Raw genomic sequence first — 144,179 nt, forward strand, 5'->3', positions numbered from 1 at the left:
TTTCAAATTAGTGTTTCAAGTTTCTTTGGGTATATTCCCAGAAATGGAATTGCTGTGTCATAAGGCAGTTCCATTTTTAATTTTTTGAGGACCTCCATACTGTTTTCTACAGTGGCTGCAGCAATCTGCATTCTCACAAACAGTGTACTCAGTTCCCTTTCCTCTGAAGATACTTCCGCTGTCACAACGGGGGTGGGTGGGGCATGGAGGGGCGCATTGACATCTAGTGGATCCTGTGGGTGTGACTGCATGGGATATGCTCCTTTGGTAAGAAATTTTTTTTGTTGTTGATGTTCTCTTACCTATAGGTCACGCTACCTTGATTAAAGCCCCAAAGCTGCTATTGCAATTATCATCTACTTACGTGTGTGCACAAAAGTGGAGAGTAATGCTTATTCTATGTTTCCATACCCTTGCTTTTTCCTAACTCTCCACCAAGGTTGGAGTATTGTAAGAACAGCTGACGCCACAACCTAAGGTCTGCACAGCCAGACAGGGGCATGGAGTTGCCCATTCTCCTTACGCCATGAATAACCTCGTAAGTCAGCTTGCCTCCCTAAGCTCCAGTAGCTCAGGCAGAAAGCTTCACTTTCCCCTGATATAGCCCTTGTTTTTTTACAGGGTCCTCAATGCTCTCTTAGAAGGACAGAGAGATGATGTATTCTAGCAGGCACTTTTTCTGCTACTCTTTGCTTTAAAGTTAAAAAATGTGTGTGTGTGTGTCTGCATGTTTGAGTGGTGAAGGCTGTAGCCTGGCCCTGGTCTCCCCACTAATGAGCTGCATGGGGCTGAGAAGGTCACCAGCACTGGTTTAATTTCCACACTGACATATAGAGCATTGGACCTGTTGATACTGATCCCACATTTTATGGTTCTATTTTCTACAACAAGCAAATCCTGAAGGTAACCTGGTCTTGAATCTTACCCTTCAGTTTAAGTTTCTGCATGAGGTCCTCTTTTAAAACTCCCTCTTCTGTTTGATATTAAGCACAATGAAGCCTTCTTACAGCAAATTCATCCTAAAGGGATTGAGGTGATTTATTCACAGGAAGTGAAGACTTCAGCAGATTTGCTCTGTTCCAATAAATGAAGAGTATGTGCCTTTTGAAACAGATACAACATCCCCTGAATTGCTTTGATAAGAGTCACTGTAATGTGAAACCACACATCCAGGAACTAAGCCCTGGTATTCTTTAGTTCACTCCTGATTTTTCACTGATAATAGTACACAAATTTCTTCCCCAAATGATTTGAATGCTTCCATTTTATTTTTTTATTTTTTATTTTTTGGTTTTTCAATTACAGTTGTACCCTTTTCCCCCAGTTTCTCTCCCCCACCCAACCCAACCCATTTTTAATGTTTGTTAAAGTTTTGTTTTCCTTCAAGATAATCTTCCCCTGACCCATTTCACATACTGAAATGGGGAGAAAAGTCAAATGTAATAATTCTCAATCAGCAGAGAGAACAGGGTATTTCAGAAAATCTCAGAAATTAAGTTTTAAAAATCATACCTATATTTTTTAAAATTATTAAAATTTTTTTTATCCTCACCCAAAAACGTGCTTATTGATTTCATATAAAAGGAAGGGAGGGATGAAGGTGGGGGTGGGAGGGAGAGAGACAGAAAGACAGAAAGAGATATTGATGTAAGAGACATCAATCAGGTGTCTCTTGTATGTGCCCTAACCAGAGACCGAACCCACAACCTAGATATGTGCCTTGACTGGGAATCAAACCCATAAGCATTTGGTGTACTGGATGGCACTGTAGCCAACTGAGGCACACTGGGCCAAGGCTAGACTTTTACTCTAAAAAAATTTCTACTATTTTCATAACAGTAATTTGGAATTTCAGCAATCAGCTTGATAAATTAATGGCCAGCACTTGTAGTTGCTTACCTGTTTCCTCTTCCCTCCCTGCTAATAGAGGCATGGTTTTGCTCCCATGGCCAAATCCCTAGGAAATGAATCATAAGTGGCCCAAATCTATCATGACATCCTCTTTCCAGCCTCCCTTGTAGTGAGAAGTGGTCATGTGAACCAGTTTTGGGCCCAGAGGCATACAGGGGAGTCTGCTGGAGTCACTGTTGGGTGATTTTGAAAGTCTTGTGGCTTTCTGTGCCTCCAGCAGCCCTCTTCCTACCTTGATAGCTGACACTATGCAGGGAACTTCGACTGCTTCCTGTGACCTCCTGGTAATAGGGCCACATGCCAAGGATGAAACACTCTGGCTTTTTCATGACATTTTTGAATTGTGGCTAAAATAGAGGTGCCAGATAAAATAAAGAACATGCAACTAAATTTGAATTTCAGAAAAACATCAGTTTTAAATATGTAATAGTTGGGACTGACTTATAAAGAATGTTATTTGTAGTTTATCTGAAATTCAAATTTAACTGTGTCCTCTAATTTTTTCCCCTAAGTCTGATATTTCTATGCACGAACCCTAAACTGCCTGCCTTGAACTTTGTTATGTAAACAAAACAAATCAAAAAACCCAATGAGTTTAAGCTACTAGTCATATATTGATTGCGTGTAACTCGTTCCAGATTTAACAGTAATTTATATAAAGTATCCAACACTTTTTGTGTGTTCATCACATGCCAGTCACTGTGTTAGTTAGCAGGCATGTGTTTATAACTAAATCACAGAGGTAGGTCCTGCCCTCACGGAAGTTGTAGTCTAGCTGGAGATACAGCCACTAAACAAGAGACTCTCTAAGTGGCAGTATACTTACAATTGTAATTAGAGCTTTGAAGAAAAAAATAGTGCTTTGAGAGCACCAAGTAGCGGCGATCAGGAAGGCCCCCCTGAAGTGGGGTTTTAGGAGTGACCTGAAGGAAGAGGAGGAGTCAGCAAGCTGGTGGGAGGGAAGCATTGCAGAAGTCCGCTCTAAGCACTGGGAGCAGCAGGTGTGCCAGCAGTGAGGCAGGAAGTGTCCTGGTAAGTTTCAGGAGACATCCCAGTGGCTGAACAGTAGTGGGCTGAGTGATGGGAAATGAGGCTAGAAAGCTACAGGGAGGCTAGATCCGACACTGCCTCGGAGGTTAAGGATTTCAAACTTTATCCTTACTTTACACTGCCCCCCAAAATATTGATATTCCCACCTTAAAAATAGGAAATCAAGACTTTCAATAGCCTGATCAAATCGTATAGCCATTAAGTAGGAAAACTATAATTCAAGCTCAGGTTGTTGGTTTTTTCCCCTCTGTTTGTTTTATGTAGAGTGTGAGACAAAAACAAAACAAAACAAAAACAAAAACAAAAAAACCCTTATCATCAATGTGTGCAAGCTAGTTAAAAATATAGATATAAAGAGAGTTGATCAAATGAGTCTAGAGAACACGTAAACTTAATATAACAATATATTATATGTTTGTAAAGACTGAAAGGACTGTGAGCAATCTGTTTGTAATTTATAAACAAAGTTATCAGTACAGCAGATAATTTAAATTCCAGCATTGAGAAAGGCCTAAAAACATCACACAATTCAAATCGCCAGCCTGTGCTTTTCAATGAAAGGTACTCTGTATTACATGTCATTGAAATAACTATAACTTATTTCTGTTATTTTAGACCATTGATTAGACAAAAACAAAATAAAACACAGGAAAAATGCTATTTGTAACAATGTCTCAATATAAATGACACAATGATTCAGTGGTTTTAGATATATGCAAAAAACAATACCAGAAGCAACAATGACAAAACACACACAAAAGTTACTGTAGGAAACTGTTGATTTACTTAATGTGACTGCTACTCCTGGCAATGCCATTATTTGCAGGAGGTGCACATTGGTACGGGATAGTAACCAATATTTTTTTTTAAATAAAAATAGAAAAATACTAGAATATATTGCATGTAAGGTGAATGTTTTATGATACTTGATTATGTGTGTGCATACATACACCTATATGTACATGCAAAGACATACACATAGACACAAACATACACACAAATATAGACACATACACACATACACAAATAATAGATTACATTTATACTGGATTGTGTTATAAATCTTATTTTTTACTTCCGGTCTCATTCAGAAAAGTTTGACAATCATTGGTGTAGAGGAACCGATTCACTGTTAGCTATTCTATATCTTGGAGTGAGAACAACTAATTTAAGATATATTCCTGACCATTGTCATGGATAACTATCCGTTCCACATGTTGGGGTAATCATGTGTACTAGAACAAACAAAGCGACAGCTGTCATTATACCAAAGTACGTGCTGTATCTTGGTAAGGTTCTTGAATAAGATTCTTGGTTAAGGTTCTTAATTCGCCCAGGAAGAATTCAGAGCTTTCTATCTTTATGCTGTTACTTGCAGACCTTGGGAATAAATATGATAGAAATTAATGGAGAATTCCAATTCTCATTTTATCAAATCTTTACACTAACAATAGTATTCTAAGGCTGTTAAAATTACAGGGATTCTAGCCCTGGGCAAGTAGCTCAATAGGTTAGAGCATTGTCCTCATACACCAAGAATTTGGGTTTGGTCTCCAGTCAGGGCACATATAAGAATAAAAAAATGAATGCATAAATAAGTGGAACAACAAATTGATGTTCCCCGCCCCTCCCAAATCAATAAATTAAAAAAAATGTTTTTAATTACAGGGATTTTGGAGCCAGAAATGTTGGTTTTCTGTAAAGAACTAAATAGAGTCCAAATCTCATTCTTTTGATCCTTGCGTTAAATTTAAGCCTATCTTAAGATATCAGATATCCAATACCATTTGCAATTGGCACAGTAATCCTTGACTTCAGGAATGAAATAGTTTGAGAACTAGAAGAATATCTGCTGGCTGCAGAATCCTTGTTTTGGAGTTTTGTGCTTGATTTGGGGAAATAAAAGTATTGTTGCCTTTAATCATTTTTCTTTTTTCTTTTTAAAAAAAGATTTTGTTTATTTTTAGAGAGAGGGGAAAGGTGGGAGAACGAGAGGGAGAGAAACATCGATGTGAGAGAGGAACATCAATCAGTTGCCTTTCGTACACGCCTCAACCAAGGACTGAACCTGCAACCCAGGCATGTGCCCTGACCAAAAATTGAACCTGTTACCCTTTGCTTTGTGGGATGATGCCCAACCAACTGAGCCACACCAGTCAGGGCTTTAATCATTTTTCTTAAACTAGGAAAGCCTAGTCGAATACTTAGTGACTTTGACTTAGAAACCCAGTGATAAACTTACTGCATTCTTATTACACAGCTCATGTTGGAGAAACACATTTTTTAGTATAATATTTAATCTTTGAAATATTTAAAATGTAAAAATGATTATAACCTGACCAAGCAACTGCTACTTTGAAAACTTTTAATGTAATTCAAGCAGAAAACCAGCAATCTGTGCAGTTATTTGCCAATGTGAAAAACTTGTACAATACTAAATATCCAACAAATGGAAAATGGCTCAATAATCTTAGGTCACTTTGAACTATTATGCTACTATTACTTTATAATTAGAAATTATATTTTAAATTCAACATAGAAAAATGCCTAAAAGAAAAATATAAACATTTGATTAAATTTTTATTTTCAAATTTATTTTTACAAATTTCTTACAGTAATTACATTTTTAAAAATTTGATTTTGTGGGGGGCAGGGAGAGGAAACATAGATTTGTTATTCCATTCATTCATGCATTCACTGGTTGTTTCTTTTATGTGCCCTGACTGGGAATCAAACCCACATATTGGGACAACGCTCCAACCAAATGGGCCACATTCAAATGTTTCTATTTGAATGTAGATATGTGACATCTTCTACACTAAGATGTCTATATCAAGTCTTGTAATTCACGTTCAATGAGTACAATAGAACTCAGTCTTCGATCCTTTAACTGGGAGAGCTACTTAGTTTTATTCAGTCTCATTACTGAATGGACTCAATAAAGCTTCCTAAATATTAAATACTAATTTGAAAAAGAAATAAGCGTTGCAACTATCCATGTAACCATATAAAAGACATGAATGTGAACAGCAAAAACACTGGATGTGTACTCATTAAAATTTAACATTGCTGAGTGGTGGAAATATAGGTGATTATTTTTTCTCTTTTGCTTTTATGTTAGAATGTTATTTTGTAATTAATATACTTTTATAATGAGCTGAAAATAAACATTCTTAAAGGAAGTTTATTGCTGGTGGCTAGACTGCCTTGTTATAGTGAGAATAGGTAACGATTCAATTTTGCCTGAGTGTAGATTTAAATAAGGATTGAATTAAATATTTAACTTCATATCCTTACTCTCCTGGGTCACTTATTGTTGCATTATTAATTAAATTCAATATTTGTTGTTTTCCTTTTGTTATTATTATTTTATCACAATTATTATTTTACGTGCTTAGAATGGAAAATTAATTAAGCAAGTTTATGAGATGCTAGGAGAAGCTTAAAGAGTAGTTAACTGAAGCATCTTAAGTCCTCTGCACTAGCTCACGCCCTCATTCCTGAACTGAGGGTTAACACAGGCTATGCTGAGGGTCCTTCCAGCCTGGCTTTGCCAGGATACTGTGGTTGGAAGAAATGGAAAAAATGGTGGGTTACTGTATCACAGTAACTTATATTTATGCAACTGGGAAAAAAATAACACAGGTCTTCAAGGTAGGAAAAGCTGATCTGCTCTGCATTTTATTTCTCTCTTAACATAGCTGTTGCTTACAAGCGTTGGCAAAAGTAGGTTTACAGTTGTTTGAAAAATATAATTAATAAATAATAATACAATTAGCTGTTTCCCATACTAATAACTGTAAACCTACTTATGCCCACCCATATTTTCTTTTTAAACTTTATCTGATATCTAGAATACAAACTAAATAGCCTTAGAAGGTATACTTAAATATTTCCTTACAGGCCTCTAACAAACAGGCAAAGAAAGAGGAGGGTTTAACACTCATTCACATGTACTTTCTTGTGGCCTTTCAGCACCTGTCAAAACATGCCAGCTGTTCTTGGGCCTTAGACCAATGGTAAAAGCAGGCATTTGGTATGGAACTAGGTGCAACTTGCCTGAAATACATGATCACGGCTCCTTTCATTTTTATCAGCAAGTAGATCGTAAGGCCAAAGTCCAGTATGTGACTCAGTTGCTAAGGGAGAATTGGACCTGTACACTGGCCATCATTGAGAGGATGGAAAAGTGTAGGTGAACAGCTGAAACACTCCTGGAAGTATCTCATTAGGGGCAGAAAGGAAGCCAATAACCCCTATAAAAGTGGCTTTGGCTCAGGTGCTATCATCACGTACAAAGGCAGAGCCCCTCCCCTCCCCCTACACTCTTTGTATACATTCATGCTGGTGCCCTGAGCGTCACTGTGGGAGGCCCGCCTTTCATCAGAGTAACAGATGGCTGGGGTGGGCAGGCGTATCTGGCAAGAATTATAAGTTCCACTAATAAGTAATTTAAATATGGTCCTGAAATTTCTTCAAATGGGTTTATGCCTACATGAAGGGCTGATCCTGAAATCAGGAGTGTGTAGGATCAATAAGCTGCCTGGCTGGGCTCAGTCCCCTCGTCAGGTAGGGATTTACTGAGGACATGGGAAATCCAATTCTTATTTCGAGATGATGACATTTGGACTAGGGAAGTTGTGTCTCACCAAAAAAGCATGTACTGTTCTTTACTGTTGGAGTGACTCACACTGTCTCCTCTTGAGTCAGCTGATGACTGCATTTTGCATGAATTAGCCATGAAAATATAACAGCAGCTAGATCTATAGTTTTGTCTCCCAATGTGCTATGTTATCCTTCTTCTGGTTTCTAACTCCTCTGCTGCTTTCCTTTTGGGGACTTTTCTCTCTTTAATTCTGGAGGCTTTAGGAGGTGTATTCAATTACAAGATCAGCCCTGCCCAGCCAGAGTATGCCATCTCTCTGGCTATAGTGCTTGGTTTAGCAAAAGTCATAGGACCCAAATGGGACCAATCAAAGTCTTCCCTGTGAATTTCCAGATGGACTAAAATGGAAAACTGCTTAAAAAAAAAAAAACTGAGGGAAGCTGGGTGAAACAGGCAAAGGGATTAAGAAGTACAATTTGGTAGTCACAAAATAGTCATGGACTGTAAAGTACAGCAAAGGGAATATAGTCAGTAATGTTACAGGGTGGAAGGAGGCCATCCCCAAACTCCCAACAGCCCGTGGTTTGGGTAATGGGGGAAGGGGACAGTGCAGCTTCTAAGGCACTTTGCATATCTGTGGCTGGTAGCTAGTATCCTAGTTATGTAAATGGCTATGGCCTTTCCCAGGCAACAAGGAGATGGGAGGGGTTTTGACCATAGAACGGTGACAACAAAGCTTACAGGGCCTGCGTGAGATTCCTGCGGGTGGTCACGATTGGTCTCCCTACTGACTGCATCACAGGCCGCAACCAGGGTTTAAAAGAAGGCAGCAGCTGTTAACAGGAGAGAGAAGGCTGAGCCCCTGAGGTTTGAGTGGAGGTAGGGGGAGTCATGTGGTGTGAAAGAAGGAAAGGAGTCAGGCAGAAGGAGAGGAGAGGGCCGTGTGGCCGGGGCTAGTAAGAAAGCAAGCAGCCTGCTGCTTCCTCGTGCTGGCTCCAGCTCACTCCAAAGCCGCCGATGACTCTGTTTTGCAGACCTGGACTCTGCACTCTTATATGCGGAGAGGACTCTCTTAGGACTTGTGTCTTTCCTGGACTTCACCATGATCCAGTGTAATATGGCACATGCTTTCCTGGATTATTATATGGAGGCTGATGATATCGTGCCCCAGATCCTGAAGGAGAGAGCTGACAGATCAGGAATGGGGAGCTATTGGGCTTGGTTTTGGCTTATACCCTTTTGGGGAGCAAGGGAAGTGCTGGGTCCCGTGGGAAAACGGATATAAGAGGAGTGCTCACTGCCCTCCCCAGGTTGGAATATTGTAAATAAAGACCTGTTTTCCTCAACACTAATTGTTGGGTTTTACACCAAGGCGCCATGTGAATGAACCCCGCTTTGCCTGGTAATAATAATACTGTAAAACTAAGTACGGTGCCAGGTTGGTACTTGAAATATTGGAGGAGAGCACTGTAAATTATGTGATTGTCTAACCACCATGCTTACACCTGAAACTAATATAAAATATTGTGACTGTCAAGTGTACTTGTAAAATAAAATTAAAAAAAATTTTTTTTAAATAAAAATTTTAAACATTTGCAGAAACAGTGAGAATAACAGGTAAACCTTTGTATGCAACACCCAGCCCCAACATTTATCAGCTCATGGACAATCTTGGAAAAGGATAAACCGTCTTCCTGCACTAGGAGGACAGTGCTTCTCCCAACAGACATGATGTCTGCCAGTGACTGGTGTGTGTCAGTGACTGCTGCCTCTGTACTTTTTTTGCTTAAGCAAAACTTAGGAGGATTTCTGTTACTTAGAACATGCGTTGTCTAATAAAAAATCTTAAAGAGCCTTTGCCAGAGTGGCTCAGTTGGTTGGAGTGTTGTCCCACAGACAGAAGGGTCATGGGTTCCATGCCCTCCCTGTCAGGGCACATGATCAGGTTGTGGGTTTGATCCCCGGTTGGGGTGTGTACAAGAAGGTAGCCAATCGATGTTTCTCTCTCACATTGATGATTTTCTCTCTCTCCCCCTAAAAGCAATGAAAAAAATATCCTCAGGTGAGGATAAAATTTTTATTTTTAAATCTTGATCACTCAATAAATACTTTTTTAAATCTTGTGTTTACTTTTGAGGTATGTGGGAAACAGAAATTCATGGAAAATCTTTTTTTAAAAACCCTCATTGAGAATATGTTTTTATTGGTTTGAGAGAGAAAAAAAGAGAGAGACAGAGAGGGAGAACATCGATGTGAAAGAGAAACATCAATCGGTTGCCTCCCATGTGTGCCCCGATTGAGAACCAAACCCACAACATTTTGGTGCAAAGGATGATGCTCCAATCAACTGAGCCACATGGCCAGGGCATGGAAAATCTTTAAGAGGAATAAAGGAGAAGGGGAGCTCTGAATTTTAAAACAAGATCACCAACATTTTAACTTTATTCGGTCAAAGGATAGTTTCAGTGTCATTGAAATAGCAGCCATCTACTAAAATATTTAAATTACATAACATATTATTAAGAGATATAACAGAGGGTGAATATCTTCACCCTTAAAAAAATAATCAAGTCCCCAAACCCATTCAGAGTCTCTGATTCTGAATTATCATCAAAGCAATGATTGAATGGATACAATCAGTCCTACGTTAGCATTCTTGTTAGGTGATGAACTACGGAATATTCCTAGCTGTCCCTTCACCATCCGCTTTGATAGGACAATACTTACATTTTGCTTTGTGAGTTCTTGTCTTAGGTCTTCATACACTTGTGAAAAGAGGTCCTCTTCAGATTTTGTTCCATCTAGGTAAACTGAAGAGAAAAAGAGCAATTCAAATGTTAACAAGCTTATTAATAGAGGATGCTTACTTTGGCACCTGAAGTCTCTTGAAAATATCAGTAGGTTTAACCAAAGAACCCAGGACCATATAGTAAAAATAAATAAATAGCCATTAAAGAGAGAAATAGATTATAGCCAGGAAAACAGGTAAAAAGTTTTGCTTCATTACAGAGAAGTGCATACTAGCTGATGTGAACATTATTTTTAAAAAAAGAGAAAGAAAAAGAATTAAGTGGCATTGTGAATATGGCACTTTAGAAGGACTAAAGAGGTATCTCCCTGAAAGAATCATTTAAGGGAGTAGTTCTCCCATCAAGATTACCGGTGAAGCTTCTTAAACCATGTAGGAGTCTGGGCACTGCCAAATGTGTACTGAATCAATTCTCCAGGACCAGAAGATATGTATTTTTAATAAAACTGGCATAGTCAGTTTTGGAGAAAAAGTATAAGTTGTATATGTTGAGGGAAAAGGTCTTCTAGTCAGAAAGCTGCCAAAGTAGGAAGGTGGGAGAGAATTTTGCCTGTTAAGAAAAAGATGCAGTTTGGGAAGGATGTGGGAGGCAGGAACAGTGGAAGGATGAGGTTTTAGAGCAAGACTGTGTCTTTGTCTTTAGAAGCTTTGATGTTCGCCTGTGTGGGTGTTAACTGAGAGCTGAAGACTCTTTGAAGGTATTAAGTAAGGCAGGGAGGGACATAGATGTGTATTTTAGATGGAGAGGGAGAGAGGAACAGGAAGAAGAGGATGACTCTGCAACCATAGTCCAAAATGGAAGTGTTGTGGCTTGAACCTCAGCAGTGGCTCTGGGGATAGGGAGAAGGGATTGAACTTGACTAAAGAAGAGATTATAATGGCCACCAGACCATGGAGAGGCCTCCTGCTTTCTGCATGGTTCAGATATAGTCACCTGGAGGCCATGAAGCTTCTCACAATATGGGCAACTCCCTTTATTCTGAAAAGTATTGAATATATATCAGTTTTGATTCCTCTGTCCCCAACAAATAAACCTTCTCTCCTGGCCTACTGTAGTTTCTCCATGCTGAGGTCTGTATCCCAGTGGTCTGCTCTGAGCCAGGGCTCATAGATCCGATGAGGGAACTTAAAAGCTGGAAAATTTTAGTTTTAAGTAATAGTTAATAAGCTTAGCAGTTAATGCATGTAAAAAGCTATTATTTCAGGAACTGAAGGTATGGAGTACAAACAATTTGACCTCTGTGCTCCAGAGAGGACTGCAAGCAATCAAGATGGTATCTGAGCTATTGTGCTCCAGGGAGAGACATTCCTCTGCCCAGAACACAGATAAAGAATCATGCGTCTTACTAGCCCAGGCCGAAAGGATGGTACAGAAATTGCAGGACTGCAGCCTTTATCTGATTAACCTTTTCCCTGAATTCCAAATCTCTTACCTACACTTTTTTCCTCCTTACAAAAAGGTTGGCTTGAAAGGAAATGTAGGATGGTCTGTGAGGGTACATGACTCACCGCCTTCTCAGATTCCTGGCCATCTGAATAAGGCGCACATAAAGAGTCAATGCCTGTCTCTTCTTTTAGGTTCTGGTGGTGACAGGCAGCATGAATGTCAACTTTTCCGGTCAGATCCAGATGTTTACTCCCAAACCACTGCTTTTTGTCTCTCAGGCATATCAATGACACTGTGTGCAAAACAGACTTTCCTTCTTATCTTACAAGCCTGAAACTCCTTCACTTTTTTCTGTTTTCCAAAATAGTACCTGACAGGTTCCAAGGCGTTACCCTTGACACATTAATTTCCCACACCCTCCATATGTACATTGTTATCCAATTCTACTGAGCACATATGTCCAATATCGCACCCTCTACACCTACCTTCTACGCAGCCAGAGGGATCTCACTAAAACAAGAACATGATATCTATCATATCCTTGTTCAAACTTCTCTGTAGAGGGCTTCCTACTTTTCTTGGGATATGGCCTACTTTTCTTCCTTAACTGGCCTATGACCTTATAGGGTTTGGATCTTTCCTGTATTACCAGCAGCACCTCTTGTCCTTGGTTTTTCTCAATGACAAATATACCATCCTTCTTTCAGGTACTCATCATTCCTTCCTGTCCCTGGCCTTTTCATGTACCAAACTCATGGTCTGGGGTGATCTTCCATCCCCACCCTCTTCCCTTGGTCCAGCTGAACCTATCAGCATGGTTTAAATGTGGCTGGATCATTGGGACTTAGGAAGCCCCTCAAAAGCTCACTGTCATAGTACTCAGCACAGCTAGAAAGGACATGGTCATGTAGCTAGTGTGCTTAACATTTGCTTCCCTAATAGGATGTTGGCTCATATGAGTTGGGACTGGATCTGCCTTATTTCCCTTCATTTATATCACCAGGGCAGTACCTGTATACGGAAAGCACTCAATCAATATTTATTGAATAAATGACCATCTAGATATCGACAAGCTATGGACAAGAGCCACAGAGAGAGAAGGAGAAGCCAGGAGAGCCAGTTGTAGATGGGGAGCCCAGAGTGTTATGGCTTAAAGTGTTCCTTTATAATATAATACATGAGAAATATGCCTCCTAAAGTCCTTTCTTTTTGTGTACTTTGAGGCAATGACAAGTAAAAGGCCTTCTGTGGAGGGAGAACAGGCACTCACCAATTTCCCACGTGATGTCCTCCATTTCCTGTCTATGCTTTAGATACATGGGCCACACGTGGCCATCAAAGTATCCTGGGGGATCTGGAGGCTGGTAGATCCTTGTACTATCAAAACATGTAGGAAACTTTATGTTGATAGAAACACACATTGGTAAATTAAAATAATAACGGTCAGGATAATGGGAAAATCACAAGAGACTAAATCTAAACAGGATTACGATAACACATTTTAGACTTTTAAATTTAATGCCAGTTACAAAGACAATGAAATAGATTCAGTTCACTCATCCAAAAATGAGTCTTCTAAAAAAATTAATCTTCTAATTCACTGATTATCACTCATATTATTTCCCCTTTCTAGTTTTTTATAAAATAATTAAGAGACAAATATCGTGTAAATAATGATAGAGATACTGATATGTTGGATTAAGCTTTAAACTAACTGGTATTCTTTGAGGTGTAGCAGAATATAGGCCAACTAATTTAAAATCATAATCAACGTGGAATTGTTTCATTTGAAGATTTAGGAGAAATGAGCTGCCAAATAGCTCCTATAAAGGCCTTTTCTTAGAAAACTAATTTGTGTTATTCCTTGTGGATGATTATTTATGAAAAAAGGTTTTGCTCATTGTGTAAGAGTTGAGGCTACCCTTGTTTGAAAAATGGCATACGCATTGCTCAATAATGCTGCTTTCCTTATTTTTCATAAATTTTGTCTTTAGAATTACAATCTACAAAGGCAATTTCAAAACTTACCTCCTCCTCCTCTTACATTCTTCATATGGAATGGTCAAAAAGTAGCTTCTATTCCATATAGTGTCAAGGGGTCTAAAACAACAGCATACTTAGTTCACAAGTTTTTTTCTCCACTCACTCAGAGTCAATATTTGAGGAGGATGCTTACCTATAATTAAAGAGAAGGAAGCCTTCGATGATTAATATGGGGACTCCCTCAGTTCTTTCCCAGTCTGTTGATCCCAGAGACTGACTCAAACTTTCTATCCCGCAGGAAATGGTGGACATCATTTTCTCCATGTTAAGTGCTTCAAGCACTTCAAACAACACACAAAAATATGAAATCAGTACAACAAAAGTTTTATGATGCAGTTTTTTATGATGAATATATTCTGGGCTCTATAGATGTATAAAATAACACTTTTTACCCTCCAAAAAACCTATTAACAAATCTTTTAGGTACTTTTAAACTCTAATATTAAGATGTTAGTATGTTTGAAACATTTTTGTTATGGAAAATTTGAAACATATACAAAAGTAGAGAATAAAGTATGATGAACTCCATGTCCCCATTAGTAGCTTTGACAACATAAACTCATGGCTTACCTTGCTTTATTTATAACTTCTGTTATCCTCTGACTACATAAAAGCTTAATGTTTTTAGATGACAAAATATCTACAAATTAGTTTGAAAGGTATATGACACATTGAGGAAAATATCTGCAATGTATCTGGCAAAGAACTCATATTTTTAATACCTAAAGAGCTTACAGGTAAATAAGAAAAAAATCACTTAAAAGTTTTACAAAGAACACAAATATGTAACTTTCAAACTCTTAAAATGTGCATTTTTTTGAGCTGACAATTATAACCCTATAAAAGTAACTATAGCCCTGGCTGCTGTGGCTCAGTGGATTGAGCATCGGCCTGCGAGCCAAGTGTCGCTGATTCGATTCCCAGTCAGGGTACATGACTGGGTTGCACATCACGTCCCCAGCTGGGGGCGCAAGTGAGAGGCAACCGCACAGTGATATTTCTCTCCCTCTCTTTCTCCTTTCCCCTCTCTCTAAAAATAAAACAAACAAACGAATTATTTTAAAAAAAATGTAACTATAAAAGTGATTCTCATAGTGTGGTACCTACACCAGCTCCATCAACATCACCTGGGGACTTAACCAGGATTGCAAACTCTGAGTCCCACTCCAGAAGCACTGAATTGAGTCATCTGTGCTTAGAGGTTTTAGTTAAAGAAATTATGGATTAATTTATTTAATAGATGTAGGGCTACTAGGATTTTCTCTTTGTTCTGGTGTTAGTCTTGGTAAGTTATATTTTTCTGGGAAACTGTCAATTTTATTTAGGTTTTCTGATTTATTTGCATACATTGTTTATAATACCCCCTTATCTTTTAATGTCTGCAGGATCTGTAATGCTATTATCTTTTTTTTTCCTTTCTTGATAGCGGTGTGTGTACCCTGTTTGGGGATCACTCAGATTCTTGCATATGTATATTTATGTCCTATGCTAAATTTGAGATGTTTTACACACTACTTCTTTAAATACTTTTTCAGCACCACACTCTTTTTCTTCTCCTTCTGAGACTCCAATGATATGTTAGGTATTTTGTTATTGTTCTGCATGTCTGTTAATTTCTTTTTCAGTCTATTTCTGTTTTTAGATTGAGTAATTTCTATTATTTTGTCTTGTAGTTCACTGCTTCTTTCCTCTACTTATTCCATTGAGCACATCCAGTCAGTTTTAAATTTTCAGTTATTGTTTGTTTTCAGTTCTAAAAATTTATACTTGGATTTTTTTTTTACATCTTGTATTTCTTTACTGAAGCTAATTTTTCACTTGACTCAAGAATTTTCACAACTGCTCACTGAAGGCTTTTAACAAAACTGCTTGAAAATACTTTGTCAGATAATTTCAACATCTGTGTCATCACAAAGTTAGTGTCTGTTGATTGTCTTTTTCTCACTCAAGTTGAGACTTGCCTGGTTCTTGATATGACAAATACTGGTGTCGCTTCGCTGCTGCTCAGCAAAGGGTAAAGTTCAGCTCTCCACGGAGTTTTGCTGATAGGAGCTGGTGCTATCTATGTAGGTGAGGAATGTGTGGAGTACCAATCAGCACCGCCTCACACTGCCTCATCCTGCCTCTTTGCTGCTAGGTAGGGGTGGAAGTCCAGTCCCTGTTTGGCTCCACTGATATGATCCCTATGGATGACGTGGAGGACCGGCTCAACTCATCTTACTAGTACCGGTGGGTTCAGAAGTCTTGCTCCCCATTTGGCCCTGCTACCATGAGGGGGAGGATTTTTTGTTTGTTTGTTTGGCTTGAGTAGGGTGGATATCCAAATGATTTTCTATTCTGCGAGGCCACCTTTTTTCTGGTCCTTTGATTAGGGAACAGGTTTCCTGGTTTCCTGGTGTTAGGTTTTTTTTTTTTTTGGTCTGTACCTATTGATGGCTCCATGTTGCACAATTCTCCACACCACTTCCTGAATATGTGAGGCAAAAAGAAAACTCTGATAACTCACAGCCATATTATTCCTCAAGTCCTCAAGACCCTAGTCAGTCTGCTCTCTTTTTTTTTCCATCTTTGAGTCTTCCCTTTGTTTGTTGTATTCCATCCAGGATTTTTAGTTGTAAGAGGGAGGAATAGCAAGAAATGGGGGGAATCCATTTGGGCTGGAACCAGAAGTACCATTAGTTTTAACATATTTTCACCATCACCCAGTTAAAAATATGTTCTTATTTTGATTGTGATCTATTCTTTAACCCATGAGATATAGAAGTGTTTTGCTTCAGATAAAATGTATGTCTGGGATTTGCTTCAAAATAATATAGGAGAAAGTGAGTGAAGGTATAGATAAAATATAATTGGTCAAGAAGTCATCATTTTTAAAGCTGAATGTTGAACTTGTGAGAACTCATTATATTTTCCTGCCTACTTTTGAATATGTTTAAAATTTTCCATAAGAAAAAGTTTTTAAAATCAGGGAAAAAAGTACTGATTATTTTTCAAACTCTTGGGACTTTTCTATTTCCTCTTTAGTTATTGCTTTCTAATTCAGTTCTCTGTGATGGGAGGTAATCTCTCTATTACTTGAATCCACTGAAATGCATTAGGACTTGCTCCATGCCCTTCCATATGCCTCCATTTTGGTTAATGTTCCATGTGTTCTTAAGAAAAAAATATGTATTCTGTTGTTGCTGGGTGCATGTTTTGTATGTGTTAGTTTGATCAAGTTTGTTAATTGTATTGCTCAAATCTGTTATACCCTTATACTTTTTGCCTGTTTATGCCATTAGATTTTGAGGAAATTGTATTAAGATCTCCCACAATAATTATATATTTGTCTATTTCTCCTCTTGGTTTTGTCAGGTTTTGCTTTATGTATTTTGAAGTTATGTTATTAAGTGTGTACAAATTTTAGATCATTTATCTTAGTGTTGAACTAATCTATCTCTCTTTATCTCTAGTAATACTGTTTGCCTTAAATTTTACTTTGTCTGCTATTAAAATAGTTTTACCAGTTTCCTCTCAGTAGGTGTTTGCATGATATACTATCTTTTTATAGCCATTTACTGACTACTTTTCTGTGTCCTAATATTTAAATATAATATATATTTTATAAGAGGCTGGTAGTCGGCTTTTAAAAAAATCCAGTCTGATAACATTTGGAATATTTTTGTACATTTAACTTAATGTAGCTACTGATGTATTATTCAGTTTAAATCTATCAGCTTATTGTCATTTTCTATTTTTATACCATCCTTTGATTTTTTAAAAATCTGTGTTTTACTTTTAACTTATTACTTTGTATTTATCAACTATATTGTAATGATTTCTTTATTTATAAACTTGATAGCTATACATTTAAAAATTACTCTCCTGATGGTTATCATAAAGATTTGAACATTACCTTGACTTACATTACCTTGACTTACCTTAAATTTATATATTTACCTAAACAAGTTCAGACTTTTCCTTAAGAGATATTCCTGGAAGTGGACGTTTGAACACATGGCATGAATATTTTAAAGTCTTTGAGACATAGGCTCGATCTCTTTCCAGGAGGGTTGTACCAATTTATTATATACCCACGTGTGACAGTTTTTGTTTTATTAAGCCAGTGCTAACATTAGCTGATTATCATTGCTTTAAAAATCTGTTTGTTAGGTAAGTGGGGAAAAAAGTAAACTACAATTCATTGACTACTTTTGAAGTTGATTTTTTATTGCACATTATCAAATAACCTTTTGCTTCTGTGAATAGCTTATTCACATCCTTGGACATGTTTTCTGTTGGTATAGTACTGTTTTTCTTATCAGTTTGCAAGAACTCATTTAAATTAAGAATAATTCTTTGTCAACTATTGATAACAGTTTTTCCTTATTAACCTTTAGAGGAAGGGAAGAGAAGAAAAAAATATCCAGGCTGCATCTCAAGACACAAGAACAGATAGTAAGTCAAGGACTTTGTCTCTCTTAAAACTAGCATGTGTCTGTAACAACTGACTACACAACATTTTCCTCCAAGGTTATCAAAGTTAAAAATAAAGAATATATTTTATGGCTCCTCCAGAGAACTCCATTGGTTACTAGTTTGCATAAACTCAATAATCATCATGTTAATTATAAATGTTGATAATACCATTAAATATAGTTGATTAGCATAATATTTTTTATAGGAAAATAAACTTTTTCTGATGTACTTCAATCCTTTGGCTCAGAGCCATGTTAGATTCGGTAGAAGAATAAGGTGAATCAATCTAAAATATATTCCCTACTCTTTTTGGTCAACGAAAAGAAAAAACCCTGCTGCCCAGTATCACCTTGGTCACTGGAAAGGAAAGCTCAGAAGATGAGAGCTTCAAGTTTGCTCCAGGTAAGACTCAGGGCTGGGCAGGGAAGTAAAGTTAGTTTACGCATCCCCAGGCAGGGATGACTAGTACCCATGAACCCACCTTCCCCAGCTTCAGAAGAAAAGTCTGTATCATTCCAATGGTTTCAGTTTTAAATATAAAACTAGGAAAAAGATTTCACTTGGAAAAAAATAGCTGAACATAGACACCTTTACAAAGGCAGGTTTAAAGTACAGTAATACATTTAAACACACTTCTGAGAATGGCTTCATAGATAGCAAAGTATCTGGATTTGAAAAAGAAAATGAACATTAGGGCATAATGTTCTCACAAGGTCATCTACTTACCATCATATTGCAGAAACCCATTCTTATCTGTCTCTATCTCAGACTCTGGCTGAAAAAATTAATGAAGTATCCATTACAATTGTGTAATGCAGAAATAATACAATTATAGAATGAAGAGGCAGTAAACTAATAAGTGGATGATGTGGATAAATAAAATCAAAGAACAGCACCAATGGTGGTGCCACCTAGTGGATAAGTGACTCTACTGCATTGACTTTACCTTTGTTACAGAAGCTGTGTCACTCAGCAAAGGCTTTTTGGATGTATTTCAGTTGACTTTGCTATTAGAAGTTTGTGTGTGTGTTAAATAAATTATCTAAGAAGTTTTACAGATACCTTAAAAAAATCATCCTGAGATATGACACTGCAGTTTGGAAGATGTTTCTGCAGATTTTTAGCCAGTGTTGTCTTCCCACCATTTGTCACACTGAACCAAAAGGAAAAAAAAAAAGTTTTTAAATTGAAAATACCAAGAATAAAGATGCATTAAAAAACATTTAAAATTATCTTAGAAAGAATATTTAAAACAATATCTACTATCTAAGAAAAAATTATTTCTTTCATAGATAATGTTTTTCTGTTGGCAAAATCACAAGCATAAGTCGTCGTCGTCGGCAGCCGTCCGTCTCGAGAGACGATGGTGTAGCTTCCTAAGAGTCTATCTGCACCGCCGAGAATGGCTGTGCAGTCCGACTCGGGAGTGACACGGTATCTGTCTCCTCCCGTGTTGAAGCTACAGAGCCTGGGCAGGGTGATATGGAGGGTCTGCTGTTGCCCATGCAGCAGACCCCCCCTCTCTTCGCAGCTGAAGGGTCCAAGGGAAAGACGGAGTCAATACAGCTTGGCTTCAGGTGCGCCGCAGGAGTTGCCGGTGTTGACTACAACGTCAAACCGCCTTAGGGACTCCGACTCCGGATTTTCTGTCGGGGTTTACTCCCTTAGCCTTTCCCCTGAAGAGGTATGCCGCAAGGCAGCGGAGGTTTTTTGGAGTCAGAGTTTTCCTTCTCTGATGTGCCCTGACTGGAAGATCGAACCAGCGACACTTAGCTCGCAGGCCGACGCTCAATCCACTGAGCTAAACCAGCCAGGGCCACAAGCATAAGTAGACCTGACATAATAAATGATAAGAAACAGGCTGGGAAGAATTGAAGAAAAAGGTAACTAACTGGGTCATACCAATACTTAAACATACAGCTACTGTGTTGTAAACAAAAGTTTTTTGTCTATGGTGAAACATTCACAGGGTTTATATGCAACACAGAATATGAGTAGCACATTTTAATGCAAGTATGTACATAAAACTGCATATGGTCATTGTGTTTTGTTTCAATGCACAATGGAGAAATACAGAAGAGTGGCTTATTACAAGCTCATCTATCATGAATTCACATCTCCTCTATGATGTCTCCTTTCCCTCCCATCGCTCTCCACTTTGGGGCTAGGTGGGAGGTCCATTTTAGCTTATCACACCAGTCAGTTGAGCTGGTTCCAAAGCCTGGCAAAACAGAAAAGAAATTGTAGATTTTCTCCGATGTCACACCGGGGGAGCAACTACGTGGAGGGAGAATGAAACCATCCTGAACCAAAGCAGCATCCGATCAGGCCTTGCTTCTATCAGCTCCAGAAAATAAAATGATAAAGTAGGCAAACTTTGCTTGTTGAGTCCCCAGTTTTTCAGTTTATAAGGAAGCTCTCCCATCTCCTGTTAGCACTTATGTAGCCAGGGTGCCACTCTTCTACATTCGATAGTGGCCTGCTTTCTCCAGGACTCAGGAATCCTCGCCGCTTCTCCTACCCCGACCATGTCCACAGGAAAATACCTTTTGGATATCCTGAGTGTGCTGACCAGCTGTTCGCAGCAAAATTACTCACCCACTGATTCCAATGACAAATGTTTTCATAATTAGCTTTGGAAATGTCTTCCTAAAATTTCCTAAAATATAAAAACAAATCAAGTACTTATCATTTAGAAGTCTGAAGAGGTAAAAGAGAGTCTAAATTAGGAGGGCCAGCTGAAGAGGAAAGATGGCTGTGATCTCTGGGCTACCCTACCCCTCGATTATCCACATTCTGTGCAGGAGCTCCACATTGTACAGGCACACCTCAGAGATAATGTGGGCTCAGTTCCAGACCACCCTGTAATAAAGGGAGTTATAATTTTTTTGCTGGTGGAGAGTCTTGCCTTCAATTTGTAAAAAAAATGCAACATCTGCAGAGTGCAATAAAACGAGGTTTGCCTGTACTGGTTTCTCTCTGCCACACTCTCCTGCTAAGTGCCAACAGATGGTGCATGCTCAGGGCCTGTATGCCCAAGTCAAGTGAACTGAAAGGGCCCTCGTGGCAAAACATATAACCCTGAAGGTCTGTTTTCAAGGTTGTGGAAGAGTTGCTAGGCTGCAGAGCTCACTAGAGTTTCATATTCCCCTTAGCCAGGTTGCCTTTTACCTGCATGATCCCATCACCTGGAGATGATCCCTTCCCCCTATGAAGTGAACTGCACAGCTTCTCTCTCTCTCCCCTTCTAAAATGGGGAGATGATACCCTTTAAGAGTACTACTTCCTCGCCCAAGAGCCTAGGTCAAGGGCTAGGGTAGACAAATTTTTTCAGCAGTGAGACAGGTAGTAAATATTAAGAGGATTTGTGGGCCAAGAGGCAAAAATCCAGGTTATTATGTAAGTATTTACACAACAAGAAAGAAAACAAATTTCTATTTTTGTTTTTAATGAAAGTCAAAACATAATAATAATTGAATACAATTGTTTTGGGTAAATACATGTCTACTAATGAGAAGAATAACATTCTTTTTTATTTGGTAACACTTCCCTTACTGGATTTGAAACTGAGTGCTCCCTATCAGGAAACTAATGGCAAATGTTCGAGCAGAGAGGCGGGTTTTAGCCACAGGTCATTGTCTGTTGAGCCCTGGTCTGGGGGCTGGAGGTCAGTTTCATACATGGTCATCTAGGGTTCACCCTAGCAGTCCCTTCCAATGGGTCATTTTCACATTTTTAAGTGAGAAGGTAAAGCTCACTGAAGCAAACCTTAGAACTAAGTTGCTCTTTATTCCTGACTGCTTTGGTTGGGTGATCAGGACCCAAGATGTGCTGTCCAGGGTGAGTGGCCCCTGAGCTGGAGGCTCCCAGAAGCCCTCCCAATACCCTTTTCTGACCTGTGTGCAGGCTTCCCCTGGGAAGAGGTGGCAAGGAGAAGAGCCTGGTGGAGAGGGGGCTGTTGTTCCTTGGCGTCTTCTCAGTTTATCCAGAATGTTCCAAATTGAGAGCAATTGCTTAAGGTTCAGTTCCACTTTCACTAACAAGCCTATGTGAGACAAGAATTCAATATGACTATGCTTTAAAAAAACAGAACAAATTGGACATCTGAGTTTCACCAGGGGTTGCACTGTTGAGTATATATTCCACCCAAACTGACAAAACATATCAAGGGAATGATTACATAAAATGAGTATTGTCAATTTTTATGCTGTAATTGTTGACATAAGAAATGTCCAAACCCGTAGAGACTTTTTATGAGTTTATTTGAGCAAAACTGATGACAATTGCTGGGAAGCAAAATCTCAATGACTGAGAAAATGCTCTGGAGAATGGCAGCTTTGCAGCTTATTTTAATTGTTAGAATAAAAGGAGGACACAGAGGGGGTTTACATGAAATTCACTGGTGGTAAATTAGGGAGGCATGAGAAAGCAAAGTGGGGAAATCTCTGAGATTGGATAAAGAGTAAAATGCAGAGAGACATACTTCTTTTCCATTGGTGGGTACAGGCTAGTTAATAATTACTGTTTACAGCACATAGAGAATGTATTTGGGGAACAAGATAACAACAGGGGGTTCTGTGGTCTCCAGGCTCTGGTGTGAGGTTATACTGAGCGATCCAGAAAAGGGGGATTACTCTGACATTCCTAAGGTTTGTTATCTTAGATGCAAAAAGACAGGCTCATTTAAGGGAAAGATTGACTTTTGCCAAGGAAGCTACAGGCCCAGGACATGACTACCTGCCATGACTTGCTTTTAGTTAGGAATTTTTATGTTCAGACCATCCTGTGTGGTTACTTTCAGTCTCTTGAGTTTGTAAGGCTGCCATGCAGGCTTCCCTTGAACTTGTCAGGTTTTAGTATGTGGCCTTTTTTGTCCTCATAATTTTTCTGCTTTTGAATTTAATTTTACCCCATTCTTATTTTTTAGTATGTCAGTGCAAGACTGGCAACTATTCTTTTTTGGGGAAGACAAAGAGTGCCCTTTATCCTGAGATGGTACCTTTCTCTTATGAAATTACGTTGGCAGTAAATGGTAGTAGACTGATATCCTCACTTGGCGAAAAAAAAAACACCCATAAAACTTTGTCATTCTTTGCCCCTACCACTTGTTTTTGGATAGTTCGTCAGAGCATTAAACTCTCAAACCCAGAGAAGTATAGCCTCAGAGTTCACCTAGTCTACTTGTTCATTCTGAAGTAGTTGAAACTGGCCCAGAAAATGGAGTGACTTGCCAAGGTCACACAGCTAGTAAGTTTCGGAAAAGTGAGAAGCAAAACTAGACCAAGAAGTTAACTTCCTTCCTCTTTCTAAGTTGCTAAAAAGCACTTTATTACCAAGGGCAAAGACAGGATGGTGTTCAGTAGCTGAGTGGATAACAATGTTATAGTACAAAGACTTCCGGTCAGGATGGGACAGAGGTAAACACTGCTTGCCTCCTCACACAACCACATCAAAATTACAACTAAATTATAGAACCACCATCACTCAGAACTGTCAGAAATTGAGCTGAATGGAAGTCTTACAACCATGGAATTAAACAAACCACATCCATCCAGACTAGTAGGAGGGGCGCAGGAATGGAACAGGCTGATCCCACACCCACGTGTGGTGGATAAAAATTCAGGAGGGATATCTTGGGAGTGAGGCGTCCCAGCCCCACACCAGGCCCCCCAGACAGGGTACCAGTGCCAGAAAGATAAGTCCCCATAACTTCTGGCTGCAAAAACCAACAGGGATTGAGTCGGTGGAAGAAACTTCTGGAGTCCCAAGCAGTTCCTCGTAAAAGAACCTACACACAGATTTACTCAGACTCACTTCCTCTGAGCTCCAGCACAGGGGTAGCAGTGTGAAATGCACCAGTGGCATACAGGGAGGAATTGAAGTGGTTAGCATCACGGCACGAGCTGGGGGACAGCTTTCTCTCAGATAGAAAGGCGGATAGAGCCACAGAGCCAGCAGGCGGGTGCCATATCTGAGACTCCATTAATCTGGCTAACACTGTTTGCCCCACCCTGGAGATCCCCAGAGACTCCTCCCCACCCAATTTACAGCTCTTAACAGTAGATTTTCCATATGAATGGTTGGTATTGGCTCAAGCTGCACAACTTCATATGTCCTCTCAGTCAAGCAACAACTGACCTCAGTGAGCTGCCAGCCCCTGTACCTCTTGCTAAGTGGCCCCAGACACAGCACTAACAGCAACCAGCCTAGATTCACAGCTTGGCTTCACCTGGGAATCTCTAAACCCTGCAGAAATAGCAGCCATCTCAGATTGCTCTATAGCTCAGGCAGGGTGGCACTGGGAAAAACACAGGTGGGGGCTGGCCTTGGCCTGCACCACCTGGGAAACCCCAGAGCCCGGGCACCCAATGGACAGCTACAGACCACATCGGAGCACCACCACTCTGCCCCTGTACAGCTGATCCTCCACTGGCCCTGGAGGTTGGTGGCCAGTGGTCATAGCCAATTCTTTCAACTGATTGGCCTGGGTAAATCCCTTCCATTAACCTGCCGACAGCAACCAAGGCTCAACTACAAGAGGAGGGTATACTCAGCCCACACAAAGGATGCACCTCGAGTACCCAGCTTGGGTGATAAGAGAGACTATGCCACTAGACACTACAGGACACCTACTATATTAGGCCATAATACCAAAACAGGGAGTCATAGCAGCTCTACCTAATACACAGAAACAAACACAGGGAGGCTGCCAAAATGAGACAAAGAAGCATGGCCCAAATGAAAGAACAGAGCGAAACTCCAGAAAAAGAACTAAACAAAATGGAGATAAGCAATCTATCAGATGCAGAGTTCATGACACTGGTTATAAGGACGCTCAAGGAACTTAGTGAGGACCTGAATAGGATAAGAGTTCCAGTCAGAATGAAGGATTCACTAATTGAAATAAAGAAGAACAATTTACAGAGAAAAAACAGTAGAGTGAATAAAGCCAAGAACCAAATCAATGGTTTGGAACATAAAGAAGCAAAAAGCAACCAATCAGAACAAGAAAAAAGAATCCAAAAAATCGAGGATAGTATAAGCATGTAAATAACAAGTGAGCATGACTGTGGCCCTGGAAAATAGGCTTAAAGGGATTATTCCACTGGAAACTAGCAATTCAGAAACTGGGAGTGAGGGAGAATAAAGAACCTACTATTATAAAATCTCCTAGCCTCAGGAGGGAACTCCCCCAGTCAAATGCAAATTCTTACCAAAACATGAACCCTCAGTTCTATATTAGTTAGCAGTCTTAGCCTGTACAAGACAGTGTTTGGGTACATGTTGGGTACAGTCCATTAGCAATGAACAGATGACAGTGCAGTGGAAAGGATGGGGAAATGGAAGCATCCGAGCAAGACCTGTGTCTGTGACGAGTAGCTTGGGAGCGAGTAGGGGTAGCAACCCCAGAAGCAATTTATTTCCAAAACAGTATTGGATACAGGGGGCAGCTTCAGGTGAATTCTAAGTTCAGGCCTGACATCTGTCCACCCCAACACCACTCTCTGTTATTTCACTGCCTATTGCCCTCTTTAAAAAGTATTTTAAAATCACTTTTAAAAGGCTTTCAATCAAGAGTTGCCAGTCTCTAAATATGTAAATGCAGCAGCAGGCTCCATGAAACAAACACAAATTTGATCAACTACATACTGTTAATCATTGAATGTCTCCAGAGAGACAACCGTTTTGACTTTCCAGCCTCATCAGCCCCGTATAATATCTGATTACTAGGAATACAAACCACCCTCAATAGTGTGGGATATTTATGCACTTTATTCTCCCACTAAGTGTAAAGCTTTCCTCAACAGCACAGATCATTTGCATAGGGGCAGGAGAACTAAGATATCCAAGAACAAACCCTTATTGATTTTAATTATTTTTAATACCCTAAGTAAATTATGTTGTTGAGTCCTTTTTTTCATAGCGGGTGTTTATTATATTTCATTTATTTCACTACTAAACTTGGTACATTTTGGATTCCAAACTGTATGTGCAGAGATGGCATGTGCAGAATCAGCAGATTGTTAAGGACACAGCAACTCCCTACAAAGGCTGATGATGAACACGCTGACGAAGGGTTCTGCTTTCCTACGGATTGAAAGAGCAGTTTGATATTTTAAAGAGTGAAATGTTTTCAGGACTTCTCACTTATTTATTTTATTCAACAGCTATTTTGACTAATTTCTTCCACGCAGGTGGGAAGTCGTTTCCTACTATTGTTTAAACTTTGCTCCCTTTTGGTAAACAGAACTCTCCCAAGGCTAAAGTTTCTTACTACGCAAACCATTCCCCTTTCCCCTAATCGCTTGATCTTACACTAACCGCTAGTAGAAACTTAAAAGCTTTCTTTTACATATTCTCATATAGAAAGATTTTGTTTTCTATTTTTCTTCCCGCAAATATAACATTTATAATATTGACCGTGCTATTTCAAACTTAGGAACGTTGCACTTCTTGTGTGCTCCAGCCCTTGCCTCCCATCGGCGAGTCAATCTGCTAGGTTATGGGTGGACAAACCCCTAAAAAGTGTCAGGCAGAAAAGGTTTCCGACTTTGCGGGCAGCTGCTGTGAAGCGAAAGCGGCCACAGACAATACATAAGCAAATGAACATGGCTGTGTTCCAATAAAACTTTATAAACACTGAAATATGAATTCTATATCATTTTCACGTGCCACAAAATATCCTTTTGGTTTCTTTTCAGCCATACAAAAATGTAAAAACCATTCTCGGTTAGAGGCGGGCAGTATGGTTAGTCAACCCCTATGCTAGAGGAATAAAAGAACTCCTCCCGCGGGCATCAAGACCTGGTCCACTTCCCGGTGATTTCCCCACAATCTGTAAGGTCACTAGGAGGCAGACTCCCATTTTAAGGATAATTGCGGAGCGTTAAGGCACTAAACCATCACGAGTACACTTGGGAGGCCATGTGTCAGCCTGTTCAGGGTGGTAAGAGTCCCAATGCGGCTTGCAAGACGTAACCGGGTTTCGGGCTCCAGTGCAGGAACAGTGTGAAAACACTTCTAGGCCCGACTAAGAGAGGCTGTGCGGCGCTGCTTAGGCAGGTACTCACCGAGAGCCAGTTCTAGTTCTCCCAAGCAAAGACGCAGAGGCAATGGCCCAGCGCGCGCTTGTCACTAACCCGCTGCAACCCCACAACTCGCTAACCGAGAGGCCCACAGCCCCTGCGCCCCTTCCGGGTCAGAGGCTGCCCAGGCAGTGATCTTCAACCCGGGGATCAGTCTCACCCCTGACCCTACTCGGCTCTAGGTTACATCCCCCGTCGGGAGGGGCGGGGCTCCAGCGAGCTGAGCTCTGCGCGTGCCCCTGCACTGGCCGGCCCTTTTTCGTTGGGGGCGCGCGCCGCCGAGCCGGCCTTGGCGAGAGCCTCAGCGCCCCAGCTTGACTCCGGCTGGTTCCGCCGCCGCGCGCGCCACTGTGCGCGCCGCCCGCGCTCCCGCCGCTAGCGCCGCAGCGGCCAGCCAGTGAGCCAATTAGCGCTCGGCGAGGCTGCGGCCACTTCCTCGTCCACCCGGCCTCGCTCTCGGGAAGGCTCGGGCGGCCACGGGGCGGGCCGGGGCGGGGACTGTGCGGAGCCGCTCTGCCTGCGTCCGCAGGTCCGAGCCAAGGGTGGGCGCAGGTCCTTCAAGGCGCACCACTGCACACCGGACAAAAAGAAACTTTGGGGCGCCGAGAGTACCGGGTAGTGGGGCGTTCGGTTGGCTTTTCGTGCGTGATCTTTAGTATCAGCTGCACCAGGAAGCGAGATGTCGAAGCCGCCACCCAAACCGGTCAAACCAGGTAAGGGAGGTGCTTGTCGGGTCCCCGGACCGCCTGGGTGCCCTGCGCTTCCTCTGCCACTTGGCAGGGCAGACCTGGCACGTACCGGCCCCGAGCCTCGCTCTAGAGATCCGACGCACCAGGATGGGAGTTGTTAGCTTTGTTGCTTGCTACAGGGGAGGGATCCGTTTGGATAGAAAGAGGATTTCGAGGATTTTAAAAAAGTTTTATTTTAAAGAGGAGTCGCCCTTGGGTTTACAGCATTGACATTCTCCAACTTGTGAGCGGATGTGATGGCTACGTCCCATTGAAGCTTTTCTGGTAGACAGAGCCATTGATCCCCCTTTAAAAAAGAAATTAGATAAATGTCTTGAAATGGCCTTGTAGCCACTTCCCTTTTAGTTTTTCTTCAGTGTGTGTCATTGTCAAGTTAGAGTTCTTGACCCGCCAGAGCAAACGGGAAGTGCGCTGCTTGCAGGGTGGGGTGGGTGAGCGAGTCTCCTTTCGGGTTTTTGAGTGGAACAGCGTTTGAAATTGACTTCGGGATCTTTGGAAAAACAGAAAACCCTGTACTCGTGTTCATGGCTAGAACAATCTAAGCTGCAGAGTAATCTCAGCTATTACTATTCGAAAGTGTTACTTTATCATGCAACACAAGTCTTGTGCCTCCGCTCTCCCAGCGAATTCGGCCTGCCAAACTGAAGAGGGCGAGATTAGTAAGTTCCTCAAAGTCGTTTTCTTGGCTGGCCGATGGTCCTGGTTCATTTTTGACTCTATTCTTAGAATATTTTCTGCGATAGGGAGAAAAGAGAACTTAAAAGGGATTGATGTATTTCAGCTCAATATTCTACAACAAACTTCTAGATTCATTTGGTAGGTTATTATGGGAAATGTAGAAAATGGAAAATAAATAGCTCTGACACACTATCAGGTTTTTTCTCTGAATCTTATGTAAGTTTATTATAGCACAGGCTGAAATTTATCCATTTACATTACATTTCAAAGTAACCTGTGTTGCGAGGCATAGAGTTTCAGCGATTAATTTCTTTTCATTATTTTTTAAACCTTATTAGGAAGCACTACTGCTTGCATGATTAATCACTTTTCTTTCTGCCCTCATACATGGTTTGTTTCAAGTCATTTTATTTGAAAATTATGTACATACTCATATATATGGAATAGCGATTCATTGATGACTTAAATTTTTGTGGGCTGTTTGGAGGGACTTTGGCTCTGCTCTGAGCAAAGATGGGGCTTGGTTAGAATTGGGCTCCCTGCTTCTTTCGATGTGGAATCTTAATTTGCATTTTAAGTGAATATGTAGGATGTGGCAGCTTTCTAAACTCAGATGTAAATCAGGACCTCAAGCATCCAACAAAGCAGAGTTGTTCTTTGATAGCTAAACAAAGTTCTGTAGTTTATGTTAAAGACGGTCCTGAGAAGCTTTTCATGAGGTTTTACTCTCTCTAGACATTAAATAATGTCTTTGTTGTAGCTGGGGGGACATCGACAGCGATGTGCCCGTGTGTGCATGAGTGTGCATGAGTACTAAAGCACAGATAGGTGTGGTTAAGGAATCATAGTGTTAACAGTTAGGGATAAACTCCCAGGAACCATTTTTATTGTCTAACACCACTTTCTCTTTAGCAAACTGGAATGCAAATGGTTAAAAGAGAGAGCTTGGACTCCACACTCATTTATAAATGACATTCAAACTCAAGTAAGGTCACCATAGAAATTAGTTTGTTAGTTTCTAGCCTATGGTAAGAAATGTTATTTTCAGTCAGACTTGAAACTTTGTGTGGCCTGGCTTAATTGAAAACAGAACTGTCCTATTATAGTACTGGCCCACATTTACTGTGTGCCAGGCACTGATCTAATCACCTTAAATGTATTAACTCGTTTACTTCTTACAACAGCCCTATGAGCTCAGTATCATTATTGTTTCCATTGCACAGGTTGGGGAATGAAGGCAAGGCACAGAAAGATTAAGTAACTTGCTCAAGGTCAGTAGCTGGATGAGGAGGAGCAAGCAGGATTAGAACCCACGTAGTCTGGCTTCAGTGTCTGGGCTCTTAACTATAATGCTATTCTGCGTTACAAGTGCACCATTCATAGAGTGGTCATGTGTGTTTTAGAGTTTGTGGGCAGAAAGTGGAAAGGAAAATGCCTCTGGTCCTCTTCATCAGACTCTCTTGTTGCAAATGTACATGAAAGTGAACCCCTTGGTTGGTAGCAGCAAGGAGAGGGGCTGCGCCTTACTCTTTTGTCCTGCAGGCAAGCTACAGGGGTGAAAATGTCTGAAGCAAGCTTGGACTTTGGGATGGGGAAATGTATTTAATTTTTGGTTTCTTGATTTGTTTATACTCTTACTGATCCCCAATGAGAGTGAAAAATGACAAAGAAAGCAGGGAGGGAAGAGTAATAAGATGAAACCAGTGGAAAAGTCAGCTTTCAGACCTTGCAAAGTTTCTAAAGGAGGGCTGTAGATTTGGCTGTCAGCTCCAAGCAGTGAGATGAGAGATCAATTATAAGATTCCTAGTATTCATAAAATTAAAACATATTACTTGCTTTGAGAGGAGTTATTTTAATGGCACTGAAATCTGAGATAAATTTCTCCCATGGTTCTCTGAGAGTGTTGGGGTGTACTGGACATCTCTACAAGACACACAGGGTGTTCCCTATAGCTTCCTGAAAAGCAGGAACAGCATGGCTCAATTCATAGGCAGTGCTACAGGAGGGCATCTAGGCAAGAGAGGAGTTATTGGAAGATTTTAGCAGCGAGGAACATTAAGCTATAATGTGGGTTAATGTGTTGAGCTGGCCAAAAGTTCTTTCTGTTTTCAAATAAAAATAAAAGACACATTTTTCATTTTTACCAATAACGTTATTGAATAACATATTCACTGTTTTGTACCACTACCTGCTGTCATCTTTCAGGCAGCTTTGTAATTCCATCTTCCCAAAACTTTTTATCTTTTTGAGCAAAGAAATGTTCCAGGTGCCTTTTGCAGTGTTCCTGGGAATTGAAGTTTTTTCCATTAAAAGAATTTTGTAAAGACTGAAGGTGCAATGTCTAATGAATATGGCGGATGAATCAGAACTTCCTGGCCAAGCTGTAACATTTTTTGGCCTGGTCATCAAAGAAACATGTGGTCTTGTGTTATCCTGATGGAAGATACGCGTTTTCTCTTGACTAATTTCGGATGCTTTTTGTTGAGTGTTATTTTCAGTTGGTCTAATTGGGAGCAGTACTTGTTGGAATTAATTGTTTGGTTTTCCAGAAGGAGGTCATAATAAAGAACTTTCTTCCAATCCCACCACATACACATCACCATCTTTAGATGAAGACTGGCCTTTCGTGTAGTGGATGGTGGTTCATTTTGCTTGCCCACTATTTCTTCCATTTCATATTATTGTAAAGTATCTACTTTTCATTGCCCATCACACTTTGTTTTTAAAATGGAACGTTTTGGTTACATTTAAGTAGAGGATCGCATGCAGAAATAAAGGTCAAGAAGGTTTTTTTCTGCTTAACTTATGTGGAACTCAAACACTGAAGCGATTAACATAACCAAGCTGGTACAAATGATTTTCAGTGCTTGATTTGGATATTTTGAGTATGTCAGCTATCTCCTGCATGGTATAATTTTGATTGTTCTCAATTAATGTCTCGATTTGATTGCTATTAACTTCAACTGGTCTGCCTGACTGTGGAGCATGGTCCAGTGAGAAATCTCCGACATGAAACTTTGCAAATGATTTTCGACATATTGGATCAGCCATTATACCTTCTCCATACACTGCACAAACCTTTTTTGCATTTCAATTGCATTTTTACCTTTCTGAAATAATAAAGCGTAATTCACTGAAAATGTTATTTTCTTTCATTTTCAATACTAAAATGGCTACACAAAAATTTGCCAATTTTGATGTTTTTTTAAACGCATGCTGATGTGACAGCTATCACAATACAATCTAACAAAATTGTTTGGAATGAAATTAAAGACAACAAAGTGCTACTAAAGCCATCTTATGGGAAAAAAAATGAATGAACATTTTGGCCTAACCAGTGTCTATTGAGGTGATTGGCAGTGTCCTGTGAGGGGACCGGTCAGCTGCTTATGGGAAAGCCCTGCTGCTTAATTTCTTTTTGCAATTCCTTAGTTTCCTTCCTGAGGTTATACCAGGGGTCACCTTGTTTGGGCTTTTGGGAACAATCAAAATTCATTTGCTAAAAACACTTCTTAATACATACAGCTTATATTTTATGTCCCATGCTAAACACTGGGGTTCCAAAAAACAAGAAAATAAGTTTTCATTCATGAGGGTCTTGAGTATAATGGGGGAGATTTATGTATCTACATATTAATTTTAGATTGTCCCATATCTGTAATTGGATGGCTGATCCTGTCTGTTTTGTTTCAAAAATCTTGTCGTTAAAAATGAAAATAATATTTTTATGATAGAAAATATAGAAAATACAATATAGGAAAATAATAAGCCTGTAAATAATAACTACAAAAAACATCCCTACTTACCATCTGGTGATAACCACTTTTTTCTCAGGTTTTTTTCTTTTTCAAATCCATTTCATTTGAAAAAGAAAATGTAAACAATTACCCCTAGGACAGTGTCTCAGTTTCCATTTTAAATGCTTTGCTGTTGGTTGGCATACTTGTATGTTTCCTCCAGTCTCTATAGTATCGCCTATGCTCTGCTTGAAACATCAGTTCTGTCACATTGTAACCTTTCCTTGTTTACTGTTTTGTTTCCCCTATAGGGTTATCAAAACTCTCTTCTGATGATTAGATGTGTCACTGTGGTACTCCATCTGCTAAATGTGTCACAGATTTGTGGTTCAGCCCATACTTTATTTTGTATCAGGTTTTGTGACTCTAACCCTAACCCTCCTTACCTTCTACTGAAGCAGCCCAGCCTCTCCACTTTATACACAGATGGCACTTCTGTAGCTTTCAGCCACCCTCTGAAGCCTTGGCAATAAATGAGGGTGAAGCTGTCTGGCTTGTCAGAGTATAGAAAACACCTTATGTTCTCACAAAGACTTTTTTTTTATTTTTTAAAGAGACTTTATTCTGAGACTTGTGTAAAATGGGCCACAGGATATGTTGAATAAAATGTGGACTACAATCATTGCACGTGAAGCTGGTGTGATGACTCTCCACTGTAGTTGGAAGCCTGGTGTCTGACCTTGACCAGTTCTTTTAGATGGCTTATTGATTTTGATGGTGGAAGTAAAAGAGCATAAATATTTCACATGTCTTGTGAAAATAAATTCACAGGACTTTGAAGAAGCAAATGTCAATGTTTTGGGTTCTTTTGTTTACTCAGTAAAAACAAACTTCAAAGATGTCACACATATGCTACTTATATAACACCTTTGAGAGGAAAAAGGTCTTCATCTAAAGTGATCTGAACTTTTGTATAATGTTTTCCCTCTCACTAAATGAATTAGTCAGAGGTGTTCCATTTATAAAGTTTGAGAAACATCTTGAAAATTACTGGATGATGATGATGATGATGATGATGATGGTAGTTAACATTTCTTTGGCCCTAAGTGTCAGGACCTGTGCCAAGAACTCTGAACGTTCTATCTCATTTGATTATTTCAACTCCTCTAAAAGGTAGATCTAATATCCCCATTTTATGGATGAAGGAGGACTTAGGTTAAGAAAACTACCTGAGGTCTCAAAGCTTGGAAGTGGTTTGTCTGACCTAGGAATGGAACACATTTTGTGCAGAGAAACCTGTGATGGTTCTGTTAGGTTGGATAGGCTTTTGTTGGGCAGCTGCCTTTATTAATTACACAGTGGTATTTTTTGCATTTACTTTGTTTAACTCCCCTCTTTCAATAGGTCTTTATTAGACTATTAGGTACTTTTTGAGAGTAGAATAATCTTTTATTTCTTTGTAACTGTATAACAACTAAACTTTTTATGCATGGCAGACACATAAAAAGTTAATACATAATCAAGTCTTTGTCTGGAAGAAGATGAGGGATATTGGTTGGGTATATCGTGTAGCTTCACTATAAAGTAGCAAAGGCTGGAGGTACTGTTCATCAGCACCACTTCAGAACATAGTGGCATCCCCTCCCTTTTGTTTTAACATTCCCGCGGCTTGACTTCAGTGTGACTAGTGACTAGCTTTTCTCACATGTTTCTGCAAGGGAGAAAAAATCTTCTCCTTTACCCTCTAAGGTTCTGTGTCTGGTTTCTGTAAATTAAATTGACAAAAGAACAGATTAACAGGAGAAAAAGGCATACAAATTTAATTGATGTTTTTAATTTTATATGTACAGGGGATATACAGAAAAGAAGGGAAAACTCAAAGAAGTGGTTAGACTTGGAAGTTTATACAATACATCATTTCAACAAAGGGTGATAAAGTGGAGAAGTGACTAGACAAAGAACAGGCAGGTTGGGGTTCAAGGGGAGTAAATTGTGGGAAGGTAAATATATGAGGAAACTAATGGAAGATAAGGGTTATTTTAGTAAGGTTTGTTTGTTCAGCCTCATCTAGGTGCCGTTTCTAGCTCCAGTGATAAGGGTTGTTTTCCTCTTTCTTGTATGGGGGACATGTTGGGAGGGGAACCTTCACAGGGGGAATTTATGCTCTGCTCTTAGGCAGATAGAGGGAGGACAAAGACTTCTTCCTGTGTCTGCTTTTTCTCAGTTGCTTTCAGTTCAAAATAATCTTTATGCCAAAGTGGCAGATTTTGGGGTGGCATATTTTGATCCCCTTTACCTCATACCCCATGTCCAATGAAAACCATTGCCAAAGTTGTCCTCCCTTGCTTAATGCCCAGGGGAGAATAATACATCAGAGAGAGAGAGGGAGAGGGAGGGACAGGAGTGGAAGAGAGAGAGAGTGGGTGGGGGGGTAGGGGAGAGGGAGAGAGAGAGGGGGACAAAGGGGGAGAGAGAAGGAGAAAGGGGGGGAGTGAGTGGAGTGGGGAGAGAGGGGGAGAGAGAAGGGGAGAAGGAGAGGCTCTTTCAGTGGGCTGATGTGAACTGTTAGGTCAGGATTCTCTATAAATTTGTCAGTCACATCTCAATAAAACTGGAGGGTAAAGATTCTCTATCAAGCAAATCAAGGGAGTTTAGGGGAAAATTTTCAGGTATCAGTATAAAGAGTTTCCTGGTTCTTTTGAACAACTGCATGGTACTCTATTGTATTTATTTAACCAGACCCACATTAGTGTGCATTAAGATTGTTTCCACTCTTGTTATAAGTGTTATAACAGCTTTGTTGCTTACCTGGTGAATAAATAAATCCACAGGAGGACGTCCTGACAGTGGGGATTGTTGTATTGTTTGAAGGCACGTGCCTTGTCATTTTTATAGACATTTCCAAAATGTTCTCCAAAGAAGTTGTACCAACTGACTTTCCTACCACAAATGTGTGAGCTTGCCTTAAACAGAAAAATTGCAAGCATGTCATAGGAAATTATCAAGATGTGATCAGAGAGCTGGGAAGTACAAGGCAAGGAGCTTGAGGAAGCTGAGACCATGTCACAGAAGAGGGGAACTTTAAGCAAAGTCTTGAATGCTGAGTAAGAGTTTGGTAGGCAAAAAAGGGGGAAAGTTGTTTGACTCAGGCAGAAGTGAAATAACTTGATATATCCTATCCATGTTCACCTGATGGCACAGGGGCTGAGCATTTCTCAGAGAAGCCATGGAGACTTACTGTGCACATGTGGAACTGTGGACTGGAGACATTTTTTTCCGAATTAAAGAGAAAGCCATTTGTCTGGTGTAGCAGTCAGTGGAAAACAAGAACTTGTTCCACACAGGAATTGAGAATTTAAATGTCTGCGTATCAGCCCTCTACGTATTTGCTTTTCTGGTTGTCAGAGTGTTAACAATAGCTGTGTGTGTTAAGTTTGCAGCCCTGGGTTAAAGAGGGTCATAGATTTAAATCACTTAAACAAGTCACCCTTGCGACTACTGTAACCACCTCATTTTTGTTCATTCTTGCTAATCATTCCCCACATGATGTTTGGGCAACTGTAGAATTTTTAGAAAGTCACAAGGCAAATTCCTCAACTTATTCTTGGGGTAAGAGTTGGGGGAGAGTTCTGTATTTGTGAATTTTGATTAGCATTGGAATTTAAAGCTCATTAGTATCCCGTAGAATTTGATAAGTTACTTCAGTTTTATATCCCTGGGACCAAAGAATATATTCAGTGTGGTTCTTTCCTAGTTTTAGTGCTCCTGATTTTCAGGGAACCTGAAGGCAATTTGAATTCAAATTAAGGAAGGCTCTAGGGACCAACTCAGTTTATATTGCTACAGGGGCTGCCTTAGGCCCTTTAGCAGGATCTGTAGGCAACTCTAGGGAGTCAGTCATTCTGGCAGCCTGACACTCCAGGGATTTCACTTGGTTCTGAGAAACTCATGGGTTCTATTTCAGGATTCCCGCCCTCATGTGGGAGAAAAGGCTTGAATCACCTTACTTGCATGAGACAAAGAAATGACTTCAGCTGGCTGGAGAGTGTTCTCGGGTGACTGTGTCTTCTATGAACTTCCTGACCCAATGCATACTTGGGGAAGGACACCTCCAATTTCATTCTCTCTGAGCATGCATGAGGACAGCGAGTCTGAGAGAGGCCCCTCTAGCCTGTTGGCAGAGTTAACAGGTACCTCAGACTCCAGATTTGGAAGTCTCCACAGAGTCTCAAACTTACTTGCTTGAAAACCAGATTCCAAATGACTCTCAAAAATGTTGCCTACCTGGATTTACAGGGTTTTCTGCTTTGGGGGCCTGCTGTTTTCATGAGTCAGTGCAAGTTCGTCAACAGTAGCCCTGGGAGAACCTAAACTGAAGGTATTCTCACTAGTTTTTCAGGCAAGGAAACTGCCTGTGAAATGTTACAGCAGAACCTGTTTCCCCCAAAGTTTGTTTTCTGAATGGTGTGCCAAATTTGAGATTGTTTTCTGCCTTATTTTTCTGTTGTGGAATAAATCATTCTCTTCCATGCCTTTGCACTTGGGTTCTAAATCTAAGTCACCCAAGCAGCTGCCAACAAGAACCCAGGCCTTTGTGAAGTTGAAATGTGAAGTAGGAGTCACCACTTATGGTGACTGGCCACATCCTCTTTCAGGGTGCCTGTCCCATGCACAGGGCTGCTTCTAATCTTTGCCTAGCGCCTTCCTGCTCTCAGGGTCTAATTGTATACCTAAATATTGGGGGCTCTGAAAGGTCCCTCGGACTTGACACTGGCTTGATAGCAGCTCCGTTCTCCCTAACGGGCTCCTGCCTACTTCCAGATTCTTGGTTGGTACTGGATCTCTCTGATGTCTTGGTATTTGTTGTGGCACTGTCTTGTTGACTGGCACTGGGATAGCGGCTGCTTGGTCTGCCCTGAATCCTTGTCATTGGCCTGCTTTTTTCCTGCTTGGATGCATTCCCTGTATCATTTTATCATTTAGAACTCTGGCTCACACACCTGTGCCTTTTGAATGTACTGTGACCCTAAGATTGGCCTGGGCCTGTGGCTACTGTTGGGTGGATTTCCTCTTAGGACATAACCTTAGGCAGACCTGCATATCATAGCCAGTTGTTTGAAGTCTGATTGTGGTACCTCAGGGACCAGGGTCACATGCCCAGGGGGCCTTACAACAGTATCTCAGTCAGGACTGGCCTGGTTGTCTTTGCTGGCATCTTCTGGAACTTGCTTTCCTCTTAATCTCAATTCCATAGGACTCCTAGAATGAGCTAACTCACAGCTTCACATCTGATGAAGAAATCCACCTTCCGAGTTAAACCAATTATTGATTTACCATAATACCCTTCCCACAGGTGCTTACATTAAATAATAAGGTAAGCTAAAAACAAGATTCCTGAAAGGAATTCCCTTTTCAATTGAACTACAATAGTCCCCCTTATCCACAGTTTCACTTTCCATGATTTCAGTTACCTGCAGTCTGAACACGTTAAATGGAAAATTCCAGAAATAATCCATGTTATTAATTGTGAATTGTTCTGAGTAGTGTGATGAAATCGCCTGCTTTCCTGTCCAATGAGAATCACCCCTTTTTCCGGTGTACCCACGATATAATACTTGTCTGTCAAGTAGTGGCCTTCTCAGTTACCAGATTGATGTCTCAGTGGCACAGTGCTGTGTTCAAGTAACCCTTATTTTACTTAATGATGGCCCCAAAGCACAAGAGCAATGATGCTGGCAATTTGGATATGCCAAAGACCAGTGCTTCCTTTAAATGAAAAGCTATGTATTTGTAGGAAATAAGTAGTATATATAGGATTGGTATTCTGTGATTTCAGGTACCCACTGGGGGTCTTGGAACATATCCTCCATGGATAAGACGGACTACTGTACTCTTTAGTAAGACTTTAAACATAAAGGTAGGCTAATAGAGTGGATATTCTAGGGACTAAGCTTCAATTTGGAAAAGGAGGCAGAATATAGTAATGGGAAATGAACATTAGCTTTGGGATGAAATTCTGGCCTCAATTTTTAAATTAACTTGCTAAGTCACCTTGATAAGTCAGTACCTAGACCACTCTGGGCCTGTTTCTTTACTTGATTCTAAATTTGATTCTAAATTTTCATTGCCTTAGACTAGTTTTTCAAATAACTCCCCAATTTTCTACATAACTTTATCCTGTGCTTCTTGCAGAACGCTGTAATATTTTTGATAACCCATCTTCCTGTGACTCCCGATGCTCCGTGTCATGTGAATGCAAACATATGGAGGAATTAAATACCTTAAGTGCTTTTTATAAGTCCAGATTTCCATGATAACCAGGGTGAGAGGGAGAAAGTTGGGAAGAGCCCATAATATATTCATAATCAGGTCTGATCTGATTTCACTGGGCTCTGGCTGGATAGGGCAGTGGAGGTTTTTGTTTTGTATTTCTGTTTTTGTAGCTGCCTGGAGGAAGAAAACATTGGGGCGGCCCTGCAGGAATGTGTCTGGACTGTCAGGTCATTCATGAATGGCCTGAGACATTGAGGACTTCTATGTTTGGAAAATGTATAACATTAGCTCCACAGATTTGAGATCTAAGAACCTATCTTTCGCTAGTGTTTAGAAATGAACTCCATGCAAAATATTGTTCAGAATCCCCCTTTCTCTGACATTTTTTCCTCTCTTTTTTGGAGGTAACAGTTTTAAGCTTTAGAAATTTCCATATTTTATTCCAGATAGGAAGGTTTTCAATGCTTCTTTCTGGAAGAGAAACAACAATTCTTCCTCTAAGAAAATTGTCCTCAGCCCACTCATCGCTTTGTCTGTTAACGTAGTTCTCACAGAAGAAACCAAAATCCTCTTTTTAAAATTTTTTAAAAGAAAATAACATTTATATAGTTATAGGGATTAGTACATAGAATTGTACTGATGGATATAAGTTTTATTGCTAAAACTTTAGAGCGTAAGCCAAAAATATTGCTTGTAGTTAAAAACTATTAAAGTATTCTTGAGCATTAATTCTTCACTAAATACATTTAAGTCTGTAAAGAACTGTAATTTGTTAGGATAGATGACAAGAGAAGACAGGTTACTTATGCTGCTGGACAGTAGGTACTGAAGGAGGGCAAATTCCCAGTAATTATGAAAGCCAGCAATTTAGACACCACTGCGTGTTGGCAGAAGGCCACTGCCTGAGAGAGTGGTGAGTTTCCCCTCTTCTGTCACTGTGGGCAAAGATGTTATTTTCTCAGTCAACCCATCCACATCATAAACAGCAAATAGTTCTGCAGGCTCTGGGGTTTGGGAGGGGACTGCGGTATTCTTAGAAGTTTAAGGGCAAATTCCAATGTCTCAACTCCCTGTCTTCTCCCCACTCATGACCCCATTTCATAAAGATAAATAATCTTCTATGTGCCCATTAATGAAAAGGAGTTAAAATTCATGAGCAACTTGAGCTTCAGGAATGGGTATGAAAGGTGCCTTGGTTTGGGAGTACCTAAAAATAGTCACTGAATCTAGGTATGTGACCTTCAGCTATGCCTTGGCCTTGAGTGGAGGGGCAATTTTCAAAAGAATGGTCCTGTTACCCTATTTTAATTGCAGCCCTAGAAAAACCACAGCTTTGGTTTGACCTTTGTCATTCTCTAGGAAAATCCTAGGGACTTCTCTATTACTCTTTAGGGACTTAATTCTCGTGGGCCTCTCTTCCCTCTCCCAAAATCTGATCTGGTTTGGAAAATACCTGAACATTTCTTTGACTTTTTCTAGAAGTCACTTGGACTCTGTGGGGGAGGAACAAACTTTCCTCAACCCTCAAGGTTCTTCTGGCTGGTCTAATAGTCAAATAGACATAAGACAGATTAGCAAGAAAAAATAACCAAATTTAATACAAATGTATGTATGGGAACCCCTCATACACGAGAGAGTCAGAGATCCCCCATGCAGGAGAGGTTTATATAGAAAGAGGGATTGAGGTATATAGGCTATTCTGAGTTGGAGATGAGGTAGTACATCTTGGGGGCTTCAGAGGGTCATTGTAGGATGGTAAGAACAGATGTATAGAACATGAGTTTGCCCTGTCGTATAGGTGGGTTGAAAAGGATATTGCTGATAAACTCTTATGGGAAAGGCCTCTAGTTTGAATTCTTCTAGGCAGTTAAGGGTGGGGGTCCGAAGTTTCTTCTGAGCCTGCAGCATAAAGTCACCTTTAGCTAACTGCATACCACAGAGGCACATTTTGGGGGTGACTTATTCTGGACCCCCAAAACTCCTTGGGTCCTCCCAGAATATCCAGACTTCTGTCTCGCCACCCTTTCCATAAACAATCTCAGCTCTCAGAACCAGGCACACTGGGGGAAGGAACTCATCACCTGGGCATCCCCCTGCCTGTGCCTCCTGGGCTGAGTCTTCAGCAAGATGCCAGGTCTGGCTCTTTAATGGCTGGAGGTGTCATGTCCAACATTTCCAGGGCCACCAGGCAAGCCTCACCATGTTCATGGTAGGGCTGTGACACATAAGAACATCTGTAAACCTTTTGAAGGAACATGGCTATGAGACTTGAGAGAGGATGCAATTAGGGGACCAATTTCTAGATTAGAGACTGTTGAATAGATTATCTTAGAAGAAATGAATGTCTTAGCCATCTTGTTGGTTTCCTTATACATGGCCTTCCTGCATTCACTTTCCTATTTTTTGTTCTATTCTAATTTTGGATACGGACTTCTGTGGAGTCTCTTGAATGTGCCACAGAAGCAAAGTGAACTCCTTTTCCAAACCAAGAGGGGCTCAGTTTCAGTTATTGCTTATTCTTCGCTCCCTAATTACCGTTTCCTGTTATGTTTGATAATATTTTTCACACATCCAAAGTCTGTATTATTATATGAAAATTCTAGTATTAGGTGGAAATAGTAAAATGCCCTCTGCTATAGAGTAGTCCCCCTGTGCCCATCAGGTAAGCTTCGAGTAAGCACCTTGATTTAGCTTAAGCTCAGTTAAGTCAGTGTCTCTAGAGATTTTCTCCTCTTTTTCTTAGAAAGAGTGCATATCTTTGTCTTTATATCAGATTTTAAAGGGGTTCCTTTAAATAAAGGAGACATTTTTTACTGTTATGTTATCTTGCTAGCATTTTTTTTTTCTTTATTTTTCTTTATCCTCACCTGAGGATGTTTATTGAGTTGAGAGAGAGAGAGAGAGAGAGAGAGAGAGAGAGAGAGAGAGAGACATCAATGTGATAGGGAAACATCAATCTGTTGCCTCCTGTAGGCACCCCAACTGGGGATTTAACCTGCAGCCTAGGTATATGCCCTGACTGAGGATTGAACCCCCAACTACTTTTGGTGTATAGGATGATGTTGCAACCAATTGAGTGACCCAGCCAGAGTGCTAGCATGTATTTTTATAGAGGGCTAAGACCAAGGCCATTTTTTTCTCGTTGCAAATTTTTATTTCCAAAGTACATTTGTAATTTTCCCAGAAATTCGGTATTCAGTGAAGTCTGAAGTTTAAGCTTGTCCATTTATTACTTGCTCAAATTTAAAAATTCTCTTGAAGTAAAAATAATTTCCAAGGGGTTTTAAAATACATTATGAGAGCATTTTATTATTGCAAAAGTACCAGATATCTAAGTCTGAAAATTTTCCATTTGGTTTCTAAACACTAGTTACGCACATTCATGTATTAAATGCCCTGGCCTTATGTTTTTTTCAGTTGGTTAGTGGTAATACTATCAGAGAGAATCACTCAAAGTAAGGATGCATATTTTTGGTGAAGGTTTGTTCGGTTTTATGAGAGTGTGTAAATGTGTGTTTCCTGGTTCCTGATGTGCAATGTATTTCTCAATGTGAGTCTCAGAAATATTGAGAAACCTCTAGCCTATCCGTGCTGTGTCCTCAACCTAATCTCTCACCATTTCTCTTGCCAGGTTCCAGGCACACTGATGTACTTGACATTCATAGACAACCCTTCCTGGCCTCCAGCTTCTCTGTCTATATACTGCTCTGTGTTAATGGTCTGCCCTACCCTGCCCCTCTGGAAAAGATAACTCCTGTTATCTTTCCAGAATCAAGTAAATGCCACCTCCTGTCCGGTCTACGCTGGTCAAATAGTCTCCCCACTGTGTGTGTACATACATGTCCCCCTAGTCTTACTTTTGTGAGCCTACTTGACATTGCACTTGCCTATCTATCCATTAGTTTTTTGGCAGTGGGGGGAGTCGTGAGATCAGAGATACAAAGAGGACAAAAAAGACTGGTATTAAATACTCTGCTGATAAAGTACTGAAGTTATTCTTCAATAGAGTATTAAAAGAGAATATGTTTTCCTGGTTATATATGGAATTCTTATTCTTTGTAGACAACTTAGAAAAGAAAAAAGAAAATAAATATGACTTGTAGTTCTACTGCCCTGAGGTAACTATTAATATTTTGACTTTTGTTTTATTCCAGTTTTTCTTCCCTATGTATTTTGGTTTTACATAGTGGATTGTATGTATAATATTACCATCAACCTTTTCTACGTAGCAGTAAAACATAAGCATATCTCCAGAAATGTAATTTCTTCCTATGATTATGGTAACCTATACTCCAGCATATCTATACATTCACATATTCATGCATTTCTGGAAGTCTGTGTTTCTAGCTATTAAGAGACTGAATGTTTTATTCATATGTTGAAGTCCTAACCCACAATGTGTTGGTATTTGGAGGTGGGACCTTGGGGAAGTAATTAGGTTTAGGTTGGGTCATGAGGTTGGGGCCTGCGTGATAGGATTGGTGGTTTTATAAGAAGAGGAAGCAAGATCTCTCTGTGTGTGTGCACAGAAGGCCATGAGAGCACACAGGGAGAAGGCAGCCATCTTCAAGCCAGGAAGAGACTTATTGCCAGAAACTAAGTTGGTTAGTACCTGGTCTTGGACTTCCCAGCCTCTAGAAATATGGGAAGTGAATGCTGTTTAAGCCACTCGGTCTGTGGTGTTTAGTTAAGGCAGCTTGAGCTGACTAAAATCATTAACTGGCTATAGGTTTCAAAAATGACAACTTAAAACTCACATTTAATTCTTTAATAGCCACTGAGGGCTATGTTACTAGATGTTATGCTTTGTTTGTATAACAGAAGCATTAAGATTTCTTTGCTGGCGTGTTATATATAATAAATTATCTAATATACAAGAATAGGATTTTGATAAGGCTGTCTTGACAGTATGGATAAAGACACAAGGAATAAACCCCAAAATAAGGTTTAAAAAAATGTAGTATTTAATAACAGCTAACACAGCAACATATACCACCTCAGTAACTGCACTGGATACTTATGTGTATTAACGTGTTCAGTCTCATTTAATCCCAGCATGCTAGCATTAGAAGCTCAGATCTTCCTGTGCTGCATCCAGGGTGTTCAGAGCATGGGAACTGGAGCCCGGGCCTGGGCTTACACCCTATCTCTTCTCCCTCCTCACTATGTAGACCTGGACTAGGTACTTACCTCTCTAACCTCAGTTTCCTCAGATGTAAAATAGGGCTAATAAAATATTTACATCACAGGATTGTTTTGAAGAGTAAAAGAGTGGCTGTCAGCACTTTGCATGGTGCCTGGCATGTGAGTCCCATAAACGTGAGCGTAGATAGGTAATTTTGTTTTAGAGTAGAGATTTTAGTGTTAGGAAATTTTCGGTCTCAGTCTCAGATGTATAGGCTTATTTCCCAACCAATCATTTTATATAGATAAGGCCAGGACCCAAATTGCTTGTGAGGTCATTAGAGGCAGGTTTAGACCTGCAGCCCTTCACACTAAGCCATGGTGATGCTATGGTCTGACTTGTTACTTACAGAAGAAGGGACCACAGGACAGAAATTGCAGAGCTTTTCCATAAAAGGGCCAAATTGTAAATATCTTAGGCTTTGTAGGTTACATATAGGCTTTGTTGCTAATAATATTCACCTCTGCCATTGTAGTACAAGAACAGCCACAGACAGTATGCAGATATTGACCGTGTTCCAATAAAACTTTATAGATGCTGCTATTTGAATTTCAGATCATTTTCATGTGCCTCGAAATACTATTATTATTTCCTCCCACTCCAACCATTTACAAATGCAAACCATTTGTACAAAAACAGATATTGCTATCATGGGCTGGACCTTGAACTCATCTGAGCCTTTTGCAGAACGTGACATGACCAGTGTAGCATTTTTCAGCTGAATTCCAAGAACTGAAATAAAAAAATTTCTTCTATTTATCCCCACAGTTTCCTCACACTGACCTTGGAAGCAGTTTATCTTGGGATGAAGGGTCTTTAGGGCCCTTGCGCCATCACTAATTTTTATCCAGTCAAGACACAGTTGGCAGTGAACATGTCATTTGAAAATTTGAACCCTGCTCTTTGGGACTTTTATGTTATACTGTGGAGAAGAAATAAAAATAACAGCAGTTATGACCCCTCAAGATGTAAAAGTAGCCAAGTTTGCTGGAAGGCATTGAAAAGTGTAAGCAAAGGAAAAAATGGATAAGAAAGGCACACTGTTAATAAACAGAACCCTCTTGTCAGAAAACACACTGGCTACTGTTATTAATGAGTTTGCCATTCCTGCAGCTGAAATCAAGACACGTTTCAAATTCTTTAGCTTTTTTTTTTTTGGATTGGATAAAGAGAAGTTGCAGGGAGGAGGTGGTATTGGAGTAAGGCAGAATGAAAATATTATGTTCATAACCTTTTTTAAAATTAGTTATATCCTTTAAAGGTAGGTATGCAAATAGAATTCATTGTTATTTGACTTAATCCAAGAGTATAAGTACGAAGGAAGAAACTTATTCTTTACATTGGAAACTCCCGGACATTGCTGCGCTCACATGATAATTTTTCTTTGCAAGGATCGTAGCTTTTGTGTTTTATTTTCAAGAGCAGTGGGCTTTTGTGGAACAACATGAATAGAGATCATGACCAAAAAACCTGTGCTGAGCTAACCACCTCATTTATGGGTGTTTGCAGTCCACAAAGCCCAAGGGGGCCTTGTGTTGCCCAACAGAGCACAGCTGTTTCCTTTCACCCCAGCAATCAAATGATGGCCTTGACTCTGGGATACTATCACAGAGATTCTTTCTCTTTAGGTTTTGAGCAGAAAACATCCTGTTTCATTATGCATGTTTAATGAAATAATTTAAATATGTCTAGTAGAAATAAGGTTAACTTTTACTTATTCTGTGAATATTCAGAAGAGGTGATGCATTTTTTTATACACACAGGATGTGAATTAAGAAGTTAATGCTGCATTCTTTAGACAAATATGAGAACTATATGTATATGGTAAATTCTTATTTGTCCATAATTCTCGCTTGTGCATACAACTTTCTTCCTTTTCTTTCTTTTTCAAACTCTTAAGGTTGGTTATAAATGATCTGTTTTGGGGGGAGGTGGGAGAATATTATTATTTATATGCTAGCTGAATTTTAAAATTCACAAAGTAGAGAAAATATTACTTATTCTTTAGAGTGTTTTGCAGCAAATTCCTAATTTGATCAGATAGTCTACAACAGTGGCTTTCAAACTTCTTTTGACCTTGATCTTCGGTACGATACTTTTCTTAATGACCTGGTACATACAGAAGTTTACCTTAGCCTCCAATTGCTTTCTAAATCTTCCATTCAGCTCCAAATGGTGGAATGCCCACTTGCATGTCCTTTTAGGCACACCTAGACTTGTACTAGAACAAGGATTGTAGAATGTACTGGTAACCCTCGTGTCTAACCAGTGTAGTGGCATGCCATTTGTATAGTTATCTTCTCTAAATGTGACTTTTTCTGAATGTCCCATTTTGTGCTTTATATGTAAACATTCAGTCAATTGAAAATTGAAGTGTGTATTTATTATTGGAAAGTAAAATATTGCTATAAGTAATGATGACTGTGGAGGGTGTGAATTTTGTATGTCCAAAAATTATTATATAAATAGGAAAGATTATAGGTAGAGATTGAGAATTAATGTTGCAAGAGTATGATTGCTAATAATTTTAGGGAAGCCAGAGTGTCCTTTGTGGGATTGCCTTCAGTGAAATTACATTACTTAGTGTTAAGCAAATCTTCCAGCCCAGGAGGTAAAGAGGAGGTAAGACTTGACCTCAGTCATTTTCTATTAGGGAGGAAAGAAAGCTTACTAACTTGGGGGCAACATCACTGCAGGCAACAACTAAAAGCTGGCAGAGCTACAACCAAACTATTTTGCTTTTCCATAGACCTCATTTTAGAGAGAACATTTATTTAGTTTTACACAGGTCTCCTCAGGCCAGCAGTTGATAATGCCAAGGAATTATGGTTTCTGTCCTTTCATATCAAACTTAAAATGAGTCTACCAGAATTTTTAATACTAAGATTGTAATCATAATTATTTTTCTGAATAAAACTTCAGATTCCTTCTTGTTTCTCAATAGCTCATCTGTAAAGGCAACATTTGGCTTTGGCAAATATGGATTTTAATATTCAGTCATTTGACATGATGCCAAACAAAATGTGTATTTGGCAGATGTCTAAAATAAACATCCATCCATCCAGTCCCAATGAAATAAAAATTTCACAAAACCATTATTCTATTGTGTACAGTGTGCTCTGATCTTTTCAGTTCTACTTCATATTTTTTAAAACTACCAGATTCACTTCACAAAATACTATGTATATGTAAATAATATGGAGGTTATGATCTGCAGTTTAAAAATGTTCGTACTCATTGTATTCCGAGCACAGTGACAGTATCCTGGAGGGGTCATCTTTGCGTGCAATATTTTCGTCCTACAAAAGGTGCAACGAAGGTTTTCTAGTTATGTTTTTTTTTTCCAAAAGTAAATTTAAGATCTCAAAGGCATGTTAAGACTTATAAAAAGTGAATTAATTCTACTGCTAAATAATTTTCTATAGGGGTTGTACTAGTTTACACACCAGCCAGTAGTGTGAGATTCCAGTTCTGTATTTTTCACACTTAACATTGTCAATATTTTTAGTTTTAACTATCATAGTGGGTATGTGGGAGCTATCATAGCCATTCTAAATGAAGTCCCAGATGGCTCATGCTTCTCAAATTTTTAGCAGGACGTAAATGAAATAGCTGATCTGTTCTAGATAACTAAGGTCTGATATTTGAAAAGTCCTCTCGCTTGCTGTGTACTACATGGCTGTATGTTACAGTGAGCAGTCCCTTTTTAATTCTTAATTCTGACTTACTGGCTTACTCTAGAAGCTCCTCCACTCCTGCACCAACAGAGAATAAAGTAGATTAGAAATTTTATGTTTGGGTTTATAAGCCCCATGTCCTAAGTGCTATTTCAGGGCCATAGAGGTGCAGCAATACATGCTCTGCAAACCTCAGAAACAGAAAATTCTCTACCCGTTCCCTGTACAAGGCCCTGTCCAGATCCCCATCCCTCTGCCTGCTTCAACCATGAAGGACAAGGAGGATTAGTTTATTGAAGTCTGGGGCCTCTCTCTGAAGGAAAATAGTGTTTGACTGATGACTGGTGGACTCAGCCCTTCTCTGTAGGGACAGGGTGCAGTTCCAGAGAAACGGAAAGGGTGCGCCTGGCAAGGTGAGATGCCAGCAAAGTGAAAAACCTGCAGGGGCCAGCAGCTGCAGGTGCTTCCTTATCTCATGAACATCCAGAAGCCAGCCCTACCGAAATCCTTAATAGCCTTCACACGCTAGCTCATATGAAACCCACACAAAGCATCAGACAAAGAATTGGGCCTCTTTCCAGTCTTAATTCACGGTGAATTCCAACGTGATTTCAGGTAATTCACGCAGTCTTCCCAGCTCTACTTTTTCTCTTTGTTACATGTAACCAGACTTTCATGAGAAAATGATCAAGGTGGAGGGTGCCCGAAAAGGCATCTAAGGTAGCCTCCCTGTGTGTATAAGAACACAACTATTTTACATTTGTGAATCTGCCTTCTTTAAATAAATTTGGAATTGATCAGTATATGCTCTTGATGATTAAAATGTTTATTATTATTTTTTAGATACCTGCAAGGACAATACTATAGAAACATGTAATACCCTGATTGCTTCTCTTTAGTACTATGTTTAAACCTGTATAGAACATCGCTCACAGCTGAATTAAATATGATATAAAAATGATCACTGTATTAAGTATTATTAATTATTATTCTCTTGCGAAACTATCCAAGGTTGGTAAACTGTAATCATGAAAGACATGTTTTTCTTTTTTTTAATGCAGTTTTTCATATCCTTTGATCTTTTCTTCTGCATTCTTTTATTTCTGCTTGACTCAGGTTTGAGAATGGAATAAATTAAGGCCCAGAACTTTATAATTTATAGATTAAAAGGGATCCACAAGAGGCTAGCATCCTAACATTAATTGATAAATAGGATTGTGTATGTGGTGGTGTTTTGTACAGCATAACAGCCTAAAGCAGCGATTTTTATCTGATATGCCACAAGAATTTTTAAAACATGCAATACCTGACTGTTTAGTCAGGGGCACTGACCTCTATTCCCTTAGATTGTCAAATAAAAAAAATGACAACAGCCAACACAACAATAGCAGTCTGGTGTGAATGAATCAAAATTATAACTTTTTTTTTTTTTTTTGGTCAGACTGACAAAAAATATATTTTTTGGTGCCACAGAATTTAAGTAATTAGTTTATGGGTGCCATGAGATGAAAAAGGTTGAAAATTGCTGGCTTGAATAGTTGCCTGATGTTCAATGTAAGTCAAAATGCAAATATATCTTCTGCTTCCGTTAGTTGGGAACATTTTAAATAAGACAACCACAAAAGAAAAAGAAAAGATTCAGTTACAAAAATCAGTGGGTTAGCCACACTCCCAAGTATTTTTTACAGGTTGTTTATAGTGAATTTTATCTAAGCTCATTAAGTTGACATTGGATCATGTTTTCAAAATTGTCCATAGCACATCCCATCCTCCCCATTCCCTCAAAGGAACAAGAAAGTCCTGTCATTATTGATTTTGGTCACGAGTAGACTGCTTTCTTGTGTGACTTCTCTTTGGAAAGTTTGAAGTAATCAAGATAACCAGTCTCCCCTCTCAGAGAGACCATCAGGTCAGCAGAAAATATTTCTCTTAGCAACTTCTTCCCTTTGGTGTTTCCTTTCTCATGCCTGTGGGTGTGGGTAGAAAGCAGACTCCAAAAAAACAAAAAGAACGTTTTCACCTTCTCTTTTGCCTGTTACCACCCACCAACCTAGTAGAGCAGGAAAAAGTGGCACTAGAATTCAGTCGCAAAAATATTTTCTTGCAGACACACTAAGTAACAGGATCTGAGCTGCTCTTCTGTATTAGGGTGCTTAGAAGAAAGAATGACCCCCCCCCCCCCGTGAAAGTATCTTTACTGCTTTCATTGATTAAAAAGTAATACATGCTAAGTGTATTGAACATAAACAATACATGTAAAGTAGGAAGTGAAGGTTCCCCATAATTGATGCTGTCAGTCAAGGGGTATGTGTGTTGTCAGCATAAATGGGATGGTACGTGGCATAATTTTTTTTCACTGGATCCTTGGTACGCTGTCTGCAGCCTTTTCTAATGATTCTTCTGCGGATGAATTTGGGGTCGGTTTATGTAATCCCTTCTTTTTAAAAATTATGTATTTTTATAGAGAGGGGAAGGGAGGGGAAGAAACACCAATGTGTTGGTTGCCTCTGGCGTGCCCCCATCTGGGGACCTGGCCCACAACCCAGGCATGTGCTCTGACTGGGAATCAAATGGTGACCCTTTGGTTTACAGGCCAGTGCTCAATCCACTGAGGCACACCAGCCAGGGCTACATATCCCTTCTTAAGAGACATTTCACTATTTCTCATTTCCTGATATTCTAAACCTGTGTCGTTCAGTATACTAGCCTCCAGCTGTGCGTGTGTGGCAATTTAATTTAATTATAAATAAATAATGTTTAAAAATCAGTTCCTCAGTCACTTTAGTCACATTTCAAGTGCTCAGTAGCTGTATGTGACCAGCACAGAGGTAGAACTTTTCCATCATTGCATAGTTAGAGGCTGTTCTAAACTACAGTTTTCAGATTTTTTTTGAGCACATGTTTCCAGTCCTTTATTCATGCTTTCTTCATTCATTCAACAAATAAATATTGAGTGTTCCTATGTTCCAGGTACTATGCTAGGTACTTTGATATCTCATCCATCAAACAAAAATACCTGTCCTCATAATGCTTACATTCTATCAGCAAAAGGTTTTGAGTACTCAACCCCAATGAATATTTTATAAATATTTATAACTTGCACATGTATTCTATTATGCTGTTATACTATAAAACATGTTAAAGTAGGAATAAAAAAGAATAAGGTAAAAGTGTATACATAATTTCTGAAGTCATTTTCCTGCACCCCACCTTGGAGGCTGCCATTGCGCATGATGCTTTTGTAAGAGACGTCATCTTTAAAGATGCTTCCAGTGCTGAAACTGAGCTGTTAACACTTTTTAAATAGGTAGTTCTCCTATTTTGATATCCCTTTTCAATCTATTCATTTCATAGAAAGACCTTTTCTCTTTTGCTGTCTTTAGGCTTTTCCTACATTCTGTGGATTTGTTCTTTTACTTGCATATTCACTTAGCAAGCATTTATTAAGTTCATCTATATATATGCCAGGTAGGTGCCAAGAAATTGAAAAAGTCAGTGTTCCTGCCTTCACATGAGACAGGCCAGCAAATCAGTTATTCCAAGGCCTGATGTTACGGGAATGCAGCAAAGGGGCTTATAAAGAGAGAGATTGGTGGGCCAAAGGGAGGAAAGCTCTCGTGAGCATCACCTTCTCTTTGCTTAGTTTTTGTACTATGTTTTGGGAGTTAATGGAATCACAGATTTCTCCAAGAGGTACTATTTTCTCAATGGTATTTTCTTTTTTAGGGAGAAAATAATATTCTAAACCTTTGACTTAAGAATATTAAACAATTGCCGATTATCATGTTAAGTATCTCTTTATGTTAAATGCTCACATTTCCAGTTCTAAACTTAGATTTTAGGGTTGGAAGGGCTTTATGTATGATAGAGGTTAAGTATAAATAATTATGGAGTTCCTCTTGTTTGAGAGGAGAAAGCAGAGTCACGCCAGAGGTATGTGTTTATTCATGTTTTTATTTAACAAGTTTTTAAAAATATCTCCAATGTGGAAAAAAAAACTTAATTCAAAAATAAATTTCTCATTTGGGCTTTTAAATAGGGAATTCTGAAGAATATAATGGCTAATACTATTTAGAAAAAATTTAGAAATGAAGGAATTGATCATATGTTGATTTTTCCCTCTCTTTTAGGGCAAGTTAAAGTGTTCAGAGCTCTTTACACGTTTGAACCCAGAACTGTAAGTATTCAGTTTTTAAATTTAAAATTGGCATAAAAACCTAGGGCATTATGTTTTAGTTACATTCTTTGGTCTAAATGGTCTGCCTGTGCTTGGAGAGCTGTAAGTAGTTCACAGGAGTGGATGTCCGGTCACTTCCCCCTGCAGATGGCGTGAAAACCAGGCCCCTCCATGCATCTTCATGTCCTTTCTTCTCAAGGTCATGCTGTCCATCTTGAGCAGCTTCTCCCCATGCTGTGAAATCACTCACTTTAAAATCACCAAGCGACCTACATAGCAAACATGTGACCTTGCCCTGGTCATTCTTCCCCTGACTCTCACGCTAACTGATCTTCTCTTTGACCTGCTACCTCTACCAATTGCCCAGAGCAGTTTTTATTTTATTTTTTAAATTACTTATGTCTCTTCTGTATGCATTTTCCATTGTTATAATTTCTGATGTCCATCCATAAATCCAGCTATCCACCTGTGGTTTAGTGAGCACCTATTATGAGCCAGACACACGCAGGCCTCAGGAATAGTGTAGTGACAACAGCAAGGACTATCTCATGGAGTTCACATCCCAGTGGGAGAGACAGACAGAAAGCAGACAGAGTGTGACTGTCAGGTCCTGGTAAATGCTATGAAGAAAAATAAGGTGGGTAAGGGGCAATGAGGTGAAGGAAGGAGGAGTGTTCTTTTCAATAGGGTGTTTAAGGATGGCCTTTGTGTAGAGGTGACATTAAGTAGAGACCAGAAGGAACAGCAGGTCAAGGAGTATGCTTGGTGGGTTTAGAAAGAGTAGAAAGGACAGCGGGGCTAAGAAAGCTGTGAACAAGGGAAAGGGAGGTAAGAGATGGTTCAGGGATGCTGGGTCCTGGAGGGCCTTGTGGATCGTGTTTGGATCTTACCTGGAGTAGGATGGGAAACAATTGAAAGATTGGAGTACAGGAGTGATTAGATAAGTTTTAGAAGAATCACTCTGAAATGTGGACAGGCATCTAGGAGAGTAAGAATGGAAGCAGGGAGTCCAGACAGGACACAGAGGAGAAAGAAACCGAGAAGGAAGACTGCTGTGCGCAGCCAGCTTGCCGCTGGCTTTGTCTGGATTTGCCCTGTGTCCTGGGGTCTCTAGGACAAGTGGCACCGAACATTGAGTCACTGCTATCAGGCCAGGGCCTGCCTTCAAACCCCAAATCTGTCACTGACTCACTGTGCAAATTTACTTATTCTTGTAGCCATTGTTTCTCTGTTTTGAAAATGGGAATGATATTAACCATCTTGCAGTAGTGCCTTGCTGTGAGCACCTACTGAAATGGCGAGTGCCACTGAAGGGCAGCAGGCGAGGTGACACAGTTAGCATGAGTGTGTGTGTGTTCCAGCGAGTTGTCCTGAGACTTTGTAAACAGAGTTTCTGGGACAAGAAAGGGAGGTAAGTTTCAGTTTTCTCATTCCTCTCACCCAGAGGTTGCAATGACATCTCGCCTGTGTTGGTGAGGGTGGGAGATGGGTAGTGTGTGAGTTTGCTGGGGCTGCTGGAACCAAGTACCATGTTGGTGACGGTGGGAGATGGGTAGTGTGTGCGTTTGCTGGGGCTGCTGGAACCAAGTACCGTAGGCTGAGCAGCTTAACCCACAGAAATGCATTTTCTCAGACTTTTGGAGGCTAGAAGTGTGAGCTCAAGGTATTAGCTGGGTTGGTTTCTTCTGAGACTCTCTTCTTGACTTATAGGTGACTGTCTTTCTCCCAGTGTCTTTAACATGGTCTTTCCTCTGTACTTGTCTGTGTTTTAATCTCCTCTTCTTAAAAGGACACCAGCCAGATTGAATTAGGGCCTGTTTTAATGACATCATTTTAACCTAATTACCTCTTTCAAGACTCTGTGTCCAGATGCTGTCACATTCTGAATTAGGGGGAGGGTGAGCCACGAAAGATAAGGAACTATGAGGCCCAGACATTGTTGTCTTTGTCCACTGATCATGTCGGCATTTTATGCCTCTGACTGTCCAAATCCTTTGTTTCTTAGGTTGCATGACCCCCAAGGAGGATAGGAGTGTGAGGAGGGAGACAGTCATTAGCTGCCCTCCTGGGCCAGTCAATGAATAGACATTCTCTGCTGCCTCCCTAACTCTGAAAGCAACCTGCATTTACTCAGTTGAGCCTGGAGGTGACTTCCAACTGTTTCTCCTTTCTCCCTTCATATTCTGTTCATCATCACCTTTGTCCTGTTTCACTGACCTCCCCTTCCTTCTTTGGTTCCCCATGACCTTTAACAAATATTTTTAGTTGGTTGATGCATTAATTACTTCAATTCACCTTTGGTTCTCTCCCAGATGGAGTCTTTCCACTGCTTTTTATCTTAGTTATTATTGAAATCACAGGGGAAAATATGCATTTATTTATTAGGATTTATGAATATTCCATATTTAAAATGTTATTGTATTTTTTAATATCTCTGCTTCCAAGGATTCGAGGTTGCAGAGTAATGCTGCTAATTCATCCTGTATATAATCTTAAAATTCTGCACTTCCTACCCTTAATCAATTTTTTTTCCCATTGCATACTCTCCATCTTGAATTGGAAATTCTAGATTCTGAAAATAGTTGAGATACAAGCATTATTTCTGTGCTTCCCCCTTGTTTGATTGCCCAGGGTTATTTTGCATAATTGAGACTTAATATACTTCAGAGAGTTGAGGTAAACACTGGCCAGGATTACTGGGAGTAAAAATGCATATATTAAGGTATGGAAAAGCATCCACATAGAGCACTTGAACCTCCTTTGTACCTATTTGGAGAAAAAAATATAAAGAGTGTATTAAACCTGAGGTTATTACAGTCTGGTTGTTTGAAATACCATTTTTCTCTCCTGTCTTTTTCCCACTTTCCAATGTACTCAAGAAAATTTAAAAATTATAATGGATCAACTTATAATATTTTATTTCCTAAAAGCCTTTTGCCTATTGTAATGTGTAGGACCCTTCTCCTTTGATGGGAGAGACAGGTAGTTACTTGAATCTAGGTTGAAAAAAGTTATGTAAAAAGAAATTATAATGAAAGGGATACTCTGCTTTAAAAAAAAAAAATTCATCCTATATAACTGGGTGTTCAGTAATGGCTACCACACACCCTGCTGCCCCCATGCTCTGCCCCTTTCTACCTTCCCTCAGTCCAGATGTTAAAGGGAGCCTCTGGCTTCCATGGGTCTTCCTGACCAGTTAAGTGTTTGTTGCTTGTAGCAGCTGCTCAATATTATGAATATCATCCAAGAACTAGGCTAGTTTTACATTTTTTTTCTGAATGAGAATTTCTGTTGGACAACGCTGGAAGCTCAGTTTGGTCTTTTTCTCCCCTCACCAATAACCATCTTCTCTGGTTGGATAAGCATACTGGGGTACATCCTAAATTGACCTGGCCTCCTTCAAGTCATTGGGATCAGGCATGATGGGAAAGCTGATCTGGACTCTGTGGGACCTTTGCTGACTTGTGCAGCACCCTGGGGAGGCCTGGGTCTCTTCTTAGTTACTATTCAACTATCAGGATACAGGGACGGTAATGCCCAACTCCACTCTTGGTATCCACTGAACAAGTAGAATACCAGGCAGCTTATGGCTCCTGGTTCTTCCTGCCAACCTATATCTCCTCTCTCCGTCTTGCTTGCAGGCAAGGTCATTCTTATTTCTCACCCAACCCCCAATGCAGTAGTGTGATACAGAGACCTGACTGGACTGGATAGACCAGTGTAAAGATGCGCAAAGACAAAGAACAGCATTTCCTATATATTGGAAGTGTAGTATTAATTTCTAAAGAGAAACCAGAAAGACCCTGCTCTATCATGTAATGTTTGCTGGGCTTTGCTGGGTTTATAGCATTAAATGTAGAGGAAGGAGCCCTAGAATGGGATTTCATAGTCTGAAGTAGGAACCCAGCCCTGCCACTCATTATGTGACTTGTGGCAAGTTCTTCAACCTCTCTGAGCTTGGTTGTGAAAAGGAGATCATACCCATGATCAGCTCTTCTCTAGTGAGTTGTTATAAGGATCAAATGGGGTTAAGTATGCTTTGCAAGTATAAGGTGCTGCTGTTGGTTTTGTCATAATGCATTCTGTGGGGGTGGGAGTGAGGGAAACATATTTCCCATGGACACTGCTCTTTAACCAGGTCAGGACACTGTGATGACCAGTAATGGCTATGTATGACCCTTCCATACGAGAGAAAGCATAGGGGTAGTGAAGAGCAGGGACTCCAGAATCTTACTGTCATGGTTCAAGTCTGAGTCTGCCATGTATCTCACCTGTGTCCTTGGATAAGTTTCTCATCTACTATGTGATGATGAGGGTAGAACCCACCTCCTAGTGTTGCTGGTGAGGATTCCATTTGTTAGTATTTGTTAAGTGTCTAGACCAGTGCCTGGGCCATAATAATACTATAACATGTTAAATTAAAATATCTGTGTCAACTTGACTTATTTTTTCCTTTTTATTAATTTTTGAGGCTCCAGGTTGACAAATCTGAAAAATTTTAAAAGTATCTCACAGTCTTTTAAAAATTTTTTTATAAAGTATATATTTGCATAAACCAAAAAATTAATGCCTTGGGAATTGTATGTTACCAAGAATATATGGAACAGAAATGAGTATATGTATTACCAAGTTTGTACTCATCGTTATAACATCCCAGTGGCCAATAACTTACTTGTTCTGATACCTTGTGGTTCTTCAAGGAGAGAGGAAAGGAGGAATGTGGTTAAAAACCAAAGAACAAGCTGGAAATTGAGAAATGCTTGCTTGATTGTGTCACTTATCTGCCCATTTCTGTTCCATGAGTATGATGCCAAGAATTTAAAAGTAGATCCTCATCGAACAATTTACATTAAGTGTTCAGCAAGTGGTTCCTTAATGGAAAGTGTGACTATCGTAGGTAAAATTGATCCAAGTTTTAAAGTCATGAAATTACCTTGTTGTCTGTATTGCCACCAACAGTCTGAAGAATTTGGTAGGTCACTTCCTTAGCTCTGTTAGGACAAACTGTGCTGGTTTCTTTGGAAGAAGATACTTTATAGGTAGTAAGTAGCATTGTGTGTCTGGGAGCTATTGATTAAAAAAAAACAAAAAAAAACTGTCCACTTTCCTTTATCAAGATGAAAACAATAGTAAGGCCTTTTTTTTATACCTTACTGAAATTGACCTGCTGTTGTTGCCTCAGTTGAAAAACATGTCTGACTTAATACGTGGCTTGTGGCAAACACCACTGTTGAACAGCAGCCATTGGTTTTAAAAACCAAACTGAAAGCACACTGGGGAGTATCAAAATGGCTGCATTTAGTGACATTTTCCAAATGTCACTTAATCAAACTATATAGGACAAGAATTACTTAACAGACATTGAGTTTTGACTGCCTTTGGCTTTTATTGCTTTTTTAAAAATTGAGGTAAAATTTTAATTGCATAAAATTAACCACTTTAAAGTGAACAATTCAGTGGCATTTAGTACACTCACAGTGTTGTCAGCCACCACCTCTGTCTAGTTCCAAACCATTTCCATCACCCCAAAAGAAAACCGCGTACCCATTCAGCATCCATTCTTCTGGGCTTTTTCTCTGTCTCTCTGTGTGTGTGTCTCTCTGTGTGTGTCTCGCTCCCTCTCCCTTTTTTATGAGAAAGACTAATCATAGGGATTGTGTGCCTGTGCATGCCATTTTTTTTTTTTTTAGTTTTTTGATACTTTTCCAAAACGTACTTTTGCTTCAAAGGGTGAATGATCTTATTAAATGAGAACATTTTGCAGACTTGACTTATACAGTTTTAGAAGGAGACCAAAACTGTAGGCAGAGATGACTCCTTAATTTCAATGAAAGCACTGATTGAGGAGGATTCATTGTTACATATAAGTGAGCAGGGTTAGCTCTTAGAGGAGTACAGAATGAGAATGGCCCGAGATGTCTCTAAAACCAGAACGATCTCTTGAAAGCACTGAGCTCTTTCAAAACTCTGGGAAACTTAGAGTCACTGCAGAGAAGTGCCACATTTTCACATGTATTCTACTTTCTTTACTTCCTTATATCCTATTTCATTTTCTTCTCCCATCCCTGTTGTCATCTAAAGGAGAGATAGTCACATGGTGTTGACAGTGAAGGCTGACCTTGCGTGTCATGGGGATGCTATCTGTTGTGTGAGCGAGTTCCCTTTCTGGCTTCTGTGAGAAGGATATACAGAAGGAAATAGTTTGTCCTAATTACTTTCTCTATCCATTACGTACTGGTAGTCATATTGATAATAGGTCATCACAACATTTTAGAGAATAATTAGAGAAATCTTAGAAGGCTTGCTTTTATTTTCCTAAATGCCTATTTGTTATAATATTAAAATGTATATCATCAAGTCAACACAGGTTCAACTAATTTTGCATAGCTTGTGCTATGTGTAAGTCTAGTCTCTGTAAATCAAAGTGTAACTGCAACAAATACTTCAGTAACTCAGCCTTTTTTTGGTATTATCATTATTTGCTAATTTTTATATTTGAATTTGTAATAAATCTAAATATTCATATATTGTGGTTATTTAAAACATGGTATAGTTGCTATACTCTTCATTTATATTTAGGGAAATAGTTATAATAATAATATAGATCAGCTTTGAAACTAAATTAATTACTAGTGCAGAGTCATATTTACTACCCTAGTCTGTGGCTGAGAGAGGAAAAAAAGAAATGGATGAAATAATTTGTTTCACTAGCATAATTTTTACTTCTATGGAAGAATAACTATAATCAGAAACCTCAAAGCCTCTTATTTAAAAAAATATTTTTCCAACTGAAATTATCAAAGTAATAATATTAATAAAACTTGGAAAATTTTTTATACATATTTCATGCATTATTGTGATCTTATGTGAAATTTTGTGCCTTACATTTTTTTCAACATGACAACATAAACATTTCTCAACATCTGAAACTTGCTCTGAATAGACATCATCCTATTTGCTCATAAGGTCATGCCTATAAGTTTTATCTATTGATGGGGAAAAAGATGTTTTAATTAAAGTGCCTGGCTGTATTCAGAGTGCGTCAGACATTTGGCTGGTACAGCCAGAGCACATACTGATTGTAATCAACTTATCCCTTTGAGCTGCTTATGGTCTGGAACTGTGTGAGTTACTACTTCATGTTAATAATGTTATGTTAAATGATTTATATAATTTAAAACCATATTGTCTATAAGGATACTTTACCCTTTGAAATTTATATGATTATCATAATCATTGTATTCTAGTTGGTGAAAATATCACATGGAGTCAAACTTAACCATTTTTTTTTCTTTTAGCCAGATGAATTGTACTTTGAGGAAGGTGATATCATCTACATTACTGACATGGTAAGTCCAGCTAAAATTTTGTAATACCATGTATGAATTGAAGATGTGTAATATAACACTATTTTGTATAGCTGTAACATTGTACATTATTTAAATGTGTATCTATACAGAAATACATATGCCTAAGTCTATTCATTTTAGTACAGTTTGTAATAGCATAAGATTAGAAATAGCCCATATGTCCATCAATAAATTAGTTGAATAAACTTTGCTATATTGGAGTATTATGCAGCTACAAAGAATAAGGACTATATCTGTTGTGGAGTAACTTAAGTGAAAAAAAAGCAAGATGAAAAAAATGTAGATAGTATGTTTTCACTTATCTAAGAAAGGGTGAGAGGATATACATATACCTATTTTCTTCAACTGAAAATAAAAAGGCAAAGGAGGAGTCATAAAATAAAATTGAAAATATAGTTTCTTCTGTGCGGGGGGGAGGGAAATAGAGTAGAGGGAACATAGATGGAAGATAGACTTTAAAACATATTTTTTTAGAGATCTGACTTTGGAGTCATGTAAACTTTTGCATAGTTATACAATTAAATTGGTAAAGAGCAATCCCTGAAAATTAAAAGCAGCATGAATCAAATAAACTTAATTGTACGCCAACTAATTGGTATAACCACACAGAGAGGAACTATTCCAAGTGACTTTAAAACTCAATAATTCAACTGAACATCTCTAGTAGAATATAGATGAAGGACAAAAACAACTGCCAAAAATATTCTAAACTGTTTTTAAGCATGATTTTGTTGGGAAGTGTTGGTATTGCTATTCTGAGATAGCTGCACGTGTATGGTGGAGCAAAGGAGTCATTAGGTCAGTGATACTGAAACCTGGTTTTTTCAGCCTGCAAGAAAGGATACACAGATGTAAGATAAATGAGAGGAGGTAAAAATCTTGTAGCTCTGCATTTGAATTGGATGTTGTATTTTATTTAAAATAAAAGAAAACAATATCTCCTGCTCTGTACTTTGAAAAGACCCAGAAAAAAAATCAACCAATAATGTTATGTTATTTCCCATTAAAAGGAAAAAGGCTTCTTTGAGAAATGTTGGTACCAGGTCAGGGGCAGTTAAGGTGCAGGAGAATCCCCAAACATCTTATTTTTAGAAAGCAAGGAAGCTACCAAAGACTACTTAGGGTCACATTTGAAAGGCACAGCACTAAATGGAAGAGGCTGCCACTAGCCGAAGGTAGGGCAATTTGAGCAGTTGGTAAGAGCAGCAATTCCCAAGGATTGAAACACATTTACTATGATTAAATTATGAGTTCCTCATGATATTTTAAAACAACATTATCAAACACCTTGGGAGAATGACAGGGAACCAACTTTTTATTCTGACACCTGTTAAGGAAAATAGTCAGCATTTATTTTGCGTTTTTGATTTAATCTTTATTATGTATCCTTTCCCTTACCATTTAGTCCCCTTATATCCTCCTCCCCCCAGCAATCACCACACTGTTGTACATGCCCATGAGTTCTTCTTTTTTGCCCAGCCCTTCCACCCCCTAACCTCCTTCTCCCTATTAGCTGTCATCTGCTCTCCATCTGTGAGTCTGTCTGTTTTGCTGGTTAGTTCAGTTTGTTCATTAGATTTCACACATGAGTAGAATCATATGGCATTTGTCTTTCTCTGGCTTATTTCACTTAGCATAACGTTCTCCAGGTCCATCATACTGTTTGCAAAGGGTAAAATTTTCTTCATTTTAATGGCCGAGTAGTATTCCATTGTGTAAATATCCCATAGTTGTTTTATCCACTCATCTATTGATGGGCTCTTGGGCTGCTTCCGTATCTTGGCTATTGTAAATAAAGGTGCAATGAACATAGGGGTGCTTATGTTCTTTCAAATTAGTGTTTTGGTTTCCTTCGGATATATTCTCAGAAGTGAGATCACTGGGTCAAAAGGCAGATCCATTTTTAATTGTTTGAGCTATCTCCATACTGCTTTCCACAGTGGCTGCACTAGTCTGCATTCCCACCAACAGAGGGAAAGGGTTACCCTTTCTTCACATCCTTGCCAGCACTTGTTGTTATCTCTTTCAGAGATAAATATTGGAATATTTATAGATGAAATAATATTATGTCTAGGATTTATTTCAAAATAACCTGGAGGGGAAGTAAGTTGTAGGTAGGAGTATATATGAATAATATTGGCCATAAGTAAATAATTCACGCAATTGAAAATGGGTATATGTAGGTTCATTAGATTGTTCTTTCTACTTTTATGTAGGTTTGGGTTTTTCTGTAATGAAAAGTTACCCCCAAAATAAAGGTGAAATAAAGCTATCTTTAGAAAACAAACGAAAAATCTTTACACTAACAAAAATTAGACTGGACAAAAAAATCCTATAGATAGTCAATATAAACTAAATGTAATTTTTTTCTTTTCATTTGTATTATGTCTGTGTGATTTGTTTGATTGTTGAGGCTCTGCAATGAAGTGTATTTGACTTTTGCAGAGAGATGTGTGAATATTTGTACTTTAGTGATAAGGGAAATGGACATTGTAACTAGGGAGTGAGGAAGCTTGATCATTGTGACAGGGTGGATGGACATTTTGTAGAGCAGGTGCACTCCGAGAGTCCAGTGCTTTTTAAAAGTAATTGAATGTAAACTGGAGTTGGTATCACTTAACTTAACTCTTCTTTCCCCAGAGTGATACCAGTTGGTGGAAAGGCACCTCCAAAGGCAGGACTGGACTAATCCCAAGCAACTATGGTAAGCATGGCCGCTGTGGCTGTACTTTGGATATACTCTGCAGTTTCAATTATATGGTTCTTGAGGGCTCTCTGCTTGCTGCTGTGGCTGAGAAATCAATGGAATCCTTGCCAGTCAAGGACATTTTGTCCTCCATGAGCTTCCTGTTAATAAAATGGTCACGGACACTAGAAGTGCTTGATCCTTGACTCATTGGCTTAAGAAAATGCAGTGTAGCATTCTTGAAAAGACTTCATTCAACTCTTAGAACTTTTTTTTTTTTTTTTTGCCATTAAACTAAATTTCATGGATTGTTTTAGACCAGTGCTTTCTTTTCTGACGAAGTAACCCTGCCTTTTTAATTCATGTTTGGGGCAGTGATGTGCATTAAATGCATATCAGGGGCAGTTTGGGGAGCTTGAGCAGAGAGATGTGACCCCTACCACAAACTCACTTCTAGTTAGGGGGGACAAGACAGACTTTTCTAGAAATCAGCAAGGTAAAATGAGCATAGGATTGATAAACAAGGGCCGTGGGTTTTAATCCTTTTTTTCCCACTTCCTAATAACCAGGGACTGTGACCTCCGGGACTGGTCCCTTATCTGTGTAATGAGAGTTTGATTTAAATCACTTCTAAATTTATTTTAAACATCTATTTACTCACAGAGAGAGGAGAAGAGAGGGAGAAAAAGGGAGAGAAACATCTAAGGTTCCTTTTGGCTTTAGCATTAGATGAAGCCTTAAATCAATAGGGCTGGCTGGCATCAGGCACAGGTTCCAAGGACTGGAAGGGAACTTAGAAAATTTCAAGGAAGGCACCTTAAAAGCTCCTAGCAGAGGGGAGGAAAGGAGCTGAGGCTTGGGGTCCAACACAGGGGCCCCACCTGCCCTGGTTTTAGAGTGATACCATTCTGGATTTAAAAAGATTAAGCATTTTTACACTGCTTTAACCTCTGAAATATCAAATATACCTCATTTCTGAGGGTGTAAAATGTTCATGGACGCCGAGGGTGTAAAATGTTCCTCTGTTGCTTCGGATCCCAGATAGCTAAGGGAGTGTCCAGTTACAGCCCTTTATGGAGGGAGGGTGTGTGTCTGAAGTCTCATTTGAACAATAGTCTTGTCACTCCTGCTGATTCTAGGACACAGTGAACTTGCCTGCCTTGGAGGCAGGTAGGTATACTCATTGTTCTTTCTGAATACAGGAAGCAAAATATTTTCCTCTCCCCAGCTCCTCCCCCTGCACTTCCCACCCACACAAGGGAAACAATTATTTTCAACCATCTTCCTATGGGGTGTTTTTACAGAATGTAAAAATGAACATCAGATGCTTTCTTTTGCATTTTTGTGAAAAAATTTGTTAATTAAATACTTGAATAAACTGGTGTGCAGGTTATTGATCTGATTATTTTGTTTATACATCCAGTTAATTTCTGTGTTATTGTCATATTGCTTAGCATGGTTTTATTGAACACATAACCCAGCTTCTTTTAAAGCAGGAAACATCAGTTTGACTTTCTGCTATTTTTTTCCACATTAAGTCAAGGAAGCTGATTTGTAGAAAGCTCTGGGACTCTGGAAGCTGGGGGTCTGTGAAGGCTTTAGTGAACCACTTGGGTGACATTCTCAACATTGGATTTGTACATTTTCTTTTTAATGTAGTGGCTGAGCAGGCAGAATCCATTGACAATCCATTGCATGAAGCTGCAAAAAGAGGTAGGTGTGATTCTTTTTGATTGAGATACACAGTCCAGTGACACACACAGATTTTAATAATATAGTGTGGGGACTTTTGACAAATGTATGCACCCAGGTAACCAATACCCAGATAAGATCTAACCAGAACGTTTCTATGATTCCAGGAAGCTCTCTTTCCAGTTAAATCCCTGCCTCCCCCAGAGGCAATCTCTGTTTTGTCTTCTGTTATCCTGGACGGATGAGTATAATTTTAACTTTAAAATATCAGTCACGGACACTTTTGAGGACCTTACATACCTGTGCTCCGTGGCAAGTGGAAAGGCAGGGTCTGCGATTCCAGAGCTCAAGGTCTGGAAAGGGAAAGATGGAATAACAGAACCAGATGGTGTGATATGTACAGCAATTGAAGTGTGTTTAAGTTAAACAGGCTGTAGAGGCCAGAATGAGTAACAGGAGGCAGGAGGGTAGGGGCTTCTTGGGGGAAGAGCATTTAGGAGAGTGTTGATGGTGTGTGTGTGGTCAGGGTGGAGTCAGGGTGGGAGCCAGCAACTCCTGTTGGTAGGATGCAGCTTGTACCCGGGGCTTTATCCTATAGATCAGTGCTTCTCCAGTGAGAGTCAGTCCTCCCTCCGTACCCTGGAATATTTGACAATATCAGGAGACATTTTGATTGTCATGACTGGGGGGCTGCCACTGGCATCTTTTGAGTAGAGGCTGGGGGTGTTGCTGAATGTACTATAATGTGCAAGATTGCACTGATAACAAAAGAAGCCTCCAACCCCAAATGTCACTAGGACTGCTGATGAGAAACCCTGTGCGGGGAGTTTTTGCAAGGCCTCAGGGAGCTCTCTTTTAAGCTAATTTAGATCATTTTTAAATCTGAATATGCAAAAGAAAATTACTGGTTTAGGATTGTGCCTAAGTAGAACAACAAAACTGACATTTAAAACATTTTTTTGTGAATTAGGTATTTAGGGCATTAGCCAGAGGATTTTAAATCAGTGGTTATACTTTAACATATAGGAGTAGCATATTTGAGTAAGTTATTTAGTGTTTCTTGTAAGAACTGAAAGTGCATTTTAAATATGAATATAAGTAGTTTCTCCTTGTTCTTAGGATTGACTGTCCCCTGCCCTGCCAAGTTTTGGGAATTCACAAAGGAAAACATATATATTTATATGTATTTTTTTTTACAGAGTAAAAATACCTTAAGCAGACCCATTTAGGCGACTCTTCCCATTAGCCTACTATTAAAAATTGATGTTAATGCTTCCCATTAGTAAACTGGAAGGCAAAATGTACCATAATAAATGCATTACTGGGTAGGTCTTAATTTCAGACCTGCTGCTTAATCCATTGCAAATGGAAATTTATGCAGGATGAAATTGATTTAAAAGCAAAACAAAAAACAAAATCCTTTTCTTTTGTTTTTATATATGTAAAATTTTTTCAGGCAACTTGAGCTGGTTGAGAGAGTGTCTGGAGAACCGAGTCGGTGTGAATGGCTTAGACAAAGCTGGCAGCACTGCCTTATACTGGGCTTGTCACGGTGGTCACAAAGGTATTACATTTTGTTTGTTACCATATATGTCTATGATACTGAAAAATGTGCTTTATGTAGGGGAGTCAGATTTACAGAAATGAAAAAACATTGGTTATGCTTTCCAAATCCTTTGGAACATCAGCCAATAGCCTTGTTCCTGGAAGCTTTCTTTATTACACAGTAGGTTGAATGTCATTGGTCAGCCTCCATACATGAATCTCTTTGACTTGAAAGAGTGGAAGCTTCCTTTCCTCTCTCAGACTGGGCAAAGTTACAGGAAGACAACAGTAATATAAAAACAAACCCCACTATCTAATCTTATAGAAAAAAGGGACAGAAGTGACTTCTCTAGCACAGCTTTTTCCATGATATGCTTTTATGGTACACATTTTAAGTTTAGTGCAAACTGTTAGATTCAGGAGAAAGAGCATTTGCTTAAGTTTGTGATTCAGTTGGTGATTCTGTTATAACCAATAGTAATAATGACAAATGGAATTCCTAGATGTATTTCAGACTCTCTTTACATCTCTCTCTTCAACACTACAACGTAATCTCAACAACGAGAAACAAAGAACCCAATAAATTAAATAGCATAGCAAAAGGGAAATTTTTGATTGTCACCCAAAAGAGACCCATTTTATTTTAGCTAATAAACACCCATTAGTGACATAAATATTAAGTATCATAGCAAATGTAAAAATATTTCTATAATAAATGTCATGTGAAAATGCAAAAGCCAAAATATTTGGAAAGAAAAATTTCCTTAAATAATTCTACCTTTTAAAGTCTTAAGTCTTCAATTTAGATACATTTAAAAAATTGGTTGTACGGATTTTCTTGAAGATTCATCTAAAAAATTCTATTCTTTAGACTTATGCCTAGTTTTGTGAGACTTCTACTTCTCATTATTAAAAAATTATTTTTTTCTGTTTGAATTTCAGATATAGTAGAAATGCTATTTACCCAACCAAACATTGAACTGAACCAACAGGTAAGACTGTTTACATGAAAGTCGTTTAACTCACTTGCCTTTTTTCTTTGTGCGGCATATGGGCATGAAAAATCATATCATTGTGTCTTGAACTGATCTTTTCCTGTTTATTATCTTTAATAAATTTTTAACCAAAATACTATAAGCACATAGTTAAAAAAAATATTATTGTACTAAAGTTCAAATTGTATAAAGCCCAAAATGCCTACCACATTCCTCCTTGTATATCACTTTTGGCTTTTAGCTATTTCTTTTTACCTTCATGTTACTAAAGAAAATACTTATGGGGCTGTCTCATAATTTATCATCTTCATATGCATTTTACCATCCTGTCGGGTAGTTGAAGGTTTAAGCTTGTCAACTACCCATCTCTTATCTGCCAGCACCCCAGCACCCAACCTTTCTTCCTGTGGTCCTTCCAGTGTATCATATTATAGTTTTTGGTTATATTACTGTATATTGCTTACATCTTTATGGCTCTTTAAATATTGCTTCTATAACTGTTTATATACTTATTAGCTTTTTTTGGTATCTTACAAAGACTTTTACACTTCTATATTCTCTTGGTATGTTTTTCTATAATGTGTAAGATCATCAATTGCTTTCTTCTTTCTCCCTGGAATCATACTTCCTGAAGCCAGCGGTCCTCGCTCTAATCTGACAGCTTGGTTTGTGCTGCCCTTTGCTGTCTCCCTGGGAAGTCCTTCACCTGTCTCCTGTACGTGGCTTCACTTTTCTGGATCCTTTGTCTGCCGTTTGTTGAACATCTTTAAGTAGATTCCTGAGAAAGGGGAGCTCAGTATTGATTTTTTGGTTGACAGATTATAGGTTGAAAATGATTTCCTTCAGTTGCAGGCATGCCTCTAAGGTATTCTACTCTCTGGGGCTCTTTAAGACGTTTGATTCCGTTTTGATCCCCATTCTTTTGTGTGTGATTTGCTGCTTCTCTTGATTGGAGTCTTTACTCTAACTTTGATGTTCTAAAATTTCAGTGTGTCGCTGATCGCTGACTAGGTTGCACGTCAGGTCCCCAGTTGGGGGCGCGAGTGAGAGGCAACCACACAGTGATGTTTCTCTCCCTCTCATTCTCCTTTTCCCTCTCTCTAAAAAAATAAAATAAATAAGTAAACGAATAAATAAATTAATTAAAAAATATTTCAGTGTGGGTGTTTTTTCAATAATGATGCCGCATTATTTTTAGGCTGGAAAAATATCTTGTATTGTTGCTCTTATGGTCAGTTTTCTGACTATTTTCTTTGTTCTTGGTTCTGAATGTCCATTAGTAGTTATATTGGACTTCTAGGTTGAACCTCCAATTTTCTGAGTTTCTGAGATTTTCCTTGCTTTTATCTTCATCTTTTATTTTGCTCACTTTTAATTATGCAGAGCTCTTTATAAGTTTTCTATTACTATGTAACAAATTATCACAAAGATAGCAGCCTAAAACAGCAACCATTTACCGTATATTTTCTGTAGACCCAAATTCTGAGCACGACAGAGATGGGTTTTCTGCTCAGGTCTTGCAGTCTGGAATCAAGGTATTGGCTGCAGTGGGATTCTCATATGGAGCTCACATCCTATTCCAAGCTTAATTGGGTTTCCAGGAGAATTGAGTTTCTTGTACCAGTAGTAATGTGGCCCTCAGCTTCTAGATACCACTGTTCTTCATCGACAGTTCACAACATGACTATTTGCTTTCTTTCTCAAGACCAGCAAGAGATTGTGTCTGACACTATACCTTCTTTTGGAAAGGACACACCTGATTAGGTCAGACCCACCCAGCATAATCTATCTTTTGATGAACTGAACATCGACTGATTAGATATCTAATTACAGGAGTGATATTTTGTTATATTCACAGGTCTCACCCACACTCAAGGGGAGAGAATTATACAGTGGGTGTGCGCCGGGGAGCAGGAGCCTTGGGGGCCATCTTAGAATTCTGTTTACTCCAAGCTCTTTTTTTTACTCGATTGCTATTGTAAATAGCATTGTTTTCTTGTTTCATTATTCAATATCATCTTATATATCTGATGTTAATTATAGCTTTTTAAAACATTTTCTGCTATTCACATACTGTGTCTTTTTCCTCAGAGATTCATTTATTTGTTTTGGTCTTTCCTCAAATTTAGGAGACTTTCCTCAGGTACCTAGTGTTTTTGTTTATCCTTCATGTTTGGGTGAAATTGGAATCTCTGTGTGCTGGTGGGGCTTGTAGGCTGGTGGGCTTCTCCATAGAGTGAAGTGGTGAAGTCCTGGTGCTTTGCTGGGTTGTCCCCAGAAGCCATTATTAGTGCTCACTCCCTCCCTCGCATGTGGGGCTGTTCAGCTTCACGAGAGAAGTAATTTCCAGCCTCCTGCTTGGGGTACATGCTAGACTGTACACATTAGGGCAGGAGGTCATACTGCTGGGAGAGTGGTCTTACTGCTCCGTTTTTAGGTTTTTCATGTGTCCCCCCCCCCCCCCCCCCCGGTTTTGTTTCTTGGTCTCATTGCCACCTTTTCTTGTCCGAGTGTCCACGAGCTTGGAAACTATCTGGTTAATTTCTTGACAGGGTAATTCTAGCATATCTGTACTGGGTCATCTGGCAGCAAGGAGAGACGCAGGTGATCTGGGGTTCTGGGGTTACTCCTTACAAACCCTTCCCTGCAGTAGCCTTGTTTTCTCCCTCAGGCCTCTTTCCCATTCCAGTGTCTCCGGGCACCTCCAATTCCTAATTGATGCCAGGTTTCTGGGGGGAATCTGCTTCCTCCTGGTGCCTTCCTCTGCAAGTGCCTGCACTTCTGCGTGGGGTCTGGCATGGCAGTTTCTATTCCTCCATCCTGTTCTCTCTCTCATTTCTTGAGTCTCCTTTCACTCTTTGGATTTTATATGACTTAGAGTAAGCCTAAAATAAATTCCTGTGTGTTTTCAGTCCACACTCTAATTTTAAAATGCTACTTTCTCTATCTTTATAGAACAAGTTGGGAGACACAGCTTTACATGCTGCTGCATGGAAGGGTTATGCAGACATTGTCGAGTTGCTTCTGGCCAAAGGTAAAGTGCTGTGTTGATCTGGTCTTTGCTTAGCCTGAAAAATAGACTACATCTGATTAAATATATCATTTGAAAGAATAGGAAGACTAATAGGCTCCTTAGGCTTTTTATTTTAAAACTGGGATTTTTACCCTCTACTCTGTCTGTGTCACAGATGGAATTATTGAAGTGATTTGCCTAAGTTTTTAGTTTTAAAACTGTGGTAAACTTTAAAGTTACATATATTAATTTTAGTAAGAACTTATTGTACATTTCTGTGGGATTAAAGGATCTTAGAAGAAAGATGTGTTTTTTTGGTGTGTGTGCAGGCATGAACAGACAGGGGAGGTCCTCTCTGGGAAAGCTGTCTGGGTCAAGCTTCTGTGGCCCCCGTTCTCACAGGAAAGTCTTGGTCAATAAGAAAGATTTCTGTGGCTGCAATGTCCTGCTGTGAGCTGAGCAGGTGTTAGATGTACAGAGAATGAGAGACGATCCCTTGATTCCCTGTTTTTCCACAAGTCAGAGGGAACTTGGAAGTTATGGACTGATCATCCGTTCATCTATCTGTCCCACAAATATTAATTAACCTTTACAGAGAGCCAAGAACATCTCCCGTACCACACCCTGGCCCAGAAGGCTATAATATAAGGTGCTTGAGCCCCCCCGCCAGGCACATGATGTATGGATGCATTATCTTTAGGGTTCTGGAGTAGTGTTGGGATATATGAGAGGAAGTGTTTTTGATTTAAAGTATGTTGATGATGTAAACTCTAGGTCTGATGGATCGAACACCACTGCCCCCACCCCCAAAGGTTACGCTGAGAGCTGTGCTACCTGCTTTGGCACCCACTGCCACATGTGCTCTTGAGCCCTTGAAATAAGGCCAGTGTCAATTGGGATGTGCTATAAATGTAAAATGCACTGCAGATTTATAAGAATAAGTGGAAAAAATGTAAAATACCATGATCACTCTTATAATGGTGACATAATGAAGTGATAACATTTCAGATATACTAGATAAAATAAAATATGTGGCCACTAGAAAATTGAAAATTACATATATGATTCACACTGTATTTCTACTGGGCAGCATTGGTTGAAAAGGACACAGGAAATTGTTGCGTTTCTTCTCAGCATTGCTGTCTCTGAACATTTTCTGCCCTGACAGAAATCATGTCAGAGTTGTTAGTTACAGAACTATTAACCCTCAGGATTTTTTTTTAATTCTCACACGAGGATATGTTTATTGATTTGAGAGAGAGAGAGAGAGAAAGAGAGAGGAGAGGTGAGAGAGGAACATTGATTGGTCGCCTCCCATACACTCCTCTATCAGAGATTGAACCTGCAAGCTTTGATGTTATGGGATGACGATCTGACCAACTGAGCCACCCAGCCAGGCAAACTCTCAGAATTTTTGACCTGTAGCAAATGAGAGAAGGTTTTCCATATAACCCTAACTGGATAGATCTAATTCTACTCAGAGAAAGATTTTCATAAATGATTGCCATATTCCTAATTGAACATACTATTGTTTTCTGGACTTAATATTTTTGTGCCTTTAAGTTTTAGGACCTTTGTTTTTAGTTGTTGAAGAGGATGTGGTTGCAAAGCAAATGGCACTCTCACACGTTGTGGCAGAGAGTATAAACTGTGAACGCCTTCTTGGGAAGCAGTCTAACAGTAGCTAGCAGGGTTAAAAATGTGCATATTCTTACATTTCAACATCACTTCTAGGAAACCATCCTTCAGAAATATATATACACAAAGATGTTTCCAAGGAGGTTCATGGCAATATTGTTTGTGATAATAAAAATTAGGAACCATAACCTAAGTGCCCCTCAACAGAGGAGTGATTAAATAAAATTTGGAGCATCCACAAAGTGAAATACTTATAAACATTTAAATAGATTGAACTTTAAGTATCTGTACTACTAAGAAATCAGTACCAGTATAAATTGTTAAGTTAAAAAAAATCTTGGGGTCAAAAGGTATAAACTTACAGCTATAAAATAAGTCATGGGGATATAATATACAGCATGATGACTATAGTTAATTCTGTATTGCGTATTTGAAAGTTGCTAAGAGAGTAGATCTTAAAAGTTCTCATCACATAAAAATATTTTTTTGTAACTGTATGGTGAAGGATGTTAACTAGACTTATTTTGTTGATCATTTCACAATATATATAAATAGATTCATAATGTACACTTAAAACTAATTTTATATGTCAGTTGTACATAAATTAAGAAATGAGTCCTGGCTGGTGTGGCTGAGTGGACTGAGCACCAGCCTGTGAACCCAAAGGTTGCTGGTTAGATTCCCCGCCAGAGGAACATCCCCGGGTTGTGGGCCAGGTCGTGAGAAAGGCAACCAATTTATCTCGCACTGATGGTGCTCTCCCTCTCTTTTTCCCTCCCTTGCCCTCTCTCTAAAAATAAAACAATAAATAAAATCTTTAAAAAATGAAATTACAGACCAATACATGTAGTATGGCTTTGTGTGTATGTACATATATGTATGTGAATGCATTCATGCACCTAAAGAAGGTAACTGATGCCCACCTGTGGGAAATGGTTACCTCTGGAGAAGGTAGAAAATGGGGAAAGGTCGTTTTGTTGGGAGATGAAACAGGACATACGGTTTTGTTCAGCATACTTCTATATTTTTGAATATTTAACGATGATTCATGAATTATGATGTAATCTTTAACACAAAACAAAAGAAAGGAAAAAAGTGTGTAGAAGATGGGCTACAGGAATTATGTATTGATTGCCTCTGGGTTTTATTATGTTACTATTTTGCTAATTTACATGAGAGTATATTTATAGATATAAAATATTAATACCCTCATACCCAGCCTACATGGTCTTTTCCAAAGACCTTCTTGAACATAAGAGGCAAGGATTGTATTGAATTTAATCTCCATACACTCATGCTGAGGCACATCAACTATTGGGGTCTAACTGACTTAGGATTTACCATAGGGACGGTGAACTCACTGAAGAGTTCACATGAAATTCTATAGGGACTTAAAGGGGAAGGCTATATTATGATTGTGCATAATTATCACAGGTGCAGCAACAAGCTCCCTGATTAAAGATGCCAAGTACACTATTACTATCACTGTTTTTTAATTTTTAATTATTTTAATTAAATTTATTGGGTTGATATTGGTTAATAAGAGCGTATACGTCACTATTACTGGTTCGAGAAAGTTTTTCTGCTTTTAAAAAGCTTACTTCTGGGCCAAAAAGATCTCCAGTTAGTTTTGCCAAAAGTGATCAGTTTTGGTGGAAAGAGTATTGGCTGCTACTCTAGTTTTCAAAAACATCTAATTTACTTTTCTTGTGTTGGGGAAGGTGCTAGAACAGACTTAAGGAACAATGAGAACAAGCTGGCCCTGGACATGGCTACTAATGCTGCCTGTGCAACTCTCCTGAAAAAGAAACAGGGAACAGGTATTTGGTTTTAAACCCCTCTGTCTCCTATGGTGCTGCCATAACTAAGATTTATCTACTTAGTATTGGGAAAATAATTTTCTTGATAAATTCTTCAGGTGATTCTGAAGTTAGATTTTATATCCTTGGTCTAAATCAGAGCCTCTGACACAGAATACCCTCATGCAAACAAATCTGAAGAAACAAATTAAACATATTGATTTTTGTATATTTCTTTTTTTCTTACAATCAAATTCTAATCACCTTGCTTTCATTACAGTCCTTATCAGAGGACCATGGTCTCCATCTCCTCTTTTCAGATACGTTTTTACGAGAGGATGGAGCTAAGTGTTTTTAACTTAAGCAAGCAACAGCTGTATGATTATATTTTGTTTCTGTTTTAAATGAGGGTATCAATAAACTATAATCAGAATCATTCTTGGCTTTGTAAACATTTTGGCATTTAATATTTAAATCATGGTACCTGGGGTGGTTTTTAAAGATGAAGTTTAGGTGTACATTCTTAAAGATAAAAATAGCTAGTGATGGGAGAGAATAGGTATGAAAAAGAAAAGGTTTGTGTGGTTGTTTTGAAGAGGTGTTAAATGAAAGATGTTAGACAGATTGCAATCACTCCTGATTCCTATTCTGAGACCAAGACCGGAAGTTTATTTGACCTCTCAGTATGTAGCCTATTGAATGTGTCTCCCCAGAATCATGCTAATGAGGTGGTTCCTGAAACAAATGCTGGGAGTGTGTGCCTTGAACTCTACTTATCCTCATCTTTCCCCCGCGCCCCCCTTCATTCATCATCTGTCTCCTTGCTCCTGAGAAAGCCTGAGATGTAGAAAAAAGGAAGGTGGAAGATGATTTGGTTAGAGGGAACTTCTCATCTCTTTTTTTTACTTTTCAAGCTTTACTTTATGATGTTTGGCACTTCAATACCACTTGGAAGTATATAATTAATACATATTTTTCACTGTTTTTTAAAAAGAAAAGAATTGGTATAATGGGTTTTCCAGGTCTTTAGCATTGCTACTCATCATTCCAACCCTTCTTAGTGTTTTTAGAATCTAAAGGTTAGACTGATCGTGTTGGTGGCGAATCACCAAAACAACTTTTGAGAAATTTCCATTATAGAGGCCAAGTGCATCTGATTTCATTTTAACTTGAAAGTATTATCACTTTCAGAGTTTGTGTGATGCGATACTGATTTCTGTTTTTATGATTTGAATTGATTTCTCATTAACTTTTGAACCCTGGGAAAACTTATTTCTCCCACAGGTATCTTCTGATTTATGAGAAGAGGCAATATTATGCTGTCCCATACATATTCCATTCCTTGCAGAAGCAACAAAGTGAAGTCAGTCCCCTGGTGTCCTGTTTCAATCAAAAATATCACAGTCTCCTTTTCCTCATGGCTTCCCAGAATTATCCTCCTTACTTATCATCAGATTCCTCTCATAACCCTTCTCATGAATCTATGGTTCCTTTTTGTCCTTTATTCCAGATGTATATTTGTTCCACATTCTTATTTCTTTTAACTTCAGATATATAATGTAAACTATTAAGCATGTTGGGAGTCTTAATTATTTAAGCTGTGAGTAGTCACTGGCAGGGCAAGTCTTTCTTTAATTACTCCTGCGTAGATGAAATAGCTTCTGCTAAGTGAGTGAGGAAGTATTTACCAGCTGAGTGGTGCTTCCCACTTCCTTCCTTACTGAGCAGCTATGTTTGCAGTCACGTGGGAGAGACGATACTTGAGGTGGACCTCCTCACCCTTGCTGCCTTGGTTGGGTCAGGAAGTAGGACTCTGACTTAACGTCCTTTCTCCACCCCTGACTTCCTGTTGCTCTGTGGGTATGTTCAGAATGTCCTGACTAAGGACTAAGCTTTCCTATAAGCTGAAGGTTATCAGAATCTCCCGCATAGTAGGAGGAGCTTGATCTTGACAGGCAAGGAAAATACCAAGCCTGCTTAGCCCCTGGGGAGCTGTGCCCAGAATCCTCAACATGAGCAGCACAATAGATGAGAGAGGCAGGTGGCAAACTCTTCTCTTTATCCCTCACCTCTTTGCGGTATTTGTAGAGCAGGGCTAGAAGGTGTGTGCTTTTTTTCTCTGTTCACTCCAAGGGCCTGTAGTCTGCCTTCCTAAATATGTACTGACTAGATAAGGGATTCAGTGAGGAGGTAATCTTGGGGTCTGGCACACACAACTGAGAAATAAATGTTCATATTTAGACTTTCACATTACCTTTTTTTTTCTTTATTGCTTCATTTCTCCAATTACCCAGTTTAAAAGTTTGAATTTCTATTTTGATCCTAGTTGGAATGACAGTTTGAATATTGGCCATGTAATTAATTGCCAGTATGGAAAAGATATATTCTGATATTGTCCACTTTTAAAAGCACATCTTGGATTTTTTATAGGGACAAAATAATTCATCTGTTTCAGTTACCATGGAGGGTAACTTTAGGATATAGGGGTGGGGCCAGGGTCATATTTGTACATTAAGTAAAATATTATACATAAATCCTAAGTGTACATTAAATGATGACTTTTTTTTACTGTTTGTACACTTACTTGCCAGAAACTCAGATCAAGATAGAAAACATTTCCCACACTCCAGAAGCCCCACTCAGCATGCTTGCTTCTCTCACCATAGAATAGCTTTGCCTGTTCTTGACCTTGATAGAAATGGAATTGAGCAATATGTACTTTTTTATGTCTAACTTCTTTGCTTTAATATTGTTTCTGGGACATTTATCCATGTAATTGTGTTTGTCCCTCCACCATTTATTTATTTACTGTTTGTCTATCTGTCTATCTGAAGGGCTGATGCTTATATGGAACATGTTAAGCCCAGTGCAGTGAGACCAAGGAAAAGTGGAATTGAGGTAGGGAGGTGGCAAAGCGCTGTTAGGTGATACTTTATCATGCTAGTCATGCTCCAGGATAGGTGATGAAGAGATATAGCTCAGGACTCAGTATTTGTCCCTATAAGTTTCCAGAGAAACTGTGCCTCAGAACAGTCTATTAAAGGAAGGAAGGAAAAGGAATATATTTGCCTGGTTCCTTTCTGTCTCTTGAGGTCCATTCAGTCAGACTTTATACCATGGCAAGTCATCTTTCTCTTGCAAACAGGAGAAACGAGGTTATAACAAAGTGCAGAAGTAACATTGAAGGACAAAGAATATCTCAAATACCGCAAAATGGAGGATTGTTGTAGCGAAGTAGAAGGGGAAAGAACTTTGCTATGTGTCTTTTTGCTTTAGCTTAAAAGTTGGCAGCCAGTCCTGAAGTTTGTGAGTGTGTGTGGGATAGAACACAGTATATTTCTTCCAGGTCTCCAGAACTCTCTTAAGGAGAATGGTGAAGAACATAGTTGATCTGGAGTCTTCTAAAAATTTGGAAGTAAAATCATTGAAGTTGACCTGTGTTCTGCGTACAGCACTTGTTCTTCTTTTATCTTTCCTTCTCTCATATAAAATATACTGGTTTCTCTCTCCCTTGTTCTGACGCTCCCTTGTCCCTCCCTATTTATCAGTAGTCATTTTCTTAAACATGAAAAGATTCTTTAAAAAGCTGCAATATCAGCAACATACCAAAGTTATTAAGTCCTTAATATTGTATCATTTTCAAATTTGCCATTTTTCTTATAGCTGTTTGTTTATTCTTTGCTTACTTATTTATCTATTTATTATACATTTGTATAAGTCAGGATGCAAATTAGGTAATTGATAGATATGTCTCTTAGGTTTTTTTTTTTTCTTTTCATAAATCAGTGTTTCCTTTCCCTTTCCTCTTTCCCCATTTTTAGCCTTGTAATTTATTTATTAAAGAGACTGGGTTAGTTTACCTGAGCTTCCCAGTGCATTGCAAGTATGCATTCCCATGATGTTGTTTGTCATGTTCTCTTTTCTTCTGCATTTTGGTCAACTGATGTTAGATCTAGAGGTTTGATTAGATTTAGATCTAGCTAGCTTAGGGGGAGAGGAAAGAACACTTCATAAAGAAAATCACGTTCTTCCATCAGAGGCATATATGTGATACTTGGTTGTCACTTGTCCTATGATGTTAACATCCACTGATGATCATTGTTTAGATTCATTACTTCACTAATGGTTGCAAAATGGTGATATTCTAATTCTGCCACTCCTTCCCTCCATTATTAGCTGGAACATCCCATAAAGAAAAATTTCTCCTCATCAGCTGTTACCAAGAGGAATAGTTATGTAGCAGAAGCAGAATACAGACTTGACTTTTGCCTTTTAAGAGTGTTCAAAATAACATGCTATTTCCCTGTCTTTCTTCAAAAGGGACTAACAGATTTCATCTGGCATGTGCTGAAATAGTTGATGTATTTTAATCCCTTATAATTAGTATCTTTATTGGTATATTTGGCTAGTGGAGTTCTCTTCAGGTTGGATTCTGAACCCTTTTAAAGTGATGCTGTCTTTGGTAGAATCCTTGCTTTGTGGCATGACAAGTGGTTCCTGGTCCATTTCTTATGTTTTCTGTCCCAGACTTGAAATTAGTCATACCCCAATGAGCTATGGGGAGACAGTACTTAGAGACGATGATCTGGGTGCTGTACCATATATTTATTGAGCTCTAACAAGGTGTTTATATGAGCCTTTAAGTTTCCCCTCTAAAATTATACCTAGTGTAACCTGTTGCTATAGAACTTTGACTAAACAGTTGAATAGGTGAATAGTTAAAGCTCTGATGTCTTCCTTTTGAACCCTGTTCAAGGTTGATTTTACTTTGGATGAGGTTGAGCTGTTTCTATTTCAAAACTTGTATTTATTTTTTATTTCAATCTTTTACTTCTGGGTATACTTTATCAGTGTGTTCAGTAATGAAACAAGTGTCTGTGTTTTCATTTTCTTACTTTTCCTTTCTCCCCTCATTCGTTACCTTTCTACCCAGTGACCTTGCCTTCAGGTAAGGCCACAGGCTGTCGACTGACTAAAGCCAGGAGTGCGCTTGTCATTGGGTGGGGAGGTTGGAAGCACAGTTGTCAGAGGGGAGGGGCTTCTGGTGTGTTCCCCATTGGTCATGGTGCATTTTTTACGAGATAAGAGTAATGGTACCTCAGTACCTCGAGCTTTACTTTTGTGCATGTCTAAGAAACATGCAGACAAATGTATTTGTCAGCCTCTGTGGCAGCAGACACTGGACAGTTAGGCTGAAAAATAAAAGTTGAAAAGATCCTTGGAAAAGGGAAGATGACAGTTTGTTGGGTCTGAAGGAAGATGACAGTTTACTGAATTGTCAGGAGCTTTGAAAGTGAAAAGAAAATCCAGGCAACTTTTAATTTCTCTCTTTTGCTTTCTCCCTCTGTTTTGTTTTTTAGATGCTGTTCGAACATTAAGCAATGCTGAGGAATATCTTGATGAAGATGACTCAGATTAATTCCCTTCCGAAGCTTTAAGAGCTAAAACATCTGTTGCTTTTGCCATTCCAAAACCTTGTCTTTGCCAGAAGAGTGTTGGGAACAGGTTTTTTTTTTAAAGTCTATATGAACATGGCAGTATTGCACTGTGTTTGAGTAGAATATGTAAATGAATAGTTCTTACCTTTGGTTTGCCAATAAGTGACTGGATACTTTGCTGTGTAAAGTACATTTTTGTTCACCAGAGTAGAACAAGAAAAGATTATTGCTATTTATCAAGTTAAAGGAATTTTAAGAATTTATTTCTTTAAAAAAAATTAGGATGATTTATTTTAGTTAAAGTTCTTTACCTCAAGGATTGAGATATTTTGGATGGATTTTTCAAGGGGGGAAATGCTTATTATAATAATGAACCAAAAGACAACAGAAAATCGTCAGTTATTCTGACAAAAATAAACATTTTAAGAGACTTTATCCCTTTTGTCTGTTTTTCTGATATCACTCTGCTAGTAAATAAATACAACTTTTAATATTTAGGTAAAGACTGATTTTATTTATTTTAAATTATATTTATATTTGTTAGCACAGAAGTCACAATAGCCAAATCTTCGTTCATCTTTCTGTGTCTGCTTTGATTAAAATCAGGACGATGATCACCAAAAAGATAAATTTCTAATAAAATATATAGCTTTAACAATTATGAGACTTTCAGTTTTATCTCCAAGATTATACTTAGTATGAAGAAACCTAGCAGCTCGTTACAGTTTTCTTAAGGTTTGAAAGGTTTGAAAAGAAATGATTGTCCTGGCCAGGTATCTCACTTAGTTTAAGCGTTGTCCTTCTATGCCACAGTTGCAGGTCTGACCTCTAGTCTAAAGTCACATTCAAGAAGCAAACAATGAATGAATAAATAAGTGGAACAACAAATCTCTCTCTCTTCTTTCCTTTCTCTTTCTAAAATCAATAAATAAAATTTAAAAAGAAAAGAAATGATTTCCTTATTATGGAAGATGTCATAGTTTTTCATAGTGGAATAACCAGGAGCCATGAAATTTTGGCTTTCAGTTTTCACTTTGATAACGTTTGATTTCTCAAAGCAGTGCTCTAGCTCATAATGATTCAGATTCTTTTCCCAAAACATCAATTAACATTTCAGAGAGCCTTCTGTGCTACCTAAGTGATACTTTATTTGAGATTCTAATTTTGTGTATTGCTACTGTGATCATATTAAAAATGACCTGGCCATTGGCATTTGTCCAGGTTCCAGGCTCTAGGTCTACGATTGTATTTTGCAAAAAGACTTCAATACTGATTTCAAAAAAAACACATTGGTGAAGAGAAGGAAATGTTTGAAGAAGGAAGTGGGTTCGCTCAGGAAACAAATAATTGCCACTGTAAGGGTGTCCTGTGTCTGTGACTGTTCAGTTTTTCTCTCTGTGGTGCCTTGTGAAAGGACACCCTGAGAAGCCTGTTTTAAAAATACCCTGACTAAATTTTAGTAGAAAGAACTTTGTATAAGTAGTGACAGCAAAAGATGAGCACAAACCCTGAAATTAATAAAAAAGGATGTTTTATTCTCAAAACAAATATGTTATTCAGTTGTGAGTTAAACATTTGTATTTCTTCATAAGCATAAATTTGAAGATATGAAATCATTGTTGAAATTGTATCTGTCCTCACAGAGCCTTTAAGGATTTGTTCTTTAAAAATGGGTTTGTGCTATAAAAAAAAGCTTTTGGAAATCTCTAACTTTTGTTCCAGTGCGCTGTGGGCCTGGCGTAATTAGGATAGATGCCAACTAAACACTCTTTATTTTTTTTAACATGGGTATAGATGTACAGTTTGCATGAATATAGATAATTTTAATGAAAATATTCAGTACTTGATGTAGATATATTATTTATGTATTTGAAGAATAGAACAGTGGCACTTCACTATCACTGCTTTAACATTATCAAACCTATGAGAATTCTAGAAAGTCAACCAACTATAGTTTGGTGTGGCATAGGTATTTGCATGAGTTTTTGGTGAAACAGGACAATGCAATTAGCTGTGGTTGAAACTCCATGGTAAAATTTACTTTTACTTTTTGTTTATTCAGCTTAGCTGACCTGAACTTTCTCAGAGATCATTTTATGCTGAAGTCGGCAACAAAAATCAGTTCTAGGAACTTGCCACTGCTCTGACTCTGCAGAGGAGAGCTTTGATTATGTTCTGGAAATGACTTGGGAGATTTTGCTGTAACCCGAGCTTTCTGACAGTCACAGTGCCTGAAACTCCTCCCCAGCCATTGCAGCATTAGGTAGATAATGCCTTTTAGCCTCTTGGGCAGCTACCGGCCCAGAAACCTCATGCAAAAAAAATCTTTTTTTTTTTTTTTTTTTTTTAAATCAGTGTTTCCTATTTTAGTTTCCTTTCTGGGACTGGTCTGTTGCAAATTGTTTATCATTGGACTGCCATGCATTAGAGCCCCCTAAAGGCCTCTTTTCAATAGATGAGCTGTTTTACCCAAAGGGAGATAAAAATTGAACAAAAACAGTGGTGATACTATTTTTTTAAATCAGGGATTCTGTTGAAATAATTCTGAAAGTGAAATCTCAGATCATTTTAGGTAGAGGAAAGTATAATTTTTTCATATATGCTTTCTTTATAAATGTTCTTTATTATATATAGACGTTCTGATTTACTTGTATTTCTTATTGTGAGCCCTGTCTTTCTCATTTTCATAGATGATGATTTCTTTTCTAATAGGCTGTATGGCCTAACATTTACCCTGATCATCAGCATGTGCTCGTTGACTTTGATTTTGTGCCTGTTCCCTTAAATTTTATGTTGTAAATACGTAGGTAGCAGTAATATACAGAGCAGCCATACATCGAGCAGCCAAACTTTGAAGTGTCTGATTACCAGAAGTTGAGGTTTTGGTGGGAGAAGTATTGCAACAGATTCTGCTCCCCCTATTTTAACTGAAAATACAGCATTGGTGAACAGTTTTCTTAAGTGAAGGAAAAATTGCAGACCACAAATTGATGGTTTCTGTCTCTTTATTTCTTAATAACAAGCCTTTACATCTGCTCCTCCCTTAAAATGACATAAAATTAAATAAAACTACCATTTATTTAATGCCTGCTCTACTAGTTCTGTGCTCAGCACTTTCAATGACATGATGTCATTTGATCTTGACAGCAAATGTTCACTAGGGTATTGAAAATTTCTTCTTTACGGAGAAGTTGAAGTTTGAAGAAGCTAAGTAAATGGCTCAAGGTCACAATGCTTGAAGGTGAAAGTGCAGGTCTGGCTGACTCCTGAGCTAATGTACCTGCTGCCTACTGCTGCTACGGGCAGATGCTGCCGTTCACATTCTGCCAGAAAAATAAGCATAAGCAGATCAGCTCCTTTTCCGTTTCAATTCCTGGATGTAGCATCTAATAAATTCAGCATATCTACTAATTTAATTAAATGGGTTATATAAACCCACCCTAAGAGCTTTTTCTTATAAAGGATTTTTTTTTTCCTTCAGAAAAATTTTGGCAAAACTTTTTGCTTCCTGGTAACCCTGCAGAAATATGATTTAATGAAGCAGGTAGTGCCCTCAAGTTGTCAAAATTTCTAACTCTATGCAAATGAAATAATACATATTAAAGAAGGGAAATCCAGATTTGCAGCTGTTCACCTTGCTCTGAGTTTGCATTGCTGAATTCAACATTTCCCTAAGAACTCCTCATGTATTTCCACATAACCATGAAAATAAATGCATCCCTGAGAAGGGTCAGAGAATGTTGTCTCACTCAAGTATGGGAGCTCGTGGACACCTTGGCAATCTCACACTTCCATGCAGTTCTGTTGTTTTCTGCCAACAACCATCTGCTTGGGGTTTCCAGCAGGCTCAGCCTCCAGCCAACTCACACCGTTGCCAACTGGGAGCTGGAGTAAGGCCAGGTTTTGGCTGTAGCTGGAAAAGACAACTGAGGAAGTCCAAAGGTAGAACTTAGCCTGAGAAGCAGGAACGAAAGTGGAAAATGAGATAAGGAGGAAAAGGGCTGAACATCAAAGGAGAAATGGTGACCTTTTAAAAATTACCCATAGTTCTGATATGAAGTCATAAGAATGCTTCAAGAAGTAGCTAAGAGTAGGCTTTGGAGGGAAAGTCTGGATTCAAGTCTGGCTCCGCTGCTTACTGCTGAATGACCTTGGACAGATTACCTAAAATTCTTTTCTTTCTAAGTTTTAAAATGGTACATACTGCCTAAAGTTAAGAAGATTAAATAAAATGAGCTTTGTAAATGACTTAGGACAATGCCTGCCAGAGTCCTTGCTCAGTAAATGTTGTCTACACTCAAATGCTTCAATGAGCAAGTTTTCATTAAAAATGAATGTGTATGTATGAAGGATGTGTCAAAAAGTGTTTTTGAAAGTCACTACTATTGTGAAAAATGGGATATTCAAAAATACTTTAGAAATGAGAGGAGGACAATGATTTCCTTTCAAATGTTTAAGTGTGTTTACATGTGGTAGTAGTGTTTTTCAATGTAAATTTACTTATTGAGAGTTACAGAAAAGAGGTCTATAACTATTATTTATTATTAAAATAATTCGGAGTTCAGATGAGGAGAATGTCCCTGCCATTGTTTCCATTTTACGTTGTTGCTTTGGAGTGGTTTGATGGGCCTGAAAGTCAATAGGTCCAATATTTGGTATGTGATGATTTCAAATTGGGAGGTTATGTGATATTACCATCTTACTCTTACATGTTCTCAAAACAGGAACAGTCCATCTATTCAAAAAGATCAGCTTTGCAACTTCATATGTCTCTCCTATGAGATCAAAGCTTCATGGAATTTAGTTAATCAGTGTCAATGAGCTAGAGACTCTAAGACACTTAAAACTTAAGTATCACACTGTCCTCACTAACTTGGAACAAGAATGAGATAGAGTAAGAACTAAATTGGATATTTCATTGGACTTCTGGGGCCACAAGAAAATGCCTTTTATACTAGGAGTGAGTCTAAGATGTGAAAGTGAGGTGTGGACACAGATGTGTTTGAAGAATCAGTCAAAGAATAGCCATCGACTGAAACTAGAAAGAGCTTCAGAGAAATCCACAGCCCTGAAAAGTTCTCAGGTAATGAGGGGTGTCACCCTGACAGTAGTCAGTGCTCAGGGGAAACCTGGCTTGCAGCCCGCATGCATCATTTCTGAGCCCTGTGACATTGGACAGAACTCTTAGTCCCTTTGATGAACCTGTAATAAGGATCAGGTGACGGTGGCTCCTCATGGGAATTCAACATGTTATTGCTGCATTAATTTTTTAAAGGACCTCGATCAAGGACCCGATTTTTGAGAAGCTCCTATTACAGCATAAGCTGCTGTGGTTGCCATGTCACTCTCCAGTGTGTGGTAGCCCTCACCTGCAGCAGGCTGCGTGGAGAACCTCTGCTTTCAATGTCAGAACTAGGGTTCAGATGGTGGGTCTCAGGAGGAAAGGGCACGAGGAGGTCTTGTACTTGGACCCAGGTTGAGTTTGTGAATGTGTTGTGTAATGAGAGGTTTTTACTTTTTTCTTTAGATATGCATTCATCAGTGCTGGAGGTATTGCTCTTCTATGAGTCATACGCTTTTCACATATTTTTAATATTTTTGTCACCACTTACACTAGATGAAATTTGTGATACCTTTCTCTCTTAAAGTTGGAAATTGTGCCTTATCTCTCTCCATTTTTCTTTATTAGCAGTGCTTTCTTCTGTACTGTCCTGTGAATTCATTGATTTATACTCCTACTGCTTCCAGCCATTGAGCACCTATTCATCACTAGGAAATTCCAGCAAGAAAACTAACTGCTGATGTGAGAACTGTTTTTGAATGTTTTTGAACAGTCAGCTGCTATTTATTCAGTTCAATATCTGGTCCCTTTCCCCTTTTTTAATAGATGGAGCCTGAGGCTGAGAAGTGACCTCCTATTAGAAACACAGCAAGTGAATGACATAGCTGATCACTAACGTGGAATCAGATGCAAGGCATCTGAGATAATGGCCACGGGTATTTCTTTCTAGATTGTGTTGCTGTGTGTGAGAGATCATTTTCCCACTTGTAGGCATTTTTCTCCTGTAGTGGATTTTCCAGTTCCTTTATATTGAGCTCTCTTCACCCACCTGTTTCTTTTTCTTTACTACATTTTAGCCATACACAGGGGGAATGGGAAGGGCCTGTTAAAATATATACATATATTTTACTTTTGTCTCCTGATAAAGGTTAATATGGGAAGAAATTGAAATGCTAGCCAAAATGAAACTTGAAAAGATTGAGTGTATTATCCATGTTTTGTATGTGGTCCCTCATACCTATCCTAGATGAGTTGAAACTCGTGTCCTTATAGAGTCTGAGTTACTACAATAAAGATGACTCAGTTCTGTGGATGTGTCCAGCATAGGATATAAGTGTTCACAGTACTGTACTTTCTATTTCATTTGTCAGCAATGAATATCGCTGAATCTTCAGCAAATATTTATGAACCTTTTTGTGATTAAGATGCTTTCCTTTTAAGTTGAAGAAAAATAATTAAATATTTTGAATGGTTTTATTTTGCACTTGTTTAGCAACATTGCCAGCCAGATCCACTGAGGAATGCTACAAATAACACCATGGTAAATATGTTACAGAAACAGGGGAGTCCAAAAACAAACCCCAGAGTTTGCGGCTGGAAGATAGGGAAAAGGAAGTAGCTTTCAGGATGCCCTTGCATGCCTGGAGCTAGTGGCTGGAAACATTGTTGCACAAAGACTTTACTTCCAAGGCTCAGGAAGACGGGAGGGATCTTGGACTGTGGGATGGTAGGGAAGAAGCCTAGAGAGCCTGCGTAAGGTTCTGTGAATGGTCAGAACTGTTTGGAAGACCCACTGCATCAGAGGACGCAGTCAGGGATAGATAAGTAGCTGCGGACAATTTAGCTCGCTCTCTGGGTCTCGGGCTCACGCTCTCTCGCTCCGGTGCTCTCTCTCTGGCCCTGGCTCTCTTGGGCTCCCTCCATGTGGCTTGGAGGAGAAGGGGTCTCCAGGCTGCTTAAAGAAGCAGCTCTCACCATGCGGTTTTGAGAAGGGAAGGAGATCCATGCAGTTTACAGGAAGAAGGCAGTTTACAAGGAGGCTGAGAATCAAGGCAGTTCTGCATTGAGAGCTGGAGGGCACCACAGCACAGAAAAGACCTACCCAATCAGAACTGAGTGATTGGCAGCTACTGGTAAAGCTGAACTGTGCCTAGGAAGTAGGGAAACTGTGTTTCTGACTTTCCTAAGACTGGCCAGGTCTGTGAGGGGGAGGCAGAATTATGTATAAATAAACAATTCTTTTTCTTTTCACCAAACTCTGGTATTGAGAGTTATAAATCTGGCGGCGGGCAATCGGGCCACTAACTAAACAGCCAGTGGGTTCTGTTTCAATCGGAGCAGCCCAGGGGTTCTGCTACAAATAGGTACTGTTTCAGTAGATACTTGTAGCTATTATGTTTTTCTTTGAACCAAGAGCCCACTAAACTTTGTAAAGACTTTAGATGAATACAATAAAAGTCTGGTTTCATTTCCTCATTCTTTATTGATGGGCCTTGCTTATTTTACTTGTTTGCATATATTTTTTATTGCAATGTTAATAATGATTTCACATACATTCATACAAATAGGAAAAATATTGTGTTCAAATTACTTTGAGAGTCACTTCTGTTGCATACAATTGTGGTTTAACACACAAAAAATGCAACAATATAGATTCAGTACTACCAAAATTTTATTTTTACTGCATACTGTATAACAAACTTTTTCTCTGTATGTCATTTTTGTATCTCTTACAACATAATTTTTTTATTGTTAGAAAAGCCATAAATACCGGCATAGGTCATTAGGTATTGTGGGTTTCATTCCAGACCGCTGGAATAAAGAGAGTATCAAAATAAAGCAAGTCAAAACCTTTTTACTGATTGAGGGTTTTGCCTTCCATTTGTAAAAAATGCAACACCTGTGAAGTGCAATAAAGTGAAGCACAATGAAATGAGGGTATGCATGTACTCATTTTTTAGAGAATTCTTCAATCACATAATATTTTCTTGTTCTCTATTTTATAAAATTCATGAAAATTCTTTCCTCATCTCCACACCAATAAGTTTTTAACTGTGATATGAAGGACTGTCTATTTTTTATCTTTTAAAAAATTGGGCTATGTCATGCTATTGCATAAAATATTTTTTAGTTTTTTTATTTGAAGTTGGAATGACCTGTTCTTAAACAGTGCTTTATTGCCCTGCATGCATTTTTTTAAATAGAGAAAAATTGGTTTCACTTACAAATACTGAGTTAAGCAAACTAATATTTAAATGTAATTATTGCACAAGAATAAAATAGTCACTAGCTACACTTTATCCTTTTAGAGCTTTGCCTCTAAACGTGTTTGTTGTTTTTCTTCCCTGTTCCTTCATCCCTTACATCCAATTTACAAACCAGTCTTGTCAATCCTAACTCCAAAAATGGTGTCTTTCAATTCTGTGCTTTTCATTTGATTTCCACTACTACTGCTTGTATTCACAGGGGGTTTGTGTCTCTTGGGGGTGGGGGCAGGGTACCACCTGAGGTTGCTGGAAAATGACATAAGCTTGAAAGGGATGTTCTTGGAGATCTGAGGATAAGCTGCAGAAAGGAGACAGCATAATTGTGATTAGGAAGAGCCAACATTGTAGCAAGGAAGATGAAGATGTGTGACCCATTTGTAAATGAGGGACAAACTCAATTGGTGGGAATAAAATGAAGATTGTGCCAACCTATTGGTCTCCAGGGCATCCTGCAGTTGTGGGTCCAGCTCCCTGGAAATGCTTGCTGTGCCAGATGGGCTACACCCCAGCTCAAGTTCTCCCCAAATTCTTTATCTTCTAACCAGGCATACTTTCTGCCCTCTGCACCTTCTTGTTCCATTCCATCCTGCATGCTATTGACATGACAATCTAAACCATTTTCCACATGGAATTATTATCATTTGCTTTCTCTTGGTCTTGAAACTGAAATCCAGTACTTTTTTGTGCCCTAGTTACTTTGTGTTTATATTTCTACCTTATCTCATCGACCTTACTGCTTTTGCCTCAGCATAGTGCCTTGTATAGAATGTTTAATTTTTAAAAAAAAGTTATACAGTAATCTGACTTTACCCTTTTTTCTATGTAATGTTCTATGAATTTTAACACATATATGGATTTGTATGACCACCACCATAGTCAGGACCCAGAATAGTTCCAGTCAACCCAAATAATTGTGCTATCTCCCTTCATAGTGACACCTCCCCTGACTCTGTTCCATCAACCACTCTATCAATTACTAATCGGTTCTCCAATCCTGTAGTTTTGTCTGGTCTAGGAGATCACATAAATGGAATCATGCAGTATGTAATCTTTTGAGACTGACTGCTTTCTCTCCATATGCCTCTGAGATTATTCAAGTTTGTTGCATGTATCTACAGTTCCTTTCTTTTTTATGGTTGAGTACTACTTCATTTCATGAACGCAACAGTTTGTTGCTGAACATCTGGGTTGTTTACAGGTTTTGGCAATCATGAAAAGTTTTGAACATTTATTTACAGGTTTAGTAAGCAATTTATTTCTCTCTCTCTTTGTTACTGGGAGCCAAATAAGAAAATCAGATTTCCCTTTATTTCCATTTTTGCCATGGGGGGAGGGTGTCTGGATTCTACCCTCACATCTGCTTGGACCTTTTCCCGTACCCATGATTTCTCTGTTTCTTTCAAACGCTTTTTCCTTCCTGAGCATTTACTCTGGGAATCCTCATTTCTTCTGCAAGACGTACCCAAGGCCCAGGTGCACGGATCTCTGCTATAGCCTGGATGATAACTAAGCTGTAAATCCACAATTTTTTGCAAGTATTCAGCAGTGCAGCCCATCCTGGAGTCTCCATACAGGGATTAGTTTGGGCTCCGCCCCATCCACCCACCCAACGAGTGGAAAGAGGACGTGGGTCTCAGCAGGCCCCATAGTCCAGCACTCGCTGTGAAAGTGCCCATTCTGGCCTGAGCTGGTAACCTTGCGAGATCGGGCTGAGGAGGCCCCGCTTCTCCTCGTGCGCCACAGTCGTGGCGTGGTGGGGCAGTCACTACTACCGCCCCTTCAGCACCCGGGACACCAGGTCGCCCCAGGACCGGCTTCGCGTCTTCCCTACCTCCTGCCACACGGGCCCCGAGTACCCGTGATGCTGCAACGTTTTCCACAAGCAGTTTCCAGGCCGCAGGCCTGCTGCTGCTTGTCCCTCACAGGCCTCCGGACCCCGCGTCGCTGGCGAGGTAGGGCTTTTTCCATGAACAGATGAATATGGGGTCAGCATAGTTTCAACCACGTGGTCTCATGGACTTCCATGTATAAGCAGAACTTGTGCTCGGCCTCATTGGAGACTAAACAGGGAAACTGTTTCCTTCTATGTCCACACTTCTACTCTGTTGCGTGGGGTTTCCACTCCAAGCAATTCTCCAACTCCCTGGACACCAGCTGGGTGTCCTGTAATTCATTTCAGTTCCGACCCTGTCGCCTGGGGATAGCACCGGGACCCCACAGATTAAGGGCTGAGTCCTACAAGACTGCGCTTGGACCCACTTTCACATGCCAGTCACAAATCCAGGTTGTCACCTGTTCTTCTGACCAGCTGTTTCTAAATCAGGTTTATCCATAACCTTTTCCTTGAGATCAATAATTTGCTAGAATGGCTCACAGAACTCAGGAAACCAGTTTACTTATGTTGAACAGCCAGGCAGAAGAGCTGCATAGGGCAAGGTGCTGGGGAAGGGGCAAGGGGCTGCCATGCATGGTTCTCCAGGCACCTCCGTGTATTCCCCTACCACTTCTCCAAACCTCTTCAGTTAGGGTTTTTGTTTCTTTTTCTTCTTTTTAATGGAGGCTTCATTGCAGAGGTATGATTAATTAAGTCAGCAGTTATCAACTGTGTGCTCTAAGAATTTTTTAAACATGTAATGCCTGACTAAACAGGGGCACTGACCTCTTTTTCCCTTAGATTGTCAAATAAAAAAATGACAACAGCCAACACAATAGCCATCCGGTATAAATGAATCAGAATTATACCTGTTCTTTAAAAAAAAAATTTTTTTTGTTACAGTGGCAAAAAATATATTTTTTGTTGTGCTGCAGAATTTTAGGAATTAGTTTATGTGTGCCATGAGATGAAAAAGGTTGAAAAATCGTTGGATTAAATCACTAGCCTTTGGTGATTAACTCGACTTCCTGTCCTTCACCCCTCCTTGGAGAAACGTGGGACAGAACATTCCAACCCTCTAATCTCAAGGTTGGTTCTCCCGTCAACCATCCCCATCTTGAGGCTCTCCAGGAGCCCCAGCAATTAGTTAAGCATTAGCAGACATAAAACACATCCTTTAATAGATCCTAAGGGTTTTAGGAATGGTGTGTCAGGAAAGAGGGAGGGAGACCAAAGGTATATTTTCTGTTATGTAATAATATTAATGTGTTAAATATACATAAAGGTTATATATACAAATTATATAAGTGTATACTGTATATGTACTGAGTACTCCTAGAACAGACATACAATGTTCTTTGGGTTTCAGGGAAAGATAGGGTTACTTCTGGCAAGTTGTGGGTGTTACTGAGGTATAATCAATATTACTTGGATTCTGAAATGAAATAATTGCTTCTTAACAGGCTTGACATTACACATCAAGGAAATGCATAAACTTATGTGAAGGTCTATTTTGTAATTTACATAGAATTGACCATTTTTAAATGCTTGCAAGAGGTGCAGAAAGTCAGTCATTATTATTGACTGAATCATTTCCCATGATTCAGAAATATAAAACACTTTAGATTTTTAAAGAAGGTGTCACTATAGACATCCTCAGAAATTTCAAATAGAGCAAGCCATTCTCAGAAAAGGTCAAAATAGTGCAAAATATTCTGACTGCCCCTTTTACTAACAAAAGGCAGTATGTCTTAAAAAGTATAGCATAAAGAAAAATGTTTTCATTTTAAGGGAAAGCTGTGTTTTAATCCTGGCTTAGCTACAAACTAACCATTTCTTCCTCTCTAAAATGTGGGTACTATGGCTACCAAGCATAATGGTTGTGCACATTTCAAAAGATAGTGCATGGAAAATGTTTGTCTTATTATTTATTAACTAACTGTTAAGTACCTCCCTTCTTATCTTTAAGTTCCTTATCTATAAAATTTTATTTTAAATTATTGACCATGGGTTAAACTGGAGTATAAAAAAGGATGTAGGACATATTTTACTTGCTTATCTAGGAATTTGCTTTGAGAATATACTTGTATACCTGTTCACAATTAAATTGGGTTCCTTGACCCAGTTTCTGTGTGTGTGTTTATGTGTGGTAGTGGGGTTCCCACACACCACCAAGCAATTCTCGGATATCACCAAGGTGTCTGATAATTCAACTCAATTCTGACACTATGCATCATACCTGGAGACAGGACCAGATTCCACGGGTTAAGAGTTTAGTCCTAAAATAATGCTCCCCACCTTCCCACTTCAGATTCCAGTTGCAAGCCCTAGGTATTTTCCTATGCTTCTGACCATCTGGCTATGAATCAGAGGTTCTTACAATCCCTCCTTAGGCTTAAATTAATTTGCTAGAAGGGGTCACAGAATTCAGAGCAACATTTTACTTACGAGATCAATAGTTTATTACAGAAGGATATAACTCAGAAACAGCCAGATGGTCCTGTAGGATGTAGAACATAGTTATTAACCAAAAATAAAATAAAATTTGCTTTTATAATTGCCCATGTATTTACCTTTACCAGAGATCTTTATTTTTTAACAAGATTTTGAGTTACTGTTCAGTGTTCTTTCATTTTAACCTAAAGGGTTCTCTTTACTATTTTTTATAGGGTAGGTCTACTGGTATTGAACTTTTCAATGTTTGTTAATTTAAGAATGTCTTACCCATGGACATGGACAACAGTGTGAGGACTGACTGTGGGAGTGGTGGGGAGGAAGGGTGCTGGCTGGGCAGAGGAGGACAAAGGAGGAGAATTAGGACAACTGTAATAGAATAACAATAGAAAATTCTTCATAATCCACTCACCCAAAAATAAATATTTTAACATAAAAAAAAAGAGAATGTCTTAATTTCTTCACTGTTTCTGAAAGGCATTTTTTAAAACACAGAATTCATGGTTGATGATTTTTTTTTCTTTTAGCACTTAAATTATGTCATTTCAATGTTCTCTGGACTGCATGATTTCTGAAATCAGTTAATAATTTATTGAGGATGCTGTGTACATGGTAAGTCACTTCTTTCATTGCTTTTAAGGTTCTCATTTTGTATTTGGCTTTTGAGAGTTTGATTATAATGTGTCTAAGTGAGGATCTCTTTGAGTGTGCTGCTTGGAGTTGGCTGAGATTCTTGGGCTTGTAGATTCTATGTTTCATCAAATTTGGGCCCTTTGTTTTTCTCTTTTCTTTCTCAGGTTCTCATAATACAGATGTTGGTTCTCTTGATGGTGTCCCACAGGTCCTTTAGGCTCTGTTCACTTTTTGTCCTTCTTTTTTTTTCTTTTGCTCCTCAGACTCAAGAATTTCAATTTTTTTTAAAAGTAATTCTATCATACTTTTATTTATGGTTTTATTTAAGTTTTACAAATACCTGATATAACTATGTTATACTTACAATGCTACTACTAATATGTGAGAAGAGTTATTGAATATTGATCTCACAATTGGCAAAATAGCCAAGTACTATACAGTAAATAAAATCTAACTATCCTTCTATGCTGAGTTATTTCTTAGGAGCCTTCTTTTGCTCACATTTACACTCCTTCACATTTATGTTCTCAAGGAAACTTGGCATCCTGTAGCCCTTCTCTAGAATGAATTCCTTAAAGGCAGCTGTTCCATGAAGTTTGGAAAATGCAAGGAACTCCTTCTGTCTTAATGAGTATTTCTTTTTTATATCTTTTTTTGTTGGACTTCCATGTAGTTTGATTTTCTGGAACTTCTGGTTGTTTCTAGTTTTCAGGTAGTTGTGTTCCTTCTTGGTTGTGGAGGGAGACACAGTGTGTCTGTCTACGCCTCCATCATGGCCAGAAGTCTTCAATTTTCTTATTTTTGTATTTGCTGATGCTTTTGCCTGCTCACATCTGCTTTTTGTTGGTGGAAATCAAGTCTCTGGATAGGGGCACTTCACGCCCCCCTGTCCAGGTGTCCTGTGACTCAGTTAAGCGAGCTGGACTTGCTAACGCCGGCAGGTGCAAGCTGTTTCAGGCCACTGAGCTATGGTATCCTGAGGACAGAGAGATTTTGCTGAGTACTCCATTACTCCCTTGTCCTATCATCTTGTTTGGAACTTAGCCTTAAGGACTTACAGTTTTGTTTGTACCTAAGTAGTTAATGTTTGAACCTGGGTATCCTGTTTTCTCCTTAAGCGATTGGATGTGTATCCTGTAATTGCCACCCTCAGATTTCAATAAAAGGAAGGTGCTTGCTCTGCTTAGTGCTGATCTTGCCTGAGCATGCAGCAGCCCTCTGTCCATCCCATTCTGCCTGCTGGAATTATTTCCGCGCCTTCGACCACAAAGTACTACAACAGCTTTTGAATTCCTCTCACAAATTATGTCGGTTATTTTACTTTTCAGCTTCAGATTTTCTGTTTTCTTTTTATAATTTCCATCTCTTGGTATTCTCAATTTGTTCATACATCATCTTCCTGATATCCCTTAGTTCTTTGTGTTTTCTTTAGCTCTTTGAGCATACTGAAAGCAGTTGTTTAAAGCCTTTGTCTAGTAATGTTGATGTTTGGGCTCCCTCAAGGACACTTTCTGTAGTATATTTTCTTCCTTTGAATGGGATATACTTTCCTGTTTCTTTGTATGCCTTGTGACTTTTTGTTGTTGTTGAAAACCAAACAATTGAATATTATATAATAGTAAGTCTGGAAATCAGATTCTCCTCCTTCCCTAGGATTTGAATTTTTTCTTTTTTCTTTTTTTAATTGTCTGATGAAGGCTGTAGTAGTCTGTTGAATGACTTTTTGAAGCTGTTATTTTGAAGATTGTCTTTTGTGTGAGGTCACTTAAGTCTTTTTTCCTTTAGTTTGTATTCAACTCCTTAAGATTTTCTTGAATTCTAGGAGCTATAAATAAAACAATGAGAGAGAGAGAGAGAGAGAGAGAAACTATTGCAATTTGGTTTTGTGCTAAGGCCCTCCTTCAACACGTGGCCAGTCTGGCTTTTAACCCAGAGGTCAGACCAAGGTGAAAGCTTAGGATCTTCTCAGATCTTTTCTGTGCAAGTGTCTTGCCCTGGACATGCATGTGGCTTTCTGAATTCTAGTGTACATGGCTGATTTTGAATGTCCTAATTTAAAAAAAATCTTCCCTTAACTTTTGCCTTAGGCATTCTATATTATGTTTAGACTGTAATCTTTTGCCCCAAGTGTCTGAGAGTTGTTAGTTTGGCTTATAGTGATTTTGAGCAATAATTAAACTTCTCTGCCATGATTTCTGAGTTAGGCAAAACAGAGATGATGCCATATATCAGTTCTTCAGGTAGTTTTGAGACTGGTTAGGACAAACATTTATAATTTGTGAAGAAGGGTTGCTAACTCAGAGTATTTTGGGTTTTTTTTTTTGTTGTTGTTGTTGTTTGTTTCTTGCACAAAAGCACCATTAGATCAGTTAATGGCAGACAGTTGTGTCATTATATAATATTTTGGATTTAGTGCTATCCTTGAAGGTATTTCAAATTTAAATAAACTGTTGAACAAAGCCATAGAATAATGGTATATTTTTGTAGGTTTTTTTTTTTTGAATGGGTTGGCTTGGCCAAAATGCTGAACAGGATAGATGGCATAGCTATTGGTTTGTTCTATCAGAAAAGTTCACTCATTCATTCATTCATTCATTCAAGCATTCAACAAATATTTGTGGTGTGCCTTGTGTACCCCTGCCATTGGTGGTGAATGAAGGTGATATAGTTCTCATCTTTATTGAAGTGAGGTCTAGTCTTGGAGATAAGTAGTGAACACGTAGAGAAACAAACAGTATGAATTATGATAAGTGGCATGCAGAAATCGATTAGGTGCTGTGTTAGAGAATAACAGCCACTTACTTCAGTTCAGATAATCATTTGAGGAGATAGAATAAAAATGACATTGAGTGAGAAGGAACTCTCCAAGAAGAAGATGGGGGGGATGGTGAAGTTTCTAGATTTAGGAAAAGGAATGTACCTTGGAGCTGGAAAGAGCTTGTTCTGTTTAAGATATAGAAAGAAGGGCTGGAACAGAGCAGAAGAAAAAGAGTCCTTAAGACAAAGTTGAAGAGTTAGGCCTGAGAGTCATATCATCGAGATAAGTACCAGTCCTTGAACTGGCTTATCGGGATAAATACAGAAATTGAAAACACATACTTAAAATCTTTTAAATGATTTGACAGAGTGGTTTTATGTCTATTCAATCTCATTAGAAATGGACTTTTTGGGGACTTTCAGCCAAGATGGAGGCCTAGACAGACATGCTGCTCCTCCCTCCACAACTAAGAAGGAATACAGCTACCTCAAAACTAGAGACAACCAGAAGTTCTGGAAAATCAAGCTGCATGGAAGTCCAACCATCAAATATATAAAGAAGAAATACTCATCCAGACAGATAGGAGGGGTAGAGCCTGGGCAGAGAGGACATGGTATAGTGGTGGCGGCAGTAGTGGTAGTGGCAGGCCAGTGGAAAGCACAATCACATATTTAAGGAAGTTGAGAGGGACACCTAGGCAGCACTTCCAGCACCAGACCAGACCACACAGCTCACAGTCCCAGTGCCAGGGACAATAAAGCCCCATTGCTTCTGACTGTGCAAATCAGTGGGGGTTAGGGTCGGTCTCTCAGCAGAGTTTGCTTGTTTAAAAGGCCCCCACAATCCTAGAACGTCCGCAGACCCACCCACTCTGGGAATGTCAGCCAGGGCAGCAGCTAGAGGGGTGCCAGTCCCATACAGAAGTGGAAGAAGTGCATTGAAAAGGGGCGAATGCTGAGCAAGTGGATTATTCCCTCTCAGACTCCTCCCCTCACATACAGCACCACAATGTGGTAAAATGGGTCACCCTGTACTGACGAATACCTAAGGCTCGCCCCTTACAACATAACTGGTGTGACAGCTCTACCTAAGACAGAGAGGCAAACAAATATAGGAGCCTGCCAAGATGAGGAGACAGAGAAGTATGGCTCAAAAGGGGGAACAGATCAAGGTTCCAGTGGGAGAACTAAGCGATGAGGAGATAGCCAACCTCACAGACGAGGAGATAGCCAAACTAACAGATGGAGAGTTCAAAACATTGGTGATAAAGATGCTCACAGGCTTGACAGATACGCTTAAGTATGGCATACCTGTAAGGGAAGAAGTGAAGGCTATGCTAAATGAAACGAAAGAAAATCCACACAAAACCAATGGTGAGGGGAAGGAAACCGGGGTTCAAATCAATGATTTGGAATATAAGGAATAAAAAACAATCAACCAATACAGAATGAGAAAACAAGAATTGAAAAAATGAGGAGAGGCTTAGGAACCTCTGGGACAACTTTAAACATACCAACATTTGAATCAAAGGGGTGCCAGAAGGAGAAGAGAAAGAGCAAGATATTGAAAGCCTATGTGAGAAAATAATGAAGGAAAACTTGCCAAATTTGGTGAAGGTAATAGACATACAAGTCCAGGAAGCACAGAGAGTCCCAAATAAGCTAGACCCAAAAAGGCCCTCACCAAGCCACATCATAATTAAAATGCCAAAGGTTAAAGATAAAGAGAGAATCTTAAAAGCAGTAAGAGAAAAGCAGAGAGTTACCTACAAAGGGGTGCCTATAAGACTGTCAGCTGATTTCTCAAAAGAAACTCTTCAGGCAAGAAGGAACTGGCAAAACGTATTCAAGCTCATGAAAAGGAAGGACCCACAACCAAGATTACTCTATCCAGCAAAGCTACCATTTAGAATGGAAGAGCAGATAAAGTGCTTCCCAGTCAAGGTAAAGCTAAGGGAGTTCATCATCATCAAACTATCATTATAAGAAATGTCAAAGGGACTTACTTAAGGAAAAGAAGATCAAAATTATGAACAGTAAAATGACAACAAACTTACAACTATTAACAACTGAATCTAAAAAATAAAAACAAAATCCAACTGAGCAAACCAGAAGAGAAACAGAATCATAGATATGGGGATCATCTGGAGCAGTGGTTCTCAATCTTCCTAATGCTGGGACCCTTTAATACAGTTCCTCATGTTGTGGTGACCCCCAACCATAAAATTATTTTTGTTGCTACTTCATAACTGTAATTTTGCTACTGTTATGAATCTTAATGTAAATATCTGATATGCAGGATGTATTTTCATTGTTACAAATTGAACATAATTAAAGCATAGTGATTAATTACAAAAACAATATGTAATTATATATATGTTTTCCGATGGCCTTAGGCGACCCCTGTGAAAGGATCGTTCGACCCACAAAGGGGTCGTGACCCACAGGTTGGGGACTGCTGATCCTGGAGGGTTATCATCTGGGAGAGGGAAGGGGGAGATAATGGGGAAATGGTGCAGGGATTAAGAAGCATAATTGGTTGGTACAAAATAGACAGGGAGAAGTTAAGAATAAGATAGAAAAGGGTGAAGCCAAAGAACTTATATGCATGACCCATGGACATGAACTAAGGGGGGTGGGATTGCTGGAGGGAAGGGACGGGGGGTACTGGGCAGAGGAGAGCAAAGGGAAAAAAATTGGGACTAATGTAACAAAATAATAAAATATACTTAAAAAAATGGACTTTTTGATATTATTTTTTCTAGTAATTCACTTCTATTATATCTTACCAGTGTATCCGAAGAGAGGGATTGGGAATTTAAAAACAAACAAACTTGTCCTTTACCATAGATAGTTTGAGAAGTACTGCTGTGGGAGTCTCATAGGCCCCTGTAAAAAATTAGATTTTCTTTTTTATGCAAAGGGGAATCATTGAAAACTTTTAAGCAGAAGAGTCACATGAATTTGTGTTTTAAAAAGACCACTATGAAACTAGTTTGGCTAACACACATGTCAAAACTTGAACTCCACTGGTAAATGAAGGATATATTTCTTAGGCATTTTATTAACACGTGACAAGGAAAAGACCAATAGAAAAGAAGATTAATGATAACAGAAACATTGCTTCTTAGAAATTGTATGGATTGATACCTAGGCTATTGTTATTTTGAGTAAGATTTCTGTAAACCTTTTTCTTCTTTTTTAAATATGCTTTATTGATTATGCTGTTACGGTTGTCCCAATTTCTTTTCCCTTTGTTCCCCTCCACCCAGTGACCTCCCTTCCTCCAGTTGTCCCCCTCCCCTTAGTCCTCACCCGTTGGTTGTGCATATAGTTCTTCTCAATGTCTTCCTATCTACTCCACTCCCTCCTACTGTGCTTCTTAATTTCTCTACCATCTCCCTCCCTTTACCCCACACCCCTCCCCTCTGACTTCCCCTCAGAATGTTCCCCATACCTATAATTCTTTTCCCACTCTCGTTGCCTACTTAGTTTGCCTTTGTTTCGGTTCCCTAGCTTCTGTTGCTGGTTGTTGTGATACAGTTTTCATTTTAATGTTCATAGTTTTGATCCTCTTTCTCCTAAACAAGTCCCTTTAACATTTCATAATAGTCATTTGGATCTGATGAACTCCTTCAATTCTATTTTGTCCTGGAAGCACTTTCTTTGCCCTTCTATTCTGAATGACAGCTTCGCTGGATAGAGTAATTGTGGTTGTAGGTTATTCCTTTTCATTACTTTGAATATTTCTTTCCAGTCCCTTCTTGCCTGCAGAGTTTCTTTTGAGAAATCAGCTGATAGTTCTTATTGGGAGCCCTTTGTATGTAAGTCTCTTCTTCTCTTTTGATGCTTTTAAGATTCTCTCTTTGTCCTTAATTTTTGACATTTTGATTATAATGTGTCTTGGTGTGGTTTTCCTTGGGTCCAGTTGTTTTGGAACTCTGTGCTTCCTGGACCTGTAAGTCTTATTTCCTTCCCCAAGTTAGGGAAGTTCTGCTTCATTATCTTCTCACATAATGTTTCAATTTCTTGTTTTTCTTCTTCACCTTCTGGCAACGCTGTGATTTGGATGTTGGCCTGCTTATAGCTGTCCCATATGTTTCTGAGCCTCAACTCATTTTCTTCATTTCTCATTTCCTTTTTCTGTACTGGTTGACTGTTCCTTTCCTATGTTCAGATTTCTTGATTTGATCCCTGGTTTTCTTTCCCTCACCGCTAGTTTAGTATGTGTTTTCATTCGTTTCAGCAGGACTAGCCTTCATTCCTTCTGTAAGTATTCGTATAACCAAAGCTCTGAACTGTGCCCCAGGAAGATTTCCTATCTGCTGAGCTGTTAGATTAGATATTTGCTGTCTGGTCAGCTGTGTCACCGGGATCTCTATCATGATCTGTGCCATCTTGAACAGTTCTGTGTTTACCTTTGCTTCCTGGGCAGAACTGTCATACCTCCTACGCTATAGGAGGTGGGGCCCCATGCACTTGTCACTACTGGGCGACCCTTCTCACCACACTGTGGCGTTTTGTGTGGGGGATGGGGGTCCAAGATGGATTCCTGCTGTTCACTCTCTTCTGAGAGACCAGAAGCCTCCTCCTCCGTTCCCACCCCTCCGGCCCTCACAATTCGAGGCAATGGGGGTCCGCCTTTCCTGGTGTTGGAATCGAGAGCTGATGGGTTTGGTCTGCACCTGGGGGTGCTCCCAGGTGCTTCTCACCTCCCCTTAAATACAGGTGTCTGTGCTTACCGCCATCCCACTGCTGTCCTGCCGCCATTGCCACAGGTGCTGCCGCCAGCACAGCTTGACCTCTCTGCCCCTTCTACCTGTCCAGACAAGCACCACTTCTTTATAACTTCATATGTTGGACTTCCATGTACCTTTACTTTCTGGAACTTCTGGTTATTTCTGGTTTTGCAGTAGTTGTATTCCTTCTTAGTTGTGGAGGGAGACGAAGCATGTCAGTCTTGGCCTCCATCTTGGCCAGATGTCTCTGTAAACCTTTTTCTTCTTGATCTCTTTAGGGGAGGAAAAATGGAAATACATATGTAAGAAAAAGATTATTTTTCAAAAGATATACAGTAGTTGCTGTGTCGAGAGTGGGTTGAGAATTGTCAAGGTGCAAATGGAGAGAACTGTTAGGAAGACCATTGCAGTGTCCAAGGTTCTGGCAGTAAAAAGGTAGGTAGTGGGTGGATTCAATAGAACTTGGCAATGAAGATTGGATATGGTAGAATGAGGAGTCAAGGATGATACTTGAGTGTCTGACCAAACAACTGGTGGTATGGTGATTTATCATTACCGAGATAAAGAAGACTCAGCTGTGGATTTGTGGAGGCATTGGGAGTACAAGGAGCAGTATGGGTAGGAGCATAGTTAAATAATGTGTTTTCTACGTGTTGAATTTAAGATGTGTAAAATAGACAAGTAAAATGCAAAGTAGGCAGTTGATATATGATGAAGGAGCTCTAAGGAGAGATTCTGGTCTCAAGATACATATTTGGGAGTGGTAGGTGTTTAGGTGGTACAGGTGGTATTTAATGATATGGGAGAAGAATGGTTGTCATTATGGGATCTTGAGGACTTCAACCCTTAGAGGTGATGTCAAGGAGAAGGGTCAGTAAAGGAAATTAACTTGGAAGGAATAGACAGAGAGAGGAAGAAAAAGGAAAAGTTGGAGTCATTGAAACCCAGAGAGGAAAGTGTTTAAGGAAAGCAAGAAGAATGGTTAATTGTGTGACTGAAAGAAATAAGATTAGGACAGAGGGTGGTGAATGATTTTGGCAACACAGAGGTCATTGGTGACCTCATAGGTAACATTCTCTTCATTCTTCTGTAAGAATAAGACACTTTTCCTGTGTGAATGATCTATGGTGATCTTCAGTCTTGCAATAACTGCTCCCTTACTCACCAAAGCCCTTTCCCAGCCTGATGGTTCAAACACTTCCATTAACATTCCGAGACAGGCTCTTACCTAGTTCTGGCATACTTAAGGCAGATTTTGGAGATACTGCATAAAGACTCCTGAATTCAAGATTCTTACCAGAGTTATCTACTTTTCTTGTGCTTTAAAATACTGTTTGTGCATCAACTTTTCTGTACCCCCAAATCAATAGATGTCACTTCTTTTCATGTATAATTTCTGTATATCTCTATTTGCATTTATTTCTATGACACCTTTAGACTTTTAACCTTGACACAAACCCAGAGGTACTGTAGAATGATTCTTCCAATAATTATTTTTCAGGGGCATATAGTACAGTTGCTGGCAAGAGCTGCTTCTCTCTCACATTCTGTTGGATAGGTCTGCTGATTTTCCAACCTGTTGCCCACCTGGGAAGCAATGGTTAAGATTATATAGTAACATGATTTTTGCATGTAGATTATAGAATTGTAGTTTTTAAAAAGTTAGTAAAACAGGAACTGAATTTCATTTAGACTTTAAATTACATACTTCCAGATTTGGAGGATAGTGGACATGATATGACCAACCTGTTCCTGACCAAAGCTTTCAGGAATCCTGTCTGTAATATCCCCACCAAATAGTTATCCAGATGCTGCTATCAGTCCTCTAGGGAGCAGAAGAATGCTACTTCCTGAGGCATCCTGTTCCATTTTTTGAAGAGCTGTAAGAGAAAGAACATGTTTCTTTTTCTTAAACTAAGCTCTACTTTTCTATAACTTCTGCATACTAATTCAAGTTTTAATTTTTAAAAAAATTTTTGCTTTGGGATTAAGTTTGCTTTTCCTATATGGCATCTTTTCCTGATATTTGAAGACAGTTTTTATTGTCAGCCTAAATCTTTTCTCCTCCCTTTTCAAAAAATGGGATTGGAAAATGATCCAGTAGGTCATCTCTTCTTTCTCAAGACTGGACACTCATCCTCCTCTCTCAGGCATTTAGGTCACCAGTTATTTAGTTTTATTCCATGGAAGCAGAGAGTGCTGGGAGGGGATGGGAAGGGAGGAAAGGGTTTGACAGCCATTACAAGGGACAGCTGGTATAGGAAATGCTTCATAATATGTCTCTTGAGAAATATGGAGACAAATTATAGCTTTACTAGGATTCACACATCTCTGGAAAACTGTCATTAACATCTGTGGTGGCCATGATTATTGAAGAAACATCTCTTGAGTAATATGGAGTTAAAAAATGAAAAAAGTTCTATCAGGAAATCAAAAAACATTTAGTTTATGTCCCTATGCTGATTTTAGGAAACTAAAGCTATCTTGTGTCCTACATTTGATTTAGCAGTAAGTCTACAGATTGTAATAGCTCACAGAGTGCAGTGATTATTATGTTAAACACTTTGTGTGTAATAGATTCAGGATGACCACAATTTTTTTACCACTCTATGAAGTGATTGGTGGAGTTTAATTGTTCTCCCCTTGAATCTATGCTGGCTTTTGTGTCATGATTCACCAAATGAATGCAGTGGAAATGACACTTTGAGATTTAAGGCTAAGTGAAATAAAAGGCCTTCTAGTTTCTGTTCAGGTCTCATGAACTCTTGGAACCTACTTGTCAGACTGTGAGGGAGCCCAGAGAGCTCTGTGGAGAGCCCATTGGAGAGGAACTGAGGCCTCTGGCTAACAGCCCTGGATGATCTCCTACCAGAGACGCATCTTGGAAGTGGATCCTCCAAGCCTCATGGAATCACCCTAGCAGATGCTTTGTGCAGCAGGGATGAATGCCCAGCCAAACCCTTACTAAATTCCTGACCCACCAAATCATGAGAAAAATAAAATTGCTGTTTGAAGCCACTAAGTTTGAGTTGTTATATAACAACAGATAAGTAGACCATATGCATTAACCCTATGAGGGAAGTACTGTTACTTATGCCATGTTAATGCGGATGAAGTTGACCCATAGTTTAAATAATTTGCCCAAATTCTATAACTGACAAACCAAGGAGATGGGAATTAAATCAAAGCCCCAATTTTAATTTTTGAGCTAATGGATCTCAGTGAACATAAAAAAGTAAATTTTTGTTAATTTGGTGTATCAAACCCTTAGTTTTTTAGATGCCAAGTTGCCTCTTTTTAATCTTATGATATTGATGGTTTGTAAACACATAAAGAATTTTGGAATTACCTAGAAAGTAAGCATAGTCACTCATTGCTGATACAGTGCTTACTTATCCATATCAGCTCTCTGGATCATATCTGAGATCACTTGCATTTAAGCACAAAGAGGTTCTAAGCAGTGAGAAATGAAACAGAAACCACAACTTAGAAACTACATCATAACTTGCAGAACAGATCAACTGTACCAAACTATGACATGCAAGATAAACTAAGCTCTGATTCCATTAACACCAGCTCATTCAGACCCAATGTTCAATATAAGTCACAAAATTGATCTAATAATAACTATATTCCCCTGGCTGGTTTGGCTCAGTGGATTGAGCGTCGGCCTGCGAGCTAAGTGTCGCTGGTTCGATCTTCCAGTCAGGGCACATCAGAGAAGGAAAACTCTGACTCCAAAAAACCTCCGCTGCCTTGCGGCATACCTCTTCAGGGGAAAGGCTAAGGGAGTAAACCCTGACAGAAAATCCGGAGCCGGAGTCCCTAAGGCGGTTTGACGTTGTAGTCAACACCGGCAACTCCTGCGGCGCACCTGAAGCCAAGCTGTATTGACTCCGTCTTTCCCTTGGACCCTTCAGCTGCGAAGAGAGGGGGGGTCTGCTGCATGGGCAACGGCAGACCCTCCATATCACCCTGCCCAGGCTCTGTAGCTTCAGCTTCACTGGAGAGGACACTCCAGCTTCATCGCAAGATGTCGATTCAACACGGGAGGAGACAGATACCGTGTCACTCCCGAGTTGGACTGCACAGCCATTCTCGGCGGTGCAGATAGACTCTTAAGAAGCTACACCATCGTCTCTCGAGACGGACGGCTGCCGACGAATAACTATATAAGGACTTGTATCTTTTAGAGATAAAAACTACTGATTTTTCCAGTAACTCACTTAGTTTAGAAATTCTGACCCATCTCTGCCCAGACCTTGTTTAGTATTTTCTGCGTAACACAATCCGATGACAAACCATGGTCCCTAATACCTCATAAACACTCTTCACTAACTGCCTTAGTTTGAGATGTGTCAAGTTCTCATGGTATGGGTAGTTCCTTGCTGCTGGTAGCTGATAAAATCTAACCTGTTTATTTATTTTTTTAATCATAAGTGTGTTTTGGAGATCTTTGATGGATGGACTTTAATCACAGAAAAAAAGTTACAAATAAACATAACTCAGGTAAAAGAAAATTAAAAAATCAGATAGTGTACCTTGAGGAATAGAGTAGTTTGCTAAGGTTGTCCTAACAAAATGCCATAGATTGGGTGGATTAAATAATAGAAATTTATTTCCTCATGGTTCTGGAGGCTGGAAATCCAAGATCAAGGTGTTGGCAGGGTTGGTTTTTCCTGAGGCCTCGCTCTTTGGCTTGTAGATAGCCATTTTCTTACTATGTCCTCACATGCTGTGTGTGTGCATTCCTAGTGTCTGTTCAAATTTCCTCTTCTTATAAGAGTACCAGTCAGATTGGATTAGGGTCCTCCCCAATGGCCCCTTTTTAACTTAACCACCTCTTTAAAGGCCTCATCTTCGAATACAGTCGCATCCTGAGGTACTGGGCCTACAACAGGTGGATTTGGGGGCAGGGGGACATAATTTAACCTATAGTAAGGAACATAGGTGTTTGGGGCTATTTTGGGTAGGCAGGCAGGCTTGGGTTTCAGGGTCCTGAAAGAGTGGTCTTTTTTTCTTTGATGCTGTACCCTCATCATTTAGTTAAGTGTGGACCAAACCTTGGTTGAGCCTCCCTCAGCTAGGATTGTGAACAACACATCAGGTGAATCATTAGGACAGGTTCCTGGAGCAAATTCCATGAAATGTGTTATCCCAGGTTTATTTTTCCCACAATGATACATACGACGGCTAATATTCCTAAGTACAACACATTCAGTGGTCAGTTCCTATCACCCTCAGGCGAGCCCCTTTCTTTTTCAGTCAACAAAGTATATTAAAATGCACGTTATTATAGGGAAAGCAAGATCATTCTCATTAAAAATTTTTTTTGTAAAATTCACTGTTTGAAATCCAGCAATTTGTTGTCTGAGTGTCCTTACATCCTTCAGCCCTGGGAGGTTGCCTGATGCTTTAATAACTGGTAGAATTTCTCCAACATTAGTTCCATATGCTGTTGGAAATCCTGTGTTCTCCTCAGTATCTCCAGGGATCTCCAACAGTATGTATCTTTAGGTCACAGTCTGCTCTAATTTCTTGCTTTTCTTGAATCCCCCTAGTTCTTTTTCTGTAATAACCTCTTCTACCCTAAGAATCTCTTTGTCTTGTGAATATCAACATAGCCCTGGGAAATCCTAAGACCCAATACTAACCAAATGTTTGCATGTCTCATGTGAATCCCTTATACACTTACCCCACATGTACATTTTATCAAAATGGCACTTTCTTGTGGTCGAATGATGCCACCTTCCCCATTATTCAACTCTCTACACGAGAATTTGTTCTCATGATAAGGTTTCTTTTATTATTTCAGTGGGATTTGGGGAAAAAGAAGAGAGATGTGTATTCTCATTTACCTATATTAAGCTGATTGCTTGTTTTCAAAGGAAAAAAGATATATAACAAATACATTACAGATAAGGGAATTTCAAAGAGTTAAAATTTCCATAACAACATGCATGATTCATTCACACCCAGGGGCTCTGATTTGAGTTATAGTTGTAAATTTCATTCATATTCAAACAGTATGAAATTCTGGAATTACCATTTGGGCAAGAAAAATCTTGCTCTGTAGAATGTCTGCATTGTTGGCCAAATGAACTTGAAATAGTTTTCATAGAATTTCTAGTGAAATAAATATTTCAATAAAAAATTATCCTGGAATTTCTGAAGTAATATGGGAAAAGGTTGAATAACTGATGGCAGGATATGTAGTTTATCTGTCTAGATTTTTAACATAAACATCTACAGTGTCTGACACACTGGATGCTCAATATACGTTTGATCAGCAAGAAGGATGTTTATTTTTTTACTCTCAGTTCCTACATTGTCCATGAGAGGGCACCAGTTACTATGATAAAGCATTAAACTTCTTAAAAATTAAATGTAGAATTTGTTACCTGTAATTAGTAACTATAAAATCACTCTGATCACACTTTGTCTGCAATATGCTTTCTGATATTTCATCTGAGAGAGGCAGCTTCATTTTGGAGAATATCCTGAATTTTCTGCTAAAATAGAGTATCAGGGTTTCCAGTATGAACAAAATTCCAGAGAGAACAGTCAAGGAATAATGGAAAGGTTCTTCCTTAGGGAATATACAAAAATAAAACATGGTTAAATACTGGAAAGGAAGTAGAAAAACATAACAATTAATGAGATAAAAGAAGAGAAGGGAGTGAATTATGAAGACAATGAAGAGGGAAAAAATGAAAAGAGTATCTTTTGTTGTGGAATTTTCTCATTCATTCTTTTTCTACCAGTGCTTCTAATACTGGAGAATCGCAGTGGGTTGAATGGTGGCCCCTCCAAAAGGTATGTCCCAGAACCTGTGAATATGAGAGGAAGGGGTGTCATTAAGTTAAGGATTTCTAGATGGGCTGTAAATCCAATGATGAGTTTCCTAATAAGAGAGAGGATAAGGCAGACCAACAGATGAGAAGTTCTTGTGAAAATGGAGGCAAAGATTGCAGTGATGCAGCCACAAGGAATGCCGGCAGCCACCAGAACCTGGAAGAGACAAGGAACAGAAGGAGCCTTCATATGGAATCAGTCTTGCCAACACTTCCAGAACTGTGAAAAAATCAATTTCTTTTGATTTAAGCTGCCCAGTTTCTGGTACTTTGTTATGAGAGCACTAGGAAACTAATACAAGTATGCATCAGCCTCACCTGGAGGGATTCTTAAAGCACTGATTGCCTGCCCCCACTCCCAAAGTATCTGGTTCAGTAGGGTTAGGGTTTGGGTTGAGAATCTGCATTTCTGACAAGTTCCCTGGGCATGCTGGTGCTGCTGATCTGGGAACCATGCTTTGAGGGTCATTGTTCTAAACTTGTGGTTTTCAACATGGGCTTTACATTACAAACTCACCTGGGATACTTTTAAAACATCTAGAAATTCTGGTTTTCTAATTGGGCTGTAGTGGGACTTAGGGATCAGTATTTTAAAAAGTTTCCCAGGTGATTGCAAATTACAGATGATAAAGAACTACAATTTTAGACTTTCAAATTCCTCTAAAGTAGCCTGTGATATGAAAAACAAACAAAAACCAGCATTTTGGTGAGGCTATAAAAGCAATGGCATCAGCCAAGATGACAGAGGAGTAAATGGAAGCTACACTAACCTCCTCCCAGGACCAACATGGAATTACAACTTAATTGTGGAGAAATCATCTGGAACAACCACTGAACACTAGCTGGAGAGAAGTCTTATAACCACAGACAGACAGAAAACACCGCTTCATCACAACGTGACTGGTAGGAAGTGCAGAGACGCAAAAGGGCTGGCTGGGCTCCCACGGGTGACAGCTGAAGGGACTGAGAAACAGATCAGCAGCTGGGGGTTCCCCGTGAGAAGGGAAGGGTCTAAACCCCCAGCTGAGCTTCCCAGTCTACAGCAACAGAGCAGAAAGTAAAATAGCATCCAGCCATGAAAAGCAAAAAGCCACAGGGTTTTTACTGGCCTGAAGGAAACAGATGGAGACAAAGAGTTCTTAAACAGAACACATACAAAAATATTTTGGTACCCATTTACCCTGGGCTCAAGCAGAGGGAGGTCAGAGAGGACTAGAGATGCTTGGGGAGAATTTGGGGCTGTGGCTTTGAGGAGAGAACTGAGGAAGCAGCCGACCAGGTCCCAGTGCTAACTCATTCCCTATACTGCAGGCAGACCATTGCCCTCCGAGTGGCATCAGCCTGAGGGGAAGCAGCCCCTCCCGAAGGAATTAATATGCCCCACCCTCAGTGTTTAAACCTGACAGTTGATCACAGATTGAATAGATTAACAACTAACGGAGATAGACAAAGGCAGTAGATCTCTGGTAGTCTCCAACAGGCTGCCTAGGCCCAGACTGCTACAAAATCTGATGCCACCAGGGGCAGATCCAGGAAGTGGAGATCAAGCTAAGAAGCAGCAACAGACAGGAAGAGTCACAAAAATGGGAAGACAGAGAAACAACCCACCACCCAATCGAAAGGAAAGGAGGAATCCCCAGAAAGAGTGCTAAATGAAATAGAGGAAAGCAAACTATCAGACATGGAATTCAAAACAGGGTTTATAGGGAAGCTCAATGAGCTCAGCGAGTTCAAAGAAAACTATAAAGAACTCCAGGAAAACTACAAGGAACTTACTGAGAATTACACCAACATGAAAAAGGACATAGAATTTATCAATAACAGCCAGGAGGAAACGAAGAATACAATTTCTGAATTGAAGAACGCAGTAGAAGGAATTAAAAGCAGGCTAGAGGAAGCAGAAAATTGGCTCGGTGAGCTGGAGGACAACATAGAAAAGAATTCCCAGACAGTTCAACAAAAACAAACAAAAAGATTGAAAAAGAATGAAGAGGTTTTAAGAGAGCTGCAGGGCAAAATGAAATGTCATAATATCCATATCATAGGACTACCAGAAGGAGAAGAAGAGGAGCAAGGGTAAGAAAACCTGTTTGAAAAAGTAATGACAGAAAACTTCCCTAACTTGATGAGAGAAAAAGTCACACAAGTCCAGGAAGCACAGAGGGTCCCAATGAAGATGAACCCAAATAGGCCCACTCCAAGACACATCATAATTAAAATGGCAACATTGAAAGACAAAGAGAGAATCCTAAAAGCAGCAAGAGAGAAACAGCTAATAACATATAAGGGAGCTCCGATAAGGCTATCAACAGATTTCTCAACAGAAACACTAGAGGCCAGAAGGGAACGGCAAAAAATATTTCAAGCAATGAAACACAAAGGCCTACAACCAAGACTACTCTACCCAGCAAGGCTCTCATTCAAAATGGAAGGTAAAATAAGGAGTTTCCCAGACAAAGGAAGGCTAAAAGAATACATCTCCACCAAACCAGCATTACAAGAGATGTTAAAGGCTCTGCTTTAAGAAGATGAAGAAACAGAGAGAGACAGAGAGGAACACGAGTACAAAGGGGGAAAATGACAATGAATAAGTACCTATCAATAATAACCTTAAATGTAAATGGATTAAATATACCAATCAAAACACACAGGATAGCTGAATGGATTAGAAAGCATGACCCAGATATATGCTGTCTACAAGAGACCCACCTCAGAACAGAAGATCTACACACATGGAAAGTGAAGGGATAGAAAAAAATATTTCAAGCAAATGGACATGAAAAATAAATGCTAGGGTGGCAATACTTATAACAGACAAACAGACTTTACAGCAAAGGCCACAAAAAGAGACAAAGAAGGACATTTCATAGTACTAAGGGGAAAATGATATAATCCTTGTAAATATATATGCATCTAATATAGGAGGACCCAAATATGTAAGGAAAATCTTGAAAGACTTCAGGAAGGGTATAGACAGCAACACACTCACAATAGGGGACCTTAACACACCATTGTCAACAATGGACAGATCTTCTAAGCAAAGAAACACCGAGGATATTGATGCATGGAATGACACTCTAGATCAAATGGACTTAGTTGATATATATAGAACTTTTCACACCAAAGAAGCAAAATATATATTCTTTTCAAGTGCATATGGAACATTTTCAAAGACAGACCACGTGGTAGGACACAAAACAAGCCTCAACAAATTCAAGAAAATTGAAATTATATCAATCTTCTTCTCAGATCACAATGCCTTGAAACTAGAAATCAACTTCAAGGAAAAAATTCAAAGACATTCAAACTCATGGAGAATAAATAACATGCTATTAAATAGTGAATGGGTTAACAATAGCATCGGGAAGAAATCAACATGTTTTTGGAAACAAATGATAATGAACACACAACAGCCCAAAACCTATGGAACACAGCAAATGCAGTTCTGAGAGGAAAGTTCATAGCAATATAGGCCTACCTGAAAAGGATAGAAGAATCTCAAATAAAAAATCTAACCCTACAGCTAGAAGAACAACAACAAACAAAGCCCAGAGCGAGTAGAAGGAAGGAAATCATCAAGAGCAGAGCAGAATTAAATGACTTAAAAACTAAACAAACAATTCAAAGTATCAACAAAACCAGGAGCTGATTCTTTGAAAAAATAAACAAAATCGACAAGCCTTTAGCCAGGCTTATTAAGAAAATAAGAGAGGATCCAAATAAACAAAATCAGAAACGAAAGAGGAGAAATCACAACTGATATCACAGAAATACAAATGATGGTAGGAAATTACTGCAAATAACTCTATGGCAAGAAACTTGACAACCTAGATGAAATGGACAAATTTCTGGAAACATATAATCTTCCAAAACTGAATCAAGAAGAAATAGAAAGCCTAAACAGACTGATAACAAAGAGGAAAATTGAAGCAGTAATCAAAAAAATCCCGGCACACAAAAGCCCCCGACCGAATGGCTTTATGGTTGAACTTCACAAAACATTTAGGGAAGAACTAATGCCTACCCTCCTCAAACTATTCCAAAAAATCCAAGAAGAGGGAAGACTCCCAAACTCTTTTGATGAAGCCAGTATTACTCTAATTCCAAAACCAGGTCAAGACACAACAAAGAAAGAAAACTACAGGCCAATATCACTGATCAACATATATGCTAAAATCCTCAACAAAATATTGGCAAACTGGATCCAGCAACACATTAGAAAGATCATACACCACAATCAAGTGGGATTCATCCCAGGGATGCAAGGATGGTTTAATATTTGCAAATTAATCAACATAATACACCACATAACCAAATGATAGACAAAAATCACATGATGATATCAACAGATGCTGAAAAACATTTGATAAAGTACAACACCCATTTATGATGAAATTACTCAGCAAACTGGGAATAGAGGGAGCATACATCAATATAATAAAGGCCATATATGAGAAACCTGAAGCCAACATTATACTCGATGGACAAAAACTGAAAGCATTCCCCTGAGATCAGGAACAAAACAAGGATGTCCACTCTCTCCACTCCTCTTCAACATAGTCTTGGAAGTTCTAGCCACAGCAATCAGAGAAGAAAAAAAAAAAAAAGGCATCCAAATTGGAAAAGAGGAAGTAAAACTGTAATTATCTGCAGATGATATGATAGTGTGCATAGAAAACCCTATAGACTCCATGAAAAATGACTCAACATAATAAGTGAATTTGGCAAAAAAGCAGCGTACAAAGTCAATACTAAGAAATCGAAGGCTTTTCTGTACACCAACAATAAAAAATCAGAGATAGAAACTAGGAAAAAATCCCATTTACTATAGCAACAAGAAAAATAAAGTACCTAGGAATAAGCTTCACCAAGGAGGTGAAAGACCTGTACTCAGAAAACTACATAACACTGAAGAAAGAAATTAAGGAAGATACAAATAAATGGAAACATATACCATCTTCATGAATGGGAAGAATCAACATCATTAAAATGTCCATACAATTCAAAGCAATTTACAGATTCAACGCAATCCCTATTAAAATACCAGTGACGACTTCCGGCCAAGATGGAGGCTTAGACGGACACGCTAGGTCTCCCTCTACAACTAGAGAGGAATACAACTACTTCAAAGCAAAGGATAACTAGAAATTCCAGAAAATAAAACTACACGGAAGTCCAACATATGAAGTTATAAACCAGCGGTGCCATTTGGGCAGGTAAGAGTTAAAGAGGGCAGTGCTGTTTGCGGTCGCACCTGGACAACGGCAGGCGGCGAGGAATCCCGGATCCGTCAAGCCCCTGGCGGTGCGCAACCCCGGCGAAGAATCCCGGCTGCGGCCAAGACCCTGCCGGTGCGCGACTCCGGCGCTGGGGAGAGCGGCCGCCGCATCGCCTTGAACAGTGAGGCCCAGGGGGGCGGGAGGACGGATCCCGGTCTCCTAGCTGAATAACTGTGTGAATCCATCTTGGACCCCCGCCCCCAAAGAAAGCACCACAGGGCTGCGAAATAGGTCGCGGACAGGCAGGCGCCGGCCGGTCGCTGATTTGTGACGCGTACACAGGCACTGCCCCCGACAGCCAGCCCAAGAAAACAAAACGCATCTGTCAAAATGAGGCAGGCAACTTTAGAAATACCGGTAACACAACTCACCAGGCAGCAGATAGAGAACCTGACAGATGAACAGATAAGAAATCTGTCAGAGGCTCAGTTCTGGGCCATTGTTAACAGATGGCTTACAGAATTCACAAAAGAGCAGGAAAAAGATATGAAAGAAGCGAAAAACTTTCATAACGAAAGGAACAAAACCGCATACGAGACAGAAGGAAAGGAAAAAAAATCCAGAGTTCATTTCAACAAACTGGAATATGGAGAAGGAACAAGCAGTCAACCAATGCAGCGAGAGGAAATGGGAAGCAACAATGAAAGGATCAGAAACCTCTGGGACAGCTATAAAAGGCCCAACATAAGAATCATTGGTTTGCCAGAGAATGAGGAAGATGAACTAGAACTTGAAAAATTGAGTGAAAATATAATAAAGGAGAACTTCCCAGACTTGGGGAAGGGAATAGACTTGCAGGTCCAGGAAGCAAGGAGAGTTCCCAAGAGACTGGACCCAGGGAGAACCACTCCAAGACACATTATAATCAAAATGTCAAAAGTTAAAGATAAAGAGAGAATCTTAAAAGCAGCAAGAGAGAAGAAAAGAATTATGTACAAAGGGGTCCCAATTAGACTATCAGCTGACTTCTCAAGGGAAACCCTACAGGCAAGAAGAGACTGGCAAGAAATATTCAAAGTAATGAAAATCCAAAACCTACAACCACGAATACTCTATCCAGCGAAATTGTCATTCAGAATAGAAGGACAGAGAAAGTGTTTCCAGGACAAAATAAAACTGAAAGAGTTCATTAGATCCAAATTAGATCCAAACCACTGTTATATGAGATGTTAAAGGGACTGGTTTAAAAAAAAACAGAAGCTAGGGAGATGAAACAAAGGCAAACTAAATAGGCAATGAGAGTGGAAGAGGAACTGTGGGTACGGGAAGCATATTGGGGGGAGGTCAACAGGGAGGGGGAATGGGGAAAGGGAGGGAGATGATATAGGAATTGGGGATCAAGGTAGGAGGGAATGGAATAGACGGAGAGAGGTTGGGAGGAACTGTATGCACAACTAATGGACATAATCTAAAAGGGGGGGACAACTGGAGGGAGGGGGGCCACCGGGTGGAGGGGAGCGGAGGGAAGGGAAATTGGCACAAATGTAATATTTTAATCAATAAAACACATTAAATCTGAAAAAAAAATAAAAAATAAAATACCAGTGACATATTTCACAGACCTAGAACAAATACTTCAAAAATTTATATGTAACCAAAAAATTCCAGTGACATATTTCACAGACCTAGAACAAATACTTCAAAAATTTATATGGAACCAAAAAAGACCCCGAATAGCCAAAGCAATCTTGAGACAGAAGAACACAGTAATGAGGAATCACAATACTTGACATCAGACTATACTACAAAGCTACTGTAATCACAACAGTCTGGTACTGGCATAAGAATAGACATATAGATCAATGGAACAGAATAGAGTGCCCATAAATAAACCCTGGTCCATATGGTCAACTAACATATGACAAAGGGGAAGGAACATAAAATGGGAGTGAGAAAAGCCTCTTCAACAAATGGCATTAAGAGAACTTGACAGGGACATGCGAAAAAATGAAACTAGACCAACAACTTACACCATACATCAGAATAAACTCAAGATGGACCAAAGACTTAAATGTAAGCTATGACATCATAAAAGTCCTAGAGGAAAACCTAGGCAGGAAAATTTTTGATATTCTACATAGCAATATTTCCACTGACACATCTCCTAAGGCAAGGGAAATAAAGGAAAGAATAAATAAATGGGACTACATCAAACCGAAGAGTTTCTGCTCAGCAAAAGAAAACATCAGCAAGATGAAAAGGGAACCAACCATATGGGAAAACATATTTGCCAATGATACCTCAGACAAGGGATTGATCTCCAAAATATATAAAGAACTTACATGTCTCAAAACCAAGAAGACAGACAATCCAATTTAAAAATGTGCAAAGGACTTGAGCAAACACTTCTCTAAGAAAGACATATAGAGGGTCCATAGGCATATGGAAGAATGCTCAACATCACTAGCCATCAGAGAGATGCAAATTAAAACCACAATGAAATACCACTTCACACCAGTCAGAATGGCCATCATCAACAAATAACAAACAACAAGTGCTGGCGAGGATGCGGAGAAAAGGGATCCCTAGTGCACTGCTGGTGGGGATGCAGACTGGTGCGGCCACTATGGAAAACGGTATGGAATTTTTTCAAAAAACTAAAAATGGAAATGTCTTTTGAACCAGCAATTTCATTGCTAGGATTATACCAGAAGAATCTCTAAACACCAAATCAAAAAAGCCTACGCACCACATGATCATAGCAGCACTATTTACAATAGCCAAGCGATAGAAATAGCCTAAGTGCCCACCTATAGGTGACTGGATCAAAAAACTGTGATACATTTACACATGGAATAGTATGCAGCAGAAAGAAAAAAGGAACTCCTGCTATTTGCGATAACATGGATGGAACTAGAGATAATTATGCTTAGTGAAATAAGCCAGGCAATGAAAAACAAATACCATATGATCTCACCTAATACAGGAAACTAATGAACAACACAAACAAATGAGCAAAATTTAATCAGAGGCATGTAAACAAGGAGCAGACTAACAGTTACCAGGAGGGTGGGGGTGGGAGAGGAGCGAGGTAAGTAAGGGAAAGGTCTAGTCAAGGAACTAGTACATATGACTCACGGACAATGGGGTGGGGATTGCCTATAGGAGAAGGGGTTGCCTGTGGGGGGCAATGGGGGAAAAAGTGGGACAACTGTAATAGAAAAACAATAAATAAATAAAAACAAATGTGATAATATATTTGAGCTTGTTTCATTCCTAAGAAAATTTTATTCAGAAACTTAAACCTTTAATTATACCTTCAGTGTCTGTTTTTGTTTTCTTCATGATCTGTGTTTTGCATTCTAGTGACTGTATAATTAAGGGCTAGAATAGAGAAGGATGGCATCAACCTTTTAAGTTAGAATAAAGATAATACTGTTAAACAAAATTTCCATATTCAGTTTTTCAGCTTTTCCTAATGATACTTATAACCAGGTTAGTAATGTGACTGAAAACTCTGCCATCAAAAACATGAAGATCTCAAAAACTAATTAAATGATAGCTCAGAATTTTAAACTTTTAAAACTTCCTAGTTTAAGGATAATAAATATTCTGATACCCATCATACAGTACTCCAATTTTAGAACCTATAAAATGAATAATATGTAGTGTTTGAGTACTTGCTATAAACCAATCCCTGAGCTAAGCACTTTACATTATAATTTAAGCTTCAGACCACTCGGTATTTATTCTTTTAAAATCAGGAAACAGTAGTATAACTCACCATTGGTAACAGTAATTTGTAATAGGACCCTGATTTAAATCTAGAAAGTATGACTACAGAAAGCAGGATCTTCAAAAACACCACTAAGATTCCAATGAGAAAAGAAAGTCTTGATGCTGCATTGCTGTTGTCTAAATGAAAAGATTTAGGTAATGTTATAGTGTTAACTCTTATTATAACTCTAGGACATAGACAATTTTCCACTATAGTTTACAGAAGTTAAGTTTCACCATCACATGTTAATATTTTGTTGAGTTCTTTCTCCCAAAATAACACTATTTTGACCTCAGATTTCACTAGTTAAAAATTTAAACATACTGCTAACGTACCTATCACTGTGTGTTTTATTTATCTTTTAAGATAGTCACATTAATTTCTCCCATCGTATCTTCCAATCTGGTGTCACATACAAGTATAGCTAATGTGCTCCTTACTTTGTCAATTCCTAGATCAGTAATCGAATCAAGCCTCACAAGGCATCATGTAGGCCGACTCTGAGACAACTCTAATGACAGCTCTGTAGTAGTGGGCATTATAAATGGCAATTGAAAGATTAGCATCGTAGGTGCCAATACACAGGCAAGGACATTTGCCTAAATGATGCCACCTGTGCTTTTAAGAGGGATGAGTGTCACTGTGTCAGTTCTACATCAAATGTAAAAGAAAATGGTGGCATGGAAATTAGAAGCTGCAGGACAACATGAACTGTGTGACAAACTATCAGGCAATGTGTAGCTTCCAAGACAGTGGAAACAGAGGAGGCCCTCAGGGGACATACCACTAGAGAAGGGCCTGCTCTCAGGCATAGGGCAAGTCACCTCTTCTCAGGTGCCCTCACTTGCAAGTACCCCATTCAGGCGTTGCCTAGCAACAAGGTTGTTGTGATTTAATTCTTAGCTAGCCCTGTCCGGGAAGCCATTCTGGCACAGTTGGCAGACTTGTTCACTGGCACAGGATGCTTCTCACAGAGCAGATGAGGTCAGTACAAAAACCTGCATGATGGCCTCCTGCTTAGGAGGTGTTATCTCAGGCGTAGGACATTACCCGCAGTGTTGTAGTACTTTGTGGTCGAGGGCACGCAAGTAATTCCAGCAGGCAGAATGAGACGGACGGAGGGCTGCCACACACTCAGGCAGGTCAGCACTGAGCAGTGCAAGCACCTTCCTTTTATTGGATTTTGCAGATATGCTAATTGACAGGGAGGGTCCAGGAATGAACTCACTGGCACATTCCAGGAATGATTACAATGTACTTGAAACTTACAACAGAGGAAGCTTAAAGGATTAACTGAAGAGAACGCTTCTTGATAAACAAGTCTATATATCCTCTATAAGTTCAAAAACAGAAAAACAGAAATCCAATCATCTATTCTTTTAAGACTATGGAACAGATGCACTGTTCCTTAAACACTAACAGAAAGCAATCAAAGTTAAACACCATTTGTGCTTTGTTGTTTGATTTCCTTATCAACATCAGGGAACATGGAGTACTCAGCAAGATTCTTTTTAAGTCACAGGATGTCTTTAAGATCCTGAGGCCTGAGCAGTCAGAGACTGTCGGTGCCAGCGAGTCCAGCTCACTGCTCGGATCATTAAACACCTGGACCAAGAGGCATGTAAACATACCTCAAATCAGAAGACTTGATTTCCAGCATCACCGCAGCAAGTGGGCCCCGGTGTGGTGTCCCTCAGAGGACACTTCTCTAAATTTATAAAAGAGGTGTTCCTGAGGGATGCCAAACAAGAGAGAGAGTCAAACAACTTATACAGAAAGGAAGTTGAAGACTCTCAGACAAATTTAACCCCGAAGACTGATAGTTTTATGACACCTTACAGTGAGGTAGAAAATAAATATGAACTGTCAGAACTTCAACATGAGCAGGAAACCACTGCTTACAGCCATCTATTTTAAAAAAGAGACACAGACTTGGGGGGGGGGGGGTTGCTGGGGGAGGGAGATGCTGGGTGGAGGGGAGTAAAGGGGAGAAAATTGGAACTATTGTAACAATATAATCAATAAAGAAAAACTGGAAAAAAAATAAAAATAAAAAATAAAAAAGAGACACAGAAATCAAATGTTTGATAGAAAAACAAACTGTTCCAAAGCAGAAATTACAGAACATACAGAATGCTATGAAGTGCTTCAATTCTGGAGGTGGCTCTGCACCGGGAAACCACTGCCTCCGCCACCCAGGTTCATGACACCGCCGCTCCTCCTACTGATGGTCAACATGCACTTCAAGATACCAACATGCAAATAAATATTGTTCGTAAGAGACTCAAAGAAGTCAACCATAAATTGTAGCAAGTGCAGAAAGCATCCCAGTGCCTCCATTTTGGAGGTGGCTCTGCACCGCAAACCACTGCCCCTCCACCTACTGGTGGAAAAGAAACGCTTGGAGATAAAAACATCAAAATAAAAATCATCCTTGGGCAACGGCTATTTCTGAAGCATAAATTGCGACAACTGCAGAAAGCTTCCCAGAGCTTACATTCTAGAAGTGGCTCTGCACCGCAAACTGCTGCCTCCGCCACCCAGGCTCATGACTCCGCCCCTCTACCTACTGATGGTCAACCTGCACTTCAAGATATCAACATGCAAATAATGATTGTTCATAAGAGACTCAAGGAAGTCAATCATAAATTGCGGCAAGTGCAGAAAGCCTCCCAGTGCTTCCATTCTGGAGGTGGCTCTGCACCGCAAACTGCAGCCTCCGCCACCCAGGCTCATGACACCATCCCGCCACCTATTGTTGGTCAACATCCATTTGAAGATACAAACATTCAAGTAAGTACTATCCATGAGAGACTTAAGGAAGTCAACCTTAAATTGCGGCAACTGCAGAAAGCCTCCCAGTGCTTCCATTCTGGAGGTGGCTCTGCACCAGAAACCGCTCCCTCCACCTTCTGACTACTGAAAAAAATGCTTAATTAGAGAATGTGTGGAGTTAATTGAAATAAAGTTCATACGTATTACCTTTTCTTTTCTCTTTGTGTGTCTACTGATTGTTCTTGCCCTAAGTTTCATAGAGCCTTCTTTAAAAAATCTCTAAATCCATTTCCTCCAATATTTTTGGCTGTGTAACTTATCCAGGTGCTGTTTTATTTCCATTCCCCAGTGAGCATAAAGATAAGGTAGGTCCAGTCAAAACAGTTTCTGAAAGAATAATTTATTTTTGAAGAATGATACCTAGCATTTTAAAAATTTGACATTACCCTTCCATTGTGTTTACATCCTATATCTTCTAATAAAAAATGGCTGAGTAAAATGAATACATCTTTTAAAGGTTCCAAAGTAGTTAATACAGCATTTTACCTGACCCAGTCAACTCTTCCAGCTTAATTCAGTAACCAGCTTCCACCCCTTAGCACACTGAAACAGGCAATAGTGTTCAAACATAAGGCGTGTTATTTTCAAGGCATTACAGCTCATCCCACAAGAAAGATTCTCTCCCCAACCCTTTCCCTCTTCTTTGCTTGCAGAAATTTTACAGCTCCAGCACAGCATAGTAAGTGTCATCTCCTATGTAAAGCCTTCTCAGGTCCTCATCCTCAAACAGAACTGTTATTTTCTGTTAACAGCTATGACTCTTAGTTTAACCTCTATCATAGCACTTAGTAGAGTGAATTTAAATGAAATGAAGACTCTCAAACTCTTGGTTTGACTAAGGAAGCAACAGAATCATGGGTTTATTACAGTTTTATATATAAAGGCAAAAGAAAAACATTATAAAGTTCTTCATGCTTAGTGAAGAAATTCTGTAAATATTTATACATTTAGGAAAAGTTATTACTTGAGCTAAAAATTATTATATAAATTTACCAATCAGAATTACAGACTTCTAGCAATTATAAAGTTCTTTACAATGATACAGCACATAGTCAAAAGTCCAGGTGTCCTAAAAGACTTTTCTGTTAAATAGAAGAAAGTTGGAATAAGATTATGTAGTTTTTACATGACTTCACATTGGTTAAGAGAGTGGGATGGGTACTTTTGTGAATGTTTTAAATTCTCTACTTTATTAGAACTGGCTAGACAATATGGGGTAATGTCTTCTCTTCTGCAGCTCTAAGGAAATATGACTATTTTCTACTCTTTCTGAGATTCTCATTATGAGATGCATTCTCAAAGCTATTTCATTAGTTAGGGTATGGAGGAGGTGTGAGAATCTTAAAACTTACAGTATGGTAGAGTCAAGAGCAGAATAGATGTCTAACAAATGGAATATTAGGTATATAATACTTTGCTTCCACATCAGAGTCTAGACCCCCTGGGTGCTCCTTAAAGATTGGTCCTTAATATTGTCTAAAATTGTACATTCTATCCGTAGCATAAAGAGGTTGTTTGAATATTTGAATATTTTGAGAGGTGTAACCGAAACATATCCTTGTCTGTCAAAGGGGAAAGTATAATCTTCTAACTATTTATTAGTTTAGTCTTCAGTGCAATATATGATTCACAAAGAGCAGCTCAAAGAAGTGAGAATATAGCACATTTCTTGGCATGAGCTCATATTTACTGCAAACCTCAGGGAACAGAACTCAAGAGATTTCCTGCTAACCCTACATTTTCCTCTTAGTTGAGCAGGCTTCATCAGGTTCAGTCTCTAGAGTAAGGAGTATATTAAAGACCGGATAACGCGTCCAGGATAGTGATGTTCATGCTAAGCTGCACATCACCAAACTGAGCCTTAATTACAGTTTTGGCTCTCCCGTAAATGAAATCAAACTAGCCAATCAGGAAATACCCGGTCAGCATTAGTTAGACAATCTGCCTGATAAGCCTCTGCTATCCTCTATAGGGAAAGTTATCTTGCAATAATCAATCTTCTTTCTTTCCCCCTAGTATAACTGCCTTATTCCTGATCCCTTCTGCCTATAGAAGTACTTCATTTTATTATTTTTTTTCTTTTTATTGAATTTATTGGGGCGATACTGGTTAAAAAATGCTTCATTTTGTACAGCTCCTGAGAACTCTTTTCTACCTACTAGACTGGTTGCTGCCCTATACATGAGAATAGGGGGGTAAGAAGGGGAAAGGTCTAGTCAAAGAACACGTATAAGTGACCCATGGACATGGACAATGGAATGGGGATTGACTGTGTGAGAAGGGGTGGGCATGGTGGGGGGTAGCAATGGGGAGAAAAGTGGGACAACTATAATAGAAAAACAAAAAATTTTTAGTGGGAAAAAAAATGAAAGCAAAATAAATAAATGAATGAGCCAGCAAATATCCCCACACCCCCAAAATAACTCCGCATATAGGAAATTGAACAAAACAAAATGTAAAGTATGGAAGTGCAATTTTAGTGAATATTAGAAGGACAAGGATTTTCTTTCACACTGTATATTTTTCTCCCTACTCGATCCCTCCAGAATTTGACATTCTGAAGAAGTAATTAATGATGTAAGGTTCTTTGCATAAAACTAATAAGACCAGTTGTTAATAGAGATTTTGTTGACCAAGACTTTGACTGGAATGTCATGCCGAAAGGAGACATGCTTGGGCTCTGGTTGTTATCAAAAAGCCCTGAGGAACTGGGATTGACTTGTGAAGGTAATAAAAGGCCACAAGAAAAAAGGCCTTGTACCTTGGCTGGTTGTGCCGTTCATGGCAATCTCTCTAGGGAAGGAATGAAGGTTGCTTTCCTGAAAAATAGCTAGAAGGAACCTTAAGGCAAAATGGAAAACCTGAAGGACTTGGAAAAGACAGGTGTTTACAGGCAAGGCTGAGTGGCAGGTATGTGGCTCAGCTCCTGTGCCCTGAAGGGCAGACTAAAGGTCATCCTAAAGTTTCCTTGTGTAAGTTCCAGCAAAGCAGACCTAAAGATCATATATGATCATTTGCTGCTCTTGTTGTGTTTATGCAAACGAACAGGATAAATTAAAACAGGACTTAATGCAGTCCCTTTAATGACAAGGAGGGTAATCTTAAGGAGAAAAATCGTGATTCAAGGAAAATCACAATGCTCAGTGGTAGACTATAAAGTAGTGCAGCTAACTGTCTTTAAAGTTTCTTTTCGTATGAAGTTTCTTTTTATTTAAAGTTTGTTTTCATTTTAAAGTTAAACTAGGTCTATGGCATCATCAAAGATGCTTAATTTACAGGCAAGAAGAATGTCAAATGCCTTGCAACTTGATGTCTTCCCAATAAGACAGTCTCGCAGATTTAGAGACTGCTTGGTGGGTTATGTTGCATAAATTAACATGTGTGTTCAGTTTTCATAGGGCATAAGCCTATGATCTCATTACCTGAGTGATTGTCTGTATGTATAGGCTTCACTTAATCTTGTCTATATCACTGCCTCCTGAAATTCAACGGTTTGGCTGAACTAAGTGGTTGGGTTGGTGAAGCATGGGGTGGTTTGTGGGCTTCACTTTAAAACTGGTTTCTCTTTTCTACACTAATGGCTTGGACAGAAAGGGCCCAGAGGTCTGAGTGGGGGGAGACCTAAAATATTCCCCTCAGCCCAAACTAAGTATAGTGGGCAAAAGGGCTTTGGACAGGTGTGACGTGCCTTGCACACCTCCCTCCAAAGAAACCCTTGTCATCTACTGGTTATGGATTGAATGATGCCTTTTAACCCCGTTGCAAAATCTTTTGCCCCCAGACTACAACAAGGATGCCAGCTTGTTAAACTGAGTATGTCGTTGCCCAAGGACAGCCAACTGACCTGGAGTCTGCAAGATCCTTCTCCACGTGGAAAGGCCACCCTTTTCTTCACACCCTCATTTTTATTAGGGATTTCTGGAACCATGAGTAGGTAGGACAATGACGATATCCAGCTTGAAGCAGCTAGAGGAGCACGAGACTTTTTCCCATTGTTTTTTATAAGATTATAAGGGGTCTTAAGTCTGAGAGGGGGGAATTGTTACAGAGCAGGGGTCGCCCCCCCCAAATAAATAAATAAATAAATAAAAGCGAAACAAAACAAAAAAAGGGAGAGAGACTTAACGACAGAAATCTGCCACTAATCTCAATCAGTATAACCTTTAAATAAACAATTCCTTTCCTTTTCACCAAAAAAAAAAAAAAAAAGAAAGAAAGAAAAAAGCACTGGTATCAAATCATTAATAAAAAGTTGATTATTGGACTTCTGGCCAAGATAGAGGAGTAGACAGACATGCTGTGTCTCCCTCTAGAACTGAGAAGGAATACAACTACCTCAAAACTAGAAATAACCAGAAGTCCTAGGAAATCAAACTGCATGGAAGTCCAGCAAACAAAGATATAAAGAAGAAATACTCACCCAGACAGGTGGGGCAGAGAAGACGCGGTGTGTTGGTGGCAGCGGCAGGTCAGCAGAAAGTGTAGTCATGTGCAGTTATGAGGGACACCTGGGGAGTGTTCCCATCTCCCCATCAGACCTTGCAGCTCACTGTCCTAGCAGCTGGGAAAATCAAGCTTATTAGCTTCCGACTGTGCAAACCAGTGGGGCTTGGGGTGGAGGCAGAAATGCTGATCTCTCAGCAGAGTCCGCTTGTTTAAAGGGCCCCCCCAGTCCTAGAATGTCCGCAGACCCACCCACTTGGGAAACGATGACCAGGGCAACAGCTAGGGGGTCCCAGTCCCGTATGGAAGTACGAGAGGTGCCTGGAAAAGGGGTGAGTACTGGGTAGGCAGCATTGTTCCTTCTCAGACCCCTCCCCCACATACAGCACCACAATGTGGTGAAACAGGTTGCCCTGTATTGATGAATCCCTAAGGCTCTGCCCCTTAAAATGTAACAGGAGTGACAGCTCTACCTGGGATGCAGAGGCAAACAAACACACGAGCCTGTCAGGATGAGGAGACAGAGAAGTAAGGTTCAAAAACGGGAACGGATCAAGGTTCCAGTGGGAGAACTAAATGACAAGGAGATAGCCAACCTAAAAGATGAGGATATAGACAACCTAACAGACTCAGAATTCCAAACACTGATGATAAAGATGCTCACAGGCTTAAGAGATATGCTTGAGTATGGCAAATGCATAAGAGAAGAAGTGAAGGCTATGCTAAGTGAAACGAAAGAAAATCCACACAAAACCAATGGTGAAGGGAAGGAAACCAGGGTTCATATCAATGGTTTTGAACATAAGGAAGAAAAAACAGTCAACCAGTGCAGAATGAGGAAGCAAGAATTGAAAAAAATGAGGAGGGGCTTGGAAACTTCTGGGACAACTTTAAACGGGCCAACGTCTGAATCATGGGGGTGTCGGAAGAAGAGGAAGAGCAAGAAATTGAAAACTTGTGTGAAGAAATAATGGAGGAAAACTTCCCAAATTTTGTGAAGGAGATGGACGTACAGGTCCAGGATGCACGGAGGGTCCTGGGCGAGCTGGACCCAGAGGCGACCACACCAGGACGGATCATGATTGAGATGCCAAAGGTGAAAAATAGAGTCCTGGGGTCAGAAAGAGAGAGGTGGAGAGTTGCCTACAGGGGGGTACCTATAGGACTATCAGCTGATTTCTCAGAGGACACTTTGCAGGCAGGAAGGGACTGACAAGTAGTATTCGATGTGATGAAAGGCAACCTGCAACCAGGATTAATCTATCCAGCAAGGCTATCATTTGGAATGGAAGGGCAGATGAAGTGCTTCCCAGACCAGGTAAAGCTAAAGGAGTTCATCATCACCAAGCCATTATTATATGAAATATCAAAGGGACTTACATAAGGAAAAGAAGATCAAAACTATGAACACTAAAATGACAACAAACTCACAACTATCAACAACTGAATCTAAAAAAAAAAAAAAATCCAACTAAGCAAACCAGAATAGGAACAGAATCTTAGGTATGGGGATCATTTGATGGGTTATCAGCTGTGAGGGGGGAGGGGTAGAAATGGGAAAATGGTTCAGGGATTAAGAAGCATAATTGGTTGGTACAAAATAGACAGGGGGAAGTTAATAATAATATAGGAAAGGATGAAGCCAAAGAACTTACGTGCACGACCCATGAATGTGGACTAAGGGTGGTGAGATTGCTGGAGGGAAGTGGGGTACTGGACAGAGAGGAGCAAAGGGGAAAAAGATTGGAACTACTGTAACAACATAATAAAATATACTTTAAAAAATTGATTATCATTATTTTTAATAAGTCAAAAATGAGAATAATTTAAAATTATTTTTAAACATTGTAGTATGATCTTGGTAGTATAGTTCGATCTTGGTATTATAGTTCATTCTCAGAGGATGCGGATCAAAGGATGTACTATTTGTATTAGAGTATTATGCTGACAAATGGTTTGGTAGAATTCTTCTCTGCAGTGTTTCGGAGTACTATCCCTAACTTGATATTATGTGGGGCTCCATGCCTTTAGAAATGCACATCTTATGGAGTAGGATTTAGAGCTCAAACACCCAAAGATAATAAAAGATGATACTACCAGTGAGGCAGAGTCAGTATATAGAGGGGTTAAAAGCACGACAGACTTGGACAGGAATCCCACCACTGTCAGCAATATGTATATAACCTGTTACAATTTAAAAGTATTTATTTCATTGTCTGTAAAATGGACCTTTGTGCATAAATTTTATTCCTTAGTTTTTCAGTTTTAAGTATATTTTACTGATTTTCTACTAGAAAAGTTGACATCTCTCAATACCAAAGCTCTCAGCAACCCCATCTATCTTCTGTTCCCATCCTCTTAATATAATCATATTATGCATTTTTGATGAAATTAATATTCACTGTTTACATTATTTTGATTATGTAAATATTGTTCATAGCACTATCATGAATTATAATATGACTACCATTCTTTCTTTTATAACATTCTATGTTTTTCTTGGAGTTTATAATTACTGTGTTTCTTTTCATATATTTCATTTTGTATGTGCTTATTAATACTTCTTCCCCAAACATTCTGACAGAATGGTAAATGCTCTTCTGTATAGCCACACCCATCAGATAATCTATTGGCTTTTTTCCATGGAAGCAACTTTTGAAGTTCTTTTTATCTCACTACTGCTCCAATCTGGGTTAGTTGATCTCTTGGTTGTTGCAGAGCTACCCATCCAGGAACTATTCTCTTCCAAATTCCCCTAACCTTTTTTTTTTTTTTTTTTTTGATCTTGTGACTTCTTGGTTTGCTTTCTGCTTTTGCTTGTATTTGTAATAGCTTTCTGGAAAACAATGCAAAGGATATACATCGTCTGAGTAGTACCTTGTATTCTTTATTTTATCTTTTGTTTGATAATGTGGGTCAGAAATAATTCTAGGTTGGAAATATTTTTCCCCAGAATTTTGATGATATTTTTCTGTGCTCCCCCTTGTCTTTGCCCTCTAGCTATCTGATGACATTTTTATTTCTGAGTCTTTACTGTGTCCTCTTTTTTATTCTATTTAAACTCATAAGATTTTATGTTTATTCCTGCTGTGCTACCATTTTATGATGACATTCCTTGGTGTTTTGGGTGCTTTGTGGACCTTGTCAAACTATAGACTTAGTTTCTTCAATTCTAAGAAATTTTCTTCTATCTTTTATAGTTTCCCTTCCACTTCTTTTGGTTCTCTTTTTCTGGAATTTCTATTATTCAAATGACAAAACTTCTCAAAAGATGCTCTAATTCTCCTGTGTTTTCTCTATTTTCTTTTTATTAAAACATTTTGTTTATTTATTTTTAGAGAGAGGGGAAGGGAGGGAGAAAGAGAGAGAGAGAAATATCAGTGTGTGGTTTCCTCTTGCATGCCCCCAACTGGAGACCTGGCCTGCAACCCAGGTGTTTGCCCTGACTGGGAGTGGAACCAGTGACCCTTTGGTTCGAAAGCTGGCACTCAATCCACTGAGCCACACCAGAAAGGGCTTCTCTTATTTTATGAAGTTGTTAATCATTACGTAAAAAGTTGTTTTTGCTAATGTTCCTGTATTGTATTTCCTCCGAATTCCTTAATTCTATTTTGTTTTTCTGCTTCTGTTTTTATTTTATTTTATTTTAGAAATGTACCAGTTAGCTATCTGCTACCTGCAAGTTGAACACTTGCTCTTCTGTGCTTGGTTCTGTACTGCTGTGTCTGAGAGTCTACAAACTACATTTCCCAGGTTTCTTTGCCAATTGACTTTCTCTTAGGTTCTGTCTTTCAGAGAGATTTTTGGAGCGTGCACAACTGGGAGGGAAATATACACTTTCTGCTTCTGGCTTCCTCAATAGCAAATGGTTGCTGGAAGTTGCAGGTGATTGCTCTGGGGGTTGTGTGTTGTGGAAACTACATACTCCAGTGGTCCCTTACACAGCAGAAAACATCTTTTTGGCATTTCTATGTCTATGTCTAGGGAGACTTTTGCTTCCCCTGGCTGTGACTTTTTAGAGAACAAAGAAAAGTGAAATGACCATTAATTTGCTGTTTATGAAGGTTACATCCAAAACACATCTCTTTTTCAAGATAATCAACTCCAGAGACCATAAATGGGAAATCACTTCACCTCACTAATTATGTACTATGTTGACAGAATATATATAAACTTTGCTCTATCCTTTGTGAACAAGATGGATAAATTGCATACATGTGCTGTGCATTTTACATGAAGTACTGGAGAGAGAAGCTAAGGGAGTTTGTTGGATTTGAGATGGATTGGTAGCATCTACAGAAAACTTGTTTTCACATAGCATTTTGCTATGCTTCATCAGGAAAATGTCATGTCTGAATTGGCAATATGGATTTGAGGTAATTTATTTCTTTGTATATAAAAACACATTCAGTATTACTTTTCTATTCATAATAGATTATAACTTTAAAAGACCATGGAGTCTTGCTTCAGTTACATTTGTCTCCAGATTCATTTCTGCTTTTACGTGCAAACAGTTACCAAGATTGCGTGTGTGTGTGTGTGTGTCCCCTGTGGCCATATAATTTACTGGAGTTTTTCCATATTAATTAATTATATGAGTCAATAAAGAGAAAAAGAAAATGGCAGAAAAATTAGAGCCAGGTTTTTGTTTTTGTTTTGAGCACAACACAGTTTTCCCCTTACTTAATTAAGAAAGGAAAGTTGGAAAATTGGTCGAATGTCTGGCCCACAGGCATTGAGTCATTGAATCACAGAGAAGGGATTCCCAGTCCAAGCCATTAGGACAATGTAAATTGAACAAGAACTAGATTTTTTTTCTTGACTCTATGTCTCAAAAGACCCATTATTTTATAAATGTTCAGGCAATTACTTTAGAGTGAGCATTACATTCATTTGAATTGGGCAGTCAACATAAACTGTGTGTGTTCATTGGAATCTTTGTATGTTTGTGCAGATTCTTTGTATAGCAAATCTAATATGATTCAAGTCTCCTCAGTTTGGCATAAAGAAAAAATATTAACTTGAGAAACAGAAGAATTGGGATCTAGCTCCAGGTCAAAGCTAATACTTGTGCATAAAGTACCTCCTACGAGACTTATCCACAAGAATGTTCATCTAAGTATTGTTTATAGCAGTGAAATCTGAAAAATAAAAAATCCAACTAAATTTCCAACAATTGGGAGTTGTTTACATAAATTATGCTACATTAAAATGACTTTATGCAGCCATTTAAACATTGATGTAGGATCATATTTAGTGGCATAAAATGATGTTTTCACGTATAGATTTACTTTGTATAATGACTCTTCATTTAATGATTTTTTTCCATAATGGCTTTTTAACAGCCATACCCCTTTTTAGACAACTCTTTTTAAAAAGTAATTATTTTTTTTCACCCAAGAAACACTAAATAAATATATATATAAAACATTACAGTTTTAGGCTAATGAACACTCACCAATTTTCGCAACAGATAGTTTCTAATAAAATAACACAATATGAAACAGTGAATTGGACACCATATTTGGTGATTCCAAAATGATTGCTTTGTGTATGTTCATTAATCAAGTTGGATGAAAATTCAACATCTCTGTGTGCTCTTTTCATATATTATTAAGGGCTGATAGATTTAGCCGTCATTTTACCCTAAAAGTGATTTTCAGTGTTATAACTTGCGCCTACGTCTAGTTTCAGTAAAAATAATAATCATGTATCCCCAAAAGTTAGAAAAGTTGGTCAAGAACATGGTATATAGAGAATTCATCTTTCAAAAGAAGGACTCCTCACAATTGCCCCCAACCAACACTCACTATCAAGACTCTTCTTTCACATTTTGTGATTTGTCAATCTTTATTTTATACTTCAGTGTGTAAACCATATTCATATCCTTTAAAATATTGTCTATTGCTCATATAGCTTGTTTTCATTTTTCAGTTAGCAGTGTGAAAATTGTTTAGATATCATAGGTTGGGATGGAATGTATCATAATTTTTCTCATTAAAATGCATGGAAATTTAAAAATTACAATTTTTTCACTTAGCAATATTTTCCAGAAATGAATAATGTTATGCAAGGGAAATGTGAATGATTAAATTAAATAAGCCAGTTTTCACCTACAGGTGGTGAAAGATAGGCATAGTAGAAATATATGCATATAAATATATAATGAATTGAAAAAATATGTACCAAAATTTGTCCCCAGTGATTATAGTGTTGGGTGGTGGGTGCTTTAACTTTTCTTATTATATCCAAGTACTGCTTTTCCTTGTTTTTCTTTTTTTTATTTCCTTATGTGGCAAGATAAAATTTGGAGATACAAACAAACTTCAAACTCCTCCCCCTCCGTATATTTTGTACCTCTGTGTCAGCCTGATGTATTGTGATATTCACCTTCATGGCATGGATAAAAGAGGAGTTGACTTTTAACTTGTGTATTTTTGAAGTCAAGACCTGACAAAGACCAACAGTTTGGAAGACTGTATAAGCAGTTAGAGCCTGTTTCTCCTGCATAAGGACTGGATAATGTCTGCGTGGATGTGAGGGGGGGCATAAGAAGATCGGAGGGAAGTGAGCTGATATTGGGTCTGAGATGGGCTAAATTCTGGGATCTGGAGGGTGGAGGAGAGTGACAGAACCCTTCAATACATTTGAGGATTTGAGAGCAGGAAAGGACTTCTTGCAGAGTAATTAAAACTCACAGGTTAAGCAGAGACATCTCGTGTAACACTAGCTATGATGTTGCCAGCTGCTGATTTAGGGCTCTTTTCATTTGGATGATTATTGAAGGACAGAAAGGGGGAGGAGAGGGACAGGGACAGGGTTAGTTTCTCTCTAGACTCTTATTATAATCCAGAGATTTCTTTCTTAACAATAAATTAGAAATGTTCTGAGTTTATACAGATCATTTGTTTCTAATAATGTACAGAATATTATTTCCTTCGAATAACAGTAATGAAAACCAATATTACAATACACAGAGATAAGTTTACTGGAATTGGCCTGATTTCAGAATGTGTTTATAGTTGTTCTCAAGTCACTTTACAAATAACAAAAGTACAGTTTTGAAAGTTCAGAGATCCACAAGGCTTTGTTTCTATTAAAACCTAATCTGAGCAAGGTATACAAATCTACTTCCACATGAGGTTGAAATGTGATTTCATTTCTAACCTGACAAATTACCTAACTTAAAAAAATAGCATTGGGCAAATAAAGTATGTCTTTATGCCTTCTACTAATGAATTCTGTCTTACTATTTACATCTTTTAAAAAAATTACAACTTAGTGGTAAAAAAAATTTGTAAATATACATTGACTTCATTCCTCATGTTGTTTTGCTTCCATTTCTCTCAGTTTATTCTGTTAATTCAGCCCTTAACTCTGCACCCCACCGGTCCCACCCCATCGCCCCAGCGCCCTAACACCCCACCACCACTGTGCCCCAGCACCCCATTGCCCCAGCACCCCATTGCCCCAGCACCCCATTGCCCCAGTGCCCCAGTGCCCCAGCACCCCATTGCCCCAGTGCCCCAGCGCCCCATTGCCCCAGTGCCCCAGCACTCCAGCGCCCCAGTGCCCCACCACCACAGCGCCCCAGCACCCCACTGCCCCACCACTCCACTGAATGTCCTTTTTCTGCGTCATCAGTATCTTTTTGTGCTAAACCCAGGAATCCCTTCTCTGTCTTTGTCTGACTTAACCTCCCATTAACATCTGAAACTATTGCTCATGTCTTCCTATTTGACTTTTTTCCCTTTGCTTTGCTCAGCATCCTTGTTGTTTTTCCCTCTGTCCTTAATTTTTCTTAAGAGTTCTTTTCCTTTCCCTATTCTGTACATATTGGCCGTCTTTTGACTTAGGTCCTCAGTTTTGTTTTTGTTTTTCACTCATTCTCATACACTTCCTGAGGAATATCATTAAATTTTAAGGTTTTAATTATCATCTTTATGTATATTATTCCTAAATTTGTGTATCTGATGTAAATCTCTCCCCCCACCCACCCCCGCTCCCGGCCCTGCCACCCCAGGCTCTAGACTTATATGTCCAACTGCTTACTGGGCATCCGCACAAGGATATTTCATAATCTCTCAAAAGCTATATGCCCGGAACTGAATGCATCCTCCCCCATGAGCCTGTTTCTCCTGTGCTTCTCTGTGGCTGCAGCTCTCAGCCACCCAATGATTAAGCTAGAGCCCTGTGTTCCATTTGACTCCTTCCTTTCCTGAATTTCCATCTGTCTCAGCCTGATTGGACTGCTGTAACAAAATATCATAGTCTGGCTGATTTAACAGAAATTTATTTTCTGACATTTCTTAGGCTGGGAAGTCAAAGATTAAGGTGCTGGCAAATTCTGTTTCAGGGCCCCATTCTCATGACCTTTTAACCTGAATTACTTCTCTAGAGGCCTTATCTTCAGATCCAGCCACATTGGGGTTTAGGATTTTAACATAGAGATTTTTTTTTTTTTCTGGATCAAATCATCAAGCTTATTACAAAATTTGGAAGAAAAAAAAAGTACTTTATTAAGAACCCCCACAAACTTGGGAGCAAAAGAGAGCACGTGAGGGAAGAAGGGTCCCAGGAGAAAACAGTCCACGGAGATACGGTCCAGGTCCTGTCACCCGCACACACGGTGTGTACTTCTGACACCGCTGTCACCCGCAGCTGTCTGTGACCACCTCTGGATGCTGTAGGCCGTCCACAACACTAAAAGTTATTTCGGCGTGACTCTTGTCCTTTTGCTGCTCTGCTTATGAGTGGACGACCCACAGCACATACATTTTAAGAAGAACCTTAAGGTTCTGCGAGCTACACCCCACCAGCCCTGGCCGGCGCCAGGTGGAGAGCCTGGGGTCCCACCTTCATCAGTGGGTCCTTCTGGGGCTCTTCCAGCGTTGCGGGTGCTGCCATGGCTCAGAGTGGTGGGGGAGCCACCAGGATCACACGGGAGGGCTAGGCTGGGTTTGGCCATCCTGGCCTGGGGGCTGAGGAGGGAAGTGCTGGCCCTGGACACCAGGCTGGCTTCTGGTGAGGGAGCGGTCGTCCACGACCCCAGGCAGCTTGAGGGAAGGGAAGTCTCTTCTGAACTGCCCCCGATGTTGCAGACAGGGGTGGGGCAGGGTCTCACCCGGATGGTGCAAAACTTCATCTTGCTTGTCGTGGATTTGAGGCTAAGGTACGTTCCCATAACCCGGTCATATTTCTTCTGTGTCAACGACTCTTGAATCTCCTCCTTCGTAAACTCCATGTCATTCATTCTGTCAGTCACTTGCGGGGTCAAGGTCGCCACCCCAGGGCGGTTCGCTGTAAGGCCTCAGTTCCTGGCCCATGGTGACCCATGGGTCTTGTAGTATGTCTTCTAAGGTAGGCCTTCTCTTGGGGCCGAGGGTCAGTAATTTTCGTAAAAGATTTTCACCTTCCTTGGAGAGGAAGGATGGTACCTGGAACTTCCCACTCAGGATCTTCTTCTTCACCTTCCCAAATATGTCCCCCTTAAATGGCAAATCCCCCACCAGAATCCTATACAAAATTACCCCCAGGCTCCAGCCATCGACCTTTGTGCCATCATAGGTGTTACCCTGGATGATCTCTGGGGCCATACAGTCTGGGGTGCCACAAACGGCTGTCAGCTTATAGTCTGAATAGTACCTAGCCAAGCCAAAGTCCGCTAGTTTTAGGTTTCTCTCACCATCTAGCAGTATGTTTTTTGGCTTCAGATTGCGGTGGACGATCTTCTTCTGGTGGTAGTAGTGAACCGCCGATACAAGCTGCCGGAACATGAGTCACGCTGCTGCCTTGGTCCTGGGACCGCAATGTTCTAGGTAGTCTTGTAAGCTCCCTCCGCTCACGTGCTCCATGAACAGATAACATTTCTCCTTGGTGGAAATCACCTCAAATAATTGCGTGATATTTGGGTGATTTAACTGCTTATGACAAAAAACTTCTTGAAAATATTCAGTTACTTTGCACTGACTAATGGCTTTGACAGCCACCTCTGTCCCCATTGGCACGTGCAGGGCCAACCACACCCTGACATAGGATCCCTTGCCGATGGTGTGCAGGAACCTGTAATCGCCAATAAGGCATTCCTGAAGGCCAGCAGTGGCTGCAAGGTCACACTAGCCATAGTAACTTGAAAATAAGAACAAAAACAAAATAGAAACTAAAAAGAAAATAAAACTGAAATAAATAAATAAATAATAAAACAAAAAGAAAAACAAATGAGGAAACTTATAAAAAGGGAAAATAATAAAGGAAAAGGAACAAAATGCAAAAAATGGCAAAAAAAAAAAAATAGAGTAAGAAAAGAAAACAAACTCGCAAAGTAATGGCAAGAACAAAGCTCGCAAGTCCAAGTCCAACAGGTCACCACAATCAGCTTCCTGGGCTCTAACGGACAAAATCTCAGCCCCACTGGGGCTGTATTTATGGGATGGGCTTGCAGCTGCATCACAGTGACGCCTATGAGGTCAGAGCAGGAAATGGACCAGGCCTGGCTGGGGCCAAACTACAGTGGTTTTCTTTTTGGTCTCACTACTCTTTTACTCTGGAATAAAGAAAAGGACCCCCTCCCACCCAATAAGCTTTGTGTTTATGTGGGATATTAAAGATTGATATTTATTTACTTTATTAGAAGTAAAAATCTGTAAGTTGCAACAATAAAATGAAATGAAAAGTCTTACTTACTTAAAAAAAAAAAAAATAGCCAGTTATACATCTGCAAAGAAATGCCCTAGAAGTCTAAAGAGATAAAGGTGGCAATCTGAATCTTGGATAAGTAACATTTATTTGTGCACTTTAGAAATCTAGGTATATTATGTATGTCTTTTAGCTCTCAGTCAAGGAACAAATGTAAGGACCTATGGACATAGACACCATGGTAAGGAGTGACTGTGGGAGCAGGGAGTGGGCAGCGCGGGGGAGAGCAATGGGGGGAAAATTGGGACAACTGCAATTGAACAATAAAATAATATATAAAAATAAAATATACTTTAGTAGAATAGTATTAATAAACAAATTACACACTTTAATGAATCACATATATATATTTTTTTCTCTTTTATTTTTTGGTTTTTCAATTACAGTTGTCCCACTTTTCCCCCACTGCTCCCCCCACCCAGCCCATCCCCTCTCCCACAATCATATCCCTCCCCATTGTCCATGCCCATGAGTCATTCATACATGCCCCCCGACTAGACCCTTCCCTTACTTATCCCCCTTCTCTCCCTCTCCCCTCCCCCCTACTGACTACTATTCTAGTCTTTGCCTATTTAGTTTGTTTGTTTGTGTTGCCCTTTAGTTTCCTGTATTAGGTGATATCATATGGTATTTTGCTTTCTTTGCCTGGCTTATTTCACTAAGCAAAATTCTTTCTAGTTCCATCCATGTCGTCGCAAATGGCAGGAGTTCCTTCTTTCTTTCTGCTACATAGTATTCCGTTGTGTAGATGTACCACAGTTTTTTGATCCACTCATCTACAGAGGGGCACTTAGGCTGTTTCCAGCACTTAGCTATTGTAAACAGGGCTGCTATGAACATAGGGGTGCATAGGTTTTTTTGAATTAGGGTTTTAGGATTTTTCAGGTATAATCCTAGCAGTGGAATCGCTGGTTCAAAAGGCAGTTCCATTTTTAGTTTTTTGAGGTAATTCCATACTATTTTCCATAGTGGCTGCCACAGTCTGCATTCCCACCAACAGTGCAGTAGGGTTCCCGTTTCTCCACATCCTCGCCAGCATTTGTTGTTTGTTGATTTGTTGATGATGGCCGTTCTGACAGGTGTAAAATGGTATCTCATTGTGGTTTTTACTTGCATCTCTCTGATGGCCAATGATGTTGAGCATTTTTTCATGTGCCTATGGACCTTCTGTATGTCCTCTTTGGAGAAGTGTTTGTTCAGGTCCTTTGCCCGTTTTTTTAATTGGGTTGTTTGTTTTCTTGATGTTGAGTCATATAAGCTCTTTATATATTTTGGAGATCAGTCCCCTGTCTGTGATATCATTGGCAAATATGTTTTCCCATATGGTTGGTTTCCTTTTCATCTTGCTGATGTTTTCTTTTGCTGAGCAGAAACTTTTTAGTTTGATGTAGTCCCATTTGTTTATTTTTTCCTTTATTTCTCTTGCCTTAGGAGATGTATCCGTGAAGATATTGTTACGTGGGATATCTGAAATTTTCCTGCCTATGTTTTCCTCTAGGACTTTTATGGTGTCACGGCTTACATTTAAGTCTTTGATCCATCTTGAGTTTATTCTCGTGTGTGGTGTAAGTTGGTGGTCTAGTTTCATTTTTTTGCACGTCCCTGTCCAGTTCTCCCAGCACCATTTGTTAAAGAGGCTCTTCTCACTCCATTTTATGTTCCTTCCTCCTTTATCAAAGATTAGTTGACCATAGAGGCCTGGGTTTATTTCTGGACTCTCTATTCTGTTCCACTGATCTATATGTCTGTTCTTATGCCAGTACCAGACTGCTTTGATCACAGTGGCTTTGTAGTATTGTTTGATGTCTGGTATTGTGATTCCTCCTGCTGTGTTCTTCTGTTTCAAGATTGCTTTTGCTTTCGGGGTCTTTTTTGGTTCCATATGAATTTTTGGAGTATTTGTTGTAGGTCAGTGAAATATGTCATTGGTATTTTAATAGGGATTGCATTGAATCTGTAAATTGCTTTGGGTAGTATGGCCATTTTGATGATGTTAATTCTTCCCATCCAAGAACATGGTATTTGCTTCCATTTATTTGTATCTTCCTTAATTTCTTTCTTCAATGTTGCATAATTTTCAGTGTACAGGTCTTTTATCTCTTTGGTTAAGTTTATTCCTAGGTACTTTATTTTTCTTGTTGCTATAGTAAATGGTATTTTCTTTTTTTGCCTCTGTCTCTGATATTTTATTGTTGGTGTACAGAAATGCCTTAGATTTCTGTATATTTATTTTGTACCCTGCTATTTTGCCAAATTCACTTATTATATCGAGTAGTCTTTTAGTGGAGTTTATAGGGTTTTCTAGGTATACTATCATGTCGTCTGCAAATAGTGATAGTTTTACTTCTTCTTTCCCAATTTGGATGCCTTTTATTTCTTTGTCTTGTCTGATTGCTGTGGCTAGGACTTCCAACACTATGTTGAATAGAAGTGGGGAGAGTGGACAGCCTTGTCTAGTTCCTGATTTCAGGGGGAATGCTTTCAGTTTTTGTCCATTGAGTATGATGTTGGCCTCAGGCTTCTTATATATAGCCTTAATTATGTTAAGGTATGCTCCCTTTATTCCCATTTTGCTGAGTGTTTTCATCATAAATGGGTCTTGTACTTTATCAAATGCTTTTTCTGCATCTATTGATATGATCATGTGATTTTTGTCTTTCATTTTGTTTAGGTGATGTATTATATTTAATGATTTGCGAATATTAAACCATCCTTGCATCCCTGGGATGAATCCCACTTGATCATGGTGTATGATCTTTTTGATGTATTGCTGGATCCTGTTTGCCAAAATTTTATTGAGGATTTTAGCATCTATGTTCATCAGTGATATTGGCCTGTAGTTTTCTTTCTTTGCTGTGTCTTGATGTGGTTTTGGGATTAGGGTAATACTGTGTTCATAGAAAGAGTTTGGGATTTTTCCCTCTTCTTGGATTTTTTGGAATAGTTTGAGGAGGGTAGGAGTTAGTTCTTCCCTAAACGTTTTGTAAAATTTGCCTGTGAAGCCATCCGGTCCAGGGCTTTTGTGTGCAGGGAGATTTTTGATTACTGTTTCAATTTCCTTCTTTGTTATTGGTCTGTTGAGACTTTCTACTTCTTCTTGATTCAGTTTTGGAAGGTTATATGTTTCTAGAAATCTGTCCATTTCTACTAGGTTGTCAAATTTTTTGCCATATAGTTGTTTGAAGTAATTTCTTATAATTGTTTGTACTTCTGATGTATCAGTCGTGATTTCTCCACTTTCATTTTTGATTTTGTTTATTTGGGTCTTCTCTCTTTTTTTCTTGATTAGACTGGCTAGAGGCTTGTCGATTTTGTTGATTTTTTCAAAGAACCAGCTCCTAGCTTTGTTGATTTTCTGGATTGTTTGTTTAGTTTCTATGTCGTTTAATTCTGCTTTGATCTTGATGATTTCCTTTCTTCTTTTTGCCCTAGGCTTTGTTTGTTGTTGTTGTTCTAGTTCTTGTAGCTTTAGGATTAGATTTTTTATTTAAGATTCTTCTAGTCTTTTCAGATATGCCTGTATTGCTATGAACTTCCCTCTTAGGACTGCTTTTGCTCTGTCCCATAGGTTTTGAGCTGTTGTGTGTTCATTGTCATTAGTTTCTAGAAATTTCTTGATTATCTCTTTGATGTCATTGTTAACCCATTCATTATTTAATAGCATGTTATTCATTCTCCAGGAGTTTGGGTGTCTTTGATTTTTTCCCCTGAGGTTGATTTTTAGTTTCAAGGCATTGTGGTCTGAAAAGATGCTTGATATGATTTCAATTTTCTTGAATTTGTTGAGGCTTGTTTTGTGTCCTATTATGTGGTCTATCTTTGAAAATGTCCCATGTGCCTTTGAAAAGAATGTATATTTTGCTTCTTTGGGGTGAAAAGTTCTATATATATCAGTTAAGTCCATGTGGTTTAGTGTGTTGTTCAATGTCTGTATATCTTTGGTGTTTCTTTGCTTGGATGATCTGTCTATTGTTGATAATGGAGTGTTGAAGTCCCCTACTATGAGTGTGTTGTTGTTAATATCCTTCTTGTGGTCTTCTAGTATTTGCTTTATGTATTTGGGTGCTCCTATGTTGGGTGAATATATGTTTATCAGTGTTATATCTTCTTGATGGATTGTTCCTTTAAGTATTATGAAATGTCCTTCTTTGTCTCTTTTTATTGCCCTTGCTTTGAAATCCGTTTTGTCTGATATGAGGACTGCTACCCCAGCTGTTTTTTTAGGTCCATTTGCTTGGAATATTTTTTTATATGCCTTTACTTTCAGTCTATGTAAATCTTTTGTTTTGAGGTGTGTTTCTTGTAGACAGCAAATATGTGGGTCCTGTTTCTTATCCATTCCTTTACCCTATGTCTTTTAATTGGAGCATTTAATCCATTTACATTTAAGGTTATTATTGACAGGTATTTATTCATTTCCCTTTGTATCTCTGTTCCTCTACTCTTTTTTATTTTTTCTCTTCCTTTTTCTTAGAATATTCCCTTTCACATCTCTTGCAATGCTGGTTTGGTGGAGATGTATTCTTTTAGTCTTCCTTTGTCTGAGAAACTCCTTATTTCACCTTCTATTTTGAATGAGAGCCTTGCTGGGTAGAGTATTCTTGGTTGTAGGCCTTTGTTTTTCATTGTTTGAAATGTTTTTGACCATTCCCTTCTGACTTGTAATGTTTCTGTTGAGAAATTGGTCGATAGCCTTATTGGAGCTCCCTTGTAAGTTATTTGCTGTTTTTCTCTTGCTGCTTTTAGGATTCTCTCTTTGTCTTGGAATGTTGCCATTTTAACTATGATGTGCCTTGGAGTGGGTTTTTAGGGGTTCTTCTTTATTAGAACTCTCAGTGCTTCTTGGACTTGCATAACTTTTTCTCTCATCAGGTTCGGAAAATTTTCTGTCACTATTTCTATCAGTTTTTCAATTCCATGCTCCTTTTCTTCTCCATCTCTTATTCCGATGATCCTGATATTATTTCTTATCATGCTATCCTGTAATTCCCTTACATCTTGTTCATATTTTTTCAATCTTTTTTCATTTTGCTGTATCGTTTGAGAATTATTTCCTACATTATCCTCTAATTCACTAATTCGATCCTCTGCTTCATTTAGTCTGCTTTTGACTGATTCTACTGTGTTTTTCAGTTCAGAGATTGCATTCTTCATTTCTTCCTGGTTGTTGTTGATAGTTTCTATGTCTTTTTTTATGCTGGTGTAGTTCTCTGCAAGTTCCCTGTAATTTTCTTGGAGCTGTTGGTAACTTCCTTGGAGGTTGTTATAGTTGTTTTTGAGGTTTTCGAGCATATTGAGCTTCTTCACCACCATAGTTTTGAATTCCATGTCTGACATTTGGGCTATGTCTATTCCATCTACCTCTCTTTCTGGGGATTCCTCTTTTCTTTTCATTGAGAGGTTGTTTTTGCGTCCTACCATGTTGGATTCTTCTTGTTTGCTTTTGTTATTTGCATTTGTCTGCTTTGCCTTCCCACCTTTGTGGTATGAGATTCTTTATGGTAGATCTGGGGGTTTCAGTGGTGCAGTCTCTTTGATCTCCTGAGCCTGATGTTCTTGGGGTACCTTTTATATTGTTTGTTTATGCTGTCTGGTTATATTTCAGATTTTTTTGTGAGGATCTTCCTTCTGGCTAGTTGATTGAGAGTCACTCTATCCACTTTATCTTGAATTCTTTTGTGGAGATGTGAGTTCAGCCTTTGTGTGCCGTCTTCTTATTCTGGATCCACAGCTGGTCTAACGAGGTGGGTCAGAGGTTCCTGTTCCTTGCAGCAGTGGGCCCCTGCATGGCGCGTTCCTTCGGTGTCTGTTGGAGCTAGCCAAGGTGTCTTTGCAGGCGCGCCTGTGAGCGGGTAAGGTGGCCTGAGAGCTTGCCTCAGGCCTGTTGCGCAGCGCTCCGGAAGTTTCCCAAGGTGGCCAGGGAGTTATCTTCAGGTCTTCCGCACTGTGCTCCAGGCGTTGGTCTCTCGCCTGCCAGTGCTGGGCCCCAGACACTCGTGTACAGTGGAAGTGAGCAATTGATGCCTATTGATGTCGGTGAGGTATTTTTGCACTCGCGTGCCCCTGCTTGCCCAAGGCAGCCGGGGAGCTAGCCTCCGCGCAGCGCTCCAGGTGAGTGTCTGTGAATCGCTGCTGCCTGCTGTTCCGGCACCACAGCCACCCCAAACATAGAGATTTTGAGGAGGACGCAAACATTCAGGTCATAACACCATCCATCAGTCACCAAAGTCTTTTAATTCTTCCTAGTAAGTACTGTTTAAAGCACTCACTTCTCTCAACTCCTGCAGTCATTAATTTAGTTCTGGATATTTATTTACCACAGCAAGCATCCTTACTTGTCTCTCTGTTTCCAGTCTACCTCTGTCCCACCTCAGCTGCCACTGAAGTGCTTTTCTCAAATGCAAATATAATTGTATCACTCTTCTCAGCTCTTTTCTATCCCTCTTATTAGTTAATGATAAAGCCCAGATCCCTTAATTGGCTCACAAGGCCCTTTGTGAACTGGGCCTTGCTTGCTATCCTGGTCTTGTCTCTCACTGTTCCTCACGTTGTGCTCAGTGCTCCAGCCTTAAAAACGACTACAGTACCTCCAAGGGACCACACTTTCTCTCTTCCAGGCCTTTGCACATACTGTTCTTTTCTCCCTCCCTCCCTCCTTTCCTTCCTTTCTCTCTTCCCCTACAATACCAGAGACTGGCTAATGTTTACTCTTACTCATATTTCAGGTCTCAGTGTTGAGACCACTTTCTCCGGAAAGCTTTTCCTACGTGTTAACAGTGGGTTGGTGTATCTTCCTCTATAGATTCCTTTACTTATCCATCACTCATTCCTGTGCCCCTAGAGTCTAGCACAGTGCCTGGATCATAGCAAGCCTTTGATAATTACACTTTAAAAAAAATAAATGAGTACATCTTACCTAATGTTTAGGCAAGTTAATCAATTAATAAAGCTGTTGTATTCTGGTTATAGTCATTCCATCTCTGAGGGAAAAAGCAAACTAGATACATATTATATCAATGTGCTGTGTTCGGGGAGTTGGCTGGCAATATTGTAGCACAGAGTTCAGTGGAATAGGAGGTAATGGCCATGGCTATACCCAGATCAGGTCAGCCACCATGTAAGGGGCTATCCAGGCCCTCCCTGACAGCTACCTGTCTCCATGTAAATGAATGCCTATAAACCTGAGTGATATTTAAAACAGTCAACAACCACTATACTTATATGCATAAATAAATGAGAAATTTGTTTCTTATTCTCTAACTAAACTAAACTTTACCATAAAACAAGTGCTGTAAATTCTGTTATACATTGTATATCGGTTATTCTAATAATTTCCATGTTATTTGTTGATTTTGGGGAAAAAATTTGTGACTGTCACTGACTAAATCATGTTGTTTTCTGAGCCATGATTCTACACAGGGAACTACATCAAAGTCTTCCAAGGAGTTTCTAATTAGCTTTGGTGCAGCTATATGTGACTGGGTTGGGTATGCATACAGATGCTACTACCATTCATGTGGTGGCACCTGGAGAATCCACGTCCCTTGCTACCACCAAGGTGCCTATGCACTACTAACTCTGCTGTTTCCAACACAGGCCCATTGGGAGCAGTATTGGGGAGCACTGCTTCCCCTGCCATTGCCTTGGTTGGCTGAGGTGCTACCAGGGGCTGCTCTCACCTACCCAAACAATGCTTCCAGACCCTTTCACGTGCCTTTGTGGTTCCAGCAGATAACAAAGACTAGAAGTAGTAATGGCATAGCTATCGCTCTTGGCCCAAGGAACTACCAGAAGCCTGAGTCGATGGCTTTTGGTGGGGGAGGAGGGTGTGAGCATCACAGCATTCCTCTGTTCGAGAACTTCCTTTCAGTCCAGTAGGACATACTTAAGTACAGATTCCTTAGCATGGCATGGGTAGCCCTCACCAGTATGTTCCAGTCTGCCTCACTGCCCTATGTCTCTGTTTTTCATGTGTGCTCTGTGTTACAGGCAAAAAGGAGGACTCCTTTATAGATACACACACCCACACACCCTCACACACTCACGCACACCTCCTGTATCTCTTACTGCACTAGGACTTGTCTCTTTCTGAGCTGTTCTCCCTCTCTTCTCTTCGTTAATGCTGCCTATTAGTATTTTGTCTCCTTCACGGCGTATTTGACATGCTGTCATCTCCTATGAAGGGATTCTTGATCCCCCCAACTAGATAATAACTGCTGTTTCATTTGAACTTTTTCTTTTTACTTTGACTCTACTGAGCCTTATATTTTTAAATGATCATTTTCATACTTTAAAAAATGTACATATTTTGATACTGAAGATCCCAGGGAAAAATGTGTTCTACTTTTCCTTTGTATTTTTTTGAGATCTTATGATAACGCCTCTCACATAACATATATAACTCTTTTTTCGTGGGAGTTGGAATTATTATTATGTGCTATATAAAAGTGCTGTCAAGGAAAAGTTCAAGTACCATTGTGAAAGTGATAGGAAGCAATTTTTCTGATTTCTGTATTTCTCTAAGCTTTAGATTTTTCTTCTGTTGAAATGGGGGTGATAAAGGTATGTGTGTCAAAAGGTGCTTGTGCAGATTAAATAAGATCATATATTAACACAAAGTCTTACATGTAGCAAGTGACCAGTAAATGACAGTTGTCATTATCTTTATTATTACCTTGCTCCATATTAAGATCTTCCTAATAGAGTTTTCCAAAGATGGAGAAGTCTGCTACCTAGTTCTACCTTCTTTCCCTAGGAATATGTTTATTTTTTGATTTAACTTATGTTTATGGAGGCTTGCAATGTGGTGGGTCTTTGCTAGGGGCTGGAAATCCCATGCTTAGAACAAGTATCAGATATGGTTCCTGCCTTCACAGAGCTCAGTCTAGAATGAAAGATGGATGTTTTTCTAGCAGTTATGCAAGAAAAGGCCCATGGTCATGTGGGAACCTCGTTTAGGGAACCTGGTGAGGGAAGTTGTTCCTGAAGTGTTCAAACATAGCTGACCAACTACTTGGAGAAAGTACTTGAGGGGATGATGTGATCAGGACTAGGACAGGGGTGAGAGGAGTGAGTCACTCAGGTGTAAAAAGACTCATTAATCAAGATAAACTATTTTAATGCAATATTATAAGATTGAAGTTAATGTATAATAATCCACAGTGAGCAAAATATCCCAATTTTGAATAAAGTCAGGATTAGTAATAATGCTGTGCTAAGCTGTTGTGGAGGCTTAGGCAAAAGGAAAAATCAAAAACAAATCCTTGGACTTCTGGCCAAGATGGAGGTCTAGACAGACATGCTGCGTCTCCCTCCACAACTAAGAAGGAATACAACTACCTCAAAACTAGAGACAACCAGAAGTTCCAGAAAATCAAGCAGACTGGAAGTCCAACAAACAAAGATATAAAGAAGAAATACTCATCCAGACAGGTAGGAGGGGCAGAGCTGGGGTGGAGAGGACATGGTGTGGTGACAACAGCGGCAGCAGCAGCAGGTCAGCAGAAAGAGTAGTCACACATTTTAAAAAGTATAAAGGGACACCCTGGGGAACGCTCCCAGCACCAGACCATACCACACAGCTCATGTTTCTAGTGCCAAGGACAATAAAGCCTCATCACTTCTGACCATGCAAACCAGTGGGGATTGGGGCAGAGGAAGAAACTGCCAGTCTCTCAGCAAAGTCCAGTAGTTTAAAGGGCCCCTGTGGTCCTAGAATGTCTGCAGACCCACCCACTCTGGGAAGAATAGCCAGGGCAACAGCTAGAGAGGCACCAGTCCCGTATGGGAAGCAAGAGATGTGCCTAGAAAAGGGGCAAGTGCTGAGCAAGTGGCATTGTCCCCTCTTAAACCCCTCCCCTGCACACAGTGCCACAACGTGGTGAAACAGGTCACCCTGTACTGACGAATACCTAAGGCTCTGCCCCTTACAACATAATAAGAGCGACAGCTCTACTGAATATACAGAGGCAAACAAACACAGGAGCCTGTCAAGATGAGGAGACAGAGAAGTATGGTCCAAAAGGGGGAACAGATCAAGGTTCCAGTAGAACTAAGCGACAGAGAGATAGCCAACCTAACAAATGAGGAGATAGCCAACTTAACAGACATAGAGCTCAAAAACTGGTGATAAAGATGCTCACAGGCTTGACAGATATGCTCAAGTATGGCAGACACATAAGGAAAGAAGTGAAGACTATGCTAAATGAAACAAAGGAAAATTCACACAAAACCAGTGGTGAAGGGAAAGAAACTGGGGTTCAAATCAATTATTTGGAACATAAGGAAGAAAAAAACAGTCAACCAGTACAGAATGAGGAAACAAGACTTGAAAAAAATAAGGAGAGGCTTAGGAACCTCTGGGACAACTTTAAACATGCCAATATCTGAACAAAAGGGGTGCCAGAAGGAGAAGAGGAAGAGCAAGAAATTGAAAACTTATGTGAGAAAATAATGAAAGAAAACTCCCCAAATTTGGTGAAGGAAATAGACATACAAGTTCAGAAAGCACAGAGGGTCCCCCAAAAAGCTAAACCCAAAAAGGACCATACCAAGATGCATCATAATTAAAATGCCAAAGGTTATAGATAAAGAGAGAATCTTAAAAGCAACAAGAGAAGAGCAGAGTTACCTACAAAGGGGTGCCTATAAGACTATCAGCTGATTTCTCAAAAGAAACTTCGCAGGCAAGAAGGGACTGGCAAGCAGTATTCAATGTGATGAAAAGCAAGTGCCTACAACCAAGATTACTCTATCCAGCAAAGCTATCATTTAGAATGGAAGGGCAGATGAAGTGCTTCCCAGACAAGGTAAAGGTAAAGGAGTTCATCATCACCAAACCATTATTATATGAAATGTTAAAGGGACTTATTTACGAAAAAGAAGATCAACACTATGAACATTAAAATGACAAAAAACTCACAACTATCAGCAACTGAATCTAAAAAATAAAAACAAAAACAAACTAAGCAAACAACCAGAATAGGAACAGAATCATAGGTGTGGGGATCATTTGGAGGGTTATCAGCTGTGAGGGGGTAGGGGGAGAAATGGGGAAATGGTGCAGGAATTAAGAAGCATATTGATTGGTACAAAATAGACAGGGGAAGTTAAGAGTAATATAGGAAAGGGTGAAGCCAAAGAACTTAAACATGCACGACCCATGAATGTGAACTAAGGGTGGTGAGATTGCTGGAGGGAAGCGGGTACTGGAAAGAGGGAAGCAAAGGGAAAAATAAATTGGGTCTACTGTAACAACATAATCAATAAAATATACGTTAAAAAAACAAACAAAAAAACAAAAAACGAATCCTTAGTCTTAGCCCTGGGTTTCATTACATAGTAATATTTAAAAAAATCCTTTCTTAGCCAAGTCTGGAAAATTATGTACATTCATGCAAAAACTTCTAATTCAGTCCAGCAGAGGGCAGTAATACCTAAGTAAAGAACTAGTGGGAGAGTGGTTATTATCAAATTCTTGGAATTATTTTAAAGGTTAAAAGTTTTTCAGTGGAAAGAGGATGTGCTGTGGAAGCTATATAATTCTGGTGTTGGAGGACAAGCAAACTC

The 144,179-nt window shown here is 39.3% G+C and overlaps 2 protein-coding genes across 3 annotated transcripts; one reads left to right on the forward strand and one right to left on the reverse strand.

The window, feature by feature from the left end:
- Positions 1-12,913: 12,913 nt before the first annotated feature.
- Positions 12,914-22,233, reverse strand: NMRK1 (nicotinamide riboside kinase 1). Its single transcript, XM_090274181.1, is given in 8 exon segments — positions 12,914-12,973; positions 12,975-13,140; positions 13,792-13,863; positions 13,940-14,087; positions 18,991-19,039; positions 19,327-19,417; positions 20,863-20,923; positions 22,161-22,233. Coding segments are annotated over 7 exon segments (615 nt in total). The 5' UTR covers positions 20,892-20,923; positions 22,161-22,233.
- Positions 22,234-27,843: 5,610 nt separating this feature from the next.
- Positions 27,844-78,438, forward strand: OSTF1 (osteoclast stimulating factor 1). 2 transcript variants are annotated; one of them, XM_090274183.1, is made up of 10 exons: positions 27,844-28,063; positions 51,781-51,827; positions 59,126-59,176; positions 61,838-61,901; positions 63,543-63,596; positions 65,032-65,139; positions 66,063-66,112; positions 69,071-69,149; positions 72,488-72,586; positions 77,926-78,438. In XM_090274183.1, the coding sequence occupies exons 1-10, from the start codon at positions 28,030-28,032 to the stop codon at positions 77,982-77,984; spliced, it is 645 nt and encodes a 214-aa protein (XP_090130309.1). In that variant the 5' UTR covers positions 27,844-28,029; the 3' UTR covers positions 77,985-78,438. The 2 variants fall into 2 exon arrangements, with proteins under 2 accessions (XP_090130309.1, XP_090130308.1); XM_090274182.1 differs by lacking the exon at positions 27,844-28,063 and adding an exon at positions 28,674-28,758.
- The last annotated feature ends 65,741 nt before the right edge of the window (positions 78,439-144,179 follow it).

Source organism: Furipterus horrens, unplaced genomic scaffold (genome assembly GCF_987537825.1).
Source record: "Furipterus horrens unplaced genomic scaffold, mFurHor1.1.pri manual_scaffold_4, whole genome shotgun sequence".
NCBI classification, from domain to species: Eukaryota; Metazoa; Chordata; class Mammalia; order Chiroptera; family Furipteridae; genus Furipterus; species Furipterus horrens.

Excerpts from the sequence above, each read along its gene's own strand:
- OSTF1 (XM_090274182.1), top strand. The coding sequence starts at position 28,689 with ATGCAACACAAGTCTTGTGCCTCCGCTCTCCCAGCGAATTCGGCCTGC. Across the intron at positions 28,759-51,780 it reads AACTGAAGAGGGCGAGATTA|GGCAAGTTAAAGTGTTCAGA; the intron begins GTAAGTTCCTCA and ends CCTCTCTTTTAG. Across the intron at positions 61,902-63,542 it reads ACTAATCCCAAGCAACTATG|TGGCTGAGCAGGCAGAATCC; the intron begins GTAAGCATGGCC and ends TTTTTAATGTAG.